Raw genomic sequence first — 117,380 nt, 5'->3', positions numbered from 1 at the left:
CACAAACACTGACTGGACATCGATGTGTGGTTAGTATTCGGGCCCACAAACTTTTCTCATTACAGCTGGTATTTCTGATTAACACGGGCTGCAGTGAAAGAGAATAATGTGGCTGAATAATAGGCAGGAAAATGAGGTACAGTGTCATTAAGAAACAGAAAAATGTAGTTTGAGCCAGTGTTTGGGTTTTCTGGCTGTAAAAGCATTTTATTGCGAGTTGCACAGGTGCATGGTAAATTCACAGAGGAACTTCTGTAAGGTTAATGCAGACTAGTTGAAGTAAATAAAAGAAATAAAACCAACAAAAAGGTGTTTTACAATAAATTTTAAACCTAAGTGTCATGATATAATTAAATTAACAAGAATCTAGAATTTTTATCACGTCCAAGATAAATTCATTTATTTCATTTGCAGAATCAAATCTTTCTGAGTCTTTAGATGATGATGTCCTCTAGTTATTGCTGGTATTTTATTTTATTTTTTAAAGAACTGAGCTCAATATTAAATATTTAAAACTGTAATAATTTTTACATTAAAAGTCAGTCACAATATATATTGTTGCTTGCTGCATCAAACCCACTGAGAATGAGACAATTGTTTCAATCAGTCCTCATCTTTTCTCTTTTGATTCACTGCCTCTTCTCCTGTCAACCTTTGTTTCAGGTTACTTAGCCTGGCATTTAAAATAAAAGGGCTATAAACTCCCAGATAAACACAGCAAGCATCTGAACTTAAGAGCATTTGGCAGCTATAGGGACACAAGTTTGTATTGATAGACACCGGAGATAAAAGTATAGCGAGAGTGTCACAAAACAAGTGACATGGCCGTGAGAAGAAGCGAGCTGCACACACAAAATGACAGTTAATAGTTAATGAGGAATTTAAGCTAACAATGATGTGTGTGGTCGGTGTGGTTATTGCTGTGAGTGAGTGTATGAGTGCAGTGTTGTATAAGAAAACAAACCAGAGAGCAGCAAAACTCCAAAAGGGTGTCTCAAGGATTAGAATCACCCACAACTGAAATCTAAGGGCTTTCATAGAACACCAGTACACTGGGTCCAGGGTTGCCAGTGCTGGTTGTGGGCAAATCACATCTCCTTTCCCAATACCTGCAGAAGAGAGCGGCCACACAGGTAGCTGGAAAGAAAGGTGAATGTACACTCACCTGACATTTTTTAGGTACGTCTGTCTAATCAGCCAATCACATAGCTGTAACTGGGTGCAACTGAGCAATTAGACAAGGTCAGGACGACCTGCTGAAGTTCAAAGTGAACATCAGAATCGGGAAGAAAAATGATTGACGTCTGAGTGTAACTCCAGGACTACAGAGAATGCCCCGAAAAAGAGACAATATCCAGTGGGCAGTAGATCTCTGAGTAAAAATGCCTTGATGATGTCAGAGAAGAGTGGCCAGACTGCTTTCAGTTGATAGGACACCAACAGAAAATCAAATAACCCCTTGTTATTTGATTTTCCTTAAGTCCACACTTCAGCCAGCTAAGAACAGGAAATTGAGGCAACTATTTGCTCAGTCTCACCAATATTGGACAACAGAAGTTTGGAAAAATTGCCTGGTCTGATGAGTCCTGATTTCTGCTGTGACATTCAGGTGGTACGGTAAGTATCTATGTAAGCCTTTGAAAGAAAGCATGGATCCATGCTGCCTTGTATCAGTGGTTCAGGCTGCTGCTGCTGGTGTAATGGTGCGGGGGATATTTTCTTGGTACACTTTTGGGCCCCTTAGTATCAACATGGCATCATTTAAACTCCACAGCCTGCCTGAGTATTGCTGCTGACCTTCCTGTCCATGCCTTAATGACCACAGTGTACCCATCTAAATGCAGAATGATGATTAGATATCACTCTGTATTGGATAATTAGTTATTATTAATCTCTGGCTCTCCTCCACAGTGTCTTTTCCTGTCTTCCTCCCTTCACTCCCAAACCGTGAGAGGGGGAAGACAGAACCAGGCTCAGGGAGGTGGCCTCTCCCTGAGCAACAAACAGCGTTGCTCATCACAAATCTGTAGCTCTGTTTCCTAAAATCTGAGCCCCCTGGGTGGGCTCCATGTGGATCACCAAAGTTTCTAATCTACCTTTTTCATTGTTGTAGTTTGATAATCAAGTTACCGTACAATATTTAATTAAATTTTGACAATTTTAAAGAGTAAAAAAACAAAGCCACAGGGTTTAAATTAGGCGTTAGTCTTCCTTTATTGAAGGGGTTTTGACCAGGAAATGTAAAAATTAATACTTGGAAATAAGATGTTCTAGTGGCTATCTGATGTCTTAAGCACCACAAAATACTTCACCTCATGATTAAAGGTTTGAGGAGTCTTAATTTTCAGACTTCAAATTGTGACTCAGTATTTTTACCTTAAAGAATAGCTGCCATAAAGAACCGTCACCAACTCTGCACTTCTACTCAGTGGCACGGAGCATCTCACCATCATCCCATTGTTGTGGTTTTATGGCTCACAAGCTCGCTGTTGTAGTTCATTCTCTCATCAGCCTCATTTCCAGCCTCAGCGGGCAGTGAAAAAACCCTGCTAAACCGACTGCTGTTTGGCATAAGGGCTGACAGCATACAATGTGCAGAGGTGTGAAATTGGACAGGGTTTAAACTTCTCTCTGGAACACTCGCTTTTCATCCATCACACAACCTCTTTTTGTGTGTACAACTGAGGGAAACCAAAAGGCTTCTAAGAGAGATGGTCTGAATGTGTGCACCGTAATCTCCACCCTTATGATTCATCACGAGATAACAAAGGCACACAAAAGACAAAGCCAAGGCGATGCCGAGTGATTTGCACCACCCCCGAGTGAGCAGGTGTAAATGTTTCTGCCTTGAATGTGACTACATGACACTTTGTATTTGAAAAGAGACCCTCTCTCTACTCTTCTACTCCAGGATTCATTTTTTAGATTCAGCCAACTGGACCTAGACAGCTGAGAGGAGAGGACCTGTATGAATATTAAAATAAGCGCTGTAATCACTCTCCATTTACTAGCCCACAAACATATGCCATGCTTTAAACTGTGCCTGAATAGCTGCATTAATCTTTCAGTATGCACTCATCTACTGTGAGTTCATCATCCAGGGACCCTCACTCCCTCCAAGGCCATTCATTTTTCATGGAGCCCCGACGGTGATGGAGCATGTCCACGAGTGCAACTGGGAAATTACCGTGAGAATCTTCAACACTTTGTGGTACGAACGCATATTAAAAGAAAATCACATGGACCTTAATCTAACTAAATGTTGCTTTCTGCTTTTTTATTTTTTGTTGTTGCCACTCATCTCTGTTTTATATCCCAAGCTGCATGGGAACTACTTGAGTTGAGGTGCAAAACATCACTGCCATTATCCATCCGTCTCTCCTTTTGAGGGTACTGGAGCCTATTCCAGGTGTCATAGGGCCAAAGGCGGGGTACACCGTGGACAGGTTACCAGTCTAACAAACAGAGACAGACAACCATTTGCACCTATGGGCAATTTAGATTAATCAATTGACCTATCCACACAAACTGCATGTGGTTGGACAGTGGGAGTGCTCAGAGGAAACCCACACAAACACAGGGAAAACATGCAAACTTCATACAGAAAGACCTCAGTCTAACGGTGGAATTGAACTATGCAGCAACAGTGCTAACCACTGTGCCACTGTGCTGCCACTACCATTAAACCCTGTATTTCCCTTGCACATCTCTGCTGCTTGTTCAAGACTCTTAAAGCCTGTAAGCAAGTTTCCAAACCATCGGGAACATCTGCTTTATTTATTAACCCTCTCAGGCTCAAATTAAACTTTTTGTTGCTAATGCACAACCAAGTCCTACAGTGATACTTCTGAGTAGAAAAAACTCATAAAATATGTATGTGGGGTAATCAGGTTGTTAGTTTTTAACTGTTGCAAATCGGCAACACCTGCTTCGAGAGGGTTAAATCCAGAAAGTTAATTTAATTTCAGAACAAAAGATTTATGGCTTTTCAGAAGCATTTCAAATCCTATATTTCTGATGAGGTGCTAACTCCCCAATAAATGGCTGATGAGCCTTTACAGTGTAAACACCCCAAAGCTTCAACGAGATTAATGATAAAAAAAAAAATATCGGGACATGGATATGAAACCCATTTGTTCTCATATTCATACCCAGCTCTTTTTGCTTTTATGCTTGTCAAACTTTAGTGAGTATTTCTTTTAAAAAAAAGAAAAGTATAATGTTGTCAGAACCCTCGAAAGAAAATGACTTATGACTTGTGAAAAATACATTTATTTAAAAAGGAAAATGTGAAAGATCAGCTCATATCAGCTCATCAGTAATGTGTGTGGATCTGTGATCAGTGCAAAAAAAATAAATAAAAAATCAAAGAATAAAGTAAACCAAACGACTTGGAATGAATGCAATGGAGACCGATTGCAAAGGTCCTCAGTTGAACAATTAACCCAGGTGACAAACATCACTCTAAATAAGCCACACCTCTAATCCAGGTAGCCGCCACAACCTGTGAGTGGATACAGAAGCCCCATCACATTGATGTTAAATGATGTTAACATGTTTTCCCTTCTTTCAAGAGGTTTCTGAGAACTTTGGAGATTATTAAAAGTCACATTAAGCAGTGACAGCTGTGCAGCTATAACACATGAATTTCTACTTAATATCTCAGATTACTCTGCTCTTATGATATGCAGAGACCAGTGCTTTCAATACAGCTGCTGTGGTTGCGTTTCAGAGAGGTGTGGGCTAAAGTGTCTGAAAATAACCAACTCTGTGGGGGACATCAGAAGAGAGAAGACTCACACCTCTAGCTCACCTCTACCCAAGGCTGTATAGGACTAAAATAGCAAGTATTCTGCACATGTAGAGCATCATTTAACCTTTAATAGGTTCTTCAAAGTGTTTCAGAGGAACGCACATGCAGCCAACTCTGCGATTAGCGAACACATGGGTCTCGGCCACCCACTTGTTGGCTCTAAGCACAGCAATTTCCTGTTGATGCTCTTATTGTTTCATAGGCTGTGTAATATGACAATGATTTACATTCATACTGGGCAATTCAGCATCTCTTGTACTGAAGTTTAATTCCAGTGTGCAAACCCTGTGGCTACGATAATGAACCCAAACAGATTAACTCTATTCAATTCAGAACAATTTAATTTTAAATACGCGATTTTAAATCATATGTCTCTCGAATGAGGTCAGCACTTTAAAACTAAGAGAAACCAAACAAGTCTCCAGTGAACATGGACTCAGAATTAAAACTGTCCTTTATTTGTGGAGTTTCTTTTTAGAGACTTCTAGCTTATGTTTTGCTTTTCCCAGCGGCCTCACTAGCTGCTTAGATTCACTTACAACTGGGGTGTCAAACATAAGGCCCGAGCAGGCTGAAATTACTCAAATCTGGCCTACTGGTCAGCTTTGTAAAGTCTAAAGGAGGACATACATTTCAGACATTTAAGTGCATTGTCATAGGTTTTATAGCTTTTTCTGTTAATAAAGACCTCCCCCATGGCCATTCATACTGTACCAAACTAATTAAGTAATTACTAATTAGTAAGTTATTGTAATTCCAGTGCTAAAACATTCATCTTTCCTATGAAATATGCCCTCCATACATTAAAAATAAAAAGACCAAAAATAAAAATAATAAAAATTAAATGTTGTCAAACAATAAAAACTTAACTTAAAGAAGAAAATGCACCCTGGAAACTAAACTGAATTAAAAACATATAGTCAAAGTGGAATAAAAGTAAAATCTAATTAGAAATTCCAAAACTACAACAACACTAATTTGTGGCAACCCATAGTTTTACAGACCTGCCAGATGTTGCCGATCCTGTCTATTGACAGAATCGATCACCTGGTTACTGTGTTGCTCTATGACGTGCTGAACCAGCAGCAGCTGACACCATCACAATCAACAAGACTCAACATGAGGAACTCTGGCTCTGTCCAGGCGGTGGGAGGGGCAGGCAGCACTGGATCTTCCAGTCTGCTTGAGGTATCATGAACAATGGCTCTCAACCCTTCGATGAATGTAGGCACTATAAACTAGAATACATGAACTCCACAGAAGCTCCTTTTACGCTTTTCCTTATCTTTTGTCATATACCTATATACGGCTAAAATGGTGGATGCTTGTGAAACATCACTGAAGATTCAAATAATGAGTTCAGCGTATGTAAAAGTAACCTTTGCACTCTAATTGCTCAGTTTCAGGCAGAATTTGCTACACTTGGCTCTGTATCATGTTCATGAGAAGAAATATAGTTAATATGGGGCATCACTTAAGGCCCAGGTTCAAGTCTGACCTGCTGCCCTTTGCTGTTCGTCTTCTCTGCTTTGACCTCCACTTCCCTGACTAATCTTCACTAATAAAGGCAAAAAATGTTTTTAAAAAAACATACCTAATATGGTTACTTCACTCAAAGCTCCAGCTGTGAGCACAGAAGCCCCACCCACCTGCAGTTCAAACCTTCTCTTTGCAAGAAGCAGCCAATCAGAAGAAAGCTGGCTAAAAAGAAGTAACAACAACTCCTCTAACAGAGGGGACAATGATGAGTTGGATGAAGGCCTTGAATTATATAAATAAAGATTATAAAAAAAATTGTGTCAATCATGGAATCATGCACAGCTACTCCAGTAGAATTCAGGTATAAACATGGCGCTGGAAAATATTAATAAAGGTTGCCTTTATAAATAATAAAACATTTCATTTCCCCTATGGGGCATCCTGTTGACGTTATTAGCATCTTTAATAAAGCAGTCTGCAACACTCTGATGGCACAGATGTAATCTGAGGCCTCGAATCCAGTTTGAGTAACTGATCCAGCATTTCAAAGGTTAATGAACACCAAAGGGCTGCACAGCAGCTCCTGCTTCTTAATATTTTTTTTAATCATACCAGCAATCATTTCATCGTTCCTCTCCCTGCCTTTGAGTTGAACAGCAGACATATGGTGATTACATTGCAAAATAATGTACCAGCCTGGCAATGATATTGTATCAAAGGCTGAGTGACTTTTAAAGCTGTGTTCACACCAATTTGAGAACAGTGCGAAAAAGTGAAGCCCTCTCATTCATTTGAATGACAACAGTCTAGCAACACAGGGAGGGTGTGAAGTTTATTGCCTGTTAAACCTCACAAATAGACAGCATAATGTTTACTGTGCATAAATTACCACTTTTCACACTACGAACTCAAACCCTCAAGCTGAGATACAAGGCTGCAGATTATCAGCGTTACGAAACAAAAGAAAAATGGGACTACGCTCATCATGAAATAAAACAGAAGCCCACTGTTTGCATGAGAAAGCAGTATTAGTGGCATACGGCATATTCTCACAATGCTTTAAAGTCTCAGTAGGTCGAGGTGTCCTCGTTGTAGAAGCGTCTCCTCACTTCTCCTTCACCCACACTTCTATATTTGGAGTTTGTGTCACAATGCCTGCAGTAATCTTCCAGTCAGGGAGTTGAGCTTATCTCGGTCGTGATTTCAATTAGAGGCTTTTTTTGTAAACTGTTTCTACAGTCATGTGAAAAAAATAAAAATATATTTGAACTAATAAACACCTGAATTTCTTTGAAACAGTAGTAGAAGGTGTCAAAAATCAACAAAATGTTAGTTTTTTTAGTCATAATGTAAAAGAGTTATTACATAGATAAGAGTGAACAAAAAAGCCTGACGTTTATCACAAATTCAAATGCAGAAAGTCTGAATCAAAGGTTCAAGAGTCTGCTAAACGTTTTTTATCAACAACCTCCAGAGAAAATGAGCTGTGGGTGTCTTCGTGGATAAATCATTCTACCAAGTGAGGTATATTTCAAATGATTGTCTAATAGCACGTAAACGGCAAGAAGAATCTACCAGAAGTGATGAGCAATCCTAAATGTCTTCATAGGTTGGGCAGGTATCTCAATCAGAAAGACTGTGCACAGATTTTATTGTCGTGGGAGGCGAGCCATTAAGAAGCCCATTATGAGAGCTGGACAAAACCTGAACTGGAAAAGTGTCAGTCTCTGACTGAACTACAAATTCTGCTTGAGCATAATGAGATTATATCTGTATCAAATTAAAGCTGAACCAGAAAGTGAACTTTCATCAGGATAATTATGATCCTAATTGCACTAAAAAAAATCCACAAAGAAATACACTCGGTAGTCACTTTTATGGTGAAAAACTTGCAAAGAAAACTTACAAAAATTGTATTACTTACGCCTTGCTAGGACCAGTCAGACTCCCTTCTACCTTTACTTTTCATGCCACAGATTTAAACAAAAAAAAACAGTTCAGTGGAATTTTGGTCCATCGCCACCAAAACCTGCAATCCATATTTAGAGGGCTAACTGTATCTGGCTGTTCTAGGCTGATATAAAACTTCAGCAGTGTGAAGATCATGTATTTGCCCCCAGAACCCACACACTGAAGCAGATATTGATTTCCAAAGTGTTTACTTAGCAGAGTTACACCTGCGACAGCTTGATTTAATGAAGAGTTAAACTGATTTTCAGCTGTAGATCTGTGATAAATGCACAGAGATGTTCTCCGAGCACAAATCCCATAAAGTCTCATGGTAACAAGTGTAGGTGTGGAGCTTTCTAGCAACTTTAGAAGCAAATGAAATCCTCACAGCATGCACAGACCTACAAATGAATGCAATTTCTGTTATTATAAAGAAGCTTAAAATCTTCATAGCATGTAGGTTTGCAGCATTTGACTGACCACACCCTCAGGAATGCCACTGATAGCTAATTTTCCTCCTTATTTAGTCACCAGGATGATTAGTGTTTATTAGTTTGCTGATTGGAATGAAGCGCACGCACCGGGGTCATGTTAATACATAAATTACATCTCAGGGTGAAGAGGGGGGGAACAAACAACCCTGCCAGCTGACTGGTATAGGAGACCTTTAATGCAGCTGCAGCTCTTCATTCAGATGCTGAGTGGAGCAGCGGACGGCTGGAGGAGGAGGGACGCTTTTCCAGGAAAACCAGACACAGCTCTATTCTAATCGCATTTTTGAAAAGCCCACTTTGATGCATAGTGAGGGAGTTTCCCTCTCTACCTGAGATATTTAGCTGGGGGAAAGCGCCGTCCTAGATGCAGACTGAGCGGATTGCGGCAATCAAAGCGTCCTGAATGATCGGAGCTCAGCAGCAGCAGCAGCAGCAGCAGCAACAGCATCACATTGTATGAAATGCGTCACCGCGATCCAGTTTTCCCATTTACACACATCGGCTCGCCACTCACGGACCGCTTCCCGCACTGACTGTTTTATCAGGTAAGACTCCAGCTTTTTTCCTCCTCCTGTTTAAATATAGCCTACCTGCCTGAGCTGATGCAGATTATTATACTCTGCGTAAAGATGACATTCTTATCTTAAAACGCTGCTGCGTGGAGCGCAGAAAAGGGCTTCTGTTGGGTCTAAATCTCGAAGGCCTACACATTACAATAGCTGATGTATTGTCCCGACTTCTGCTGTGTCTTACATTCAAAGCAACGTCCGAATTTAATTCATTCATTTATTTTCAACCTGACCTGGGCGTATTATCTGTTAGGAGTTGGCACATTTCATCTAACACTGGGATTCAGTGCCATCACAGTGCCATCACAGTGCCACTTGCCATCTTAATTGTCTCGGTTTGGTTTTGTTAATGTAGAATGGATCAGCTAATGGGGAAACTGGAGGGCGGGTTTCTAATGTTCTGCCTCCACTGGAGCTGATCAAGCGGGTCTCGTGTGTCTTCTTTTCGGTGCAGGTAACCACATGCGCGGGCCGGTGTCACCGCGCTGAGCCCGGAGAGCACGAAGGGTACAGGGGTCAGTGAGACTTGGAGTGGCCGGGATGACAGCAAGAACCGCCGAGGCCTCGGGGCTGTCGGTGCCGCTGCACCGCTGTCACGGGGGGTTCCAGGCCAGTAACGGCACCTGCGCGGAGCAGCTCAGCCTATTTCCGCCGTTCTCCTCCACCCTCGCGCTTCTCGTGCTGGTGGCCGTGCTCGTGGGGATCGTCCTCGTTTCCCTGGCAACCTTCCACTTCCACAAGAGGAAGCTTCGGAATAGGAAGATCCAACGCGCGCAGGAGGAGTACGAGCGCGACAGTCGCAACCCCGCGCGCGCCGGGGCGAGCGGGGAGCCCGTGAGGCCGTGCGTCATCGTCCGACCAGTGAGATGTGAGGAGAAGCTCTCGTGTCAGAGCGCGGAGAGCGCGGAGAGCGGGGACGTGGAGGCGGAGGACAAACAGGCGCTGCACGAGACAGTTTCTCTTGACTGTTAACTTAGTGCAACTTCAGGGAACGAGACTGTGGAATAAACAGGAAAAGCAATAAGGCACAAAGAACTCCCACACCCCTCTGCTGCTTGTAGATGAATTAGGAAAAAAATGCAGAATACTGAGCAGAATAGGCCTAGAGGTAACATTTCACGGACACACAGATTAGCTGTGATGCCACACTCCTCCCTAAAACACCACTATTTAGCCAACTCCTTTTGGGACTATGTAAAGTATTTGCCTGCTTTGACTTTTGGGCCTCCCTCTTTCCCCTTTCCCCCCCAGCCCTAAAATGTTGTTTAAACCTCAAATATGTTGAAACTTTAAATCCTCCCAGGGATGTGCACATCGTTGTGCTTAAATTATTGAGAGCTGGTGAGATAACACAGACCATAATGGCTCGCTGATCTTCCTTGGCATGTCCTCTGACACACTACCAGTATGTAGTTAGTCTATAATGGATGTTGTGGTGCTGTTAGGCAGTGCAAAGCTGCACATAGGCTATAGACAACGGCTTATTTGTTTGCTGTAGTATTTTTCCTTCAATCAAGTGACTTAGCATATTTGCATAAAGTACTGTCCTCCAATGTCTGATAGACATCTGTAGGTAGCTCTAGTTAGCCTGACAGGATGCAAAACCTTTTTGCTGTAGTTATGCACATAAGATTTTTTCTTTTTTCCTTTCAAGTGTCTTTAACGTAACTCTTTGGCGCTAATACAGTATTTTAATTTTTGAGTATTTATAATGTATTCTCTGAGATGTAATAAATTGAGAAATCTTCCAAGAGAGGCTTTCAGTTGAAGCCAGTCTTTTCTCTCTCTCTCTTTGTCTCTCCTGATCCTTAATATTGTATAATAGTGGGCCTACTAGAAATTCTGTGTCATTTATTATATGAATTCACTGTAAATGTATGCCATTATGAGAGCTGGAATGTTTGCAGTAACACCATCTTTCTGGAGTTCATTTAACCTGCCTTATCAAAGGAAAATGTGTAATATTCAAAGTTTCTAAATAAATACATGATATATATAAATACTTTATGTTAATCCCTTGAATGTGTCAGGACCACCTTTACTACTGAAGGAAATGTACAACTACACTGGAAACTGAATTGACAGGTACAATTTATCATCATGATTGCAGTACTGTATAGGTGACTGTCACGGCGGGGTGCGCCGGTGTGTTTTTTGAAACAGGACCCAAAAGCAGATGTGGACGAGGTGTTGCAGGTTTAAACAGAAAGTGATCCTTTATTTGGATGATTGCAGGGGTTAAACAAGGAACCCTAAGCAAACTAAAAACACACTAAGAAACAAATACTATGAAGGACAAGGACTATGACTATGACTATGACTATGGTGGGGATAACAGACAACCCGACAATGACATTCAGAAAACAGAGGACTTAAATAGGGGAAGTGGAGACACATGAGGAAACAGCTGACTAGGATAAACATAATGATGCACAGGGAAGAGTAAAACTAACCACATGAACACAGAACACAAGACCCTTTTCAAAATAAAACAGGAAACATGCAGACTTAGACACGACAACACAACTTAACAGGCCTAACACACATGACAGACTAGACAAGGAACCAAACATAACCACACAGACATGACGTATGAACCAGGGAGACTTAGTACAGGGGAGATGACATAACTAAGAAACAGGACTACACAGTAATCTAGAAATTAACTAGGTGAACTAAGCTAAGGCACAAATAAATACAAAAGATACATAAACTCAAACACTGGGTCGCTCGACCCAGGACCATGACAGGTGACATTATGAAAATGTTTACATTTACATTCTTACCATTGCCCAATCCTCTTGGAGTGAACAAATGACCTTCCCAAGGGTCTCTAAGAACCCATGAGCCGTGAACTACTGGTGCTGAAAGCTGTGTCTACTGAATACAAAATCACATTCACTGCATATAGGGCAATATCGTCCATACAGACCCTATCAGTCTTGCCCACAGACACACCATCCTTGAGCTCAACTTCTTTCTGCAAGCCCCATCACATCTTATTGGACATTGGTGGCCATGAGTCGGCATCAGACAGCACGTTGGCTGGGTACCAGGACACCATGTTCCTAATTGTCCCCAGCAAAAATGCTTGGGAATAAGAAGCAATCTTTGGCAAGATGCCCCCTCTGGAACATGCACTGACAGCCCGCCCATCTATCTTATCTCATTGGCATAAGTGCAACAAAATGAAGCCATTTATCCTCACAGGAAAATTGGAAAAAGTCAGTGAAAGATGACTGATGCATCCTACATTTAAACATATGTTTACTTCACAGCAATTTATAGATTTGAAACCAGAAGGTCAAACAAATTATTGACATTTAAAATAAATACGTAATAATTAGAAGGATACGGTGCATTAAATGTTGCAATTCTATGTAGCTAGATCTGGCCACAACCTGCAGCAATCATACTCATAATTACCTTGTGCAACTCTTGCCTCTGATAAATGTGGATCTAAATTTTATTTATTTGGACGTGCAGGCATCTCTTGCCAACAAGGCAGGATGAGGAAGTACACTGACTTGGTGTCAGTAGCAGTGAAAGAATGAATGTGAGTGGGCATGGGCGGATGGAGATCAATGATAACTAGATAGTTTAAATGATTGAAGGTCAGTGTCTCAGAAGAGGTGGAGGGAAGTGGAACACAGTAGCTGGGGAGGGAAGTGGGTTCACCAGCCAGGACTCTATTGTGCCCAATGACTACAAATTAGTGGAGGTCTGTGGCTAAGTCTTTTATGATGATTAGTCCCTAAGAAGGGGAAGTCTGTGGCTGTCAGTTGTGGGCAATTCGTGGTAGTGTGTGTGTTGCAGTTGGTGTAGATTACTTGTGGGGTGCTACTACAAAAAGAATAGGGTGACTAGGCTAAGTACCCAGGTGGAAAGAAGTAGCAAAGGGTGGATAAAGGTGATTGACTAATGGTAGGGAGTTCAGTATCTAAGAATGGATAGAAGGCTCTGGCTATGAATGGACAGAGAAATGGAAGGAGGTCAGCTGCTATAAAATGACGAAGTATGTAAATAAGATTGAACAGAAATGCATGGCTCAAACTGTATGAAGTACTGGAAGAGCTTATCAGCTAGACTTGGCTAGGGTTGTCAAAGTTCAGTGACTAGAAATGGTTGGAAGCTTTGAATCTTTTAAAAATCTGAGTCTAGGAACTGACAGTGGAATGGTAGCTGGGGATGGATGGAAATCAATGGCTAGGAATCATTTGAGTGTCTAGGAATGGACAAATGAATGGTGGGAAGCTAGTAACCATAAATGGATGGAGGTTACTAGATAGAAATGGACAGATACATGGAAAGATATCGGTTATAGTGAAAGAATAGTGAAAGTCCATGGATACAAGTTAATAGAAGTGTCTGGCTCAAAATGTACATGGTAATGGAAGAGCTCAACAGCTAGGTTTGGATAGAGCTGTCACAGTTCTGTGGCTAGAAATAGTTGGAAGTTAAGAATCTATTAAAAGTCAGAGTCTAGGAGTTGACACTGCAATGGTAGGATGGCAGTAGCTAGGAATGGATGGAAATCAGTGACTGAGAATCAGTTGAGTATCTAGTAATGGACAAAGGAATGGTGGGAGGTTAGTAGACAGGAATGGGTTGAAGTAACTGGATAGTAATGGACAGACAAATGGTGAGGGATCAGCAGCTAAGAATTGATGGAGGTCAGTGGCTAGGAATTTACAGAGGAGTGGAAGGGGACACTAGGTAAAGATGGAAAACGGTTGGTGGCTAGGATGGAAGTCAACACCGTACAAAAGGAAATGGAAAAAGGGCAGTAGCTGTGATTTAAGTAAAGTCATTGTCAGTGCCTCAGAGTCACTGAGGGTTGCCAGTCTGGAAAGATTTAAGGAATTATGAGGTCTGTTTCGAGGAATTATTTAATCAGTGAGTTGAAATGGATAGAGATCAGTTGACGAATGTAAGCTGAAAGTCAATAGCTTTGAAATGGAGGTTGGAAGCCAGTAGCCGGGAATGGATTGTGATCAGTAGTCAGTAATTGGGAATGGATGGCGATAAGAGGTCAATAATCAGTAATGAATTATGACAGCTATTATCTATTATCAGACATATAGCTGCATTAGAAAGGCAGAGACCGAGGGCAGACAGAGACTTTTGTGACATAAGTTCACTTTGGGAATAGCCTACTTATCGTGTATAACCTAATTTAAAATTAATGGGGCCAGTTTTCACGGTTTTGTTGTCTCAGGAGGCATGCTCATCACCGCTCCAAATAGACTCTGCAAGGTGCGCTGGTTGGCCAGTAAGTGGAAATAGGGGCTCTAGACATTGTTTAATGTCTCAATGATGGTGCCATTATGGTTGTGAGTACTGTGTATGTCACCTAAGGCAACATGCCTTCATATAGGTCTACACATCAAAGTAAAACTATCTATATTAGCTTGCACCACCTTCTCAAAGGAAATGACTGCATTTTTTTTTCTTTCTTTTTTGTCTTGTGGGATGATGTCCCAGCATAATTAGTAACTAAACATAATTTAAGGCTAAGCGGATAGAGAGCGACATCATCCAAATGATGATTTATAAATTCAATTCTCAGTTGTGAAGTAAATGAAGTGAAAATAATACAGTAAAACAGCTGCTAGTTTCACTTCTTTTAAAACATTAAAGTGACTCTACGTAGGTCAGCAAAAGGGGTGTGGCAGTTGGCATAATCGTTGCACAGAGTGTGCGCTTGTGGATGAGTGAACTTTGTGGTGTAGGATGTAGCACTTAATGGCATAACTCGAAGATGCATGGCGGGAGAGGGGAGAGAAAGAAAAAGAGCTCTATTCAGACGAGGGTGTGTGTGTGCAAGGATTTATGGTATAGAAAGATGCAGTCGCTGGTTTGGCTTGTTTCTCTGTTCCACACTGAGACATTGTTGCAAACTGTGTAGCTTGATGTTTGAAAAGAAAACCCAGAACATAAGGAATATTACCTCTGAATTGTCATGCGAAAAACAGAAATGTTTCTGCAGTGCAGGTGTAACATTACATCGAGACAGTGTGAAGATTTGGACCTTCTCCAAGCGGTGAAAGAACTCAGCTCAGGTTGTTCCTACAAGGCCTGGCAAGTAAACTACTGGGCGTGCCAATTAATGGGCTTCCGGTTGCACTCAATATAAAACCAACGCTTCTGCCAACCTGCCTGCTGTGGAGCATCGGACTTTAAAGGGCTACACATTAACAGAAGCAGCATGAGTGGGGGATTAAAAAAAAAATAAAAATTGAGTGATAAACACTTCACAGTCCACTGCGTCAGAGATTGGAAGATTTCTCAGTCTTTGATATGCAGCAGGAATTCACTGGAATTAAAACATTTCTCAAGGTGAAGGGATGAATTAGACGCGCGTCCGGTTACAGCTTTCTCATGCTGATAAGGCTTTGCCTGCGACTTTACAGCTCGCTCCGATTATTCCACTGAGCTGCATTAGCAGATTGGTTCTGGGCTCCATATCTCGGCTCAGAGTGATGACAAGTGTCAGTTCACTGTCAGGAAGAGAGGGAACCACTGCTCCCGTTCTCACCCCTGCTGTCAGGGTTTGAGGAGGATGATTTGTCACCACCAGTGTCTGTGTATATGCTTCATTACTGCGGGTTCAAGCTGTGACTGTGAGGGTACATTACCAAGAACTCAGGCAAGTACCTTCATGGCTCTGTGGGCAAGAAAGAAGGAATCGAAAATAAGATTTGTTCAAAGTGTGTATCATTTTTGATGTGCTGTACTGTTCTGCCCTCATTCTCCTGTAATTCATATAGGCCTCAGTTTAACTAGAACATTACTAACAGAGATGCAGTGGTCTCTAAGAAAATGGGTGTTTTAAATGGAAGCCTTAGAGTCATTGAAAGAGTGGAGTAGTCGCATGTATGTGTGTGAACTACAACACAGTGTTTTCTGATCTGATCATCAGTATGTAAGATGCTTGGTCCATAATTTGATCTAAACTATATAAACTACTGGCTACAATTGTAGCGACCAGATGATGACTCCAAATGTCTACATTGTCTCATGCAAATTATCTCTGCTGATCACAAAATGACAGGAACGCTCATGTGGTTATCAAAATATCATGCAGGGAAAAGGGCAAAAATAATCCTTATGGTCTGCATCTAGTTAAGTTCCTTAAGAGAGGTCTGTGATTTTTTTTAATGATTAAAATATATTTTTCGCTCAAGTAAATTATATCCATCTTATAAAAATAACTTCAAGTTAAAAATCACATTCGGTGGAAAACCAAAGCCTCTTTAGTGGGAATCGAAAAATTTTTGTATTTTTGAGAAAAACTCAACCAGTCCAGTTAGCTTCTATCAAAAGATTGTAGGGAAAAACAAATAAACAAACCCCAAAACAATGGCCTAAAAGAGACAAAAGTTCTGCAGAGCTGTGGGATTTGTTACTATGACTGATACAGGCAGTCACAAGATCTATAGTTAGTAAATAATTCAATAACAACATGTTATTGATCCATTGTGAGATTTTTTTTTGTTTCTCCTGATGTTGTGTATGGCTGTGTTCCTCTTACCTTCACCTAAATAAAACTCATGATGTGTATTGATTTACTGTGTGTTCACCCTGCTTGGGTATTACAGTGGGTGCATTTTACAGCCATCGAGGCCCCACAGGACACCAGAATGTGAGTATAGGCCCGAACAGCAAATATGTTTCTCGAATGTAAAACGGCTCCAGTTGATACCCTCCACTGAATTTTCTCGCGGTGGAGAGGGGCTTTAAGATGAGATTACTGATGGATGGGGCTGCTGCCTGTTCACACTTCTGGAGATTAATGGCTGCATGGCTTCATGTCCTGTATAGTAATCCATTTGTGGGACACTGCATCATTTTCTGACAGCTGAATTAGGGTTCTGTGTGATTGCTCACCTTAGTTTATAGCACAAAGGCTTGGAACATCATATCCTGTGAAAAGGACATTATGTAATGGATACACATTTCATTCTACACACGGTGAAGTGAATTGTCAGAGGTTCTCCATTTCACAGACGAAATTAAACTATCCTTAAAGAAAACACAGATTATCGCTCAAAGCAGGAGTCTTTGATGATTTTCATGACTGGACTACAACCAGCAGTGAACTGGTTCCAACGCTAACATTATGCTGAACATTTTGATGGTTTTCTTAAGTCAAAATGGATGTGCTGTTTTTTGTTTTGTTTTTTTAATTAGGGCATTAAATAATGTTAAAAATGTTCATTTATAAATATGTGCACTCTGTGCTGTCAGACACAAATACCTCTTCTCCACTGGCACACTGCACATCTGGATCTGGTTCTAGCTTCTGAGAATGAGCCTACAGCTACTTTTTTTTCTCCCAAATATAATTTGGCTCCTACAAAAGAGGCTTTGGTCTTCCCCTGAAAGAAAATCCCCAGGGCTGTGATTTATAACCTTAAGGGATTTTTTGTTGTTGTCATTGTTTTGTTTGTTTGGTTTTTATAAATGGATATCATTTACTTAAGCTTAAAAATATATTTTGTTCACCCCCCAAAAAATTCACAAATCTCTGTTGAGTCCCAAACTTAACTCTATGCAACCCAATCAAGCTTAAGTGCAAAGCTACTACCACAAAGGCCCATTTTGAGCCACAAAGACCCATTTTTTCCAGCTGTACAAGCAGCAGCAGGGAACTACACTACCTGACCAATAAATAAATAAATGAATAAATAAATTAATTATCTGGAACTCTATGTGTCCCAAAATGAGGTCAACTAACTGCCTCCTTCCCCCCCCCTTTCTCCTGGTCTGTCACTTTAACCCTCAACACACTTTCTTCACTACAAAATTCTTTAAAGATTTAAACGTTGTTTTTTTTTAAAGTAAGGTCTTATATTGCCATGAATACAAAAACAGCATACTGTCTTATTGAATCACACTGCTGTATTAATCCCCCAGCTACAAACAGTCCCCAACAAATGCACCATTTAGTCCTGCTGGAGTAATGTTTTCCAAAACTCCAGAGCGCAGCTGTTTTAGGAAAATTATTGAACCTAATAAGCCTGGAGTACAGACATAATGGGGAAATCTCAGTGCACCAAGAAAGAAACGAACATATTTTGATGCCAGAAGAAAATCAGAACATTACCATAATGCTGATTCTTTATCTCTACATTACATTACTCTGTGAAAGGGCTAAATTGTAGTGATAAGCCTCAAGATTTATTAGTATCCTGCTGTTTAGTTTTTGTTCTCAAAGTCTTTTTTTTTTTTTTTGTTTAAGCCTGAAAATCTGCTGCACACTACCTGCTCTGCACCAAACAGAAATGCAGCAAAAGAGCCCAACTTTGTGGAACAGCAAACCCAAAACAGAGCTAAAAGAGACGAGCTGGCCACAAAAGTGTGTCCAAAGTAATGACAGTGGGGGGTCCATAAGAGTAGGATGAGTTAACCATTTGCCAACAACCTCATCATATTAATGAAAAAAAGGCAATGAGATGTCAAAATTGCATTCTCAACATACTTTTATAAAAATTTTACAGGTTTAAGATTATTTCATAAGCCCATGACTTTCCAGTATACAATTGGTTTGTAGCTCAGCCAGTAATCAGGAGCTCCAAAAACATTACACCAACACCTCAAGCCTGAACTTTTGATCCAATGCATGATGGATCCATGCTTTCATGTTTTTCACACAAGTCCTTGCTGTTTCTTTTTAACATTTTACATACCTGAATAACAAAACTACATAACTGTTCTGAAGTGGAGGCCAAGTTGATTAACTTCCAGGAGGAAACATCACATTAATTTTTCTCATAACAGCAGTCATATACTGGGAAAAATATAGTCTTTCTTAATTCACTTCCCACACATTAAAAGCCTCGTAATTTGACATAGAAAGATGTGAGAACCAGAGAAAGACGAAAACAAAGCGTCTTCAAAGGAAATTACAAAAACGTTTCTGTGTCCATTTAAATAGGAGTCTCCACATTACATCTGCCCTCCTCCCTCTTTCTTCTGTTTGGGCTTCTTCTTCTTCTTGGCTGCTTTGCTCTCAGACTCCGTTTTACTCTTTTTGGCTGGGTTGGGCTGTGATGCTGTCGCGCCACCATTGGGTCGTTTCTGTTTATTTTTCTTGTCTTGCTTCTTTTTGCCTTGTCCTTTCTCCGTCCCTGGTTTATCTGTGGAGGCCGTGTTGCCTGCTGCCGGCTCCAAAACAGGCTTATTGCGCTTCTTACGTTTTTTGGTTTCTGGCAGAAAACCCTTCTTCTTTGCGGGGCCCGACTCTTGTTCTGTCTCCTTCTCAGGCTTCGTTTTTTCAGCTTTAGGTTTCCTGCAACACACACAAGGTCAACATGACAGATTTTATTTTTAAAAAACAACTGCTGTGGTCAAGAAATAATTTGTTTATGTAAATAAAGTGCTGTATGAATCTACGGTTAAATGTGACTCGTTGTTTAAACTGTCGTCAGCAGGACTAGAAAAGCACTACATAAACACACATTAAGTATGCTAATGAATTTATGGAGTGCAACATTCGGCATCTTTCTTTAAGACACCTTGAGGTGTGGGCTGGAGTACCCAGGGATCGAACCACTGATCCTCCGATTTGCAGTCAAACTGCTCTACCTCCTGAGCATCGTAATCAAGGGACCGAAAACTGAATCATCAATCAATTTGAAACTCTATTAAAACACAGATTAACTACCCCAAACCTAAAACTTCAGAACAGTTTGTCCTTTAAATGTCCTTTACTCAGTATGTGAGGATTATGGAACTGAGGCAGGAACTTCTAATGGACATGAACAAAATTCAGAACAATCTAATCCAAAGAACGAGAAGACACTTAACATTCGTCCTTGATAAAATGCTGCTACTACTAACACTTCAAAATCCTTCCTAGTTATGACTTCCCATTTATTTTTACATTTTATTCTAGCAGAAATTACAGCAAGTCATTTATACCTGCAGCACACAAAAGAAAGGCTCAACTTCTTTGTCCTAGATTGGATCTTTGGATATTAAATACCATCACAGGCTGGCTTTTTTACATCCAGAAAAACCCGAGGAGATATAGAACAGATGGAGGTTTATTTAATCAATACTGGATATTCCCTTTGAGCAAAAAGAAAAAAAAGAAAAAAAGTGGATACTTGGATCAAGGTGTAGAAAAGAATAGTGTCTTATCGCTCAGACAGGAAATAGTGTTTCTATTACTCAGTCAAAGGGTTTCATAATGGCAGAGAGAAATGCGTATGCTCATCATCTGAAAGTGGAAAAGTGATTTCTCTCTCCCCGTCTCTGTGTAAAAGTGTTTTGTTCTTTCCTTTTTTTTCCAATAATGCTGGTCATTCTCATTTTTTATGCTATCAAATAAAACATTTGTACCTTCAAATGCCTTTAAAGACATTTGAAAATAGAGCTTTAAATCACATCAAACGATACTGGGGTATATTAATAAATGAATATGAGTTTTTACTTTACCATCTTTTCCAATCTGGGCATTTGAACTGAATATCAATCTTATACAGACTCAGAAATTTAGATTGTGGATGGCTAGCAACATGATCCATTTATTTCAGTGTTATTTGCTGTGCTTACTATTCAGCAGCAGTGGCTGCTGGCTGATAGAAGGAGAGCTAACATAGCTTGGAGGAAGCATACCACACTGCCTTCCTTATCCTGCTGTCTTAAGTGTAAAGCGACTTGTTTCATGTCTGCTCCACTCCACACAATAAGGAAGAGAACTACTGCAACCATGATTAAGAGCAGAATGCAGGAGATACTCAGGAGTCAAGATACATTTGGTGAATAATAATGCATACATGCATGCATGCATTATTTTTACACTTTCATGCATTTATCTCCCAACAGAGATAGTAGGTGGGGGGGGTCACATCAGGAAGAGCATCTGGTGCAAATTCAGTGTCAAATCAAACATGCAGAGCTACCCGCTGTGACGACAGCCGCTTTGACTTTTGTTTTAAAGTCAGGAAAGCAACTGTTATTTGAGCCTTTATTTGATACCGGATCAGTACTCAGTCATCGGTAGATAAGCTGAGCTATCAATATGAGGATCCAAATTGAAAAAGTTGGATCCCCGAAACTTTAAAGTAATCAGCATATGAAAGGAAACGATGGTTTGCAGAAAGGTTTTGTGAGGTTACAGTCAGCTAGACCTTCAAACACCAAAATGTTATCAGTTCATCTTAAACAAGGGAAGATTTTTGCCATTTATCAACAAGACGACCCATAAATCAGAACTCCTATAATCAGTGCAGAAGCAAAATCATCGCAAGGATGTCCATCATTAAAAAAAAATCTCTGCCACTGAATGAATCTGTGCTGTTTAATACGTGTCAGTATTACAGGTTGAGAAAGTCTGCAAACATTAAAAAACTCCAGAAATACGACTTAGTGCACCGATCTTTCCCACTGAGTCCTTCTTGGGGGTTGGCAGCTATTAAGTAAAAGCCTGAGGATTACAATATGCACCCAAGCATGGTGTGATTTATACTTGTGAGCTCCTGGCACCCATGCGTAGCATTTAACAGAAGAAACGAGGATCGAGAACATACCCTTACATTGAGCTTCATTAATACGAGTTAAAATAAGCGACCCCTGGCACCAAACTGGTGTGTGTGGGCGAGGAAATCTGATTACTCACTTGCTGCACGGACACAAGGACTTTGCACAAACCTGATTTCTTCCTTTAATCTGATTTCTGCACAAGAATCACCTCTATAGCTCTTCATTTCAGAGATGCCGAAATAACTCACGTTACTCCAAAGTGTTTCATCACAGCCCAGTAGGTGTCTTCCAGCTTGCCGGTCTTCTTGAAAGCAATCACGCTGGTCAGGGACTGCAGGACCTGCTGGAGGGGCTCCAAATCCACAGACAGCTTCTACACATAGCATGCAACAGAGTCAGAAACTGGAAACACTTTACCTGCTTCTTCTCATCTCAACACTCCATGCAAACCTACCTGCTGGTGAACGTGCTTGACTATAAACTGGCAGAGCTCCAGAGTTTTCACCGCCTTCTCCTTCACCACCTTGCTCTCAGCATGACCAACTTGTCGAAGACTCTAGAAAGATGATGATAATGGGATTAGACTCATGTCCATGTTGGCCTTAACGCCTGATCCTGCTGTTTTCATTTGCTTCTGATTTGACAGCTTGGCCCATTATGTAACTACTGTTTATGGCCGCTGATTTAAACCTCTTGGTAGGTGAAGATGAACCTAATCAGTCAGCATTATCTTAACCATGTCTCCTGTGTTTATTTAAAACATGAGCTAATCACATATATACACTATACTCTGGGACCTTTTTCCTTTCAGATAATGATGAATGAAGGGGCTGCTCACAATCAGAGCGGTGTACCTGAGAGGACCATTTTATATTAGATCCACTCTCTTGGATCCAATAGTGGGAAAAAAAACCCCAGTCTGAAAGTGAGTATTTGGCTCACTTGCACATGGCTTCAGTATTTGAACTCCAGCCATGATTAATAGGAGTATCTACCATTATATAGGGCAGAAATAGAGGGGAAAACATAATAGCTCCACTTTAAGTTCTCTCTTTAGTTTCTCAACTCTAAACTGTCTTTTTATTCCATTTCTGCCACAACAAAACACAGTACAGACTATAGAAACCAACTGCATCTCAAACCTCCCCCCACCTCCCCCTTAGAGTACCAGATGAAGGATATAAACATAATCAGACGTCATCGAGTAATATATAAAAATAAGTGGTCATTTTGTTGCAAACCTCACGTACAATAACGACATTATGGTTGCGTGTTAATAATAGCCGCTGCAATACCTCCAACAAAGGATATAAATGGTAGGATATAATTTCCCAGCAGATCGTCTAATGGTGAATCTGATCTTTTCTAAATGAATATGACACATAACATCTCTAATGGCCAAATGTTAGAGACAAAGAGTCCTTTTCATCTAGAAAGAAAACAGAGAAGACATCACATTCATAACACGCTCACAGTAAGAGAGATATCTAATGGGATCTATGTAGCTTTGTACATAGCCAACATATGTAACAGTGCAGCTCTGGCCCATCTGCATTCGTCACACGTAGCATCCAGGTCTATCTGCATTTCTGATAACCTGACCAATAAAGACCATGTGCAACCTTAAACTCCATTACTGCGTGTCAAAGGCATGCTGAAGACGTATATATCCTCTTTATGACTTTTTTTTTTTTTTTTGCCAAATTGAATCTGGGATGTTTTCCCCAGTTTCCTATTTAATTTAAAGATACTACACTGGTGAGCTGTGCATTGAATAAACGATACATTCTGCTCAAGATTTTCTTTGAGTCCATCTGGCCTTTAAAAATCAGATCTATAACTGACATCTGAGGACATAAAGGGAATCAATCTGAATTAGATGAAACAACTCGAAAACATTTTGACCTGACTTCATCTGGACAGCTGCTTTCTGTGGCACTGAACACTTCTGCTACACTCAGTCTGGCTACATGTCACTGCCTATCCCTTCATACAGATGGAGGTGGAACTGGAAGGTGAGCGGGGACCTTCTCATGCTACCAGTTAGGGCTGGGCCATATTATAACATTTTAATACCGGTACAATGTTAGGCAACGATAAGAAAATGGAATATCGCGATAGAATGTGGGTAAAAGGCGAGTGCCAGTGCCTTCGTTTTCATACGCACACGGCCGAAAAAGCATGACGGCAACGGAGAATGAGAAGGGAGAAAGCGGATCATTGAGTGAAACTGATGAACCAGAATTAGTTTGTAAAAATGGTGCCACTTCAGTGATGTGAAATTGGAATTTGTCCGTCAGACACATTTTTTTGTAGAACATGCAAGGGGGCCGTCATTATTGCCGTATTTGTCGGACTAAGGCGCTCATAAATCTCGGAGTAATCTGGGTCCTAAACTCCCAAAGTCAAACGAACACTGCAGCATCACTGACAGTTAAAAAAAATTGTCTAAATTCTTTCATCTGTAATAAAACGATCAGCATTGCTGCTTTACCAGGTGTAACTATGAAGTTTAACATCCAGGCATCCATAAAAACAGAATTTATTACACTTAAAGGAGTTAGAAGCTAGCAGGAAGTTAGCTCGCTAATTTCGCTAGTTACCTAAGTATGATATAGCATGTTCTGACTGAGAGATTTCTGAAAAAATTCAAACGTACAGCTCTGCTATCACTTCCAACATAAATGAAGACAGGAAACTAAACAGCAGTGACGTTTGTAAGGTTAGTGAAGTTGGGCTAGCTGGTTTATAATGATGTGCTACGTGATCGCTAGCGACACAGCTATGTTAGCATAACATTAGCACAGTGAAGCTGGAGGATGAGCGCTAATATTTTTCCACTCGATGAAAGTTAACGTGAGAGTTTCCGGTGGTTAGGGACAAATGCAATCACATGTCAGGATGCTACAAACGGACCAAACTTCAGTTAGGAAAACAACTGAGATAATCCATCCACAATACGAGGTTAGTCATTAATATACTGCACCAACACAGGAATAGAGCAGCTGCGAGAGAATTCAGCATTAATGAATCAATGGTACAGAAGTGGAGGAAGCTCAGGTTTCGGCTTTCCCCATATTCCAAAAGTGCTTCGTCTCTTTGCTATTACTGCCGCCCGGCATAATTTGCAGACGATGTTGTTTGTAGCCGCTGCAATGCTTTCGACCAAAACAGGCGCAGCTTGATGATGACACCATCAACATGCTCTACCGCGGTAGAGCGGTATAGTCAAAATCTCTACCGTTGGCCAAATTTATATCGTTTCTACCGTATACCGTTTATACCGCCCACCCCTATTTAAAACACATTATAATGTAAATGTAAACAGCTAAAAGGACATTTTAATGTTTGCTCCAGTACTTTACTATCTATCAAAATAAAAGCCTCCAAGAACAGATTGCAGAGGTTTTTAATTTAATAGACACTTATATTTGAGTACAACTATATCATGTTCCATTACATATTACCATAAATGTTTAAACATTACTTATAAATATTAAAACAGAGGAACAGCTGAGTTGGATAAATGAAAGCCTACACCTGCATTTTTGAAATATTGTTATTATATGATAAATAATTCTTGATGGAAGAGAAAAGCTAGGATTTATGTGCAATTTCTTTGAAAACACTTTTTTTCACGACTAAGTTTCTAAAGTAGTACAGCTGGTCGTGTCGTTTGGTCTGGGAGGAAAAAGACAGGAGGTGGGGTTATTTGCAGAAGACCTGCAGAAGCATGCAATTAGGCATGTCTTCACCCTCCACTCTCTGGAGGACACACAGAGGACAGCGAGAAGAGCAGCGGCTCTAATCATCATTTATCACAGGACGATGCAATCTCATAAACCTTCTGGAATAATATAATAAAAATGCGAACAAGCCTGAAGCATGCTGGTGTATGAATGCCTCTACTTACAGTGAGGACATGATGTGCAGCTATGGTCTCATGCTGCTATACTCAAGGAAAAATGACTTTCAATCAGTTCCACAAGCAGAGGTTTACAGAATTTAAATGAGGGAAAAGGCCTGCCATCGGGTTCAGTGTCTTGCCTGGGGAGGCTTTGTCATGTGAGGGGCAGAAGATCAAATCGCTATCTGTGTGATTAGTGGATAACTCGCTCTACCACCTGAGCACTGGCTATAATGCAGAGGTGTGTTGACTCACCGCTGCCAGCTGACCTTTGACCTTCTCGCAGAGCTCGGTCCACTGAGGGCCGCTCAGCTGCTGCTGAACCTCCCTGCTTTGCATCGCCCGCAACACCAACACACACGCTTGACCCTGAACACACACACACACACACACACACACACACACACACACACACACACAAAATGAAGCAAGTAAGACAAAGAATTTAAAGTTAAATTGAGCACTTTAATCAAAAATTAGCATTTATGATTTTTTATAATGTGTCCATGGAATAAAAGGCAGCTCAGACACAATGCTAACAGAAAAATCTCACCTCATCTCATTTCGAGATAAGAATAAACATGCTGAAATGTTTTTTAGTTTATTTTAAATGTGTCAGACGCCACAGAAACACATTTCTGAGAAATGTATTATTCACAAGGCTGGTTATCTAGATCATACTCACAAACTCTTTCTTCGGGCAAAGTTACTTAAATTCCAGGATCTGGTTAATTACAATACATCCATAATTTTGTATAAAGCTTTTACTAAACTTTTACCGGCAAATTTACAAACTAGATTTGAAATTCGAAAAAAGGTTTATAATGTGAGAGGCTTTGGAGAATTCAAATTACCCAGAACTCGAACAACCCGTAAAGGCTTTTGTGTGTCTGTATGTGGTGTGAAAATCTGGAACAGTCTGAGTTTACAACTGAAACAATGCAAAAATATTCATAGATTTAAATTTCTCTACAAACAGTTGGTCTGGTCACAGTATACTCAATGATGGTTTTTAGTGTGCTCTATAATGTCTGTCCTCTTACCATTGCTGGTATGGATTCCAAAATAAAATAAAAAATAAAAAAGTGTGCGTATGTATGTACATATATGTACTTGTGTGTGTAGATATATATGTATGTATATGTATGTGTGTTTGTTACTTGTAGTTATTATTGCCTGTTACCTGTGGTAATGCAATTTATAATTTATATATTCTGTATTCAGTTATGAAGGCTCTAATTGTTGTTTGCGAGCTGCCGCTTAGATGCTTGTATGTGCCCGGGGCTGTTGATGGGTCTGTATGCAATGATGGGCGTAGCTGCGGGAAGTTTATTGTTTTTTTTGTTGATGAGTGAGTATAGGGGTGGGATTTAATAAGTTTTCTTCGTCCCACTCCTTTTTCAGGCAATTTTTGTTTTTTGTTTTGTGTATTTTATGTTCAATATAGGTATTTGTTGTGCCTGAAAATGAACAAATAAACGAATGAATGAAATGAAAACAGGAGTGGACAAAGGTGTGTAAATGGGAAAAATTGCCAGCAAATAACATTAAGTCTGAGGTTGTTGTTTTTTGGTTTGTTTGTTTTTTTAATCTCTTAGGATGCAGACAGTAAGTTGATGAACAAAAGCAGATTGCTGTTGTGTTTCTCTTTCGATTACTTTGTTATTGTTGTTCTAAAAAAAAATGTGTTAATGGAAAAAAAAAAACATTTTGACATGACAAATAAGTAAAATGCATAAATTTGGATGATGGCTCAGTTGCTTGAATTTTTTTCCTGTTGGAAAATGACTGCAAGTACTTTGCGGCAACCAACTGGTCATCAAAGGTCAAGCGTGCAACACCGTCAACTTCTGGGGGACAAATTTGGATTGCAGGGCGACTGCGCTGGTTGCTTGGTGGGAGATAATCTGTCTCCAAACAATTGCAGTCTGATGCAGACAGACTGGTGAAGTTTAACAAAATAACTTTCAATTCAGTTCAACTGTTTTTAAATAGTGCCAAATCAGATCAACAGTTGCCTCAAGGGGCTTTATATTGCAAGGTAGAGACCCTAAAATCATACTGAGAGACCCCCCTTGGAGCAACAACTTGTCGACAGTGGGAAGGAAAAAGTCCCTTTTAACAGGAAGAAACCTTCGTCAGAAGCGGGCTCAGGGACGGGCGGCCATCTACCGTGATCGGTTGGGGGTAAAAGACAGAACACGGGACAAAAAAACCAAAAAAACATGCAGCTAATTTCTCACATAACTGCTGGCGTCTCATATAAATGCAGACAGATTGACGGCAGCATGTTGGCAGTCTCCACTGATGAGTGCAACTTGTCTGTAGTGAGTCCGTTTGCAATAGGGGCCTGACTCAACTGGTTGCCAGCTGATTGTATTCTGGATATATTCCTATATAAAAGTAAGGTTACGCTTATGTCATTTTCTAGTTAAATCACTGTTTTACAGCTACGTTGTCACTATACTTCTCTTATCCTTAAAGGAAACTCTTTAAAGGATAACTCTGGTGATACTCTAGGAGCAAAACCAGCAATACATTTATTATAAAGCAAGTAAACCCTATATGGTATAGAGTCTGTCGGTGTATTAAAATGATTTGTGATGTCACATGCTTGTTAATGTGCATGGACATGCTGTCCTGCTGCTGTAAATACTTAGTAGAGCGATAAATGTAAATTAATGCTTGCCAAAAAAGTGCAGTTTGCTCCCAGCTGTTTCAGTCTTTATTTATTATAAATATTTGTGAGCTATTTTTTAGTTTTATATCTCATTAAAGGAGGAAAAGCAGGGAGCTACTAAAAACAGTTGACTTTATTGCTTTTATGGAATCTGTTGACAATATAATAAATACAGAATATCACCAGTGCTATGTTTTAATATTGAAACACCATATGGTACAATAAGTCAAGGATCCAAACTCATGAACAGGTCTACTTATTCAGAGTGACACACCAACCGAGGACTGGGCATCACAGCTTTATTTGAAACTTTACTCTAGCAGACAGCACCATATGAGCCATATGTGCTCTAATTGTTTAACTTGCTCATGTGGGAGTTTTCCCAAAGTGAAGATGATCTTAAGTTCTCAATCAGTTAGTAAATGATATCATCTTTCAGTTTTATTCCCATGGCATGATGGGAGAAGAGAACTCTTTCATGTTTGTCATTTAGGATTAGGCTGCTTAACTGTTCCTATAGTAAACAACAAAAACAAAAAACAAAACAAACAAAATTGGGGGGTTTAAAACTTTTTACCTGCTGATGTTCTCTGACTCCAGATGTGATGTTCTGCACTGCTGTGTCCAACAGTTTCACGCATAAAACCTGCAAATAACACACAGGTGTCAGTTACTGCTTCAGAGGCGAGCGGCTGCACTCGGACGGAGGTGTGCGTTTTTACTCACGGGGAATCTGACGAATAAGTCGATGAACATCTGAGCAGTGAGTGGGCTCTTCCTCCGGCTCATGAAGGAGCACAGAGCATCTCTGAAGATAGTGGAGACCCGATCCACGTCGACATTACCCATGAACTTCAGCTGCACACATCAAATAGCAAACAGCAGACATCGGGGTTCAGATGCTAATTTAAAGCAAAAAGAACAAGCCTAAATAATAAAATTAGTCATGGCTGGATTCCAGTTAGCCATTTGTGTTTTTACTGGGAAAGCATGCGATTATTCAAGTAGACGATCGCTGCTACTCTTGCTACTACAAACACTTTCTAGTACAGGGTTGGAGCTCCTTTTGCTTTGAGCACTGCTTTAATTCTTCATGGCGTAGATCAAACAAGGTGCTGGAAACATTACATTTTAGTCGTTTTGATATGAGAGCATCACACAGTTGCTCAATATTTGTCAGCCGAGTACAGTGAACTCACTGAGTTCAAGAAACAAGTTTTAAATTAATGCTGCATCAGAAATCCAGACTCATCAGACCAGGCAACTTTTTTCTAATCTTTGATTGCCTAATTTAGGTAAGGCAGTGCGAATATTAGCCTCAGTTAGCAGCTGAAGAGAGAAGCTCCTGGTGTGGTCTTCTGCTGCAGTATCAGAGATGCTCTTCTGCATATCTAGGTTGTAACGAGTGGTTATTTGAGTTACAGCTGCCTTACTATCAGCTTGAAGTACTCTGGCCATTTCCCCCTGATCTATTGACATAAATAAGGCAATCAATAAGATGGGTATGTGGGAAAATCCCAGCAGATCAGCAGTTTGTGGAATACTCATACCCACAATGATGCCACATTCAAAGTCACTTAAACTGCCTTTCTCCCCCCACTCTGATCCTAGCAGTTGTCCAGGTGCATCTAATGAAAAGCAGTCAACTGTTTCATGTAGCCACTTGCCGCCAGACACCTCTCTCCATGACAGGAATTTGTATGCAAGCAAGACTTAAAGACATGACAGCACGACTAACTGAAGCAGCTTTGCAGTACTTTGATCTTGATTATGAGCAGCTGTGCGTAGGCTGCCTACTTGAATATGAGTAACTACATTGTGCACAGGTCTGTGGAGGGAAATCTGCAAGAAAAGAAATCTGCCAGTGCTACCGCGGCTAACATTAGCCACACTCAGCAAAATAATATTTGTTTAATAAAAAATGTGATTAATGGCTTCAATTAAGACTATTTTCTGAGTGCTTTAGAAAAGGTGATTAGTTAGTAGTTAGTTAGTTAGTAGGTAATTAATTTCTTTTCTTAATTAGTTGCTAAGAACAACTATAATTTTCACTTTGGGTATAAATGTGAGGAAAAAGTTGTGAGGTGAAAAATGTGGTGTATAAAATGATGTCAGAAAAAAAAAAATCAAAACACAGAGAACAGAGAACAGAGGTGCCCCCCGAGTTCTGAGCGCTGAGGATGTTAGAATTAGGACCAGCAGTATTTCAGTGTACAGGCACAAACAAACAGAAACACACTTTCATTTGCATGTTTTAACAGATATTTGCACATCATTTAGATTGAAACTTGACTACTGTCGTGTCTGCTTGAATATTTGAAGAGAGAAGAGCCATTATTTAAAATAAAAGGCAAAAAAAAACCCAAACAGATTAACGGTAACACTATTTGTGGAAAAAGAACATCCACTCACTGGTGTGGAGGCGTGAAGAGACAGATATGTCAAAACTGGGACAAACAAATCCCAAACTGTCTGCTGGAACAGAAGCTTATTTAAGGAATCTTTGTCAATACACTTTTAATAACAAGTCTTATGAAAACATCTGACAGCAGCAGCATCACGCAACGCTGGCGACGTGCATGGAACATCTGGTGAATGCCCCCCACCACCACACCACCACCAATCAGCCTGTCATTAAACTGAGGATTCACAGGACTCATTTCATTATTAACAGATCATTTTCTTAATTAAAATCAATATAGACAAGTTGTTTGGATTTAACTTATTGTTATCAAGCAGTCACTGATTTCATGATGTCATCGCTACAGTTAGCACAGACAGCGCTGGCATTAATATTGGCTTTCTGTAGGGCTCATGTTCGTGCTTTTCTCCTGCTGGGTATTAGCTCTCTTGGGATAATTAAGGCTTGACTGCACAACCAAAACAGGAAGAAGAAAAGTGCTTTCGTCTTCTCTGTAGCTATCAGTAGATTCCCTAAGGTAGCTGAAATAATGGATGGTAGAATAAAAGCAGTAACTGTGGAAGTGGCAAGAGGAAAGAGTGCCCCACTGGCCGAGAAAGCAAGTAAAAAATGGAGAATCGAGGAAACTGAAAGTAACTCAAAACTGGACCACAGACGGGCAAACAAGTAGAAGAAGAAAACTTTCTACATTAATGCTAACTTTAGTACATCCTAAATAGTAATGGCTGGTATGGCTTATTTACAGTAAAATTAAAACTGAACTGGTAAAAACTGCCATGAAAATCACAGGAAACAAATGTTTCCAGACAACATAGGAACAAAAATTGTCATTCATCAGGCGCATAAAATGGTTAATGATCCCTCCTGTATCCTTTTTCACGGCACGAGCTATTACCCTCAGGGAAACAGTACAAAGCAAGCGGCTATAAAACAAACCGCTATAAGCTCTCTTTCCTCCCAGCATCTATTGCACTTTTAAATAGGACTTAGCCCAATTTAAAAGCTCTGGAGCCACATCATCGTGTAATCGAATGTTTGCTGGTGTCATATTATGGGATTTATTGTGGGAATGCTGCTATGTTTAGCACTGTTTGTCCAAAAAAAATTTTCCCACGTGGGAAAATAAAGTTTATTCTTATCTTCTTATCTTAAAAGTTGAGAAAAACAGAAAATACTAAGAAGTGAGTAAGGACAAAAGTTCGTTCAAGGACGAGAGAATAATCTGGTCAAAAGGGGGCCGAGTTATCCAGGACACTCCTCTAACCCAGTAAAGTCCAGAAACAGACCTGGAATCTGGTGCACAGCTGAGCACAACATGAGAGAAAACATAAGAACAGTACCTGCCTGTTGTGTAAATGTTTAATTACCATCTGTCTACTGACCAACTGTGTGACCTACAAGCAAAAAAAAAAAAAAAAGAAAAAAAAGAAAGCCTGTCCTGTCCTTTATGTGACTTGTTTTGGGTAAAACTGGAAGAAAAAACACAAAAAAACAAAACGTACACATTCTGATCTAGACAGGCAACCCCCTGCAAGCAGGTAAACATGATGGCTGAAATTAGTGTGTGTGTCTGTGTACTTGTGTGTGAACATACGTCGGCCTGCTCCTCTGTGGTCTCAGCAGGAGGGGCTCCTCGCAGCACTTTCACCACATACAGAGAAGCACTGCAGGGAGAAAACAACACACTTAAGGCAAAAATAACTCTTCTCACACATTTAGAAATACGGTAGTGTCACATCATCTTCTCTTCAGCTCCGTAAAAAAACATCACTGCTGTACCTGAAGTAGTAAAGGGAGACTGAGGAGTCAGACAGCTTCTGGGATTTGGTGACCAGCTTCTCCAGCAGGTCATGGAGCTCCCCCTGTCTGTCACCGGCAGTCCTGCAGTAAACCTTGGACCTGCACAGGTGGTTCCTATAAAAACAGAGACATCAAACACTCAGGAGGACCTCAGGGGAAGCTGTCATTACTCATCCATTCATCCACTTTCTTAACAGCTTATCTGACTTACAGTTGTGGTCAGAAGTTTACACGTACTCGTCATGGGCATGAACGTCATGGCAATTTTTTCCCCTTTGAACTGTTTTTATTTTTTATTCAGATGATTGTGCAGCCTACATCTTTAATGACTTCGAAAACAACAGGGAATTTGAATTTAATATGATTAATTTGGTCAAACTTATACATACACCCAGAAATATGTGGTTCAATGTCCCTTTGATGAGAGGTGCGCATCAACCAGATGCACCTTTGTCGGTTTCCTGGCTTTGTGGCCGAGTTGACAAAACCAGTGAAGGCTGTTCGAGAAACTTAATGTTAGCCTGCTTTATTTATTCCAAAACCAGTTTTAATGTGTTTTTGGGTGCACTGCCTTGTTGGAACACACAAATGTGTTCGAGTTTCAACCCAGCTGTTCATTTGAGGTGAAACTGAATTTTAAGGTACCGCTAGTCCTCCTTCATTACTCCACCATTCCAGTAACACTGGCAGCAAAACAGCCACAGAGCAGACCTACACCATGCTTGGTACAGTGGTAGATTTCTAAAGCCTCACCTTTACTCCTCCAAAGATATCTCTTGTCATTTTGGCCAAACAGCTCGATCTTTATCTCATCTGACCATAAAACATTTCCTGGGTCGTTCCTGAACATCCTAACCAATTTCCTCTCATCTGAGGATGATGCAGTTTGGATCTTCTTCCATACGTTGGGAAATTGGTGAAACATAAGAATAACTTGTACTTAATCTACAGTTTAAAAAAAGGCTCCAGAAGACCTACCCAACTTCTGTAAATCCACATATCTCCTTAGATCACTTTCCCATCTGAGTATTGGTCAATCCAATGAGTGCTGTAACTGCAGTTTTGCAGGAGGGCTCGAGCAGCCATGTCAGTTCAGAACAGGGTTCAAAGACAAACACACAGAGGGCTGAAACCCTGACTGACCTGAACTTAGTACTTAGATTCAAAGACATGAGCTTGGGCCATGTTAAAATCTATCACCTTGTCTTTTAGATACAAGCTGGGTACCTGAAACCTTCAACCTACTACTTAGCAGGGTAGGGTAAGAAGTGGATGTATGCACACCCTATTAATTCTGTGTGTGGTGGTGGGTTTGGAAGCCATCTGAAACCCCAGAGCAATAAAGTAAATTTTATTAATTTGAGAAAATCTGTTTTGTCTAATTCAGCAGATTAAATTGAAATTTACCCCACTGATGTTCATAAAGTCTGTTATTGTAAAATTGTTCCTCCAAACTGATTTGCTCTGCCCACGTCAGAGATCTAATACAGTTAGAGAAACTAAACGTTCAAAAGCAGCAATAGCCACTGTTGAAAGAACATAAGCCATTATCCTCTGAAATTCCTGCCATCTATGGATTTATAAATTGTCTCTCAGTTTCTCCAAATACACTCAAATCACCAGCTTTGAACTTGAAATTTTACAAATTGCAATAAATAAAATGAAGTAATACAAGCAAAAGTGTTTTGTAGTTGATCTCCAGTGGATAAAAACGCTGACGTGAACATTTCAAATTAAACATGAGACATAAATCGCAACACCAAAGATTTAAAATTAATTATGACACTAACAGTCAGCTCAGTCCACAGCTCACATGTGTTTACCTGAATATGTCTGCTGTCCGGCGCAGGAAGTCCTGCTCCTGCTGGTCACTGCCGGAGCTCATTCCTCGCTCGATAATGGCGAGCAGAGGCTCAACCAAGCCGAGGACGAGAGGGCTGCCAGCCTGCCGCGCCACAAACACTTCAATCAGGTCCAACACCTACAAGAGCAAAACAATGGGATGAGAAAGGTCTGTATTTTACTTCTCGCCGTCTCTCCTCTTAGTGTCATGCTGTGCTGGGTTAAAGATGTGTTTGACAGGACTGAGCTTAAGCTACCTTGATCTTAAACTCTCTGACCAGCGTCTTCTCCTTTTGTAGTTTTGTCTTCTCATCCTTCTTGGCCTGGAGCTTTTTCTTCTGCTCTGAGAACAGCGCTGACAGACTCTTATCCAGCTCCATCATGGCTTCATCATCCAGATCTTCATCACTGCTGGCATCCTCCACTGTGGCCTGAATATGAAGTACAACTGTGTTACTTTGACATTGAAGCACTGAATTATAGCTCTAGCCTGAGGTCTCTGAGGTGAAACATCTTCTGTTAGGCTCCACCTAAACTTAAATTATTCTAGCTGAGCTTCAAACACATGTAGTAAAATTAATAAATGGAACTGGGAGGGAGGTGGGTTGCAAAGAGGCTTGCAGTTATGCTGCAACTGAAGTCGGGCTAAAAGAGCTTAAACAGCAGACAAAATACAGAATACTTGCTCAGTTTTTATTGCATCTTTCTAAAAATTAGCTGTTAAACAAGTTACTGGTGACGTTCTGTTGCAATTTTATCTTCCTGCTTTAGGCTAAAGGATGACGATGGCATTACAAAATACAGCCCAAAATGTGGTGCTGAGGAATACAATCTCGTCATCCTAATCTCTAATGAAGAGAGAGGTGGACTAATGACAAGATGTATGATGAATATTAATTTGCAGGATTTTGCTTTTTTGTAGATTTCATGCTGGCACTGTGGACGATGCTGACTTAACGGCTGTGAAATTTTAATTTTGGTCACGTTTTCTATTTACGCACATAAAATTTGCTCCCAGGATGACAAAGATTAATGCACTTAATGACCACGGTGTCTTTACACAGAACACTTTGGTGAATCCTAATGAACACTGCTGCTGTGATGAGCCTCTGCTCGGCCTTAGTGGGCTCTTTGTATTAAAAGTTCATTTGAAATCGGAGCGGACAAGCTGAAAAGCCTGACCACCCACCAGAGCATTCTTCTGCTGGAGGACCTTCATGAGCTCCATGCGGAAGTTCTGGTCCACTGGTTCCTCGTCCATCTTCTCATCTTCCCCTTCCTCCTCCTCCATTGCTTCATCTTCAGAGTCGTCATCCTCGTCGTTGTCATCATCATCATCATCATCATCATCATCAGATTCATCAGATTTGTCATCCTGAAAAAAACAAAAAAAAAAACAACTGAATAACTAAAATAAACAACATTTTGTGTCTAAAAGAATAAACTGTAACCGTAAAGATAGAAACAATCGGCATGTGAAAGATAAATAATTTATGTTTGAGTAGAATTCAGTGCATAAGACAGAAAAAGGTTGATAACAGAAAATGCGTTTGACAACAACTGACCTCCATCTCCTCATCATCTTCCTCGTCATCCTCCTCGTTTGTTTTCTTCTTTTGTGTTGCGTTTGAGTCATCTTCGACAACCACAGCGGCGTCCTCTTCGTCATCCTTCTCTGGGTCTAAAACCTACACAAAATGTTGTTGTTACAAATAACACCGACTTTGTGCGGAAATCGCTGATGCATTCCTTTTTTGGCTGTTTGGCAAAATTAAGCAGGAAACTCATTATTTTAGGCAGATTTTACAAAAAAGAAAAAATTGCCGTGGCTAACCAACACATTACTCTTCACACAGGCTGTTTACCTGCAACCAAAGCCTCCACAGGTCAATAGCACAGGTGCAAAACAATCGTAAACAAAAAGCGTCCAATACCAGAAATCTGTTGTGTTTATAGATAAAGGCATAAAATAAATTTGCTCCATGGCTTTACTTCTTCAGGTCTGTGTAATCAAAGCCGAAAATAGATATCTGGCCTAAAATTAGAATAACATTGCTTATCTAGTTCTCTACGTAGCTATTACATAAATAAATAGCTACAGTTAAATAGCTGTTTGAAAATGGTTCCACAGAAAAGGCGTGAAAACACACTAACTTCATCGCAAACACATGTTTTGATTTGGGGGTTTTATGAGCAAACTAATAACAGTAGAAAGCTGCAATCTGGCAGTTTTCCTATTAAGATGTGTATCACCACCCTGGAAATTTTTTTTCAGGGGAATTGGAGATGGTCAGATTGGAAGCATTTGCTCAGTTAATGTGGAATGAACCAAAAGTGTCATCAGGAAACCCTGAAAAACGCAGAAACCCCACAGCACTCTTGGTGTATCTTTGTCACATGACAAAGAAGTGGTCATATTTAGGTCATGTGATGAAAGAAGAACAGAAAAAAAACTTAACTAATAAAAGGCTCTGGTTAAAGTTACATTACACTGATAACCTGACTTATGTTAATTTCACGAGTGTCTACAGGGAATCCCGATAATGACCCCGTATGTGTTACTTACGTCTAAGATGGCGGTGAGGGCGGCTGCAGTAACGTGGGGGCAGATGGAGGAGAAGACCGTCTTGCACACCTGTCTGATATGTCTGCTCTGCTGGGAGAGCAGCGACAACAAGATGTCCACCATCACTTCCACCCACTCGGGCTCCTGTTCTGTGGCTGCATTTCAAAACATCCAACACATTCATACACTTAAAAGCAGCACTCGCTTATTCATTCTCTGGCTTCCTAAGAGAAAGCACAATAAGCTAAGAACACAAAATTCTTTTAATTTTAATTGGAATAAGCCGATTATTAAGAAATTCTGCAGAAGGTGAACAAAATTATGCCGAATAATCTGCTTTTAGCTTCGCTTTTGGTCTCCACCAACTGCATGGACATTTCTACAGGGAGTATGAATTAATTTAGTTGATTAATTTGATCAAAAACGGGAGTAATTACTGATACTTAAATACGGAAGTTCAGTCTTACCTTAAAAAAAAGGTACAGCTTACAGACCGTCAAATATGACGCTAAAATATGTTTGGATTTCTAGGTTGTTCTGCTCACTTTCATTTTCTGTGAGGCATATTTCAAAAGTTTGGGCATAGCGAGGTTGTCTGTGTCCTGCTGCTTCGAGTGTAGGAAGCAGTGGGAAGGTAAGCACAGACATGAAAACAATGTTGACCTTCTCATAACTCCTGGCATTGCCAAAAATGCTCAAGCATTTCTTTATATATATGAAAAGAGATGTGCTTCGTGATGCTGCTGCTTTTTATCACAAGGCCTGACCTTCTTTTTTCTTTTTCTTTTTGGCCTTCTTCTCCTGAGCCTTTTCCATACAGCTCTGCAGGTCTTTCATGATGTCCAGCAGCTCCTCAGGGGCCTTTGGGAAGAAAAGTGTTACTACGCTGCTCTTATTCAGCTAATTTAGGTTTAATGTGTACAAATAACCAACTGTAAACAAGCTGATGGATGCTGTACCTTGAAGAGGTGCATGCCAACCAATAGGAAGAGCTGCTGGAACGCGCTGCTCTCTGCTGTTTGGCTTTTCTTTGCCTTCTTCTTCAGGTTTGCCACAGACTCCAGCATGCTGGAAGAAAACAAATCAAAAATGGCACAGGTGAATAAGCAAAACTCCTTTAAATGTAAAGATTACATCATATTCCAGCTTCCCTACCTGTCCCAGGCTTGTCTCTGCTCAGGGCTGAAGGGCTGGCTGCTCTGGACGTGTTTTGGCTGGTTAAGCAGGGCTTGCGCGTACTGAACCAGGTGGTAGATCCACATGGTGCCGTCAGCCGTCACACCCAGAACCCGCTTTTGGCTGACAGCTGCACCTTCGGTTGCGTCCTCAGTGAGCGGCATGTGGTGCATGGACAGGAGAAGTCTGGGTAGCGGAAAAACAGAAGACAGCTGAATGACAGCTCAATTTTTCTTGAAGAAAAAGATCAGAGAAATAAAGTACAGCCATCAGCGGGTGATATTTAAAAGCTGCAGAGAAAATGTCAATTCTCACCCGAAGGAAGAATTAACGAGCACGGCTCTGGTTTTATCGTCGATTGGGACAGAAAGCTTCGTCTTTGTCTCCGAGATGTCGGCCGAGGCCTTCTTGGCGCTGAAGAAAGCATGGAAAAAGACAAACCTGGGGAAAAAAAACAAAGAAACACTAGTGAATAACCTCCTCTTCATCAAACAAAGAACTTCACAGCGCTCAAACAAGTCTTACCTGGCCACATCCATGATGAGATCCTCTTGCTTCTTCACCTGGTGGTTGTCAATGATGGAGGCGAGCCGGGAAACAATCCACTTCCTCAGGCGGAATACAGATTCCTCCTTCCTGAGGAAAGATAATCAACAAGTTGCATTCATCCACTTTCCGTGCCTCTTTTGCCCTGTTCAGCACACATTCTCTGCACGATCTAGCAAAAACAACAGCAGATGCACTCACTGATCTTGTCCTCCCTTGCTGTCCTTCTTCTTGTGAGTACTGATGTCCAGCAGCTTGTCCAGCTGAGGCTGCAGGAATATGTCCTTAAGCCATTCCACATAGCCCTGCAGAGCTGCAGGCTGAAGGTGCTGCACCACCTTCCACACCGACGGCACCACGGGGTAGCCTCTGTTGGTGAGGGAGGAGAAACCCACCATCACTGCCAGCTGTTTGTCTGAGTCCCGACAGCCTTCCAAGAAGTCCGACACAAAGACGTCCATCTCAGGGGCCAGCTTGAAGCGGTCCGGTTTCTAAGAGTGAGAAAAGATGGAAGCGGACCTACATTAGCTTTAATATGTGTGAGCACGGCTTTAACATGGTGACTTGGCACTGATTCTGCAGGAAAGAAACCCTCATCAACAAGCTGGAAGTGATACAGTGCTTTACAAACCAGTGATATTGCTGCTTGATGTCAACTAAAGTAAAATGATCACATGACCTCTGTGTTTGGTGAAAGACTGTAGGTCATTTGCTGGGAAATTTTCACTTTATGAATTATAGGCATGGCACATTTTACTACACAAATTACTACAAGTACAGTAACACTAGGCTCATTTTAGCAGGTCTTGTAGCAGAAAGCATTGCAAGCAATCTCCTCTAGTGTGCAGATTTTATTAGCTCGTCCCATTAGATGACATTGAAGAGTGGAAGCTGTTCTTTATAGTCAAGTCTAGACGGTGGCACTGACCTGAGCAGACACTACGTGTTCCCCATAGTTCATCATCACCTCTCCAGACAAGACGTCCTTCAGCTGGGCTGTGGACAGCAGAGGGAGGGTGCTGCCCAGCAGACGGAAGCTCATGTAACTGGACACAGATGGGAAAGCAGCAGAAGGGCTGAGCACAATGACATAATAAACAGGACAAATCAAAGAAAAAAGAAGAGTAAATCCTGCAGAAACAGGTGTGCTCTCTCTCCACCTCTGTCAAGTGTTACTAAAGCAAAGCAGCAAAGTGAGCACTAAACACAGCGACAATATAGTGTCAGATTTGCTGTTGCAGATTAAATCCTACACCCTCCTGCTCCAAGTTTGACTTTAAAATCAACACAAACTGCTGAGTTATTAATTTTCATGCTAAATTCCTGACATGAAGATGTCTGCACTTACGTCTGATACAGGATAACGAAGTCAGTGGTATTAAAAAAGTGCTGTTTCATCTAGTGTAGCACTCAGTTGTCTACCACAGTTAGTTCACATCTGATAAAACCATTTCCAGTGAGCATAACAATATTTAATTACTTCATTTTAAAGGGCTAACTGTTCAACGGGCTGCAGGCTCCCTCTAAAGCTGACAGGACTCACTGAGTTGGCCCCGGCTGTTCCTTTAACATGCCATCGGTGATGGCTTTATTCCAGAAGAGCTCAAAGCTGTCTTCCTTCAGAGAGAGCTTCAGGAGGTCCAGGACCACTGCTGGGAGGATGCGCTCCTTCTTCACAGCGTGGGCTGCCGTCTTCAACACTTCTGTTATTCTGCCAGACATCAGATTAGACAGTTCAGTCAGAAGCTGCTGATTAGCAGACCCAGAAGGGGAAAGTGGTGCATAATTATAGGATGCACTTACAGTAGTGTAGCCAGCACAGAGCAGTGCAAGCTAAAATGAACATTCAGATCAGCAGCAGAAGATGTGCGTGTTTGTGAAAGCTTCTTACTTGGGTATGTTGTCAGCGTTGATGATGGTGGAGGAGCCCAGCAACTTCTTCAGTTTCTTGGGTTTGAGGGTTTGTGGGAAGCGCTGCAGAGCTACCAGCAGCAGCTGCAGCTGCTCCGGAGTCCTGAAAGCAGATTCCAGGTCAGTCTGCAGGGCTCCCATGAGGACCTCCTCAAACACCTCCTCAGGGACCTGATGGACAGGATGACATACACTAGAGTCAGAAAACCCCTGAAAATAGTTGAAAAACACTATTTTTGTATCAGTAACTAGGCTGCAGCTGTCACCTCAGCGAGGATGTCCATCATGGTCTTGGTGGGTAGGTCCTTCAGGTGTTGTTTGTGCTGACTGAGGCTCTGCAGGAGCTGCACACACCCCAACACCACCTGCGGCTCCTGCACAGAAACAAGACAGAGAGCTCAGAGACCACAACGTATTTGACAGAGCATCAGCTGTCCTGGATCTCCTCTGTCACCTGGATCTTAAATCTCTCGTGAAATTTACAACCGCACAAAGATCTGAAAGTGATGATGATGACACGATTGGTATCCCTTAAATATTTGCAGGCATCCTCAGTATATTGTCTCAGGCACATTCTCCTCTTTAATGCAGCAAAATTTTTTCCAAGTATGCTAAAAATGTGAGAAAACTTACCTTAGAGAGGCGGTTGGACTGATGAAGGGCAAGAACACCAAACACGTTTCCAAACATAGCATTTCTGGAAAATTTCTGAAAGACAAAAGATGAAACAAGTTCAAAGATTGCATTCATCGATTTTGGTGCTAAAAGAGACCAAACACCCAAAACTCACCTTTTTAGCTCCTTGCAAGTTGTGCTTTTCTTTGATTCTGTTGAGTATACTCTGCAGGGAGACATCTTCAAAGGCACTCAAAACCTAAAAATAAGGGAAACTTTACTGCTTAGCTCAGTTATTATAGAGCACTTTCCTAACACTAGCAGCAAAACAGCATTTGTACACACTTCAAAACCCACATTAGGACCAATATATTCAGTTCAATACTCATCTTAAAATAAGGCAAAACTAGCACTTTAAATTGCATGACGCTGTACAGAAGGTGATACACAAATAAAGGGAGACTGTCCATGCTAGACAGAAAGCAAAGGATGATTCATTCAGGAGGTATGTCCATGTTTGACAAGGGGGAAAAACAAATTCCAGTGTACGTAATGACACCCTGGAAACTTCTGGCTACCACCCTAATTTAAGATGAATATAAAGCGGGGCTTTACAGCTGACTGGTTAGCTTTTAACATGATCACATCTACTCCTTAGACTTTTGAATTTGCTCTTTAATGAAGAGTAACAGCAACACATCTTGACCACTTTATTAGGTATATGTGTACATGCTGATGTCATAACCTATTGCTATACAAAGCTTATAGTGACACTTTTGTACGTACAAAAATGTGCCAAAAAAAAGGTGTGTATAAGTCTTTTACACACAAATCATCGCTTCTCTCTCTTTGTCTCTATCTTCTTTGTCTTCTTCATCTGCTTCTGTGACTTCTGTGACATTTGCCTCTTTCTCCTCATCTTCATCTTTGACATCTAAAGGTCATCACGGCAGATCATCTGAACATCCCCCCAGCATCTTCCTCTGTCGTGCCAACGCTCTGCAATGTCTTCCTTATCTACACATCATCATAAACCTGCTCTCTGGTCTTCCTCTTTTCCTCCTGGCTGGCAGCTCCGTATTAAACATCTGTTATCCTTCCTCTCTACATCTCTAAACCAACCTCAGCGTCACCCCTCTAACTCTTTAACATCTTTGAGATCAAAGCAGCTAAAAGCATCTACTCCCAGAAGCTGGAAGAACGGCTCTCAGCCAACGACCCTGCGTCAGTGTGGAGGGGCCTGCAGGAAATCACCAGCTACAGACGCCCCCCACCCACTATTGAAGCAAACAAAGACCTGGCCAACGAGTTAAACACTTTCTATTGCAGGTTTGAGACGGACAGACTCCCACCCCCCACCCTCCCCTCCCCAGGGACATTGCTTCAGACATTGACCCCCAACACACCTTCCACCTCTCCCCCCTTCACCCTGCCCCTCCCCAATCCAGACTCAACGACCACCACCACCCTCCCCAATCCAGACTCAACGACCACCACCACCCTCTCCAATCCAGACTCAACGACCTCCACCACACCTTTCACCCCCCTTTCCTCCTCCAGGAAACTCAGAATACACACTCAGGATGTGAGCCGACTATTCCAGAAACAGAAGCCCAGGAAAGCCCCCGGACCAGACGGCGTCTCTCCCTCCTGCCTCAAAACCTGTGCTGAACAGCTGGCTCCCATCTTTACTCGCATCTTCAACAGATCCCTGGAGCTGTGTGAAGTTCCCTCCTGCTTCAAACGCTCCACCATCATCCCTGTTCCCAAGAAACCCACCATCACAGGACTGAATGACTACAGACCTGTCGCCTTGACGTCTGTGGTCATGAAATCCTTCGAACGACTGGTGTTAGCCCATCTGAAAGACATTACAGGCCACCAGCTGGACCCTCTGCAGTTTGCCTACCGGGCAAACAGGTCGGTGGATGATGCAGTGAACATGGGGCTGCATTACATCCTGCAACACCTTGACCGCCCGGGAACTTATGCCAGGGTCCTGTTTGTGGACTTTAGTTCGGCTTTTAACACCATTGTGCCTGAACTTCTTTCCTCCAAACTCTCCCAGCTCAGCGTGTCACCAGCTACCTGTCAGTGGATCACCAGCTTCCTGACAGACAGAAAGCAACAAGTGAGGCTGGGGGAGATCACCTCTGAAACCCGGTCCCTCAGTATTGGTGCCCCTCAAGGATGTGTCCTCTCACCACTACTGTTCTCCCTCTACACTAACGACTGCACCTCCAAGAACTCGGCTGTCAAACTCCTAAAGTTTGCAGATGACACCACTGTCATTGGCCTCATTCAAGATGGTGATGAGTCTGCATACCGGCAGGAAGTTGAGCGGCTGGTACTCTGGTGCAGTCAGCACAATCTGGAGCTGAACACTCTTAAGACTGTAGAGATGACAGTGGACTTCAGGAGACATCCCTCAACTCTGCTCCTCCTCACCATATCAGACAGCCCTGTGTCAACTGTGAAGACCTTCAAGTTCCTGGGTACAACCATCTCCCAGGACCTGAAGTGGGAGACCAACATCAACTCCATCCTCAAAAAGACCCAGCAGAGGATGTACTTCCTGAGACAACTGGGGAAGTACAGTCTTCCACAGGAGCTGCTGATCCAGTTCTACACTGCGGTCATTGAGTCTGTCCTGTGCTCCTCCATCACAGTCTGGTATGGAGCAGCCACTAAACAGGACAGGAGCAGACTGCAGCGGACTGTACGGGCAGCAGAAAGGATCATCGGCACCCCCCTGCCCTCCATCCAGGATCTGTACCTCTCAAGAACCAGGAAACGGGCAGGGAAAATCATCGCAGACCCCTCACACCCTGCACACAGACTTTTTGATCTGCTGCCCTCTGGCAGACGGTACAGAAGCCTGCAGACCAGGACCACCCGACACAGGAACAGTTTCTTTCCCCTCGCCATCTCCCTTCTTAACAGTTGACCTGTCACACTGCTCCCACTGCAGCTGCACCTTATGTACATTTTGTAGTATTCATTCCACCTCATTCATTTCTGTATTTTATGTATATAAGTTTAGATTCGTTATTTATAGTTGGTTTACACAGCTTTGTGTATGTATGTGTAATGTGTATATATAGACACTTGTGTGTGTGTGTGTGTGGGTGTGTGTGTGAGATTTACATTGCTGTGCTTGAGAGCCACCATCTACCGAAACCAAATTCCCTGTATGTGTCTGCACATATACTTGGCCAATAAACACGATTCTGATTCTGATTCTGATCTTTGGTTCTGCCACCTCCAACTCAGCTTCCTATTGTTTTGTCAGTCAAAGTCTCCAAACTATACATCATAGCAGGTCTCACAACCATCTCTTAGCACATAAAAGCCACATCCAGGAATTTTTATCACTTATGAAGATAAATAAAGAGGATTTTTGTTATTAAAAGTAGTGTTGAACTCCTGCACTGTGTTTATTACCCCCAACCCTGAAACAAAGAGATGTGGCTGAAGCTGTGGATGTGTGCGCAGAGGCAGGGCTGCAGACAAAGATAGATGGGGATAAACTCCACTCACCTGCCCCAGAGCGAGGCTGAACCCAGGTCTCGCAGTCTCCCGTGTGTGAGCCAGTCCATCCACCAGCCTTTTAAAGGTGTATTCCAACTCATCCTCCTGCAAAACATGAAGAAAGATGATTTAAAACTTTGAAACTACAGACACTTTAACACTGTGTGGAATCATATATATGCTGGAATATACTTATACAAGAAATACTACATACTAAACCTCAGACATTTTTATAAGTGCACTCTTTATGCTTCATCCTTGACCCTTGACAGTAAAATACTTTACTGTGCTTTACAGTATTTCTGCTTGCAGTACGGTAAGAAAAGGTTTACTATATTTTTAAGTAATTTTATTTAATGTTTTGATTCTTATACTGTATACAAGGTATTTTAACAAGTTTTGATAAAGTAGGTAGTTACGGTAATAGTGCCTTATGTTAATAATATAGGCCTGAAACTGTTATATGAGTATTTAAATTCTTGATACTTGAAATACTTCAGTGTGCCAATGACATCCTGTATGATATCCAGTCATATAATCAGTTACATATGAAAACATCTCCACCTCTCCATACGACACTATGTGTACAACTACTACTTCTAAAACTACTAGTGGAAAACTTCTGAGGAGTACATGTGCAGCGGGACCACGCTCCGTCTCTCAGTGACACCGATCGCAGTCTGCCTCACCTTGTTGTTGGTTTTTAGGTACTGTATCAGGTTTTCCACCGCCTTCAGTCGGACCTCTTGATCCGGTTTGGCCAGGTCCCAGAAGAAGTCGAGGAAGACCCGGTTCTGCTGCAGGTTACCGGCGGGCCGGAGCGGTTCCGCCGCCTTCACTGAGAGCTCCACCATCTCTACAGACATCTGTTCCAAATGCCACCACCACCTCAACTCATGCTGCTGCAGGGGGAACACGTGCCTCACTCACGGAAACTACATCCGGGTCAACTCACCAGCCATGTTTTTTTTTTTAAGAAGAAAAAACTTTATTGAGCGAGTCACAGAAGGGAATATATAATATAATATAATATAATATAATATAATATAATATAATATAATATAATATAATATAGTTAAAAGAGTTGTTAGAAAATGAGCATATATAGCCACATATTCAAATAATAATAAATAATAAAAATGTATCAATGCATTTATTTATTGAATTACATTTAATTAATATCATAAAACATGTTTTTGTTACCATGAGCCTTGTTTTAAGATTTATTTCATCCAAATGGTTAAAATAAATGGTGACTTTTTTCATTTGATTTTCCTTGATTTGTCCATCCATTACATTTTCACTAGAATTGGAACATTTTATTTTAATTTAACATTGCACTTTGTGTGCCTTTGTTTGAATATAAAAAATTCACTTTATATTTTCAATCTTTCATATTTATATTTTCAGTGTGAGTAACAAAACAATTTCCCTCTGGGATCAATAAAGTATTCTGAATCTGTTCTCCAACCTATAAATGACTTATAATTTTTTATATAAACTACTCAAGCCACGCATTACACTGGATCACCCCGTTTTTCTGATTAATATAACAGGCCCATGTCTTGGTCTGAAAGACTGGAAAATAACTGATTAATGTTGTTTAAGGGAATATTATTTATTTTTTTGGTGTTGTTTTACAAAATATTCATTCTGACAGTCTTAAAAAAATACCAAAAAGGGCACAGAGATTCAGAATGTCTTCTATTAAAGCTACAAAAATTAATCCAGACTGCACAATTGAATTAAGATACTTAAGGCCTTATTTTATACCCAAATCCTCATACACAAGCACACTGTAATCAAATATATGCCTTTATTCAAAACAAGTTACAAATTCTGCAAATCCTGAGGATTATTTTGATATGCTTTAACTTTCTGGGGATTATAGGACGCTCCAGACTTCCCCGCTACAACTCTGTTTGTGAGGATCAAATACACCTTCAGTGGGCTGCTAGGATGGACTGAGGAATAAGCTAGTTTTTCTTCCCCAGTTTCAGTGACTTTGAAGGTTATTTTTATCACTCTGACAGATCCGAAGAGGTGGTTTCACCTGTGTTTTCAAGATGCCGGACATCTTGCTCACACTTCTTTCAGTTAGTTGTACTTAAAAGGCACCTCACAATTTACGTTCTGCTCTGAAGTCAAATCCTCTTATGGTATTTGCACTGAATTGTACACCCATGTGAGAGTGCACAGGTGTCAACTGAGGCCTAATTTTTAACTCTCAATAGCAATGCCATTAGATAAAGCTTTAAGGATTTCAAAGAGGAGATTTCCAAAGATTTACTTTGGCTGTAATAAGCAGAAAAGGAATTTTACTGCAGCGCCACCCTCTGGGAAAATATTACACTTTTAACTTTTTTCACAGCAGAAATTTTGACCTACCACAGTAGGAAAAGCAAAGGTGGACATTAACATTAGTTTGTGTTCAAAGTTTCACAGTGAGTCAGCACAGACAACACCTGGACTTGGAAATGAAGCACCCAAACCGACAGTGGCCATTAGATGTTAAAGGGACTGTTAATCTGTTCCTTTTTCCACATAGTGACTCTGAAGAACTATGAGACCAATTTCACAAACTATGACAAATCAAACACAATCACAGCACATCACACTCAGAAGTCCAAATGTCTCAAATCAAACGAAGCACTTCCATAAAAAGATACCTTTTATTAAACTGCATGCAAATCTCATCTTCACAGTCCAGATCATTAAGAGGCAGAGGTGACTATGCAAACAAATGATTAGCAGAGTCTGACACTGTCACATTCAGAGTGTGATTTCCTGTTATTTCTGTTTAGTTGGAGGGGGCAGCGAGCACAGCGTCCAGGGCACTCTGAGCCTCTTTGATCTGCTGCTGCAGTCTCTGCTTCATGGCCTCGTTCTGAGCCTTCCTCAGCATGTCCTGCATGTCTTTGATGGCAGCCCGGTAGCCCGGAGCATTGTGAAACACTCGGATAGCCTTGTCGCCACTGCACACCAAGAAGCGTCCGTTAATGTCAAACCTAAGGTCCGTGATCTCCATGCTGTGGACGCCGTGCATCTCCTCCTCCAGCTTTCCGCTGGCAGCATCGTACATGGCCACGTTGCAGCCATCGCTGACGGCCACCACCCGGCCGTCTGGAGACAAGGCCACCCGGCTGCCTTCAGACGAGCTGCAGGGAACGGTTTTCAGGAGGTAGGGATCCTGCTGCTTTTTGTACTCCACGTCCGTGTTCCATAGCTTCCACGTGCCGTCTTTGGAGACGCTCACCATCCTGAAAAATGAAAAGAAAGTATTACTGCTTAACACAGCAGGCTTCTTTACTCTCACCTTAACGTTTATATGCCATTTTATGTTGTCTCAGCTTATAAACAACCATTTATTTTCCATCTCAAATATTGCAGCGTATTACCTGCGAGAGTCGTTGGAAAAGGCAAATGCGTGGACTCCAGCAGAGTGGCCCTTCAGGTCAAAGGCTCGCACCACCTCTCTGAAGTCTCCTCCTTTGCCGAAGCAAACCTCCCACACCTTCACATCAGGAGTGAAGCCGCAGGACGCGACAAACCTGAGCGAATAGATGAAGCAGGATCAGAGCTCCCAAAGAGTGACACGCAATTCAAACACTTATTTTTATTTTGATTTTTATTTTACTGAATGGAATTTAAAAGTAAAAACAATATGAAGAAATCATCTTACATGTGGGAAAATTACTTTTCAGACCTTTACTTTTCTCAACAACAGTTTAAAGCAGAAGAACCTACAGCTCTTACTGTAAAACATCGCTTATAGACACTTTTTCTGTTTTAATGTCATGAAACAGTAAAACAATAAACTTACAGAGTAGATGTATATCATTTCTAAGCTTTCAAGTGTAAGCTGTGCAGTAAATAAGGAGTGGGACTGACCTGCCACACGGGGAGATGGCAGCATAAGAATTGGTTATCTGGTTCGTGTTGATAGAGGCCAGCACCTCTCCTTTCAGGTCCCAGATGTTGATACAGGTGTCGGTGGAGGCACTCATGATAAACTTGCCTGTGGGTGAGAAACACAATATCAGCCCCATAAACTGGTGACAAATACTGAAAAATCAATAAATCAATAAATAAGGTTTTAACAGATATTCCCTTTTTTGACAGCTTTCTTCTCATGTGAAACTAGAGTCAACTTTTGTTGCTTGTTGGTGGGTCGATTTTTTTCTTAAAACAGTTAGGCTGTCAAGAGGCTGACTAACCCAAAGACTGGACAAATAATCAGAGAGATGGAGCAGATGAATAAAAGAAACATTGAAATGAATTTACTGATTGTTAAATACTAAACCACAAATGGTTTCACACACTTTCAAAAACCCAGCTGGTGATAAAAACAAACCCAGCTGTGTTAACTGCGTTACTAGCCGATACTATAAGTAAAAACTTTTAAGTTATTTCGGCATTCTGTACCTGTCTCTGCGATGCCAATGTTGAGGATGGTGGCCTTGTGCTTCTGTGGGAAGTCCTCGGGAGCAGCTTTGAAGCTCATGGAGCCGTCATCCTTCTTTGTCATTTTGAAGATTCGTATGCAGTCTCCGTTGGCCAACCAGGTGATAAACGCCCTGTAGAGAAAAGGAGAAAATCAGTGAAGATTTTCTGAAGATTACCTCACCATAACTCTGGTTGTGTATAATACTTTGAAAAGGTATTGGTCCACTTACTGATTACTTTTCTTCATATTTTACATGCTTACATGTTTCAGATCATCAAACAAGTTACTTCACAAGTCTTTTCTAAACCTCTTTGACCTGGTTTATGTTAAACTTACACTAGCTCTTGTGTACAATTCACTTTCCTTAGGAAAGAGAAGAAATGCTTTATGTCAGTAAGTGTAGTTAAAGACCTGGAGTCAGGGCTAAACCGGACCAGCGTAGCGTGATCCAGCTCCACATTGGCTCTCAGACACTTGTGCTCGCGGTCCAGGAAGTCCTTGGTGCTCCAGATCCGAACAGTGCGGTCGTCAGCACAGGACGCCAGGTACTTCCCGTTACTGCTAAAATCGAGGCACGTCACATTTCCACTGTGGCCCTAAAAGGCACATGGAAACAAATACACACATGCTGAAAAATGGCTATGGAGAGGGTGCAAGTGAAACCTTGTTAAATTATTTCAGAACAGCTCACTGAGCTGAGCGGCATCTAGACCAAAACAAAAGCAAGGCTTTTAACTCGCATAACCTACAGTGACTTAAAACAAACCAAACTCCGGTCTCTTATGAAAACTCTTCCTTGTCCTCTGAGGCTTTTACAATGTGTGTGTTTGATGATTGTTTCAGTTTACCTTCAGAGAGGCTGCCAGCAGCGGATGGCTGAAAGTGTGTTGTGTAGGTTTATCCTTGCGGCCACGCTGCTTCTCCTGCTTCTGCTTCTTGGATTGGGAACCCTTCACAGCACTGGCTTCAGCTGGAAGACACACAGGAAAAACATGACCATTGATGCCCACTAAGACTATTTTAAAAGGATATATACAAACTATTACTCAGATGGCTGTATATCAGGAGAATAAGCAGTTCTACTAATTGGAGCTTTGCTGCTTTGATCACTGGCTGCCTCAGTCTGCATGCCAAAGTATCCTTGGGGAAGATAGTGAACCCCAAGTTGCTCTCCAATGGGCTCATAGAGCATAAATATTAGGTAGTAAGTAGTTAGGCACAGGAAAAAAGTGCTTGTGTTAATAACTCTTGTAGTACAAAGCACTTACAAAACAGAACCAGTCCATTTATAATGCTATATGTTTAGCATTATATAGATAATAACATATCATATAGAATTTGTAATTTTGCACAATTTCTAACATAAATATAAACAAAATACACGTACTCATTTTGTTTTTTAGGTTTCCATTTTATTTCTTTACTTTTTATTATAAGTTTTTCTATTATCATTATTTAATTAAGTTGTGTGGTTTGTGTGGTTGGTCTTCTGTAATTTTACTAACAATATAAGTGTATCTAACTTTAATAAGCAGTCTAACAATAACAATGTACTCTTGTGAGCTGCTATGAATCCGTTATCTCTGGGGAAAAATCATTGATGGAAAGCTCTTGTTTATGGATCTTCTTCAACAAGCCTGCACATTAGCATGTATGTCAAAGCCCAGTCATAAGGAAAAGGCTAAGAACATAAAAAAAAGTTTTATTTCCACACATTTCATTTTAGAATAAACCATTGGTTATGCTATTTCTGAACATGATCTGGGTGTTATGAAGCATTAACAAACAGCTAAAAGATAATTGATGTGTAATTTTCCAATCCTTGGTATCATGACAACCCCCCCCCCCCCCCCCCCCCCCCAAAAAAAAACAAAAAACAAACAAACTCTGGAAATCAGGGAATTAGCTCTGGGAGGTTTTCTATTCACTGCATGCAATGTTAACAGAATGTGGAAAAACACTCTCAGCATGATTATTATAGTGAACTAAAATTAAATTAAAAGCCAAGAAAATTGTGGAAATAAGCTATACGATTGAAAACTAAGAAAATGAAAAAGTAACCAAAATAATTTTTTTTTAAAAACGAATTACTTAACTTCCTCCTTTAGTATAAAGACATACACATTAGGTTAACTGGTGACTCTTAATTGGCCATAGGTGTAAATGTGAGTATGGGCAGTTGTCGGTCTCTAAATTAACCCAGCAACAGAGTGGCAACCTGTCTGGGATAAGTGGAAGAAAATGGATGGATGTGATGGATAAAAATCTAAACTAAAACATCCAAAATAACTCAAACTATCCTCAAAAGAAAAACAAAATTCAAAATGAAACACAAACAAAACCTATTTAGACAACACAAAACTATAATAAGTTACTATTAAAGTGATTAACTCCAAGGTTATAAAAATTACGCCCAGGATTATTACTGTATTATTATTCAATTATAAATCCTATTACCTGGAGAAAAAATAATAGTCTAACTACGTCTTTATTAGTCCAAAATTTAATTTAATGTAAATTCTTCTTCAAACATAGTTAAACAGACTCAACATCAGATGAATGTGCTAACCTTCCTCTGTTTTATAACTTTTAAGTACTATCTTTATACAGTGAGCTATTCTACTTTACGCTGTAAAGCGCTTTGGGGTCCTTAGGGACTAAGTAAAGCGCTATACAAATACAAGCCATTTACCATTTACATGTACAGGAGTGTTGTCATTAACTAATGTTACGTGCTACAGATACCGATTTGAACCTTTGTCATCAATGAAGCGTTAAAAAAACAGGCAGTGACTCGACAGAAAGCAGTGCACCCATTGGTCTGTTAATGTGACAGTGACAGCCACTCAAAAGTTACCGTAGCTTGTACTTCTAGCTCTGAGTTCGTGTTAATATCGTTGGCACGGAGCTCTTTTGTTGAATGAATCGATTCCTGAGTAAGTGAGTGAGTGAATGAATGAATGAATGAATGAATGCAGTATGACTGACTTGCCGCCTTCTCCACAGTCTCCCCCTTCTCCAGCTAGCTAGAGTTACGTTAGCCTGAGTGGCTCTTACCGGCAAACTCCGCTGCCTGCTCCGTTTCCTCTCTTATTTCTTCTTTCCGTCTGCCCACCGCTAACGCAACCAGAATAACCAGTGCACCCAGTAACAAAGTTAACGCGGCCAGAGCAGCTATCTCCATGTTGACACCCTTCTGCCACGTATTTTGCAACGCTAACGTCTCCTAAACTAACCCCGCACGACTGGGGCACCGCGCATGCGTCCTAATAGCACGCTTCATCTAAGGCTGCGTTCAGTTTACGACTGCAAATAGTAAATACGAGAATCCCCCGTCCCCAAACATTTCCGTGAAACATATACAGTTTATTTTAAATGTATAAACATTCCGTTTCCATTCAGTTTGGCTTGCATGATTTTAACATGACGTTAAAAGACAACTTAATCTCTTAGATTATTCGTTTTCGTTTTTTTCTTAGTTTTAATGGCGTTACCTATCGTAACTGCCATAATTTTCACATTTCCTGTTCTGCGTGTAGTCATGAATGCAGCACAATCCGGGTATCAAATCGTCTCTAATGCCACCTAGCGGACTGGCGTGTGTGGAATGTTTGAAAACTTTTCAGGAAAAAGGTTGGAGCCATGCTTCCACGATGTTTACACCAAAATTTATATCCTACCATCTGAGTATTTCTGTAAAAATCAAGACTCACCAGACCAGGCAAATTTTTTTCCAGTTTTTTACTGTCCGTTTTCTGCGATCCCGCGTGAAGAGTATCCTCTGTGTCCTTTTCTGAGCTGACAGGAGTGGCACTGATTGTGGGGTGTCTGCTGCTTTAGCTCACCTACTTCAAGGTTTAACATGCTGTGCATTCAGAGATGCTCCTCTGCATTCCTGTGTTTGTAACAAGTAATTAAATGAGTTTTTGGATCAGTTCAAAGTTGTCAGGCATTTTCACCTTTCAAAGTTTCTTAAATTACCCATCCCCATGCTGAGTTGAACTTCATTTTGACCATGTCTACAAGCCTAAATAAATGTGATTTAGATATTTGCATCAAGTATACCTGAAATATTTAAAGTAAAAGCATGTATTCTTCAGGAAAGTAGCCATTTACTGTTCCGTGGCAAGTGGTAATACTTCCAAATATGCTTTAAAACGCAGTGTGATTATTTTCTGAGAAGAAAAAGAAGTTTGGACTTATATCTAGTCTAACGTTATATTGAATCTGATTTCAACTCCAGCTTTCTTGAAATTAAATCACTTAAATTTATTGGGACTAACTCGTAGACACAGTGCCCAGTAAAACACTACTTAGATCTCTCAGAGTATGTTGGATATCAATTCTTGACATTCTTGTTCTGTAAGCAGCATGTCATTAACAAAGCATTTTTCCAATGTGTTTCATGTTTTTGGCAGGGGAGAAACCCGAATTCAGAAGAGAAACCCACAGAAGCTTGGAGAAAAAAAAAATCCAGACTCCATAAAGAATCACTTTCCCTTCTTGCTCTGCTGTTCATCCACCATGTGTAGCAAACCCCTCTTTAAGGGGCTCTTCTGATTGGATGCCCCTCACAAAGAGAGGTGTTAAGGATTACTCCTCTCATAAACATCATACAACCAGAAGTAGTAGAAGAAGAAAAAAAAAAACTATCAGAAACTGTGCGTTTGGAGAAGTTTGATGCCTGACAGGGTTTACTTGTTCATAAAGTGAACAAATTACTCAAAACTCTGGCCAAGTTTAATACGAGGATCCACTATTGTAACAGTATATACATGACAGAAAATAAGAACAATCATAACAGGTCCTCTTTAACTTCCTGCAACATTACTAAGCAATACTTGTATATCCACTACAAAAACAGCATACTGCTAATACACAGTATGAAGTATAGCCTCCACATCTTGGGAAGAAAATTTGGCGATCTTTAAAGGTTTAATGTGGAACATCCACAACTCACATTTTTATTTATTCAAATTTGACCATCCAAATAAAAAAAATTTAAAAAAAAAAAGAAGAAAAAAGAAGAAACAAAGACAGACCCCCCCCCAAAAAAAAACAAACACAAAACCCAACTGGTAACGGCTCACTTTTCACAATAAGAGGTGATTATTACTGAGAACAGAGATCATTTGAATAAAACAGCTGACATCAACTGCTTTACTGTCCATGTTTGCTGCATGCTCAAAAACAAAAATAATAATAAAAACAAAAACGAAACAAAAAAAAAATCCCTGTATCGCTGTGAGAGATCCAATAGAACAGACTGTAATTTTAGTAAATCTGACATAAGGTAGCAGTGACATTTCTGAAGTGGGGATGTGTTGCTGTGCAGATATTTAAAAACTCACCATTTATCACAGTTACATGTGCATTAACAGCAGGTAGGCTGAAGGTAAAATGTAACTGATTCTAGCAGATTTGTTACGTTTCAGTGAATTAACAAGGATTCAGTGCCTGGGCGCAAAGAGAGGTAGTCTGGCACAACAAACACACACACAAGCACACTCTCATCTCAAGATTCTTTTCACAGGGAACAAGCTGAAGAGTTGGCTTTGGTTTGTCAGCGCTAGTCGAGTACTCATCCTACTCACATACTGACCTGCTAATTCAATCAGTTGGCAATCACTATCAAAAAAGGCCATCCACAGGAGGACTCTGGGAATGCTTGCAATGACAAAGAGTACGAAACAAGAACACAAGGGTCTGCACAAACTACGTTAAGACATTTACTAAGTCACCCTTTTAAGTGCAGAAACACATTATTCATTTACAGGGTCAGAGAGCCAATTAAAAAAATAATTTAAATGAAAACTTTACATTTACACTGCAGTGTTGTGTACCTTATCTGAATTGACTGTGCATTTCATCCCATTCAGACTCAGTCAGAGAATGTATTCAAATATCCAGGTAACATACAAACCAGCGAGCGTTTCACGTAAAAAAATAAATGTCTGAGCCGCAGCTCCACCTTTAGCTCGACTCAACTTTCTCCTTAAGACGAACCAATGGGAGTGTCCGTGTATGGTAAAAGGAAAAAGAACTTTGGATATGCTTATGTTCAGCATCTATCAAATAGTTTTTTCTCTTTCAAGTATAGTACATAATTGTGGTTTCTCTCTCCTTACTGCTGCATTCCCTCACTGGGTCATGGACTCAGTAGGCTAATGTGCTCTTTCTAACTCGTCTGCAAACTTCGGGCCAGCACAACCCACTGGAGGAGGAGACGGAGGAAGCAGAGGGCATGGTGGTAGCCTGATGGGGTGGGATGTTGGGCTTAGAACAGAGCAATGTTAGCCAGGTTAGCCATAGCAGCAACAGCTGGAGTCCTCCGAATGCGTTGTTGGAACGACGTGGCAGGCTACTTCTTCCTGTTGTGTTGTCGCCTCGCCTGCAGCCTCTGCCGTGCTCCGGATGTTTTCGATCCAGCTCCGATTGAGAAGGAAGGAGTTGCTGGAGATCCTAAACAAAATAAAAAAATATATGGATATGTAACAATTTCTGCTACAAAGTATCCAGTTCTTAACAGTGGCATCAAATTTTCAAACTTCAAAACTGCCTCTTAATTTCATCTAAATTAGGATCAATATCAGGTCTGACAAGGAATTCTTATAGTGAGGCAACATGCTTTTAAGTATTTGGCTCCAATAAAAATTCCCATAAGCTTGCCTCAAGCCCACCTTTAATAACAGAACCCATGTGTTTCCACTTCGGCCTCACAGCAGTAGATAAACAGGCTAAATCCCACTACATTGCAATGCATAATGCTACAGTGTAGCATCCTATTACCAACAGAAGAGGTATAGAGTAATTTAACAAATTTATCAATAAAACTTTGTGATGGTGCTGCACTCTCACTAAATAAAATCAGAAGACTAATTTGTTTAAATCACTGGGTTACAGCTCCTTGAGAGCAACCATCGTTTAAACATCTAGCCACACATCCCTACTAAAGCCCCAGCTGGGCATCACCTCTTAAAAAAAAAAAAAAAAAGAAAAGAAAAAGAAAATTGATGCCTCACCAAACTGAACAGCATTGAAGCCTTGGAGTGGAGTTCCAGGACTTCCAAAGGGAATTGGACCTCCAGCAGCACTCTGGCCAAAAGATGGTGTTGACGTTCCTGCAGGGAAAACAGCATGCAACTTCAAACACCCAACACCTAAAACTCTGATAGACCAACATAGTAACCTAACCACAGAAATCTTTCTGTCAGTGTGTGGCACAGTAGGAAACCAGCACTCACACTTAAGTGCAACCATACAGCGATGTAAACAAACAAAAATGCAGCCCACCCTCCCCACTACTGAGACCCGTTAATTCAACTACTGGTTATGTTTCACATACCAATCATTTCAATTAATTTACTATCATTTACTGGTAATCAAAACTAAAATTATTTTAAGATATTCGCAACAGACAAAATTAGTGTAGTGGTTAACATCTTTGCCTAACACGAGAAAGATCCCTGACTTGAGACCAGGAGGAGACACAAAAAGGTCACCCGGAGTAAAATCTGTGCCAAATCAAATGTCTGGTGTGATAAAAACCCTTTCAAGCAAGGGAACAGCCAAAAGAAATAGCTAGCCAACATTACATTCATTGCTTGAACCGCTCTACAGGTGGGCTTAAGACATAAACAAGCAAAACAACAACAGTCTTAATTCCTTACCAAAAGCTGGTTTGTCTGTAGCAGCAGCCCCAAAGTTGAAGCTTCCCATCTGTGGTGCAGGATTATTGGAAACTGGTGTTCCAAACTGAGGGCACGGCATTCCAGAGCCAAAGTTAAATCCACCGGATGCTGGCTGAGCTGGTCCAGAGGGAGCCGGCTGAGGAGCTGCACTGCCAAATCCGAAGGTGGGTGTGGAGGAGCTCTGAGCCTGGGTTGCTGCACCGAAACTTGGTGGAGCTGAGGGTGCGGCTGAGGGAGCGGCAGTGCCACCGAAAGCAAAACCAGCAGTGCTGGCTCCAAATGCTGGTTTAGCTGGGGTACCAAAAGTGGCTGCTGTGGTGGTAGGAGTTGCCCCAAAGTTGAAAGGAGCTGGGGCAGGGTTAGAAGCAGGTGTGGATGACGCTCCGCTGCCTCCAAAAGTGAATGGCTTTGGCGCTGCTGCTGTGGAGCCAAAGGTTGTCTGAGCTGCTGGGGCTTCAAAAGATGACTTTCCAAAGTTGCAGGTTGACTGTGTGGTAGCAGGAGCAGCAGTGGAAACTGTGTTGCCCATGGCAAAGCCTCCAAATGAAGCAGTGGTTGTGTTCTGATTGGGTGCTGTCTGGCCAAATGTAAATACTTTCTGGCTGGCAGCCTGAGCATCTGGCTGTGTGGCACCAAATGCAAAGGTACCCTGGCTGGAGGTTGTGGTTGAAGCAGTAGCAGGTCCTGGAGCTGGGGCCGTGGCTGCTGCTGTAGTAGTGGTAGCAGTTCCAAACTGAATTGTGCCGACAGCATTCTGAGCCTGATTCAAAGCTGAGTTGGTGGTACTTGTTGTAGATGTTGTGTTCCAGTTTCCAAATAGGGATTTCATAGCTGGCTGTGGAGCAGGCTGTGAAGTGGGAAGGGAGCCTGTGGATGTGCCAGCTGTGGTGGTTGAGCCAGAAAACAGAGATGGGCCAGCTGTGTTGCTGCTTGTTGATCCACCAAATACTGAGGCTGTACTGGTTGTGCTTGAAATTGTAGAGGCTGCCTTTGCACTTGCAAGGGATGGAGGCTGTCCAAAGCCAGTAGCCGCAGTGGCATCTCCAAAGATGGGTTTGAAATTCTGGACAGGTGGTTTGCTTTCTGAAGCTGATGTAGCTGAAGTGGTGGTGGCGGTTACAGCAAAGATGGGCTTAAAGCCTGAAGCCATTAGTGGGTTGGTGTTACTGACTGATGCAGAGCTGCTGGCTGGGGCTGCAGTAACAGCAGTTGAGTTAGATGTTGAGGAAGCAGAGGAGGCGCTGACCTGACTAGCCACCCCAAATAGGCTTGCCATAGGTGGGGTGCTGCTGGCAGCCTGGGAGACCTGACCCAGCAGGACCTGAGCAAAGGCGGAGGACTGCTGCACAGACGCAGAGGAGGACTGGGAGACTGCAGGGATTTGTGGGGAAGCCACTGTTGTTGATGCCTTTAGGATTGAAACACTGGGTTGTGCGGGTGTGGTTGATACAGACACTAAGGGCACATTGGGAGGAAAAAAACATGAGTGTACAGAACAAAGAAATTAAAGGTAGTCAAAATTAAATCAAGTGAAGAGCAGTTGTACCTGAACTTGCACTGGTAGCGGATGTGGGAGAAGGAGCACTAGCTTTCTTCAAAGCCTCCAGCAGTGGGTTGGGGGCTGCAGGCACTGTACCGGCACTGCTCACTGGATTGGGATCCAGGTTAATGACTGGGGTGGCAGAGCTAGATGTGGGCAAGGGAGCTGCCAGAAGGCTGCTCAAGGTTGTGGTGGAAGTTGTAGCAGTAGCAGTAGAGCCAGCAGAGGGGGCAGGCAGGGTGGAAGTGGTGGCTGAGGGGGAGACAGTCTTCTCAGGCTCTGGAGCTAAAAGAAAGAAGAGGGTCACAGACATGCTAGGGATTTTTCCTCCATTTTGGTTGAAACACATTTATGTAGATTGACTTCTTTCACAATGGCTCTATAGTAATATAGATATATTTTATGTACATTTTATACATATCTCCATGCGATTTTTCTATACACATTTCTGTACATTGTTACCTGTATATGCGGACTTCAGTTGCTTATGTATAAACGACCACTTTGTGTCTTTGTTTTATATTCCCCTTACTATAAGAGCTGTGTAACAACAAAATTTCTCATCCGTGGGATAATAAAGGTTTATTCTTTTCTATTCTATAAATATTTTTTCTGGTGTTTAAATCTTTACATGTGAATGAAGGGTTAACAGATTGAACTGAATGCAACTTACCAGGTGTCTCCAGGACCTTCTGTATCTTACTTATACCAGCCTTTTTCTCCTCATCTAGATCTTTAACAGTAACTGTATAACCCAGTTCAGGAGGTGGGGGCTGCAAGGAAGCACAAGGAGAGACTAAAAGCACTGTAATGGCTAAGCATGAGAACAGAGGTTTCTAATGAGACTGCAGTAATCCTTACCAGAGAAATGTGATCATCCCGGTTGCTGGACACCAGTTGAATCTTCCTTTTTCTTTTCCCACTACCACCAGAGTCTGACGAAGTATTGAGTTGGACCTTGGGCAATGGAGCCAGTTTGACTGGAACATCATCATACAAGGCACAATAAATAGAAAGCAATTTAATGTCTCTGAAGGTTTTTTTCTTTTAAGTCAACTGCATTCATGTTAAATTTTTGGGGCACACGGATTGAACACTGCACAAATCCCAACTTGTTGTTCGTTCATTCAGACCCACTGAATGAATGAACATTTGCCACAAGAAGAAAAAAAACCAAAAAAAAAAAAACCAAAAAAAAAAACCAACAGCCTTTCTTGGGATGTTTCTGGAAACCATTTTCTTAAACCGAGTAATGAGGGGTCAAACTGGCTAATCAATTTCTCTAAAAGTAAAGAAGCAATCTGAATTAAGCACAATTGCAATGATAATGTTCAAACGCATGAGTTTGAGTCCCATTTGAAAACTCTGATAATATTCTTCAACAGTCTTAAGAGTTAACTTAACAGTAGAGGGCCACTAAGATAAACCCCATGCTGGAAAATGGGTCTTTAGGGTACAAGTGAATGAATTTCTGGGATAAGGAATGACTTTGTGTAAATAAAGTCTAACTAGCATTACCTATGATCACTTCCCAGCAAATTAGCTCTATGGATTTTTAATTAGTAGTAGAACTTTTCAGTCAGTGTTGCATAAATCTAAATAATCTGCTGCACAGAGCTGCATTTCTAGGACAGATGAATCCCTACACAACACAGCTACTCAAGGTATGACACTCACAAGAGACAAGTGTGTTGTCCATAGACGTGTGATCTGACTTTGCAGAGGATGCTGAGCTGGGAGACTGCGTGTCGTCCTCTCTGGAAATGAAACTTAAGGTTACAATCCGCAATACTGGATTAAATGTCAACAACTGATCAGAAGCCTAACAGAGACACACCTGGGTCTTTTTGAGATGCCCTCTGGAGTCTGACAGCGAGATGATCCAGGGCTGGACAGAGGGGAGCTGGGTGCTGACGGCTTCTTCCACTGTGAAGGGAAAACAAGATTTAGAGTGTCATAGCTCCACTGTTTCCTCTAGAATCCTGTGCGTCCTTTAATGCAGCAGAGAAGAGTTACCTGGTTGAGACCCAATGAAGAGCTGTAGGAACTCTGGATGGCATTTCTCCTGGTGCCCGGGGTTCCTCTTGGAGCATGAGCTCCACTGCCAGAGCTGATTGAGGATGTCCGAGACCTCTTCATAATGGACTCCTCAGTCAGTGAGGTCATCCCTCTTTTCAGACTTCCTGGCCTGGGAAAAGGAAAGTATTTCTCTTAATGCACAGGTAGCACCACACTATACTTCACCCTGCACCACAGGCTTTCATAAGACATGATCTAACTGTATGAAAAGTTTAACTTACTTAGGAACCAGCTGTGACGGCGTGCCATTGGGCAAAAGGGGTTCAAAAGCAGAGTGTGCACTTCCACCGCTGTCATTACGTCTTAGGAAGTAAAAAATTAATTAAAAAATAAAATGGAAAAAACCAACAACCATTTATTATTTTGAAATATAACAATAGAGAAAACTAGAGCAGGGCGATATGACCAAAAATATTTATCACGATATACATTTGAAAATTTGCGATAACGATATAACTGATGATCTAATTGACACTAGACAAAATTCTTTACAATTCCACAACTTTATTAGTGCAAAAAACCCATCAATGTATTTTCACTTAAACAAGCAGCTGTTTTTTATGTGCATTAAAGTTATATAAAAATGTAACAGTGCAAATTCCTTGCTGACAGTTTAATCAAAAGGCATTTCCAGTGGAAACTGGCCGACATATCATCAGCATAACCATGTTTAATATCCACAAAACTTAAAAAGAGGTTATACACACACAATACGGTAATATTATGTTGAAGCACAGTACGTATCACTCCGCGAGGCGCCTGCCTAACATAGCCGTAATGCTCCGACAATCAATCAAGCGGTGCGGGTTCGTAGCTTAGTCGTACTAAAACATTTGACAGATTTTCGAGCGCCGTGTACGACATAAAATCGTTTCGAGGTCAGTAAACACAACCAGAATTCATACACAAGGCACACGGGATTATAGGCACACTGTCGATTTTCAGAAAAATCAAAGGATTGATTTTAAGTGTGCCGTATTTTCCAAACAACACGGTGATGACGACGGCCCGCTAACATGCTCTACCAAAAATAGTGCTTTGTTGTGTATCTGACGGACGAAAGCTAAACCAGTTCCACACCACTAAGGTTGCAGCATTTTTACAAACCAATTCTGGTTCATCCGTTTCATTCAACGATCCACTTTCGCTCTTCTCATTCTGCCTCGTCGCCATGTGCGTATGTAAACAAAGGCACTACGCACGCGTGTTTTACCCATATTCTATTGTGATATTTCATTTTCCTATCGTTGCCCAAAATTACACCGGTATTACCGTGAACGGTATGATATAGCCCAGCCCTAGAGAAAACCTATGTAAAATGTGCTGTGTTAAGTGTTAGTGATATTTCCAATTTTCTTGGCATCCAGTAACTCAAAACTGCATTTGAGCTTCGGTAATGTATTTATAGAAGACTTTAAGGCCACATTTGTACGTGTGATCTGTATCTATTCAAATTACTGGGGGAAAAAGGGAAGAAATGAATACAGCATTATAATGCAGATGTTATATACATTCATAAGAATGCAAGGCCCCATGTGGGAGTGTATATTTTGTTGGAACATTACATTAGAAGAGTGAGCTTTCCAAGTGCACCACAAATGGACTGGGAAATGGTGTTAATAGGAAAAAGCTATTCATCCATTCTGTTTGCAGCTGTCCGTAAAGCTAAGAGACCGAGACAACTAAAAGCATCAACAGGCTGTTTTTCTGTAGCCTTGCTAATAACCACACTATGCATTACCTACAGACCAAGAAGGTTTAAACAAAACACATGATACTTTTTATGTCTTAGGTTTGCCGTGCGAGTATAGGAAGTCCTTTTTTTTTCCAGTCTATTTTTTTAATTTATTTCAGTTGAAATGTTTTTATACCTACTTTTAGTTTACTATAATAACCTTACAGCTATCAGACAAAAAAAAAAAAAAAAAGTGTCACCAAGCTACATAAAAAGGCAAAAATATAAAGCTTGTCAGCATTCATGTGCTGCCTCGTACCTTCTTTTGCTTTTCTGCTCAGTTGTAAAGCTCCTGTCCTCGTCGTCCACTTCTCTCTTGCGGCTTTCCTTCAGCACCTTGAGGACACTCTCTCTGGAGCACGGATCGGCAGGCGCTCTGGGGAGAACGGCATAACTCAAATGGTCCATGCTGAAACAAAAGAAAGGTAAACAGCCATTACAAAAGTTTTATCAAAAGGGTTTTGACATTAATCTCTTAAAACAGGTTATGTTAGAGTTTAAAGAGATCTGACTCAAGCTGATGATCTAGACTGAAACACTGTAATGCATAGATCGCACAGAGACCTGGGGGAGCTGTGGTCAGGCCTGGCGATCTTCACTGTGACAGGGCTGAGGGCAGCCGGGGAATTGCGAGGGCTGAGGATGTTTTTCTTTCTGAAACCGTCCCATTTGACGGGAGGAAGGATTCCCACTGACGAGACACCCGGCTGCTGCAGGGGGTAGTGGCGCTGGGGTGTGATGGTGAACCTGCTCGCTGCTCCCGGTGTCTCCCTGCAGGACAGAACAATTAGAGGCCAAGGCAAAATGAAGGGTCTGAAAGTCTGCTTTTCGTAATCCCACAAATGGCCATAATAGATTTTTCTGGGAAAACCCAAACATATAATACTCACTAATATTACAGAAAACGTGAACTTTTGTTCCTGTCTCTGATATTTCATGTTAAATACCATTCGTCAGTCTCTATAATGGTTGGGGCGATAGCGGAAATAAATCCGATTGTCAGGTAAAAGTCTAATGCTTTCTAAATACATTACTACATTGCCAATACAGCAAACCTGCTAAATATGCTTTTCAGTACTAAAGTAATTTATATGGCCAACAATTCAAGTTTTCTGTCATAACTGTTCACAGATTGGAAATGCCGGTACTATATTAGTAGTAAATTACTGTAATGAGAAACTCTTGCACATGACATAACCTGTACAGATATATACGCATAGGGTTGCAGTAACGTGTAGCACATTTGGATAGCTGTGTGGAGCTACAGAGATCGCTCTGACGACTCGAAGGTTAGTCATTAAAAACCGCCAAGCTGCACCTTTAACCTTTTGAATTCCAACAACTTAACCGCCTCCATTCAAAAAGACCGGGCTGTATTACGCCGGTAAAACCGAGATGTGATTGATTTGATTTTAGCCTGAACATACCCAGCAAATGAAAGCCTTCTGTTTGGAGTATAGACGGCGTGGTTGGGTCTGGCCAGCTTTTCCCGGAGCTGCTCTCGGGGATTTCTCACAGCTCTCCGCCTCCCCGAGTCGGCGGTTGGGCTCTCCGGTTTCCCGATGTAACTCCCCATGAGAAAATCCCGGGGGCTAAAAAGAAAAGACTCGCTTGATAAGGATTCCTTTCGATAAACTCCGCTTTCAGCGAGTCTTTGACTTAAGTGTCCCTCTGATTCCCGGAGCTCGGCTCTGTTGTTGCCGCTGCTCTTCGCTCTCCCCCGTGCGGGTACCGAGACGCCGGTCGCCTCCCAGCCCCACAGCCAGCGCCGCAGTACGGCCGGAACGTTTAGCCCACCCCGAGGATTCGGGCCTAACCTGGCGGGAAGCGGTTCTCCGCTATGATAATAACAGACAATACAACAAACTGCAAGAATTAAGGTCACATAAAGAAAAGTGGGAATATAATAAAAAGCGAGAATAACTAGGCCTAGAGCAGAGAGAAGCAATAAATGTTTTTCTCTAGGAGACATGGCGGCAACGCGCCGCCGGAGGACTCTCATATCCCATCATGCTGTTCTTCCGACATTACTTCTTGGATTTATATTTGTATTCACGCGCATTAGCGCCATCTACCGAGGTGGGGCTGTAAAACGCCGCCAGTGTTACTGCTCATTAAATTAATCTTCCTTTTGCTGAACCTTGGACAAATGTAATGTAAACTCTTGTGTAAAATATATGTATGATTATTATTTTTATTTTTTGCATATTGGTCACACTTAAATGTTTCAGATCATCAATTCAATTTTAATATTAATTTAATTTATTTAGGACAGTGCATGTTAATGAACATAAATGTAAAAAAAATTACATGAATGTAAACATACCAGATTATAGCCAAGGGCTAATTTCCATCTGTTGTCCATAAAACATAAAGACAAAGTTAACTGGAGTAAACATAGCATGCAGTTTGTGAAGGGGATCCTGATAATAGTTTGGGAATGGTCAGAGAGGAGTCTTTCCAGGGTCTGACGTGGAAAGTCAGCGCCACAGGTCTGTAATCCCGGGGGCCGCTGTGACGTCTTCCACTCTGCGGGCTCAGATTCACCATGAACAGTTAATGAAAGACTCCTCAAAGCTGGGGGCACAGGCCTTGAGGACAAGGGGACTCACCCTGTCTGGTCGAGCAGACTTGCCTGAGTGGAGTCTTCTCTGTTCTCTTTGAACCTGGTCACGATCGAAAACGATAGGTGTGGGAGGGGTGTCAGGATTTTCTCAAGATTTTATGGTGCAATGTGTAGAGAGAAAGAGAGTGAGTGGCTTGGCAGTGGATTGCAGGCTAACTACAGGTAGGTCAGTGGGGGGGGGCATTTACTGCAGTGTCAAATCTGTTGAAAACAAATCCAACTCATGGGATCTGCCCTCACCGAGGTGCTGAGTCTGTAACTGGGCTATGACAGAGTGCTAATGTCAAATGCAGCAGTGGGGTTAGCAGAGGGAGGAACATAAACAGCCACCAAGATTACATGGGTAAAATCCCTGGGCAAATAATCCGGCCTGAGTCCAACAGCGCACAGTTCAAAAATCACCAAACAACGGTGGACCTTTAAATTTAGATTTGCCATGCTACTCTTCTATTCATCTAGACAAGACCACAGACAAGTGACAGTGAGAGCAGGACATATGAAGCAATGTTGGTGAATCATTAGTAAAGAGGAACTGAGGGCAGCTATGAATAGGATGAAAGTGGAAAGCCGGATGGTCCAGATGACAACCTGTAGAGGTATGGAGATGTCTAGTAGAGCGAGCAATGGACTTTTTGACCAGACTGTTTAACAGAGAATGCCTGGATGAGGTCAGGTACCCGGGGTCAGCCATCCAAACCAATGGAGAGGGGACAAGAAAGGTGAAAAAAAGAGTGCATGCAAGGTAGAATAGGTGGAGGCCGGTGTTAGGGGTGATTTGTGACAGAAGGATAGCAGCAGGAGTAAAGGGTAAGATTTACAAGATGGTAGTGAGACCTGCTATGATATATGGCTTGGAGCTGGTGTCACTGAGAAAAAGATAGGAGGCTGAACTGGAAGTGAGACAGCTGAAGATGTTAAACATTTTCATTGGGAGTGAGCAGAATGACAGGATTAGAAATGAGAATATCAGGGGGGCTGAGCAGTTTGGAGACAAAGTTAGAGGCAAGTCTGAGATGATTTGGACAAATGCAGAAGAAGGGATAGTAGATATATTGGACAAAGGATGCTGAAAATGAGGAAGCGCACAGAGAAAATGCATGCATAGGGATTGGTGTGACAGAAAAGGATGCTATGGATAGGGTGAGATGGAGGATCCACTATGGTGCCCCCTAAAAGGAACAACTAAAAGATGAAGAACAAAAAAAGAGGATAAATTTTATTTTACTTGATTTGAAATAAATCAGACACCATGTTATGTCAAAACATACAACAAGGAAAACAACAGAAATTATGGCCTCCCTGAGATTTATATTCATTAATATGATTGTCATTACTTCAGAGAATGTCACAGCTGGTGTACAAAAAGAGGTATGAAAGCCATGTTTGTCTTTAAAATTTAATAGATCATTGAAAATTACTCAGTTCACCTACTTACATAGCAAAATAATTAACTTTCCACATCAAGAAAGTAGATAAAATTACTACAACTGCAGATTCCTAGTTTCCACAAATAAGACCTGTTTTCAGTTTCTAAAATATAGATTCCTCATCCTTTGCATGGCTTCTGTTTCTTGCACTGAGTGGAGACATTTCGACTTCAAAGGTTTTGTCAAACGCACTGCAGTCCACAAGGAATGCTCCTTTTTCCAGGGAAATGCACGAAGCAAATCGGTGACCCCACAGAATCTCATCCTGTGTGTAGGATGTCCTTGCCTGGCATGTCATACCTGCAGAAAAGCATCAGCGGGTTAGGAACCGGTCACTTTATTGGAAAAAGATCCAACAGATTTTATCAGGACATAACTTTATTGTGTGCAAGTTTACATGAAAGCACATCTTTTTCTCTGCATTTATGCACTTTAGCCAGCACTGAGCCATAAGAATAAAGTTTTTTTTATAAACACAAATTTATTAATATTTTAGATGGTGAACAGTAACAGTAACCTTTTTCTTAGTTGGTTTCAGTTTGCCAACCACTCAAACAATGGCAAAAAAACTACCACAAAGCAGCTTTATGAAGATCTATGCTACTGTACGTGTTACTGTAACATCACAAAACAACCAGTAAACATCACAACAAGCAATAAAATCCCAGTTTAATAATAACACACATACTTAGCTCTTTTCAAAAATGACAAACAAGCAAAGTTGTAAACGTAGCTGTATCCATATTAAACAGCACAAGCACCACATTTCTACAAACCTGATGCCTCCACAATGCCTTCCAGGATAACGATAATCTCCAGTGTCTCCCTCTTCAAGCGCTTGGCCCCCACCTCCCAGAAGGGACTACTGTCATTGATGATATGGGCAATGGTTTGGGGCTCTACCAGGAGAAGCCTGTCTCCTCCAGTGTCATAGCCCAGATTGATCTCTGTCTGCTCCAGTGGGATGAACTCTCCCTCCTTGGTCTGCCTGGATTTGATCAGCTTGGCTCGGATCTTGGCGTCCACCATGTGGCTCTCTCGAAGGTCACCTATGCGGAAGAGCAAGCAAAGCTTCTCGTCACGCTCGCAGATGACGCAGTGTTTGCTGAAGATCAGTGTCTGGGCCCTCTGCTGTGGTCGGGAGATTTTAACGAACATACAGCCCACCATCACGGCATCGATAATGGAGCCGGTGATGGACTGGACCATCAGGAGCACCACACCCTCAGGACAATTAGCTGTTACCCTCCTGGTGCCGTACCCAATAGTCCTCTGGGTCTCCAGAGATAGCAGCAGGGCTGCGAGGTAGCTGTCCACATTTTCAAAGCATGCCTGCCACTGGGAGTCGTGGGCGTGTGCAATGTCGTCACGTAGCCAAGCATCTAAGAAGTAGATTGCACCAAAGGACATCCATGTGAGGATGTAACAGGCAGTGAAGACGAGAAGGAACCAGAGATATTTAAGATCTACTAATGTGGTGAAAATATCTGAAATGAAGCGACTCTTGTCTTTAATGTGTCCCAGATTAACCCTGCACTTGCCGTCCTTGGTGACGTAACGCTGGCGCTGATTGTTGGTAGTGACACATAGAGGCTGCTCGTCTCCCAGCAGCTTGCAGCGCCTCCTGAAGCTCTTTGCACTGTGCCGCTTCTCTGTTGGAGAGAGAGCAATGTTGCCCCTGAAGGTTGATTGCCATTGAGAGCTCAAACGTTTAAAGTGTTTGTTACGATGCATGTGCAGAGATTTCAAGGTGTCTTCTACTGATTCTAAAGGAGTTTCTTGGATGACGTCCTGTTGATGAACCTCATGCTCAGCTGGAGCGAACACCTGAGAGGAACTCTCAGGTGGACACTGAGGCCCCTCTTGGGATGGTGGGGGTGACGAGCAGTTAGTGATCATCATGGATCAAAGTGAATTTATCTGCAACCTGAAATTGCAGAAAATATTACATAATATTCACAATATTCCAAAAATATTGCAGAAAAATGTGGATATGGATGATGTGATGTGGCCAACAATGATTCAACATTGCACACAGTTCATGCTTTATTGTCGGGGAGAGTTAGTGTACACAGAACAGAGTGGCTGAGTAAACCAATGGCTCTAGTCGTGTAGACGTTCAGAAACCAAACCAAGCATCATAGTGAAAAAGAAAGGTAATATGTGTGACTTCAGACATGACATGGTTGTTGGCTGAAACCAAACTTCCATTCTAAAGTAATTTAAATTAATTTAAAACAACAATCAAAATAATAAATCTGGTTCTTGTCATCCTTTTACTGAATAGAGAGAACACGACTCAGTCAAACTATTTATAATTATTTTATTTAATCATCTTCCGGAAGAGAGAGACATGCACAGCCCAAAGCCATTTTGCAGATCTCTAGCGTTAGAAACCAAAAATGGTTTGTATTATTTTGGTCCTTTACACGTCACACATAGTTTCGATAAAAACAACTCCTTCTGTGTTACTTAGTTCCTACTTAGTTCTGTCTGGTTTCCTGTATATGCCTCTGCAGCTCTGCACTAAACTTCCTGTTTTTCAGTCTGGCTGAGCACTTGGTTTATGAGTCAAAGCTGGCCTTGCTTTACAGGCCTTTATTATTAAAATACATAAAACAATATAATCTAAAAAAAAGGACTAAGAACATATATTTATTCTTTAACTATGTATTTACTTATTCATGCTGCCAGGTCATCCTCTATTTATATTCAGGTGATTCACGAGGTTACCTCAGATTCAGATCAGCATAACAGCAGGTTTCATCTGTCTGAAGTGGGCTGATCAGTCACCGCTGCAACTTGTTGCAGATGCAGGGATTGTCCTAATCCTTAAAATTAATCTGAACTACACCAAAGAATACAAAGGATTTGAAAAGATTACCAACTGTATTTGCCTGAAGGCTTAAATCTAGAAAGTAGTGTCCAGATGTGGCCAAAATTCATCTTGACTACATGTGTGCCCATCTGTGTAATACATTTACAGCTATCAAGCAACATGAGTCAGGGAGACAGGATTTTACTACAAGGAAACATTCGAAAACAAATAACAACTTACAATCTTAAATCTTTCTAGCCCATTTATGCTTTAGAGTTGCTTAAGGATTTTGAGCAACTAGTAGCTGTTTGTAGATGAGGGTGTCGCATATCTCACGTGTTGTATTGATAATATAAAACACCTAGCAAGATTTTTGTTTTAAAAATAAGCATCAGCCATATGTGATAATTGTCAAATAAGATGTAGTCTATAAATAAAAAGTAAACTATTATAAAATATAGTAGTTTATATAGTTTAACAATGATAAAAAAAAATACTGTGTTACAATAGCCAGTTACAATCAATATAATTTAATATGAAGCTTAATTATGAACTCAGTCCAGACATTTTGTAAGGTGCAAGAGTATAAACAAATATGGTGGAAATACAGATTGATATTCAATTAGTATTATCTTCTACAACTTTGTAACTTTAGAGGTTTTATATAAACAATAGTCATTTCCATACATGTTGAACTGCTGTGGATGGGTTTTAGTCTTTTTTTTCTTCCTTTTTTGTTTCATTTTCAATGTAACCAGTCCTTGTGATGTTTTTTGTAACTATATTTACAATACGTTAATACTTAGTCAAAAAATATTTTGAGTAAAAAAAAATTACATTGCCAAATATTCCATGTTATGCTAAGCTGACCTGATTGGGGCACTCAGACTGACTGCTACTCCAGGCAACGAAACATACAAGTACAGTATGCATGTATTTTTAAATTTTTAATGAGTTATTTCCAGGATATTCATTGGAAAGTAGAATATGTAGCGCAGTTTAATCAATAAGGGTACTGGCAGAAAATAATTCACCCACATTAGACTGTTTTTTTGTTGTTGGTTTTGACAGGTAATCTTTGATGTTTCCCTCAATTTTCACTTTTTTTTTTTTTACATTTTCCATATCCAATCAATCAGTTAACCAAATTAATCCAAATGTATCATTATGAATAAAAATTAATTTAATTTAGATTCCTGTGAAAACAAGCATTACATAAATACCACACAACAGTGTATCTGTGTTTTCTATTGCTTAAAATACAGGACAAGTAACTGAGTAAGTTTAGATAAAGAAAGCAAAGACAGTATTAATGTCTTATAGATTGAGTTCACATGTTCAGATTTATTTACTGAAAACGTGAAAACCCCACATACCTCTGCAAAGCATGTCTTAAGATGAACGCTGCTGCTGGTATAATGTAACTTCCTTCAGCTCATCGGGGTAATCAAATGGAGGAGGAGAGAGTTTAGAGTGAAGAGCTGCTGCTGTGGAGCTATGCAGCTGTTTGTCTCCTCCCCCTCAATCGTTCAGAGCACAAACACTGACAATGTTTTTTCATTCTTACAGTCTGCTTTCACAAACCTAATATGATTCACGGTGCATTCAAAAGCCTGCAACAGTTTTTGGAACATTTCAGCCCAGATACTCTCACCCTAGTCAGATAATTTAATCAGCCCTGAACATAATAAAACCTGGGTGTATACAGTTTTCTTTAACTTTTGTAAAGCGATTTGTTGAAATGATGCTGGAAAAAGTTCCACAAAAGCATGGACACTTAAGGCTGTTTTATAGGTCATCTATCAGTGGTGGCAGCTGTAAATGAAACACAGACCCGACCGAATACAATACAGGGATCAAATTAACGAATGGAACTTACAAAAATAAGCTGCTACTATATTCTCTGCATACTGAGCATTATGAAGTTGTATGATGGCAAGACCCATCACCAAGAACACTCATCATTTCTATTCATCAAGAACAGCCTGGACAAGGTCTCGAAAAAATTGAGTGTTTCGGTTTATTTGGATAAGTTATATCAGAACACACAGACACACATGGAAAAATTCAGTTTCACTGCTCAAACAAGATAATTTGCAATACTAAGTGCAAGGTCCAGAGCAGGTCTTTCACAACATAATGGTCCTTTAGAGGCGCTTAGGTTCAAACAAATAAACTCCTGAAATCACATCAGTAAGTTTGATTAATGAAGTGCAGCAAAGTTACCCTGAATACAGCATCATGTGTCAATGGAGGGCAAGGTTCTGGTTACACCTCAGGGGGCTGGGGAGTAATAAATCCCCAGTGACAACACCTCAACCATTTATGTGATGAGCTGTTCAGCCTGTATACATGTAAATGTTTATATTTTATGCAAATAACAGAAAATAGAAATGAATAAAGGCAAAGAGTCCTTATTTCCACAGTGGAAAAGTGCTGTAGTATCTTGTTGGGATTTTTTCTCTTTCCAAGAATCTATTTGATTTTGGCCAAAGCTGCAGCTCTCCTCTCCGTATTCTGAAACAAAGCTCGGACCAGATTCTTCACCTCCGAACTCGAGAACTCCAAAGCCAGCGGACCTTTACTGTCAGCCCACCTATGGAGACGAATCAGAGACAAGTCAGACAGCCACACAAAAGAAAAGAGATATAGTAAGATACTTAGATCTTCCAGTCAAAGACTATTAATGGTCCCACAAAGTCATTTTAAGACCAGGGGGGATAAATCCTTTAGAACTGTGGCCCCCTCCAGCTTTAAGAAGCAGCTGAAGACTCATTTATTCAGACTGGTTTAACTAGTTTTAGGCAGTATGATGTTTTATGTATGCTGTTATACATATTATGGCTATGTTCACACTGCAGGCGAAAGCGCATCAAATCCGACTTTTTTGACCCTATGTGACCCATATCCGATCATGGTATGACAGTGTGAACAGCACAAATCCGATATTTTCAAATCCGATCTGGGTCACTTTCGTATGTGGTACTGAATCAGATACATATCCGATGTTTCAGAAAGCGACTGCTGTTTGAACGGTGAAGGCGCATTAAATCCGTCTTTTACGTCACTGACACAAGACAGACGCCAATTATCAGCGCCGGAGAAGCGCCCGATAAGACATCGCGAACGCTTCCTGGCTATCAGGTGAAACTGCTGGGAAGACAACGTTGGAGAAACGTGACCATTTTATTTGTACTGCATAATCTGCAGATTCTGACAAAAATCTGCAACTATCCTTTGAAGCACCGCTCCTCTAAAACAGCAATAACGATAATTATTAGGTTATCTACATTATTATGTAAATAACAAAATAGCTTAAAGCAAAAAATTGGGAAACATAAAGTCTTTATATTAAGGGCCATCAGTCAAACAATACTGTTTGCTCTGGTCTAAACAGAGCGCGTTGTGTGGGACATCTTCTTTTGCGCATGCGGGCCGCTTTGAGCGTTCACACTAGAGCGCGTTTGCTGTCGCATTTTATTTGTAGTGTGAACGAGCAGACAAAAAAATCGGATTTGATCAAAAAATCGGAATTGAGCATTAAGACCTGCAGTGTAAACGTAGCCTATGTTTTTATCTTCTGTGCTTTTTTTTTTTTTTTTAATGCCAGTTTTTAATGCAAAGCACTCTGTGGATTATTTTCCTCCCCCCATGACAGGTACTGGATAAATAAATACATAAATAAATAAATATGCATGCATGTAAAAGCAGACTTATAAAAATTTATCAATGGAGAAATATCACTGTAAATTCCTACATACTAACTTTTCTTTTATAGCTATAAAAATATAACACCGTCACACTTACAAACAAGCCATTAATTTAAAGGCTGAATGGATTAAAAGTAATGACAAGCCACTGTTACACCACACCTTTATGTTATTTTCTGTGTTGTGAAGTTTCTTTCTTACCTGTCAACAATCTCCTGCAGATTGGCCTGCAGCACGATGACGAGCTCCTTGAAGGTGCCCCACTTCTTCACATAGAGGGGCACTTCCTCCTGATATTTCTTATTCTTCTTTTCCTCAGCCAGAGGGATAAAGACCAGCGGGCCTTCATCAATTATAGTTTGGCACAAAGTCTGGAGATGGTTCCCATCCTCAGAGGAAATGTCCTATAGTGACAAATACAATCCTTATTAAAGATTAAATATGTCAACTCCGAGCATGTAACACAGCATCCTAGTATTAGAACCTGAATTTCATATTTCATCAACCAAAGACAACATCTTATTAGGGCTTTATTATGACAAATGTTTATTTGCTTGATTCGTCAACTTTAATTTCAGTAACGCAAACCTCTAGCATCATGACTTTGGCAGTAACTTCTGTGATGGCTGTGTTGAGGAGGTTGCCCATGGCTTTACAATAGATGCTGACCGGAAGGACATCCTGCCAGACTGTACCCAACTGCTTCAACTGATGAATAACCTGCAATCAAACAAAAAGATGAGTGGAGCATGAGTAAAAAGCACTGCACAGCCTAAAGGGTGAAAATGGACTAACATGTATGTAGTGCTTTCCTAGTCTTACTGACCACTCAAAGGACTTTGAATGGATATTTACATTATACTCATTAACTATTTAATAAGGATATCAATTAAGAAAGCATTTCAGCTGCCCCTCGTGTGGCTCTGATGGAATTGATCCCCCCATTTAGACACCCCCATTTACCACAGTCTTTGAAAAGCCTTATTGGAAGGTGTAACTTAACCTCATACGCCTCTTTTCCACTAGCACCTATCTGGCTCAACTCGACTCTTAGTGTTTTCTATCAGTTGGTACTACCTGGCACCAGGTACTTTTTAGTACCACTCGGCCAGGGTTCCAAGCACCCAAGAGTCGAGCCGAATGGCTCTCTTTTTCCTTAAGCCAAAGACCCAGCAGCAGACATTCCTCAGTGTCCTCCATTGTTGTGTTGCATTTGTGTCACATACAAATAATGTCACGGGCCTCCTTGCTCTAATGACCCCAGCTACACTGAGGTTATACTCAATTATAGTTCTTAAACTACAAAACCGAGTTTAGTCGAGTAAGAACAAGTGGAAAAGAGGCCTGATCATGATATACTTCTATTCAAACCTTCTTCTAACAACAGTGCTAACCACCACATCAGCTTGGTGCCCAAACTCTTTTTCTATAATGAGCATTTCTCCCCACTCACCTGCCGTACTGCTTTGCTAGCTGCAGTGTAGTTATCTTCATCATCCAGGTTGCAGAAATTGTGAGCAGTGGAAAGTCGCTCCAGCAGTTCAGCTCTCTGAACATTCAGCTGGGCTAAGAAGCATTGGGCACCTGCAAGAAAAAGAACAAAAAGGGATAAATGTTTTTGGAGAGATAAGTGTGCTCATATTTCAAAGCAAACTGTAGATTGAATGTTGGTCCTTGGTAGGAAACTTTTGCCCCGATTTTGCCATAAAGCCCCTTTCTCTCTTTGGTCCAGCGTGACAGAAACTTGAAATCAAATCTTGAGTATCTGAATCATTAATAATTTGCATCTGGCAACAACAGAGGGCAGTTCATAGTACGACAATTCATGACAGAATGCTTACCCAGTTTCCTGAATCCTGGCACCATGTCAACAAAAGTTGCGACGCCCTCGCTGAGAGGCTGCGGCAGGTGGTTTCTGAAATGGTGACCCAGGGTGAGTAGATGATGGGCCAGGTACATGCAGTTGTTGTGCTGGATGGCAGCTAGGTGAGGAAATTTGAGCAGGTTTTCCCTGAGTAACAGAGAAACAACAGTTACTCATTTACATTTTCGCAATACATGTACTGCTTTTGTCCGTCACATGTTATGTGATGGAAACAGCCTTACTTGTGGTACGTTGGCACAACATCGTAGAACAGCTGGAAAATGTTTCTCACAGTGAAGAAGAGCTGCAAAGCACTGCAAAGAAGAACAGAACAGTTTTCAAATTGAGTGCGTAAAGAATCAACCTTCCCCGTGCAGTGTAAAGTCTATATATAAATAAAAGGATATTTTGACCTATTTTGGACAGAGGTATTGAAATCACTTTGAAACTGCAACAGCTAAGGGACAGTATTAGATTTCTCATTTTAGAAAAGCACAGAAGGATTATTATCAGGACTCAAGCATACATCAACACAAAACACAGTGAGCTCTCTCAGAACTGTAACAGACCTTTGTGTTGAGCTCCCAACAGCTTCACACAGAGTGTCGAGTGCCAGCTCCATCAGCTGCTGCACTGACTCACTGATGCGACAGGCTGGCAGCCTCAGACTCCACGCAGACAGCTGCTTTGAGTTCTCCATTGTCACCTCCTCCTTTAAGCTCTCTGGCTTGACCTTGCTCTCTGAACTTGGAGCTGGCAGCTTGGGGAGGCGAAGTTTTGAGTCTGGTGTGATCTATTACATAAAGTTTGTAAGAAGGAAATAATTTGCAGCAGGGGTAATTACAAGCGTAATCACACATGCATGTAATTTTGTACAACTCCAGTGGAATAGTTATTTAAATACATCTTCACACAACAGTTTTTGTAGCATATTTAGGAGGTGGCCTGATGAAAACCATTTAATGATTTTTACACAAAGATCTTAAAAGGATAAGGAAAACTTCACAATATTAGCTAAAAATACAACATAATTCATTTTTTGACATTCTGTGGAATGTTTTTCACATTATGATAAGAGAACACTCAGACACTCAGCCTCACATACTTTGACTGTGTTATGCATCTTTGAGGTCATGAGTTTACGGGCTGCTACAATGACGTCCTTGCACTTCTTGCTGGCAAAATGACAGTTAACATCTCTGGCATATTTGAGCAGGTCTGTGGAATCACCCTGCAGATACTCCATCTCCTTTAGAGACTTCTCGAACTCCTCTGTTTCCTTTATCACCTTCAACACAAAAAGAGAACAAATACATAGTAAAAATGTAGTTGCGTGTATTATAATATTATTATACTAGACAAAGAGCTGTTAGGTCCATACAGTGTTGTATTTCTCCAGCTGGCTGCTGTTGGTGGGGATGGAGTGCACCAAGCACTCATGTATGATGGTGTGGGACATTTCCTCCCAAATCAGCTCCCCCAAGATAGCGGACAACTTTTTATCACCAATCGACACGTCTGGAAAATAATAAACAAGTGACTTGCCTCTTCAACAAGACTCAGATGCAATATTTCAGGTTAGCATGGATAATTTCTCCTCATATTCAGTCTGTCATTGCTTTCTATGTAATGACCCCAAAAGATGTAAAACCCAGTATGTATTTTACAACCAGTACGTGCAGCCATACTGTACCTAGGAGGTGTGAATGAAGCGTCTTGAGCACCAGCAGCAGCTTGTTGTAGACCTTTGAAGGTGCGCATCGCTCCTCGTCGCTCTCCTCCAAACACTGCAGGGCCAGCGTGGTTCCCTCACCCTGCTGCTCAGTCACTCTCACAGACAGAGACGCGTACATCACCAACGGCTTCAACATGTTCTTCAAAAGCACCTGACCTGAATATCAACAGAAAGCATAAGTGAGCGGGGTTCTGACCTCAGGTACATTGTGCTTCAGAGCTAAATAGATTAACCTGGCTGACTCACTTGAGAAACATCTTTAACAAAGAAAATTATGTTATAAAAATTGCAGCGCTGTACCACAAATATGGTATAGAACAGTCACACATTTATCATAAATATTTTAAATGAAATAAAGTACATACAAGGTATTATACACATTTTAAAAGAACACAAAAGTACTGCTGCTTTATGGCGGTGCTGCTTCTTCTTACTGAAGAGTTTGATCTTGTGCTGAAGGTCTCCCTGGATGGCCAGAGCTTGCAGGACAGAGCTCAGTAGTGTAGGTGGTTTCAGTTCGCCATCCTTACTGCAAGCACTGCTCAGTTTCAGCTCCACCTTCAAGAAAGACATCTCCCCTGCAGGCTCTGGGAACACACACCCAAAAGCTACAGCTCAAGTATACTTTAAGATTATCTTATAAAATCTAACTAATGTGTTCAAGCCTGTTGGGCACAATCGTGGATAACGTTCTCACCTGGAAAAAGGTGAGAGCTAGTTAGCAATAGAGCTTGGCTTGTTTATTTAGCACATGAAATGTGGAAAAGAGCTCACACAAAGAGTGGTACCCTGTTCTTTCAGGATGTCTTACCCTTTGTGGATGGTAACTTCCAGATGACGAGGCGCTTCCATTCATCTCCCAGGTGGTAAATGAGGTTCTCTCTCTGCACTGTCAACTCAGAGCTGAGAGCACTGAGGAGCGGCAGCTCAGAAGTCTTCCAGCGCTTCAGTGATCCCACACTTTTCCTTGCCTTCAATAAAAATATGACCCATGAAGTAGTCTGTTTATGTCCACTCAGCTACCGAGAGAAAGCATCTTACACAGGCAACAGGACAACAACTGTGGAACAGTAACCAGGTCACTTTAGGGAAACAGTTCCCCTCTTCTTCATTTAAAAGAGTCACATGTACGCAGGAGGCATTCCAGCCATCTTTTTCAGTCTATTTAACACAGTTGTCTGGGGTTCTCTTTTTGTATAACTGAACAGCATTGTTAGTGCAGCGTATCTGGTCACAGTAACTGACACACACACAGACCCCAAAGGAACTAAAAAAAATCTTTTAACAATGGCCCATTTTATCATGGTATTTGTGTGATTGTATTTGTTCTGCCTCATCTTTACTGACACAGTCATGCCTTTTGTTTTTCAGCTGTACTTCACTTAGCTTAAAGCCACTGTATAGGCTCACTGGGGTGAATTGCACATTGGATTAGATATGTCACAAAAATGCCATTGAGTGAAAAGGCCAAACATAGCTACCTCTGTTTGAATTAACTACAAACAGCATACAACACTGACTGGCAGTGCTTTGTTCTTTTTTGGAACAGCTTTTATTATAATCACATTTATTTCAGATATATTGTAAGTGAACTTTCTGAGGAAGCAGGCAAATATGATCAAGTCATTACACCAGTTTTCAGTCACCCTCTGCTTTTTTCACCTCCACATTTTGTATCACTAAATATTTTAACTTGTTTGTGAAACATTAAAACAAATTTCTGTTTATCAAAATGAAAGGAAATGAAAGAACTTGTTAAGTAAGGTAACACAGACTTATTACCTTAACAGTAAGTAGAATAAATTAAATAGTACTGGACTGATGGTTAATGATTGCCTTTCTAGTAAGTTGAGCACTCAAAAAGTCTCAGAAGCTCACATTTATCTATGCTTAAGCACTTTCTAACATTCACACGCACATTCAAACTCCAATGGATGTTATTCACAACTCAAGGTTTGGGATCTCGCTCAAGGACACTTTGGCATGCGAACCAGAGGAGTCCGCGACTGAACCTCTAACCTGCTTTACCACCTAACCTGGGGCTCATGTGTGCAGTCACCTTAAAAAGAAATTTCTGAGGCAGATAAATGCTGGTTTAGCGCTGAGTATTGTTTAAAGTAACCTAAGGCTGTGTGGACATGAATGAAGCAGCTCTTACTCTTTCCAGCCGGTTGGCAGCATCCACATACTTCTTCTCCAGTAAAGCCTTGTTGAATTCTTCCATTGCACTGTGAAACTGAGTCACACGGCAGATACATCAGTCACAGAAACATCTATACCGCCTTAAAAACAAACAAACAAACAAACAAACAAACAAACAAACAAAAACCACACACACGCACAAAAAAAACAGGATCTTTGCTAATAAAACACTTTGTCAAGTGACAGAGAAGCTGGCCAGTTCACCCTATTTTTCAGGATAATTTACAATCATAACTCATTGTTATTATTTTTATCATTATTGTTGTTGTTGTTGTTATATGAAAATACATTAAAAACAAAAACACTACATAGAAAAACAGAACACACAAATTCTCAAAAAATATAAACACAAAACATACAAGAGAATTAAAAACGAACATACATGCAATTAAAAACCGATAAGAGATGATTAAAGGATCACGAAAAGAACACAAACGAGAGAAGAAGAGACGCTATCACATCAAAGCAAATAATTAAAAATGTGTTTTCTGAAGTTTCATGAGGAAAAATTGATTTTGCAAGTCTCAGCTCGTCATGCAGGATTGTTCCATGCCAAGGGGTCCTATTACATTTAAGTGATGCTAAAACTAGTAAGAATATGAACTTCTGCATTTTGAAACAGTTGGTGTGCTTTTCCCTTTATATTTAAAAAAAACAAAAAAACAAAACAAAACAAGAACAGTAGTAAAGTATCCTAGAGCAATAGAGACCTTTATTATGGGAGCTGTTTGGAGAAAGGACTGGTTGGAAGCATCCATGCAATTATTTGACTTTAATATAAAAACTCAAGAATAGTGTACCTCTTTTAGGTGTCCAAGCATTGTTATGATGACGGTATTTTTCTCCAGCTGTTGCTTCAGCTTTGTATATTCAGCCACGGCTACATGGACGTTCTGCACCTACGTCCACATCAACAAATACTTTAAAAGCATGCTACTAAGTTATACCACAAGAAAAACCTACTTCATGAAACAGAATGAGACCTGGTTCAACTTTCACTTTAAACAATTTCATACATACTTCATTCTCAATGCAGTTTTTTAGAGTGTCCATTTCTTTGGAGACTGCATCAACCTGTAACATCAGCTCCTCTGATGACTGGAGACTGGGCAGGAAATCGTTGTATCGCTTATTTATCATGTCGCACACCTCTTCCTGGAGAAAAGACATAATTATTAATATGAAATAAAAGACTCGTTTGTCTTTATGAGACAACCATTTAACTTTTACTCATCTATAACCTGCTGAATAAGCTCAGATAGCACATTTTTGAAGTTTCTTAACGATTACAATTATTTGTGTGTTGTTGAAAATAAGCCTAAGGCTTAGTGTGTAGTGTAACTCCTATCAAAACACACAACAGTTGATATAAATACACTATGGTGGAAATCATGCAAAACCCAAATAAGAGCAGTTAAATTAATTTAATGCGGCAGACAAACGTGGAAGAAGGCTGTCAGAGCTGGCTAAAACTTTAACAGGTGTCCTGAAATCCTGTTAACTACAGCCTATTTATTACTATAAGTAAAGATATTAGACCTAAAAAAAAATAAAAAAAAAAGATCAGCTGGCGATAACTAGTCACCTGGTGTTTGTATCACCTACGATGCCCAGCCAGAAACATTAAGCCTGTTTAACCACGGCACGGCAACTCACATCATTCATTATAAGATCTGCATCAGACCAAAAGTCGTCTCTAAATCTAGAGAAAGCATAACTTATTTCTTAAGCTTACACACCTCCTCCCGTTGTACAGTAATATTTACAAGCCACGTAACCTAGGTGTCAGTACTGAGTCTGTACCACAGATAGCTTAGTCCAAATCTTGCTAAACAAACGAAGTTAACTCGCTTTGAGCTTTACTGACAGTCTGCATGTATTATCAGATTTTCTGGTTAATTTCTACATGCAGCTGAGTGTAACTTCAGGTAGTAAAGTTAAAGCAATGACGGGGACCTAACCGTAAACCCGCAAACAGCTAAGAGTTGGTTCAAACTTTGCGTAGCGCGACGTTAGCTGATGCTATGACGCTAGTCGGTGGTTACCTTTGTGTCCTCCACTTTTCGCGACATCTTGCTTATTTTGCCAGACAGATCCTCCTTCTCCAGTTTGCCAGAGCTGGCTAGAACTTCAGTCACAAACGACGCCATGCTTTTTAGTAACGTTATATTGTCCTAGCAAAACTGTGACAGGTCAGCACAACAGCAGCAGCTCAGGACCCGCCGACCGCTCTGATTGGTCCTCATTGTCGTCTTTGATTACGCCTGCAAACTGCTGCGAGATCAAACCACTACCGCCCCCAGGTGTTCCCGCAGGGTAGATGTAAATATTTTGGAAAAAAAAGAGAAGAAGCTGACGCAAAAAGACAGTCATAAAAAAATCTTGTTAGCCTTTCATAATTTTTAATTTTATTAAACTTTTTAAACGGTTTTAAACAATTTTAATTGTTTAAAATATATATAAAATACACACAAAAATACTGTCTGAAGCTCAAATTGTCTGGTTTATATGTGGAAATTTTGACTCGATTTTAACTTTATTTTATCCATGTCTTGTTTTCTTTTTCATTTACCTTTGGTCAATGAGCTGGTTTCAGTTTTTGTGCAAATGTACTGTTTATAAAGTTGGGGGATCCTGCAGTCAGGTGAGACTGAAAAAGTCACTTGGATGAGTGACGAAACGTTTCTCCTATTGTAAACGCTACGTCCAGATCAACAATTGTTTTGTTTCTTTAATTACCCTGCAAATTTTATTTGATTAACTTACTTATCTTAATGGTTAAATTTCATATACATAAATCCAAATTTTCTAACGCAAAACCATACTTTCAATGCTTTTTAAATAAAACCAAACTATATGTTAAAACTATACAACTTTCCCAAAATATAAAAGCTTTTAAAACCATAAACTAATGCTTCTTGTTAAATATTATGTGATTTTGTTTCTTGACTGCATCTATTTGTTTTTACACTAAACCCCCTGACATTATGTTTTGTTCATTTATATATTTACTTTGTGTTTTGTCAATAAAGTCTATTAAAAAACAAACAAACAAAAAAAAAAACCGTCCAGATGACCAGACTCAACGCTTTGGAGCTTTGGTCAATGGGTGGCGATAATGCTGCTGTAATCTGGTGTTCAAACCGCAAAAAACTAGAAGAAGAAGAACATCGTTTATCTCTATGGCAACGACAACTACCAATTTGCCTCGCTTTGTCCACAAGTGTTTCGATTTATATTTTTATACACATATATACATTTTTTTACTGCTTACATTTACACCTTTGACTAATGTCTTTCTTTACGAAATGAAAGTATCTGCACAAAGGCGTATGTGTGTGCTAACTGCAGCTAATAAAAAGTGCTACGTGAGGAGCTAACATCTCACCGCTAAATAGTCATGACAGATTGCTGGAACACAGACACCGGAGAAGCTGTCTATCGGTCCCGGGATGCTATCAAAAACTTGAAAATAAAGTAAGTAGCCTATGGTTGTATTAGATCGTATTTTATACGAGTATCGAAGGACAACTCATAAAGAAAATGAGTATTACTGAGACCGAGATGAGACATTTTTGAGCTGTTTTTTTCACCAAACTATTCCACTACTTTCACTGTTTTAAGGAAAGAATGTGAAGATTAGAAATCTACGTCTACAAACATATGTGTTAACGCCAAGACACATTGTTTCCACGCTTTATTTCCATTTGTTCACATCCTTTAGGGTGCGCATAGAGAGAGTGACCTCCACATCAGCTCTCACACAGCATCTCCAGCAGCAGTTTCTGTCCCGGCAAGACAGAGGAGCAATTGAACTGGAAACACTGTCATCACAAGGCCAGACAGGTAAAATTACATTGAGAAACTACTTATTTTTTGCTTGGTTAGTGTTGAGTCGACGTTTGATTTCCGGCTTTCCAGCTTGGTTTTAAAATTTATGTTCAAGCTGTGATAATTTGCAGGCCTTGAAGTTTACTGAGGATGTTGCATGAGTTATTATGGCTACATAGCTCAAACCTCTAGCCAGTTTAAAGCTGGTATAAAGGTGGACTTTGCATGAAATAAAAAAGAGTGCTACATTTAAATTGGCAGTTAGTCGCCCTGAGTAAACTTTAATACTACAGCCTTTTCTGCACCAGTCCAAGCTGTCCTACAATACTTCCAACTACCCCGTTAAGCCTTCAAGCTTAGCCCATAAATAACAACACAACATTATTATCATTCTTTCTGTGTTTCAATGTCACTTGCTGAACAGTCCTTGGTGTTGAAAATGATCAGTCATCTTTCCTCATTTTCTCTTTCCTGTCCTCTTGTTCTTAAATTCTGAGAACAAAGTTCTCTTATTTTTCCTCAGAAACTGGCTGTACCTGCAAAAAAGTATAACTGAATAGTATTCCAACCATAACTTAATTCACATTCTGCATGTATTATTAACATAAGTTGTCTGGAAGCAACCTCAGGCTGCAGCACCTGAAAAATTGACATAATTGATACAATTTCTTCATTAAAGCCTCTATTATAATTAATTATTTATTAATGGTGTTCTGAACTGGGGCGTGGCACTTGTATTTGCCCATATTAGGATGGCTCTTTCCTTTGAGGCTTATTTTAATATCTTGGCATTTATGCTACTCTGACATCAGGTGATAATGAAGAGGAGCTAGTGGTTGGCTGGCAGGAGAAATTCTTCAGTCAGGTAGAATTTTGAATATTTAACATCCTACTCTCACTGCAAATTATATTGAAAACAATTGAAATGTTTACTATTTAAAACTGGACACTGGACATTATTACTTTACATTTCTGTGACTGTCTGTAATTCCAGTATGAAATGGAGCTGTTCCAGAACGAAGCAGCATGTCAGACCCCTCTGGACCGTCAGTACCACACAGAAGTCAAAGCCCTCAACAGGGGCAAGGGTCGACGCAATCGCAGAATTTTCACATACACCGATCATGACCGCTACACCAGCTGCCTTCCAGTACATCAGCTGGTAGGTTGCACTGTATTCTCACTGTATTTGTCCAACACGACAAGCATATTTGCAGAGGTATTCCAAAAGTAATGTTTTTTTTTTATAAATATATTTAAATGGGACACACTAAAGGCTAGATTGGGACCAAAAACATGTTGTAGGTTTAGAAGCAGTTACAGTATTTATCACCTATGAGTGTATCCCTTTATCATGTGACCAAATGGACGTGTTTACTGTAAAGGCTTTTTGCAGTCCTCTGTGTGTTGTGCTTGGTATTTGTGGCATAGTGCAGTCTGGCTATCCTTAAAAACCTTACACAGATCTATCAAGTAAAGTTTTGTGGATTATCATGTCTCATAAGACATGCCTGCCAGCAAAGTTCAAAAGCAATCCTTTTAACCACTCATTTAGTGGCCGCATTAGGCCCTATCATGATTGTTGTTGAACTTTTTGTGCCCAATAATGGCCATAATTTCAAATTTGCAGGGAACATGCAACACATTAAATATAAAAATGTAGTGCAGTGTATCCAAAGTGCAGGTGTACCTATCTTTAAGGTGTATTTTTAGTACAAGGACGTATAGAGTACATCATGCAGTTCATAATGCAGTTCATAGTGCAAATGAATGATACTTCCATATAGTTTCAGTGCATAATGGTGCATAATTGCTCATACTTACTGAACAGGTGATGTTGAGGGTGGGAGAGGTTAGTGATGATGATGCTGGCAGCCTTCCTCATGATTCTGGTGGCATATTGTGATGATATGGAGGGCAAACTGCAACCAGTGTTCTTGAAGGCTCTCCATAATACTTTTCAAGCTGCTGTTTGTCCTGACTGTTTTACCGTACCTGTCAGGATGGAGAAAGTAAGCATGCTGTCTGTGATGGCTCTGCTCACAGTACTTTCCCTGACAGTTTTTTTTTTTTGATAACTCTGATAGTTTGACAACTTATTTGCTACACATGGTCTAGACTTTTCTCTCCAAAAGCAACCAGCTTTGCAGATTTCTAATTTTTATTTATTTGTGCAAAATAAATCTAAGACCCCAAACTGTGCAGTTCCAGCTTCTCTAACTGTGTTTGTGTGTTTCTTGTGACCTTGTGGCCCTCGCAGCAGCATGCTACTGACATATTTACCACCAAATCCAACCCAACCTTCCTGGCTGAGAGGATGGCCAGTGTGAGACACAGACGTCAAGAAAGACGCACCATGTGGGTGAAACTATGTTTTCAGATTGATTAAAAACCTACATTGTCTTTCCTCATTACATTCTGTGTATTATTTTCTATTCATCTTCCTGTCTAAATCCATTATAATCCACCTAATGATTCTTTTCCTAATGAAAGTCAAGACATAAAAATAGGATATAATCCTAACTCTAGGTATAAACATGTAAAAAGTAATGCTATATTATTGGCTGGCATGCTTTGCAGGGATTCCAGTGTCCCAAAGTCAAAAATCATCAACTGGGAGCCAACAGAGGAGTTTGTGAGGAACAGGCATGTGGTCAATAATGTCATGCAGACCATGCACATCATGGGGGACCTGGGCGCCAGTGGAAGGTAAGGGAGTCGGCTTTGTTCACACTTTTGATCTCTCATAAAAAATGCAGAAAAAGTTAGTCTTCATTTATTAGGCTTCACTTTCTTAGAACATGTAGTCTGTACTCTGTGTTGGTGACTTTGCTGTCTCTCAGATCAGAGAAATCCATTACCATTAGTATCCATTAGTATGCAGTGTAGGCCCTGCTTGTTTTAGCTTTTCGAGGGGCAGCTTGTCTTGCAGCACAAAGTGAAGGAGTTAGGAAAACTTTCAGTCTATCAGGCATTTTTCTTCTTGTTCTCCTATTACTAGGGTTGATTTATTCAGTGTTTCTTATGTGATTTTTCTGTTTGTGTTTTTTGTTTCCTCAGGCTGGGCCAGAAAGAAAATGAATGTTTGCTGGCAACTATAAAAACCGATGGCTGTGGAACAGTGATTGTAAAACCTGATTTTAACAAAGGCAAAGAGCCCTACAGGCAAGTCTTCAGCATCAGTGGAGATGCGTAGCTCAAGTTCTCACTGATAAATTATTATTATGTTTGATACTAACTGAAAAGACAGCAAAAGATCATGTCAGAAGGTGATGAATTAAATGCAAAGCTGGTGTGATGTTTGTATTGTTGTGCAGGATTGTAACAGAGGGGGAGAGGAGAGAAGTCTGGCGTCTCACTGTTGAGAATGTATCGGCATGTATGAAACCTGAGGACAAGGTCAGGGAGCAGAACATGTACAAAGATGTGAGTTCATCTTCATGCTTATTTTTTCAGGCTTCAGAAAAAGTATAGTCAAATAACAGGTCTAATCACACAAATACATCAACCTTTCTCTCTTTGTAGCTGTACATAAGGCACAAGGAGTACTTAAATAGCCTCGTGGGACAGGACTTTGAAATGGTAAGACACCTAAGGTCAAAGGATATAGTCACAAATTGTCTTTGTTCTTACAAGATTTTATTCCTGTAGCCTCCTCTAGGTATTCTGCGTTACATGACGAATGGAGAGATAGGTGAGTAGAAATACTGTGCCCATTTTTACAGATACTTTAGGAAACTAACAGACTTCATCATTCAAATGTCCTTTTTTTGTTCTTCTCTCTGCCCAGTCTCAGCTCAAGGCTTTGAATATGATAACTTGTACATCCACTTCTTTATGGAACTGCCCAACAGTGAGTCACATGTGATACTTCCAGTATGCAGATGCACTGTGCACTTTATAATGAATTCATTGCATTTAATTTGCCAATTCAGCCTATATTATTATTATTATTATTATTATTATTATTATTATTATTATTATTATTATTATTATTATTATTTAAGATTGGTCCAGCCGGCCATTCCAGTCTATGTCAGGGGTTACCCAGACCTGTCGGACTAAAACATTAGGGAAGGTGTGTATTGAAAAGAACTATTTGTTCAATATATTGACAGCATGGCTGTTTGATGAGATATGTTAAACTCTGTATGTTCTTTCGGCTAACAGGAAAACGTAGCTTTCTTTAGCTACCCCTTCCACTTCGAGGCTTTCTACATGACCGAAAAAGAGAGTGACCGTTAGTATCAGTAACAGATAATTGTCTTTAGGTGATTCACTGTTTTAAAAGGTTAAACTGACACAAGTTTCTTGTTTCTAATTTCAGACTCAGTCCCACAGTGGCCAGTGCTCTACTTCAAGGTTCTTTCACTGGACTCCTGGCAGCGTTATCGAACTGAAGGCTATGGCTATCTGCTGTTTCCTGCTATGCCTGGTATGCTATGTGTACTGGAAAACTGATGGATTGAAATTAGGGGAAAAAATATATATTGATAATTTCTCATATTCTAAGATTACACATTCAGAATAAACGGAAGTCCCAAACCCAGTTCAGTTAATTTACCCTATATTATAAATAAGCATGCCCTATGTATGTAGCATTTTTGCTTAGAAATGACTAAAATGAATAATCTTTGGTTAAGATGTCCTGTTCATCAAATTTAATCAGCCAAATGTTGGAGCTTAAGTTAACATTTAGAAAATATATTTTTCCAATTATTAAAATTTTGCATTTTAAAATTTTTATTTCAGATAAAAATGTTTTGATTAGTTATAAAAATCACAACTTTTTATTGTCCTGCATTACATGTTTTGTCTGCATTTATGTGTGTGCACGCCAGGTAAACACACGATGACATGTCACACATGGAGACCCCTTCAGATGGGGACGGTTTCTGCACTCAGGCGCTTCTTTATTGGAGGTTCTCCAGAGCTTGAGGACCACAGCTACGTCAGAATACCAGGGACATTCAAGGTGGGGTCAAAACTCTGCAGAGGCTATATGGATCTGACAAATGTTTACACATAATTTAAGTGTATGTTTTTTCTGTTTTGCTTAAAGAGGATTAGATTTAAAGATTTTTATTTTTTTTTATTTGTTTTTATGAATAAAAGATTGCAGAACTTAACAGCTGCTTAAAATGCCACACTGGATTATAAAGAAAATACTTAAACTTTAATTAGGATGTTTGCCTATTCAAATCATATTCTAATTCTTGATTTAATAATTAAATTATTTACATAATACAATTAATAAACCCAGTAGGCTTACTGCATTACTTAATTAAACAGGGAATGACTTATTTGTTAAACTACAATCTGTTAAACATTTAAATGTACCGTACAACAGCTTAACATAAGTTCTGGTTACAGCAATGTGTGCATACATGAGACCTTACAAATGCAGTGGATAAATTTAACTCCTGGTACAATTATGAAGGCATTCTTTAACCTTCTAGTTTTATATACATGTTTTATGTTATGTTAAATATGATCATTTTTGTTTTATTTTATTTTTTAATATGTCTGTATGTCTGTGTGTGGCTGCAGGGGGAGAGGCTCAGTCGCTTTGGCTTCTGCACTGAAACCACAGGAAGTGTCACTTTTAATCTCAACTGTATTCAGCAAGCCAGGTAAGTAAAGCCTGGCTTCAAAAAAGTAGCCATGCATAGAGTGCCTAAAAAATTTATTACACCACCACCCAATGTAAGGTTTATGCCACAGCTGCCCTAAATGAACAGTATTGGTAATTACCAAGATCTTTTCTAATGTTTTGTAATGGTTAACCACCAATTTACGTGAGCTATTTAATTGAAATTGAAAATAGTAAAGAACACTATTATTGTTGTTAGTATTATTTATTATTATTATTATTATTATTATTATTATTATTATTATTATTATTATTATTATTATTATTATTATTATTATTAATGAATGAAATGAAAACACGAATTCCAGTCTAATAAAAAGGAATTTGATTTTTAGTTTTAAACAAGTGTTTGACTGATTTCTAAAATATTTGTTTTCTTGTTTTTATGACAAGTAGTCTAATAAACTTGTTAAGTATTGTACCTAACATTTAATAGAAATACATGTACTACTTATATGGTTGGTATGCTCTACATTATCTGCATTGTTATAGATTATCACATTTCTTCAGTGGCTAGACTTTATTCGTTTCAACACAGCAGCAAATCTACAACTTCACAACTGTCTCCTATTTCACAGTCCCAAAATACACTGTAATTTTATTTTTATGTTAGTGCAGGTGTTGAAAATATAAACCTCTGTTTGTATGCATTCAGATGATCATCAGTGATAACATGAAATATTTTAATTTCATGTGCAGGGCCTTTGTTGATACCGCCATGTTGAAGAAGAGGAGACAGAGAGTTTTTGACCAGCTGGGAGGATTTAGTCAGCAAGGAGCTGTTTGCACCATCCTGGGTAAGAAGTCTGGATTTTCAGGACCCACTGAGCTTAGGCTATTAGTTTGAAAGCTAAACCCTGTGGGAGATCAACTCGCTGAGATACAAGTTTCTTTCAGCGCTTCAGCCTGACATATGTGAGATATGGATGGATTGGTTATAGCTTGGTTTGTTTTCTGAGCTACAAAATGTAGCGTATTATTTCAGACCAGTTATATGTAAAATCAAGAAAACAGTTAACCTTTTTTTTTCTTTGTTATTTCTGTTTGTATTCGTTATAAATTGCTATGTAAGCCTTCTCTGTATGTGTGTAGTATTCGACTGGTACTTTCTTCCTTTTGCAGAGGCCTTTCAGAGGGCCAGGAAAAAGATGCAAGAAGCCCGAAAAAGTCTTCCACAAGACCTGATCAGCAGCGCTTCCCAGCTACAAATCGAATCCTCTGCTTAAGTCTGAAAAATGGAGTAGGGCTGTTACTGTTATTTTTGGAAGTTTAGATTATAGATTATCACTGGCTGTGATATAAGTGCGTTTTTCTCACAAAGAGGAAAACCATGTCTGAATGTTTTAATCTTTGTATTTATGGCTAACATAGTGGATGGTGTACTAATAAAGTTACAATATGAGTGAAGCTGGTAGTTAATAGAGAGCAGAGCCATTATACCTGCTGTGTATGGTTGTACCTGGTAATGCATTTTTTTTTTTTTTTTTTTTAAAGTCACTGTTTATATTTGATTTCAATAAAGGGTCCGATTGTTGGCGTTAACTGAGGCTTTTAAAAACTTGTGAATATAAAGTAATGTTTTGAAAGTTTGGTTTTATATTTTCTGTCGGTTACTTCAAATCTCAATGTAGTTGCCATATTTGTTGTAATATAAACATTTTATATCAACTATTACAATTATCTTTAAATACTTAAAAAAAACATCTAAATCTTTTTTCTTCGTGCACTATATTTTATATTTGGTATATGATATTTAGGGGCATTCATACAGTAGTTTAAAGCTGTTCACACAGTCTAGATTGTTTGCTTCTTCCACTGAAGCACAGGTTTTGCTTAATGCAGTTCAGCATCTTAATAGATGACTTAAATTCAATAGGATTTCACGCTTCCATTACTCAACCTTAGTTATCTGTAAGCTTTAGATCAGGGGTTGGAAACAAGCAGGACAGCAGCCCTCGAGGCCTGGAGTTCGACACCTGCGCTTGAGATAGTGGAATTAGGGCTGCCACAAACGATTATTTTGATAGTCGACTAGTCACCGATTATTTTTGCGATTAGTCGACTAATCAAATCCATTGAAGTAAAACGTACAGCTTATTGCACCAGCAGCATCTGCTCTTATATAACTATCATTAGCTTACAGCTTTAAGTGTTTAAGGTCTGTGCTAACTAAAAATAAAGACAAAATGATAGTTTATTAAATTTTAATGAAATTTGCAGATTGTTTCGGTGAAGTTTAATAAACTCCCTTGCTATCTAAACTATAACAGGAAACCGGAGTAAATTCTGGAGCATCTCACACTTCTGATAATCAGCTGTCTGCTTGAGGTTTATTCAGCTGTGTAAAAACTATAACTTTAATCTCAGCCAAACCGATTCACTCAGGTACAAATAAAATACTAAAAAAAAAAGCCAAACAATAACATTTTTAAGTTATCTAAGTGACTTATATATGTTTAACCTGAGTAGCATATTTGCCGGGAGTCCGGTGTTCTCACGGCTCTAGTGAGCCTAGCCCCCAGCTAGCTATGAGCTAGTGGGTAACAAACGTCTCCGAAAACGTCGGAGCGCTTTTGAAAGTATGTGGGGTCTTAATAAACTGAGCAGATATTTGAGGTTTACACAGCTACATTCTCGCCTGAAAATATGTTAAACATTTATTTTGTGACCCAGAAAGAATAATAAGAGTAATATTAAAACTAACTAGCTGCCGCCATATCACAAAGTCTTAGAAAAAGTAAATATTTTAGATAATGTTGACAAATGTAAGACAATCCTAAATAAGTGGTTACAAAGAGACATCACAATTTTTGGAAGAATATTATTAACCAAAATGGATAGTTTATCTAGATTTATATATCCAGCTTACTCTCTATCAATATCGAATAAAGTTATTAAAACAATTAATAGCTTGAATTTTAATTTTATTTGGAGAAATAAGTGCCATTATATATCTAAAGATGATTTGGTTAAACCATACATTGAAGGCGGTGGAAACGCAATTGATTTTGACATAATGAATGGTGTTTTGAAACTTAAATGGTTAAAATCCTTCCTAAATAATCCACACTCCATTTGGTTTTTTATACCAAGTAAGGTCTTTAACACACTAGGGGGTATCGACTTTCTCCTAAAGTGTGACTTTGAAATTACTAAGCTACCTGCTAAACTCTCTGAATTCCATAAACAGGTCCTTCTTTATTGGAAAATGTTATTTAAACATAATTTCACTCCACATAATAGCCCAATTTGGAACAATAGATATATACTGATGAACAGAAAATCTATTTTTATTCAAGATTGGTTATCAAAAGGTGTTTGGGCAATTGCCCATTTTGTAGATGAGGAAGGACATGTTCTAGGACATCAAGATTTTTGCCAAAAGTTTAATATCCAATGTTCTAAAAGTAAATTTAATCGGGTTATAAAATCCATTCCATTGTCACTTAAAAACATAGTTGTAAATGATATAATATATTCTGACATCTCCCCCAAGTTAAGGCAATTATATATAGATGGTATTCGATTTTGTGATGTTAAATGCAACAATAAGTTTCTTAGATCTTCATTAAGGAGTCTTTATTCTCCAAATTTACTTAGACGTAATTACATATTAAAAGATTTCCAAAGGGAAGAAATTGAAAAAATAAGAACTGATTATATCACCTTCCCTATCCCTCCTAAAGGGAAAGAAGTCCAATTTAAAATCTTGAATAAAATTTACCCGACAAATAGACTCCTTAGTGATAGATTCAAAATAGAAACGGGTAATTGTGTATTTTGTGAAACAGAAGAGGAGGATTTGGACCATCTATTCTTTTTGTGCAATTTTATACAAATATTTTGGTTGGATTTTCATACCTGGCTTTATTCCAGTGGGATTCAAATTACCCCATTTACCTTAAATATGATAATGTTTGGAGTGTTTTTGAAAGAAAAGAAAGCTAATTATGGTGTTAATGTGTTATTAATCTTGTGTAAGTATTTTATACATAAATGTCGCTTTTTTAAGATTAAACCAACACTGGCTCACTGGAAAAACGACCTAAACCTGTTGGTTAAATCTTTGACTTTAGTTAAAAAGAAAAAGGCTGCTTTTTTTGTTTCCTTTGTAGAAGATTTTGATTTAGTGAGTTAATAATCTGTTAATTTATGTGACCCCATCTTTATATTTTATTTTCACTATATATGAAAGTTGCTAATATGTAAGAAATGTTTATTCTCTGAATCTGTAATATATGGTGCATTTTGTTTGTATGTTTATATTACTAATAAACAGAGGTGTGGACTCGAGTCACATGACTTGGACTCGAGTCAGACTCGAGTCATTAATTTTATGACTTTAGACTTGACTTGAAATAATGTTCTAAGACTTGTGACTTGACTTGGACTTTTACACCAATGACTTGGGACTTGAATTGGACTTGAACCGGTTTACTTGAAAAGACTTGATATTTTACCCCAAATATAAAATTTAACATGCATATTATATAGAGATTGAAAATGTGACGTCATTCACGGGTAGAACCGCAAAGGATTCTGGGAACTCGTGGCAAGCGGTACTAGCGCACGCAGGCTTTCAATTGAAACCAGTCACACAGCGATAAAAAGAAACACAAAAATGTCAAGAAGCTGTTGTGTTATTAACTGCAATAGCTGGTCGCATGACAGCCACGGGAAGCCGACGGGTAAAGAGATCGGTTGTTATCGGATTACGTCGTTGAAGAGAAATTGTTCAGCCATGTTTCCGAAGTAACAAAGATGCGACTGGATTGCAGCCATTCAAAGACCAATTATAACGTCCCAGAACCCTCCAGCTCACAGGTTAGTCTGCTCCAAGCATTTCCACAAAGGTCAGTCTGCTGTTGTAGTTAATGCGTCATTTTTCTTAACATAATTGGTGATATAGGTTACAAGCAAGTCTGGCGCTGAACAGAAATTGTCGCGCTATGCTCCTTTGTTTATTGTGCATAAATAGTGAATTGTCCTGACAGAATATTGTGTTTCGCTTCTGTTATTATGGTACATTGACAAAAACATATACTTTTATTCACAGGGTAAAACAGTTGTTTTGTATCACTAATTGTCCAGTACGATTACAGCATACAATATTATTGTCACTGCTACATTTCTGTGATGCTACCAGAAATTATTTCCACTGCTAATTAATTACCGTTGAGCTCAAAGGTCCTATTAATAAACGGTTAACGACTGGTAAACTTATGATACGTATGATGGTCTTTACTTTCTACACGGTGCATTTCAAGGTCCTGCACCCATCCGTCGGTAAACTGTACCTGGGCTTGTTGCAGTGACCGGAAGTTACTAAACTTCATGAGTGTATGCACTCACACCAAGAACCGTATAATTATAAATATGCATATAAATATGCTACGATGAGATAGCTGACTTCATCTAACTAGCAAATGTTTTCCAGGCTACGTTGGTGATGCAGGTTTTTTTAAAATTATATATTTTTTAAAATATCATTTATTTATGTATGATATTTTTGTCATGCGATTTTAAAGCCGGTCCTACAAGCGCATCCAAGAATGACATGCAGCTTATCTCAGAACTGTCGGTGAAAATTATTCTTGGAGCTAGGTTTAATTGAGCTGCATTTTAAAGAGGTGCAATTTCACAATTTGTGTATATTTTCTAAGTTCACTATTTTGTCATGTGTTGAGAAAAACACAGATTTAAAAATTACATGGTCTAATATTTACATTTAGCATATAACTGCAACATGCTTTTTTTCGTTTTTTTTTTAAAGACTCGAAAGGACTTGAAATTCAAAATTTCAGACTTGTGACTTTACTTGGACTTTTACACCAGTGACTTGAGACTCGACTCTGACTTGCCTGACATTACTTGAGACTTGACTTGAGACTTGAGGATAAAGACTTGAGACTTACTTGAGACTTGCAAAACAATGACTTGGTCCCACCTCTGCTAATAAAAGAAAAAAAAAAAAAAAAAAAAAACGGCAACTGGCATCCTTGTACATGTAGTGCTGCCATCTTCTGTTTCAGTCCGTTATTACACTCTTAAATCCTACTACTTATTCCTGCGTCTTTTGGGATCATACAAAGCTTCAAACGACGTGTCGACTATTAAATTAGTCGTCTACGATTTTAATAGTCGACATAATCGTGGCAGCCCTAAGTGGAATTGTAAAATCTCCTTCGAGCCGGAGTTGAACCAGCGACCTAAGGATTCCTATTCCCATACACCTACAGTCCTCCGCTCTACCAACTGAGCTATCGAAGGGATCACATGTACAGTGTCTGGTTTGTTGGACCATCGGATACATGGGACCTGACAGAGTCTGTGTTGCAAGAATTCCATGTTTCAAGGACTTGAACATAACAAAACTGTATCTGTCTGATTCTACATGTTCCTTCATGCCTGAGGCACTGAACAGATTTCACATCAACATGAGTATCCTTCCTTTTTCCAACTCTTGGGCTGCGTTCAGACCCAGGGGAGTACTTTGCAGCTCCTGATTTGAAACTGCTTTGAAAAAGCCAGGACTGTACAGTGAAGGTGAAACGCTGATGTTATGGAATTCTTTTCCTGGCTGTGAGGACACGGCGAAATCCCTACCAAGAGTTCCCTCCAGTGTTGCATTCATGATCATAGGAAACCGTGCCGTCATATAGAGTCATTTATTATGTAATGTAAATTTCCCCTTTAAATACTAAAGTTTACACTGATTTATATTTGCCTGTGAATCCAATTACAAAAAAATATATAAACCCTACCGACCGATTTGTACACATGACCTCGAAACCGTGTGGTGTCATTGCCGTTTGTGGTTTCCTGGATTTGCATATACATTTTATATAATACATCATTTATATTCGCAGATCTTAACTATACAAACATCTACTAACAGCCGTTATAAAATCAACCAAATGTGTTCGCTGCAACAACGCATCCTGGTATTCTTTACCTCAGGAGGGAAGTTGTCCAGTTTCCGATGAGTGTGAACGCACCATCGTTATCCTGGTTCTCCATCTTCCTCCAAACAGACGAAGGAGCACCCTGCGTCTGACACCCAGTGGAATATTTTTCTCTTCTCACGTATACTCAGCAAGGTATGGGCGATATTATACAATACAGGACCTTCTTTTAACCTTGCTGTCATTGTGGTGTGATTTTGTATCGACTGTATTTTTGCAGGGCTGCTCATCGTTTAGCTACCGTAAAGGCAGCTCCTGGAAACTGGGCCGCTGCTCACGTTTCTATTTTGACTCCAGATTTAACATAACGAAATCTTGTCATATCGGACTGTAAACCCAGGTTGATGTTAGAAGTTGTCTGTGTTTGGAGTTTGTTGTTAATATTTGTGGTATCGCAGGAGGGAGCGGATGTATTTAGCATTTAGCTAACGCTAGCTAAGTGGAAGTGCTGTGCCTCCCGGTTAATTAAAGCTAACCTGATGTTTGTTGAGAGGTCAAACGTCGTCACACCCAGAAACACAGAGCAGTTAATGTCACCGTTAGATTAGAGTAGGTTCTTCTTCACCATACAGATGAAGAAAATGGCTAATGCCGGCTAAAGTAAAGGTTTAATTGTTTAAGATGTAACGCTAAGTACGTTTTCTTCAATGTAATAGCATGTTTTAGCTAGGGCTGTACAGATACATAAATGTGTGGTCATAGGTTTACATACAGTCATTATGGACATCGATATCATATGTTTGTGCTTTTAATGATTGCTCCGAACTTCGAATTCTTTTCCAGGTTTGCATGATTGTAGAGCTTACATCATTAATAACTCTGCAAAAGTTTGAAATTATGTTGGATTTTCTCTCATCCATACAGATTCAAATATATACATAAACCCCCATTAATATTTGGTTAAGTGTCCCTTAGTAAGTTGTATCTTCCCCAGATGCTTTTGCTAGCGATCAACAGCCATAATTCTTGACCACTCTTCTCGTCAGAATTGGTAAATAAATCTACCACCGCCGTGCTTTACAGCTGCCACTCTGTTCTTAGATTTGATAGCCCTGCCATTATTCCTCCAAACATATCTCTTGTCACTGTGGTCAAATAGCTCAATCGTTGTCTCATCTGACCATAAAACCTTTCTACAGAAGGCATTTTGCTTGACTATGTTTCAAATTGCAGTTGAGCTTGAAGCAAGGGAGCAGGTGAAAGAGAGCCTGGAGAGGCAGAGATATGCTCTAGTGGCACTGACAAAAAAGATGGAAGGCCGAGCTGGAGCTGTCAAAGCACAATATGCTCAGACCACACTGGACAGGATTAGAAATGAGTACAGAGGGACAGCACAGGTTGAGTAGTTTGGAGACAAAGTTACAGAGGCAAGGCTGAGATGGTTTGGACATGTGCAGAGGAGGGATAGTGGAAATACCAGACAAACAATGTTGAATAGGAAACTGCCAGACAGGAGGAAAAGAGGAAGACTGCAAAGAAAATAAAAATAATAAAATTCATGCATTTAACGAAGGAGGGCATGCAGAGGGTTGGTGTGACAGAGGAGGATGCAAGGGATAGGATGGCAGATGATCCTTTGTGGTGACCCCTAAAGGAATCATCTGAAAGAAGAAGAAAGGGGAATGAATAATAACAAAAACAAATTAAACATAATAAAATTGCATTCTGTACTTCCCTAGTGTGGTGCATTATGATAAAATTAAGTTGCCTATTTCAGAGTTTACTAGAACTTCATATATTCTGTAAAACAGTTGGGAGTGTATAATTCAGACATAAATGGTTCTCCTAACCTGTGCCAAACCCAGGATCCTCCATTACAATTCCTGAAAATAAAGCCATATTAATGAATCCAGACTATGCGATTACAGTGCTCTGTAGTCCACTGGTTGTGTTTAACACCACTCCAGCTAATATTTGGTATTTTGCTTGGGGCTCATAAGCTTTCATTTCCACAACGGATTTTGCTCAGTTATTTATTGAAAGGGGTGTTCTCCATACTTGTAGTGTAACCTTGTATATTTGTAAGGCAGTTATTCATACATTCATTTAGAAACTAAACACATCAGGTTGGTCTGTCATAGAAGAAACCTGTAACATTTTTAGATTGGTTACTGGCTGTTGCAGTGTACTATGTTGGAGGCAAACCTGATGACTGAATTTCATTGAACTACTTTGTGGCTTGTCACCACGCCACTTAGTCATATGGCAGCCTCACTGAATGATTATGTAATATTTTTTTAAATGTATATATCTATTTATTTTTTTACAGAACTAAGGACCACAATCATGACGGACTCCAAATATTTCACAACAAACAAAAAAGGTGAGTATGATAGAGAAATTGTTTTTGTTCATGTAGGCATGTTAGAGATTGGAAATCTATGGCAGTGTATATATAAACAGTACTGCCGTCAACTCTTCATCTGATTCATCTTTCAGGGGAGATCTTTGAACTGAAGGCAGAGCTGAACAATGAGAAGAAGGAGAAGAGGAAAGAGGCAGTGAAGAAGGTCATTGCTGCCATGACTGTTGGCAAAGATGTCAGGTACACTGCATTTATGACATGCGCCACACAGGTCTATAATTATAACAGTGTGATAAGATAAGCAAATCAAAGTGACGTGGCGTCTGTGATTTCTCAGTTGCATTATGTGTTGGCACCGAATATCTTAAACAAGAAGAAAATTGTGTTGTGCTTACTGACCAACAGACAATTGGATTAAAGTCCTTCACTCTCCTAAGTAATTCAGCTGCTGATATTTAACTCTGAGTTTTGCTTTTGGAAAGCTGATTAGTCTCATCCTCAGTAGACTGATGTGTGGTCATTGTTTCCGGCTCTGCTTTTGTTTCCGCTGCTCTCTGCCAACTCCCAGGATATGTTCCTGGAACTGTCAGTGCTGCTAAGAGAGTAATAGTAAATAAAAGTCTCAGTATTGTTCAGGGGGCTCACTGCTTTGCTATTGATTGCCATCGGTCAAGGAAATCAGTCATTGCAAATTAAGAGAACACAGTAGCAGAGATTAAAAAATAGGAGAGAGCAGTTGCTAAGGTACTTGGAGCTCTGGCCATTTTCACTCTTTTTATATATCTGACTAGTAGCCTCAGAAATCAGGAGGTAAAAGTGTGAATGAAAGGATGTTTTTATTACTTTCAGGCTATTCAGACATCGTTATTGATGATCACTTTGCACACAGTGTTTTTTCACAGTGTGCTAAAGCTTTACAGACATTAATTAGTCATACTACAGTTGTATGATATGTCCGTTAAGCCGATTTGTACTGATGTGAGTTCAGGACAGTTACTCATGCAGTAAATTCACAGCTAGTGTGAGAGAACATGACAGTGTCGCAACATTGTCTAGTACTCCTTTTTGAAGTCAATTTGCTTTGCTCTCAGTTCTTTGTTCCCAGATGTAGTCAACTGCATGCAGACTGACAACCTGGAGCTGAAGAAGTTGGTGTACCTCTACTTGATGAACTACGCCAAGAGCCAGCCTGATATGGCTATAATGGCCGTTAACAGCTTCGTCAAGGCAAGACAGAGAATGAACTGTTGATTAACGGCATCCTACACTAATCTGCACTAAGGCAGTTAAATCTAAAAATACTTTTTATTGTTTTCCTGCTACCATAGTTTGTCCATGCTGTTGCACAGGATCGATCAATGGGTTTCCTACATGCCAATAGGGATTAAGATTTTTGTACAGTTTTCAGATGTGTCTTGCACACAAGCTCATGATTTGCTCCAAATTACAAAGTGAGTTAGTTTTTTAACTTTGACGCCCATTGTACCTATGTAAAATCTTTCTTCGCCTATTCCTTAGGACTGTGAGGACCCCAATCCTCTGATCAGGGCTCTTGCCGTCCGCACCATGGGTTGCATTCGGGTGGACAAGATCACAGAGTACTTGTGTGAGCCACTGAGAAAGTGCTTGAAGGATGAGGACCCATATGTGAGGAAGACTGCAGCTGTTTGTGTAGCTAAACTTCATGACATCAATGCCCAGATGGTGGAGGACCAGGGCTTCCTGGACTCCCTGAGAGATCTTATTGCTGACTCCAATCCCATGGTAGGTCTCAGTACTTTACACCTCTATCTGTATCTTTCCCAAAGTTGTGTTAGTGCTTTAAAAATGCTGTTAGTTTCCTTTGGATTACTATTAAAGAATAATTAAGTTAATATAGAGTTAATTATTGTTGAAATCATTATTGTTTCATATCTTGCATTTTAGGTTGTGGCCAATGCAGTTGCTGCGTTATCAGAGATCAGTGAGTCTCACCCCAACAGCAACCTGCTGGACCTCAATCCACAGAATATCAACAAGCTGCTGACGGCCCTCAACGAGTGCACAGAGTGGGGACAGACCTTCATCCTGGACTGCCTGTCCAACTACAACCCCAAGGATGAGCGTGAGGCTCAAAGGTAGCAGTCCTGTCAACTTTTACTTAAAACTACACCATTTGTGATATTAATCAGAGTTAGAAAAATCCTTTTAAGACCAGAGATAAGCCCAGCATTATCACTACATGACACCACTGAAAATGATGGGATTTCTGCTTCTTCTCCTCAAAGCATCTGTGAGCGTGTCACCCCCCGGCTGTCTCATGCCAACTCAGCGGTGGTGCTGTCAGCTGTGAAGGTACTGATGAAGTTCTTGGAGCTGCTGCCCAAGGATTCTGACTACTACAACACATTGCTGAAGAAGTTATCTCCCCCACTGGTCACCTTGCTCTCCGGGGAGCCAGAGGTCCAGTATGTGGCTCTGAGGAACATCAACCTCATCGTCCAGAAGAGGTATATTGTCAGAAAGGACAGAGAAAGGTTTCAAGTTGAACTGCTGGGTTTAATATTAACTCTAAAAATATTTTTAATATATAGATTTTGAAATTTGGTTATTTCCTTATTGTAATTTCTTCATATTTTACTGTGTTTGTTTGTTTATACACTCTTATGACAAGCAATTGGAAGCTGGGAAAGACAGATTTCTATTTTTGTTCTCACCACCTTTTAATGTATATTTTTTGTGTGTACACACTGAACTGAACCTTAGCACACACACAGGATAAACCTTCTTGTCTAGCAGCTTAAGGGCTATAGCAGGCAATATTACTCTATGACTGACACTTACATGCTTAGTTGCCTGCTACTTGAAAAGCATTAAATCCCTTCTTGGGATTTTTCTTTTGGACTAGGTGCCACACTATAATGTGTCATGTATTGATTTTGTGCAGGCCTGAGATCCTGAAGCAGGAGATCAAGGTGTTCTTTGTCAAATACAATGACCCCATCTATGTGAAACTGGAGAAACTGGACATCATGATCCGTTTGGCTTCTCAGGCTAACATTGCCCAGGTACTTCACAGAAAACAAGACTAAAAGTATATTGTAGCAATTAATTGTTCGAAAATCTTTAACATTATTTATAGAAAGTAGTTTTAAAATGATTCACTTCTGTTCTGTGATTTGCAGGTTTTGGCTGAATTGAAGGAGTATGCCACAGAGGTAGATGTGGACTTTGTGCGTAAAGCTGTACGAGCCATCGGACGCTGTGCCATCAAAGTTGAGGTGAGAATTATGGGCCCAGTGAGCTAAAATAATGATGTGTCATTAGTAATTTAAAACTCTTTTCTGGTAGTAAAGGTGACAGATGTTTCTGTCCTGTTTCCCTTCAGCAATCGGCAGAGCGCTGTGTCAGCACTCTGCTGGACCTGATCCAGACTAAGGTCAACTATGTGGTTCAGGAGGCTATTGTGGTCATCAGGGACATCTTCCGCAAGTACCCCAACAAGTAGGTTTCTCATTGAATGCGTGAAAAGTGTTTATCGAGTAACTATTCAGTGCTCTATATAAACCTTTTTAAAAAATTGATGGACTGTGTAGCTCACATGTGTACATGTCATTTCATGTGATGTGTAGTGTGTAGTCCGATTCTTACTTTAGAGATATGGTGTTCTTTAGGTATGAAAGCATCATTGCCACACTCTGTGAGAACCTGGATTCCTTGGATGAGCCTGACGCTCGAGCTGCCATGATCTGGATTGTTGGCGAGTATGCTGAGCGGATTGACAACGCTGATGAGTTGCTGGAGAGCTTCCTTGAGGGCTTCCATGATGAGAGCACTCAGGTAAGTTTATTTTAAAAAAAAATACTCATGTAAAATAAAATACACAGATTACGATACAATATACGAGAGCAGCATTACATATTTCAGAAAGGCTAGTCTTGCTTACAAAAAAACATTGAGTTGAATTTTAACAGTTTATCTAGAATAATAAAATGTTTTCATGTATTTTATCATTTTGACTTTTTTAACAATGTCAACAATGTTCCTATGATTTGTAATTATATTGTGTATTGTTATGAATTAAATAAGAAAGGTTTCAATAATCTTATAAGATAAGATAAGATAACCTTTATTAGTCCCACACGTGGGAAATTTGTTTTGTCACAGCAGGAGTGGACAGTGCAAAAGTTATGACGCAAAAATTAGAATACAATAAGAATAAATACAGTACACAGCTGTACAGAATAGAATAAAATAATATACTATATACAGTAGAATAAAATAGAATAAAAATATACAATAAGATAAAAATAGAATACGAATGCTATATACAACTGAGTAAAAATACAACGATGCCAGAAAAGATTATTGCACTTAGTCTTATTGCACATGTGTGGATGTGTGTGTTTGTTCAGTTAAAGTCTTTGTTGTGGAGTCTGACAGCAGTGGGGAGGAAAGACCTGCGAAATCTCTCCGTCCCACACCGTGGGTGCCGCAGTCTCCCACTGAAGGAGCTGCTCAGTGCTGTCACAGTCTGCTGCATGGGGTGGGAGACGTTGTCCAACAGGGATGACAGCTTAGCCGCCATTCTCCTGTCACTCACCACCTCCACTGGGTCCAGAGGGCATCCCAGAACAGAGCTGGCCTTTCTGATTTATGTTTCTGTAAATATCATTAAGTGTTGTAGTCGGGGATCGACTGTTTCAAATATTTTTTGACCTACCACAGCTATGATGAGGGGTTAGACTTTCAAAGGCATTGCATGTAAAACAGCCATATTCCAATGGTGTGTGTGTGCTCGGACTTGCAGGTCCAGCTTACTCTGTTGACCGCCATTGTCAAGCTGTTCCTTAAGAAGCCATCAGAGACTCAGGAGCTGGTGCAGCAAGTCCTCAGCTTGGCCACTCAAGTGAGTCGTATATTTTATTCTGAAGAGGCTTTGCATGATTTTGATGACTTGTTCGGTTTCCCTCTCTCTGAGAAGTGTTTCTTTCTCTAACATATATGAAAGTATTATTCTCAGATATGTAGCTTTCTTAGCTGCCACTTTTGTAACGACTTGTGAAACTGTGGTCCTCACAATCTTCTGGTATGTGATTTCTGCCTATGTTGAGTATAACTTGCACAACGTGTTGACCTCCTATGCAGGACTCTGACAATCCTGACCTGCGTGACAGAGGCTACATTTATTGGCGCCTGTTGTCCACTGACCCCGTAACCGCTAAAGAGGTGGTGTTGTCAGAGAAACCCCTAATCTCAGAGGAGACCGACCTAATAGAGCCCACCCTACTGGATGAGCTTATATGCCACATTGGTTCTCTGGCCTCTGTGTATCACAAGCCCCCCAGCGCCTTTGTGGAGGGAAGCCATGGAATCCACCGGAAGCACCTTCCTGTTCAGCACAGCAGGTCAGACACTGTTTTCAGTGCCATACCAGTTCTACACAATGTCATGTCAGCTGCTTTTACCAGCTGTTGTTCTGGGTGCCGGACGCTGTCATGCAAAACTTTTATTGCTTTCACTACTAGTCCATTGTACTAATACATAGAGCTCATACTTTAATATATGGCTTTTTGGACATGATGGCCTGAAAGATCAGTGTAATAAAACGGTTGAATTTTTGAAATTCTTGAAAGGAGCTTAACTTTAATAATCACACTGGCGTAAACTGATTATATTCAGATATTTCATATTGGTCGCACTTTGCTTTGCTTCCATTTTCCATATATAAGAGGAAGTATTTATCCCTTCAGCAGTTCAGTTCTGTTGCATGGAAAATTTGCAAATTGGCCAGGAAGGTCAGTTCATGAAAATGTGTCATATGTCGAAATTGTGAGATAAAATTACACAACCTGTAATTGTTGAGGAGTAGATTTTGCTTGATCCCTGGTGTTTATAAGCAGAAACACTATAGTGGCTATCGTTGTACTTGTACCACTTCATAATTTCCAGGAATGTGCCCGTATTGATCTGTTTGACAACAAGCAGCTGAGTCTAAAGTCTAAACTGTTAAAATTAGTGCTACTTAAAAAAAAAAAAAAGTAATTGGTGTGAGTGGTTTGATGTTTTTAAGATAAAGACAGAGTTTCTTATTCATCCAGCAGTTTAAAATGCAGTCTTCTGGTTTCAAAGCATTTGGTTTGGTTTCAAGAAAATGTTGGATAATACTTATTAATGTGATATTGTATGTTGTATATGTGAGCTGAGAACTGTTCAATTTGTTAATCATAGCTCAGTTTATGCTTTAAACTAGTTTCGAAAACAGGACATTGCCCAACTCTTAAGATATTGCCTCATGCCCCACTGATGTTGAAGAGTCAGGCAAAATCTTGTGTGAAAGAAGAATCTACAACAGGAAGCTGTGGACTTGAGGACTTTTAGATGAATTTCCGTTGAAGTGGATGTACTGTATTTGTCCCAGTTTAATAAGGAAATGTATTTACATAATGGAAACAAGTTTTATGATATAAAAAATTTGACATTTCTGTTCCAACACAGTGCTGTAGCACAAGGCCCTCTTTAGCAGTGTGCTTGTTTGCTGCTAGTTTAGCTCACAAGGTGAGATGGAAATCTCATGCAGCAGCCTGGACCCAATGGCCCTTTACTGCTCATCTTTGCCCACCTGCCTTCTTGTCTACTCTCCAGTAAATCTACTAAATGCAATAAAAACCTCCCCCAAATATAATGTTTAACTTCCTAGGATCTGGCGTCCACATATGTGGACATCACATTTTGGGTTATTTCGACCAAAATACTTAATTTTGCTCTACAAGGGACTGACATCCACCTACAAGGACAATATACTGCCACTGTTCTATCAAAATTTTAAACAAATATCCTCATATGTGGCTCTCATTTTTCTAAAAAACAAAAATCAGGTAAAAAACAAAACAAGAACTGGTAATTCTTTTGTTTTTACATTCATTGGGTCCCAATATGCCCAAATATCAAAGTTAAATTAAAAATGCATGCCTTAGGAGGTTAAAGAAAGTTGTTGCTGTGCTTCATAACTAAAGATTCTACTATTTTGCATTCTTTCATAATTTTCCAGTGATCTGTGATACTTTTGGAGCTCTTAGGATTTGAGTTTCCAAGTACATTTCATTTACCAGTCTACTGTTTTGCCTTACGACAGCATCGACACAGGTGAGAGCCCAGTGAGCGGTGGGCCAGCAGCAGCCATGGACCAGCCACATGTCATTCCCAGTCAGGGTGACCTGTTGGGTGATCTGCTGAACCTGGACCTGGGTCCTCCAGTCAATGTGCCCCAGGTCTCCTCCATGCAGATGGGTGCGGTGGACCTTCTGGGAGGAGGCCTTGACAGTTTGGTGAGCATGAGCATATTTATGCACACTTACTTTACTAAATTTAGGTAAAGATCCACTGAGCGATTGCACTTAATTGTCATTGCAGCAATGGGTCTTACGTGTTTGGCACATTGTATGGAATAATAATAGACATTTATACTGTATTCAAGCTTTGACTCCCATTAGATCCTTCTATAGTTTACCAGTGCTGGTTACGTGATGCTACCTAGTGGTTATCACCATTCATTTTAATGACTCTTTCATCACATTAAGGAGGAAAGAGGCTGTGCAGGCAGTTGTAAAACATCTGGAAAGCTGAAATTTTCCCAAAAGAAATGGGTATATGATGAAAAGTTAGTTTTTCTTTGTTCCTCCTTAGGATTGTTATAGTTGAAGAAGACCTGTTCAGATCTTGTACCTGCTGACACCATTTTCTTTTCTACTGGGTTTTATGTGTTCATGCAAGTGCGCTTGTGATAAAAAGTAACTGTTATGCTCATATGCTGTATCTTGCTGTAACACAAATTTAAAATGTTTTAATACCGTAACATTGGCTCATAAACATGTTACTAGGTATTTGTCTTCTATTACCACTTCTCCGAGCTGCCGGAATATCTGGATTTCTTCATAATCTCCTTGCAGAGTGATTTTTTTTTTTTAATGTCTAACCTACAATCCAGAGATTAATATTTCCCAGAAAGTGAGGGCTCCTCTTGATGGGTTATGGTTGCTAAGAAAGTCTCTGTCTCTGTCTCTGTCTTTGTGTCTTTGGTCTGTCGATAATGTTTGGATGCTGTCTTTGGTGGCCTCTCCTCTCTCCTGTAGCTGGGGGGAGACCTGGGCGGAGGTGTTGGGGGAAGTCCAGCAGTAAGTCAAGCCCTTCTGTTTGGCCGTCTGCATGCTGCATGCTTCCTGAATTTAACCCACCACACTCGTCTTACTCACGCATTTTTCAACAAGATGACCACACGGATGTTTTGAATGTTTTAGCCCATTTAAGTCTTTGATGGGACACACAAAGGCATACAGGGGCAAACTGAAAGCCTTCTCCTTCTGTCAGACATCAGGATGAATACATCACTTAGTTCTCTTTCTCACTTCCTGTTAAGGCCTTCCTTAAATATTCATAGTGTGGGAATGCAGTAGACATTATATTTATGGTCATTTTTGGGGGTGGGGGGGTGGTGGTGACATGGCCACTGACACCATTTATAGGCTTTAAAGAAAGGAAGAGGTCATTGTGTAGTAATGAGGACGCAACAGATTTTACTGTGTTGTAGAGCCATTCATAGACTAGAAACCTCTTTTCTAAATCCTTTGTAATTTTTTGGGCAACCAATAATTACAACCACCTTATGAAAATAGTAGATTTTCATATTTTCCATCAATATCACTTTCAATATATCAATATATCATAATTTTTTCCATCAATTTGAACATATAAAAATATACACAGAACTGATATATTTGTTTATGCCCTCTTTTCCATACTCTTGTATGATTTTATACATTGTAAGAGGCTTAGTTAATATGATGTTAATTTGGACTTCTAATGTATTTTTTCAAATAATATTTTTTATAACAAATGGGCTCAAACAGGCAAAACAAAATTTTTACTCTTTTAAATTAATCTCACATTTGATTTTTTTGATTTGGCTAATCGTGATTTTGATGTGATTGAAATCTTGTTTTTGTTTTTTTTCTTCATAATCACAAAGACCAAATCAGTTGCTTCTTCCGTTGTTCTGGTCTAAGATTTTATTTTCTGTGTGACCCGTTTAGTAGATTTTAGTAAATTTCTCAAGTCTTCTGCGATACTTCATAAAATTATACTTTATTAGATTGTGTTTTGTGTGTGTTTTTGTTGTGATTTTTGTTGCAGGTGGGACAAAATTTTATCCCGTCATCAGTCCCCAACACTTTTGCTCCTTCACCTACACCTGCACCTCCTGCCACCAGCAGTGGCCTCAACGACTTATTTGAGCTTTCCACAGGCATGGCCATCACCACAGGAGGCTATGCAGTCCCCAAAGCAGTGAGTTCACGCAACTTTTTCTTGGAAGGTGTAACGTAAGTAAAACACTGTCTGTGTTATTGACTGCAGTTGTACTTTTTACCAGGTATGGCTTCCTGCAGTGAAAGCTAAAGGGCTCGAGATCTCTGGAACATTCTCTCGCCGTCAGGGTCACATGTACATGGACATGACTTTCACCAACAAAGCCCTACAACACATGACCGACTTTGCTATCCAGTTTAACAAGAACAGGTCAGTGATCTGACTCAACAGGAATGTCATGTCATTACTTATTGCACTCTTTCAGAAACGTTTTAAAACTAACTTTAATATTAATATATGTTTCTGCAGTTTTGGGGTGATCCCCACCAGTCCTCTGCCCGTTCATACTCCACTGATGCCCAATCAGAGTATTGAGATCTCTTTGCCTCTTAACACCATTGGGCCAGTTATGAAGATGGACCCTCTCAATAATCTTCAGGTACAGCAGCACACAGTGGCCACACATTTTATCAGCAGTGGAACACATTTAAAGACCTGGCCAGGGACAGGTGTCTTGCTCTTTCTGTCTCTCTGAAATGTGTGTTTTGTTTTGTTTGGTTTTTTTTTATTATTATTTAGTGTGACATGGCCATTAGTTCAGAAATAATTTCTCAGCGTCTTGCAAAAAATGAAAATTCCAGGGTGTTTGCACTCAGTACAAGAATTGGAAACTGAGAAAAACAGCTAGCCCTCATAAAATATATTTTAGAAACTGATGTTTAGTTTACAGTTTTAACCTGATTGAATGCAAATGTTGGTATATTGGTTGTTATACTCAAGATGTCAAACTTACCATGTTCTCTTGTCTTTCCTATAGGTGGCTGTAAAGAACAGCATTGATGTGTTCTACTTCAGCGTACTCATCCCTCTCAATGTATTCTTTGTTGAGGATGGAAAAATGGGTAAAATTCTTAAAACCTTTTAAAACAGCAACAACAGTGTGGTACTATTCCTTAAATGGCTAATTATATTCCTCACAGCTATTGAAGCTTGACAAACATTGCTGTTACTTGGGAAATGTATATTCAGTCTGCTTTTGGGCTGTAAAAGTATGTTATAGGCAACTGAAACCTACCTTATTGTGAAGTGTAATTTCTATGGAATGAAAAGAATTCCTTCATCCCTAATAATAGATCTGAATAGAATCAAACAAAACAGTAAATCATTTAAAGGGCTTTGAATTATCAATGTCAGTGGTTTGAAACATCCAACACTTTCTACATCACTGCTGTCGGATATTTTGTTTTTTCTTCTTCAGAGCGACAGGTGTTCCTGGCTACTTGGAAAGACATCCCAAATGAGAATGAGCTACAGTATCAGATAAAGGACTGCCACCTTAATGCAGGTAGACAAATTTGTCAAAAATCTCATGAGCATGTTAAATTATTTTTACCTGCTTGTTTATTGTTTTCTTTCTCGTCCTCATAACTTGGCTCTATACTTCTTTATTTGGTAGTTTCTCTAACATATCAAAATATTAGACAATGCTTTTACTCGTGCAAAATATGGCAAATGGCACAATGATGCATTTTTGAAGTAGTTTTTCTTTGTTTCAATGATTGAATACAATTTAAGCTAACCATATCATCAGCGTGGTTGCATTAAATATATAGATGACTGATTAACACATTCTCAGCTCAGTGTTTAAAAACCTCTGTTATTTTTAAGACATCAAAAATACTCCAACTTATCCAAAAAGCCTTATTTCTCTCTGTTTTCTTTCTCCACCCGCATGCTTATCTTTGGATACTCTTTCTTTTTAACCAATGCTGAACATCTCCTTTCCTTTAAAAAAGTTCACAATATTTTTGCCACTATAATCCTAGCATTCTGATAGCTAAAAGTTGACCAAAGCAGTACTACTTTCAGAATATCTGTCCAGCTTTACTGACATCTAAAGGTTGAAGTTGATTAAAATCCTCACAAACCTAGTTTACCCTTTGCCAGTAGTGGACTTTGTATTAGCCCATGCATACATTAGTGTGAGTTCCTTAAAGTGATTATGGTTCCAGTAGTGATAGCACCCTCTTGTGTGTGTGTTTTTATGTGGCTTCTGAAATGTGAGTGAGGTGTAATCATAATCTGAGAAACCTTCCGGTCTTGCAGACACAGTTTCAGGGAAGCTGCAGAATAACAATATCTACACCATTGCCAAGAGAAATGTAGAAGGCCAAGACATGCTCTACCAGTCCCTGAAGCTAACCAATGGCATCTGGATCCTGGCTGAGCTCCGCATTCAACCTGGCAACCCCAACTACACGGTATAGCATCACAAGATTTACATTTTGACGCGCTGTTCTGGGTTTTAAAAAGTAATGAGGAAAGTTTCACCTTCGCTTACAAAGATTTTCTTGTTTTAGCTGACCACCAGTTCAAAGTTCAAAGTAACTATAAATACAGTGAAAATCAGTAAGTCATGGTATAGAATATAGTGAATCCAGAAAATAACCAGTATTTATTTATTTATTTTAACTTATACTACTCGAAAAGCAGCTAATGATTTTCAAATAATTACCGGTTATTTGTGTTAATGAGCTGATCATTTCAGTTGTGGACAAAAAGTGAGAATGCTGTAATAAAATGGTAAGGGAATACAATTACACAGCACTACCCTTCAGTAGGGGAAGCACGCTACAATATTCGTACAAGATCCTGACCCACATCCTGACCTTCCTTGTACACAGCACAAATCCTCAAAGTAAAATGGGAAAAGCACTGTCAATAACATCCCTCGTTCCAGTTTTACTCCTTTATTCCTCAGTTGGTCAGTATAAGCAGTGTAAACAGAGCTGTGATTGAGCATCTTTATAAATGTGTGAGTGAGTGCGTCTCCCTTTATAACTCTGCTCTCCTTTTGTCCACAGCTCTCTCTGAAGTGTCGGGCTCCAGAAGTGTCTCAGTACGTCTACCAGATGTACGATTCTGTGCTGAAGAATTGACGCACTTCACCACTTGCCGACTCTGCTTCATCCTGACAACAAACCGCAGTGTTTTTTTTGTTTTGTTTTGTTTTTTTTATTTTATTTTTTTGTATGTGCAGCTGACTGCCAAAACAAGAGAATCCAAACAGTAAAAGATGGATACTAAGCAATTTTGGAGATTGTGTTTTTCCTCAAAGTGATCAACAGGGTAAATGTGAGATGAGACAAAGGGTATTGGGAGTGATTATCAAGCGTACTGTTGACATTTCCTTTATTTTGGCAGTTGAAAGCATCATTAAAATCCTCTTAATTCTACCCCCTATTTTTACATCTCAGTGAAAACCATTCCATCCTTAACATTACGTCTTATTGTTGTGAAGATGTGATTAATGATGAAATTGTCCTGAGTGGGGACTTGCTTTGTTCAGCTCGCACTTCTTTTAATTTAGATCCACTTTTGACGCTTTCTTTGCTTCAGTTGTACCTCCAGAGTCACAGCAGTATTCTGTTGTTTTGAGACCAGAAACGTCTGTCTGACTGCTTCTGCCACATCTGGTGGGATCACTTACAATTTGTGCAATTTGTTTAGAAACAAATGTCAACTTTTCTCCCCTTACTGTGAAGCATTGTACACTAATTGAGAAACTTAGCGATAAGTTAGCAACCCTGTAATTGCAAAATCTAGGCATTTCATTGTTTCCTTATGCCATTTATGGTCTTTCTGGCAGAGGCGTTTACAACCATCCGGTCTTCACAAAGCTCTAAATCCTTTTAATGACACTCCACCTTATCCTTTTCTTGTTAAAGCGTTCGTAAGCAGTTCGCTGTGCTGGTTCTGATATTAAACAACTTCAGTATAACATTTTATGAAGTGCTCTTCAAAAATTAAATAAATCCATAAGCAAAGGAAAAGTTACACTGTTTAGTTTTCTGATGAGCAGGTGGCATAAAGGACATTGATGGGTTTAAATTCTTAAAGTTTTACAACCACTACAAAAGCAAGAGCAGCCAATTTTGTGTTCACACTCCAGTGCCACTCTGTTTCCGGTTATTTGCTTGACACGATTTTTTTTTTTTCTTCTCCTCCTCTTTTCTGAAACGGTCCCATTTACTGCAGCCACACTTTTCACAACTATATTTTCATTCCTATTTATTGTGCATCTACCTCTGTGTGTTTTCTTTTCACAGGTGTTATTGTTGCATTAGTTTCATTTCCTTGATGTGCTTTACATGTCATTTGAATGCCAGTGTTTTTATTTTTTATTTTCTTGGGGGGATTTTCATGTAATGCTAAACTGTGGGAAATCCGCCAAGTCAGATTCACAGGACCACACATTTACAAAAATGAATTGCCAAGTTTATTTTTATTACTCTCAAAAGAATCCTTATAAAGTTGGCATAGTGTGAGCTATATGAACATTAGAGTACATATACCCAAACCCCCAGAGTTGTACTGTAGGCCAGTAATGGTGTAGTAAGAAAATGTTTAGTAACTATGTATAAAAATGAAGCAAAAATGCTTTCTCCCTATCCCAGTGTGTCAGTTGTGTTGGTGACGTACATGAGATGAGAACATTAATGTGCCTGCATGAGCTCGCTGTCATTTTACCCTTTCTTAATTTCAGCTGTGGATTTCCTCAAGTCTGAAATTCTGCTCCTAACCTACGTTTCATTGTAGATCCCATTAGTTTTTTATTTGTTTGTTTTTTTTCTAAACACAGCATCGTCTTAAACACACTCCTGCAAATAGAAATGTTTCCAGCAGCACAGAATGTGGGCCGAGGTCGGTCACGGCATCTTATGAAATGGAAAAGTTTGTGTCATTGCTGTAAGCTTGTTGTAAATGATTTGTTACTGTCACAGTACCACATCTTGTGTCAATAAATCGTCAAATCCTTGGTGGTGGTGCATGGTTGTTGTTTTTTTATTTTTATTTGTGTGTTTTGTAAGTCATGTGCAGCACAGCAGACCTGAAAAAGGGGGTGAGTGGTACAGAGGACTGCAGGTGGAAGATAAAGGGTATCCTTTCGTTACCTTTCATCTCCATGTTGAGATAGTTGCTTTGGCTTTCTGTTTATCAGAAACATGAGAGCAAAGAGGGCTGCAGCTCTACCGTGCTGTGGATTCTTGCTAAGAGACTTAATCACACTCAAAAGTCTCCCAGAATTAAATAGTTGCCCCAAAGTACACTATTATTAACCTTTACCTACATGACCGGTTGCAGCAGATAGCCCCCCTCCCTCAGCCTTCCTGTTAAAAGGATGTTTTTCCTTCCCACTGTTGCCAAACTGCTTTCTCATGTGGGGTCATATGATTGTTAGATTCTCTACCTATTGTATGATCTGCTGTACAATATAAAACGCCTTCACGCGACTGTTGTTGTGATTTGGGGCTATTTGAATAAAGTTGAATTAAATTCACCTTGGAAATATCAAAACAGCTTCCTAACAAAACTTAATTGCAATGGCGTGTAATACCATTTCATAGTATAGCTGTACTCCTTTGAGTGATCAGTTGGAAAAGCAAAGACTTCTCTGTGTGTTGGAAGAAGACATGTTTCCTCCCACTTTACTCTAGTTTTCAGTCAGAAAGTAGGGCCAAGTCCTTAGGTCAAAAAAGACTGATCTACATTAAAGGTCGCTGACATTAAACTCCCACCGTCCTACAATCAAGTATACATTTGAGGGACACTGTAGGTGTATGGGAAATATCAAAACAGCTTCCTGTACTCCCTTTGACTTGATAAGGTGAAGGGTTCTAAGTCAGTAGCTATAGGTGCCCATGCAGTGTAACACACAGCGAACATAAGACATGTTCCAGACAGGTTAGGACAATTTTCAGAGAAAAAGTTGGGTGCAATCCCATGGTCCAACAGCGTTGGATCTACCAACAGTAAGGTAAGTGACATTCAAAAAAACACAGTCCTATGCTCTAGTATCAATTTCTCAAAATTGCTCCCTGTACTCCCCTGCGTCTGAACGCAGCCCAAGAGTTGGAAAAAGGAAGGATACTCATGTTGATGTGAAATCTGTTCAGTGCCTCAGGCATGAAGGAACATGTAGAGTCAGACAGATACAGTTTTGTTATGTTCAAGTCCTTGCAACATGGAATTCTTGCAAAACACAGACTCTGTTAGGTCCCATGTATCCGATGGTCCAACAAACCAGACACTGCACATGTGATCCCTTCGATAGCTCAGTTGGTAGAGCGGAGGACTGTAGGTGTATGGGAACAGGAATCCTTAGGTCGCTGGTTCAACTCCGGCTCGGAGGAGATTTTACAATACCTTCTGTCTGTTCTGATTGAACGCAGCTAAAAATGAAAAAATTGATTGCAATGGCGTGTAATACCATTTCATAGTATAGCTGTACTCCTTTGAGTGATCAGTTGGAAAAGCAAAGACTTCTCTGTGTGTTGGAAGAAGACATGTTTCCTCCCACTTTACTCTAGTTTTCAGTCAGAAAGTAGGGCCAAGTCCTTAGGTCAAAAAAGACTGATCTACATTAAAGGTCACTGACATTAAACTCCCACCGTCCTACAATCAAGTATACATTTGAGGGACACTGTAGGTGTATGGGAAATATCAAAACAGCTTCCTGTACTCCCTTTGACTTGATAAGGTGAAGGGTTCTAAGTCAGTAGCTATAGGTGCCCATGCAGTGTAACACACAGCGAACATAAGACATGTTCCAGACAGGTTAGGACAATTTTCAGAGAAAAAGTTGGGTGCAATCCCATGGTCCAACAGCGTTGGATCTACCAACAGTAAGGTAAGTGACATTCAAAAAAAACCCAGTCCTATGCTCTAGTATCAATTTCTCAAAATTGCTCCCTGTACTCCCCTGCGTCTGAACGCAGCCCAAGAGTTGGAAAAAGGAAGGATACTCATGTTGATGTGAAATCTGTTCAGTGCCTCAGGCATGAAGGAACATGTAGAGTCAGACAGATACAGTTTTGTTATGTTCAAGTCCTTGCAACATGGAATTCTTGCAAAACACAGACTCTGTTAGGTCCCATGTATCCGATGGCCCAACAAACCAGACACTGCACATGTGAGCCCTTCGATAGCTCAGTTGGTAGAGCGGAGGACTGTAGGTGTATGGGAACAGGAATCCTTAGGTCGCTGGTTCAACTCCGGCTCGGAGGAGATTTTACAATACCTTCTGTCTGTTCTGATTGAACGCAGCTAAAAACGAAAAAATTGATTGCAATGGCGTGTAATACCATTTCATAGTATAGCTGTACTCCTTTGAGTGATCAGTTGGAAAAGCAAAGACTTCTCTGTGTGTTGGAAGAAGACATGTTTCCTCCCACTTTACTCTAGTTTTCAGTCAGAAAGTAGGGCCAAGTCCTTAGGTCAAAAAAGACTGATCTACATTAAAGGTCGCTGACATTAAACTCCCACCGTCCTACAATCAAGTATACATTTGAGGGACACTGTAGGTGTATGGGAAATATCAAAACAGCTTCCTGTACTCCCTTTGACTTGATAAGGTGAAGGGTAAGTTGGAAGAAGACATGTTTCCTCCCACTTTACTCTAGTTTTCAGTCAGAAAGTAGGGCCAAGTCCTTAGGTCAAAAAAGACTGATCTACATTAAAGGTCGCTGACATTAAACTCCCACCGTCCTACAATCAAGTATACATTTGAGGGACACTGTAGGTGTATGGGAAATATCAAAACAGCTTCCTGTACTCCCTTTGACTTGATAGGGTGAAGGGTTCTAAGTCAGTGCCCATGCAGTGTAACACACAGCGAACATAAGACATGTTCCAGACAGGTTAGGACAATTTTCAGAGAAAAAGTTGGGTGCAATCCCATGGTCCAACAGCGTTGGATCTACCAACAGTAAGGTAAGTGACATTCAAAAAAACACAGTCCTATGCTCTAGTATCAATTTCTCAAAATTGCTCCCTGTACTCCCCTGCGTCTGAACGCAGCCCAAGAGTTGGAAAAAGGAAGGATACTCATGTTGATGTGAAATCTGTTCAGTGCCTCAGGCATGAAGGAACATGTAGAGTCAGACAGATACAGTTTTGTTATGTTCAAGTCCTTGCAACATGGAATTCTTGCAAAACACAGACTCTGTTAGGTCCCATGTATCCGATGGCCCAACAAACCAGACACTGCACATGTGAGCCCTTCGATAGCTCAGTTGGTAGAGCGGAGGACTGTAGGTGTATGGGAACAGGAATCCCTAGGTCGCTGGTTCAACTCCCGCTCGGAGGAGATTTTACAATACCTTCTGTCTGTTCTGATTGAACGCAGCTAAAAACGAAAAAATTGATTGCAATGTCGTGTAATACCATTTCATAGTATAGCTGTACTCCTTTGAGTGATCAGTTGGAAAAGCAAAGACTTCTCTGTGTGTTGGAAGAAGACATGTTTCCTCCCACTTTACTCTAGTTTTCAGTCAGAAAGTAGGGCCAAGTCCTTAGGTCAAAAAAGACTGATCTACATTAAAGGTCGCTGACATTAAACTCCCACCGTCCTACAATCAAGTATACATTTGAGGGACACTGTAGGTGTATGGGAAATATCAAAACATCTTCCTGTACTCCCTTTGACTTGATAAGGTGAAGGGTTCTAAGTCAGTAGCTATAGGTGCCCATGCAGTGTAACACACAGCGAACATAAGACATGTTCCAGACAGGTTAGGACAATTTTCAGAGAAAAAGTTGGGTGCAATCCCATGGTCCAACAGCGTTGGATCTACCAACAGTAAGGTAAGTGACATTCAAAAAAACACAGTCCTATGCTCTAATATCAATTTCTCAAAATTGCTCCCTGTACTCCCCTGCGTCTGAACGCAGCCCAAGAGTTGGAAAAAGGAAGGATACTCATGTTGATGTGAAATATGTTCAGTGCCTCAGGCATGAAGGAACATGTAGAGTCAGACAGATACAGTTTTGTTATGTTCAAGTCCTTGCAACATGGAATTCTTGCAAAACACAGACTCTGTTAGGTCCCATGTATCCGATGGTCCAACAAACCAGACACTGCACATGTGAGCCCTTCGATAGCTCAGTTGGTAGAGCGGAGGACTGTAGGTGTATGGGAACAGGAATCCTTAGGTCGCTGGTTCAACTCCGGCTCGGAGGAGATTTTACAATACCTTCTGTCTGTTCTGATTGAACGCAGCTAAAAACGAAAAAATTGATTGCAATGGCGTGTAATACCATTTCATAGTATAGCTGTACTCCTTTGAGTGATCAGTTGGAAAAGCAAAGACTTCTCTGTGTGTTGGAAGAAGACATGTTTCCTCCCATTTTACTCTAGTTTTCAGTCAGAAAGTAGGGCCAAGTCCTTAGGTCAAAAAAGACTGATCTACATTAAAGGTCGCTGACATTAAACTCCCACCGTCCTACAATCAAGTATACATTTGAGGGACACTGTAGGTGTATGGGAAATATCAAAACAGCTTCCTGTACTCCCTTTGACTTGATAAGGTGAAGGGTTCTAAGTCAGTAGCTATAGGTGCCCATGCAGTGTAACACACAGCGAACATAAGACATGTTCCAGACAGGTTAGGACAATTTTCAGAGAAAAAGTTGGGTGCAATCCCATGGTCCAACAGCGTTGGATCTACCAACAGTAAGGTAAGTGACATTCAAAAAAACACAGTCCTATGCTCTAGTATCAATTTCTCAAAATTGCTCCCTGTACTCCCCTGCGTCTGAACGCAGCCCAAGAGTTGGAAAAAGGAAGGATACTCATGTTGATGTGAAATATGTTCAGTGCCTCAGGCATGAAGGAACATGTAGAGTCAGACAGATACAGTTTTGTTATGTTCAAGTCCTTGCAACATGGAATTCTTGCAAAACACAGACTCTGTTAGGTCCCATGTATCCGATGGTCCAACAAACCAGACACTGTACATGGAATCCCTTCGATAGCTCAGTTGGTAGAGCGGAGGACTGTAGGTGTATGGGAACAGGAATCCTTAGGTCGCTGGTTCAACTCCGGCTCGGAGGAGATTTTACAATACCTTCTGTCTGTTCTGATTAAACGAAGCTAAAAACGAAAAAATTGATTGCAATGGCGTGTAATACCATTTCATAGTATAGCTGTACTCCTTTGAGTGATCAGTTGGAAAAGCAAAGACTTCTCTGTGTGTTGGAAGAAGACATGTTTCCTCCCACTTTACTCTAGTTTTCAGTCAGAAAGTAGGGCCAAGTCCTTAGGTCAAAAAAGACTGATCTACATTAAAGGTCGCTGACATTAAACTCCCACCGTCCTATAATCAAGTATACATTTGAGGGACACTGTAGGTGTATGGGAAATATCAAAACAGCTTCCTGTACTCCCTTTGACTTGATAAGGTGAAGGGTTCTAAGTCAGTAGCTATAGGTGCCCATGCAGTGTAACACACAGCGAACATAAGACATGTTCCAGACAGGTTAGGACAATTTTCAGAGAAAAAGTTGGGTGCAATCCCATGGTCCAACAGCGTTGGATCTACCAACAGTAAGGTAAGTGACATTCAAAAAAACACAGTCCTATGCTCTAGTATCAATTTCTCAAAATTGCTCCCTGTACTCCCCTGCGTCTGAACGCAGCCCAAGAGTTGGAAAAAGGAAGGATACTCATGTTGATGTGAAATCTGTTCAGTGCCTCAGGCATGAAGGAACATGTAGAGTCAGACAGATACAGTTTTGTTATGTTCAAGTCCTTGCAACATGGAATTCTTGCAAAAC

At 40.2% G+C, this 117,380-nt stretch overlaps 8 protein-coding genes across 11 annotated transcripts; 3 read left to right on the top strand and 5 right to left on the bottom strand.

Moving 5' to 3' along the window:
• The first annotated feature begins 8,908 nt into the window (after window positions 1–8,908).
• Window positions 8,909–11,289, top strand: LOC309716210 (uncharacterized protein C11orf87 homolog). Its single transcript, XM_082549886.1, has 2 exons — window positions 8,909–9,281; window positions 9,760–11,289. The coding sequence occupies exon 2, from the start codon at window positions 9,846–9,848 to the stop codon at window positions 10,275–10,277; it is 432 nt and encodes a 143-aa protein (XP_082406012.1). The 5' UTR covers window positions 8,909–9,281; window positions 9,760–9,845; the 3' UTR covers window positions 10,278–11,289.
• Window positions 11,290–18,772: 7,483 nt separating this feature from the next.
• On the bottom strand, window positions 18,773–45,743 carry mybbp1a (MYB binding protein (P160) 1a). 2 transcript variants are annotated; one of them, XM_082548871.1, is made up of 27 exons: window positions 45,483–45,743; window positions 44,803–44,898; window positions 41,438–41,521; window positions 41,281–41,355; window positions 40,914–41,021; window positions 40,628–40,818; window positions 40,280–40,447; window positions 39,665–39,782; window positions 38,938–39,227; window positions 38,716–38,826; window positions 38,506–38,631; window positions 38,170–38,376; window positions 37,974–38,082; window positions 37,782–37,875; window positions 37,015–37,169; window positions 36,014–36,136; window positions 35,638–35,823; window positions 34,706–34,879; window positions 34,430–34,587; window positions 32,586–32,720; window positions 32,401–32,470; window positions 29,111–29,242; window positions 28,962–29,030; window positions 25,960–26,073; window positions 22,252–22,353; window positions 22,046–22,170; window positions 18,773–19,599 (listed from the first exon to the last, which is right to left on the bottom strand). In XM_082548871.1, exons 1-27 carry the CDS (start codon window positions 45,657–45,659, stop codon window positions 19,257–19,259), a joined length of 3,840 nt encoding a protein of 1,279 aa, XP_082404997.1. In that variant the 5' UTR covers window positions 45,660–45,743; the 3' UTR covers window positions 18,773–19,256. The 2 variants fall into 2 exon arrangements, with proteins under 2 accessions (XP_082404997.1, XP_082404998.1); XM_082548872.1 differs by having other exon boundaries at window positions 37,015–37,163.
• An 852-nt stretch (window positions 45,744–46,595) lies between these two features.
• On the bottom strand, window positions 46,596–52,510 carry tbl2 (transducin beta like 2). Its single transcript, XM_082549543.1, has 7 exons — window positions 52,298–52,510; window positions 50,089–50,210; window positions 49,652–49,836; window positions 49,219–49,370; window positions 48,685–48,811; window positions 48,192–48,344; window positions 46,596–48,053 (listed from the first exon to the last, which is right to left on the bottom strand). Exons 1-7 carry the CDS (start codon window positions 52,422–52,424, stop codon window positions 47,594–47,596), a joined length of 1,326 nt encoding a protein of 441 aa, XP_082405669.1. The 5' UTR covers window positions 52,425–52,510; the 3' UTR covers window positions 46,596–47,593.
• Window positions 52,511–53,958: 1,448 nt separating this feature from the next.
• Window positions 53,959–64,326, bottom strand: pom121 (POM121 transmembrane nucleoporin). The gene is made up of 13 exons (XM_082549080.1): window positions 63,713–64,326; window positions 62,850–63,056; window positions 62,545–62,694; window positions 60,772–60,852; window positions 60,488–60,659; window positions 60,309–60,397; window positions 60,149–60,228; window positions 59,333–59,451; window positions 59,145–59,244; window positions 58,478–58,756; window positions 56,911–58,386; window positions 56,263–56,361; window positions 53,959–55,702 (listed from the first exon to the last, which is right to left on the bottom strand). The coding sequence occupies exons 1-13, from the start codon at window positions 64,285–64,287 to the stop codon at window positions 55,602–55,604; spliced, it is 3,528 nt and encodes a 1,175-aa protein (XP_082405206.1). The 5' UTR covers window positions 64,288–64,326; the 3' UTR covers window positions 53,959–55,601.
• A 1,786-nt stretch (window positions 64,327–66,112) lies between these two features.
• On the bottom strand, window positions 66,113–71,517 carry LOC309715471 (G protein-activated inward rectifier potassium channel 3-like). Of its 2 annotated transcripts, XM_082548625.1 has the most exons (4): window positions 70,533–71,517; window positions 67,880–68,265; window positions 67,115–67,720; window positions 66,113–66,638 (listed from the first exon to the last, which is right to left on the bottom strand). In XM_082548625.1, the coding sequence occupies exons 2-4, from the start codon at window positions 68,238–68,240 to the stop codon at window positions 66,442–66,444; spliced, it is 1,164 nt and encodes a 387-aa protein (XP_082404751.1). In that variant the 5' UTR covers window positions 68,241–68,265; window positions 70,533–71,517; the 3' UTR covers window positions 66,113–66,441. The 2 variants fall into 2 exon arrangements, with proteins under 2 accessions (XP_082404751.1, XP_082404750.1); XM_082548624.1 differs by having other exon boundaries at window positions 67,115–68,265.
• Window positions 71,518–71,523: 6 nt separating this feature from the next.
• zw10 (zw10 kinetochore protein) lies at window positions 71,524–80,948 on the bottom strand. The gene is made up of 16 exons (XM_082548623.1): window positions 80,713–80,948; window positions 79,688–79,822; window positions 79,468–79,566; window positions 78,624–78,701; window positions 77,277–77,436; window positions 76,900–77,052; window positions 76,424–76,621; window positions 76,112–76,248; window positions 75,836–76,018; window positions 75,300–75,523; window positions 74,973–75,044; window positions 74,708–74,877; window positions 74,320–74,450; window positions 73,455–73,586; window positions 73,068–73,270; window positions 71,524–71,752 (listed from the first exon to the last, which is right to left on the bottom strand). The coding sequence occupies exons 1-16, from the start codon at window positions 80,815–80,817 to the stop codon at window positions 71,632–71,634; spliced, it is 2,301 nt and encodes a 766-aa protein (XP_082404749.1). The 5' UTR covers window positions 80,818–80,948; the 3' UTR covers window positions 71,524–71,631.
• An 887-nt stretch (window positions 80,949–81,835) lies between these two features.
• Window positions 81,836–89,693, top strand: mks1 (MKS transition zone complex subunit 1). 2 transcript variants are annotated; one of them, XM_082548460.1, is made up of 18 exons: window positions 81,836–82,144; window positions 82,392–82,513; window positions 83,311–83,363; window positions 83,493–83,660; window positions 84,762–84,856; window positions 85,079–85,207; window positions 85,559–85,663; window positions 85,816–85,924; window positions 86,024–86,080; window positions 86,150–86,192; window positions 86,289–86,351; window positions 86,506–86,576; window positions 86,669–86,738; window positions 86,826–86,933; window positions 87,340–87,473; window positions 88,049–88,131; window positions 88,851–88,948; window positions 89,274–89,693. In XM_082548460.1, exons 1-18 carry the CDS (start codon window positions 82,068–82,070, stop codon window positions 89,375–89,377), a joined length of 1,689 nt encoding a protein of 562 aa, XP_082404586.1. In that variant the 5' UTR covers window positions 81,836–82,067; the 3' UTR covers window positions 89,378–89,693. The 2 variants fall into 2 exon arrangements, with proteins under 2 accessions (XP_082404586.1, XP_082404585.1); XM_082548459.1 differs by having other exon boundaries at window positions 84,759–84,856.
• Window positions 89,694–95,117: 5,424 nt separating this feature from the next.
• On the top strand, window positions 95,118–111,582 carry ap2b1 (adaptor related protein complex 2 subunit beta 1). Its single transcript, XM_082548455.1, has 22 exons — window positions 95,118–95,251; window positions 97,386–97,439; window positions 97,556–97,661; window positions 98,513–98,648; window positions 98,940–99,185; window positions 99,348–99,538; window positions 99,689–99,910; window positions 100,348–100,468; window positions 100,586–100,681; window positions 100,789–100,904; window positions 101,075–101,240; window positions 102,211–102,309; window positions 102,549–102,808; window positions 104,536–104,728; window positions 105,533–105,574; window positions 106,590–106,742; window positions 106,828–106,973; window positions 107,073–107,202; window positions 107,581–107,665; window positions 108,022–108,108; window positions 108,870–109,024; window positions 109,628–111,582. Exons 2-22 carry the CDS (start codon window positions 97,403–97,405, stop codon window positions 109,700–109,702), a joined length of 2,862 nt encoding a protein of 953 aa, XP_082404581.1. The 5' UTR covers window positions 95,118–95,251; window positions 97,386–97,402; the 3' UTR covers window positions 109,703–111,582.
• The last annotated feature ends 5,798 nt before the right edge of the window (window positions 111,583–117,380 follow it).

This window comes from Aulonocara stuartgranti (genome assembly GCF_965226115.1).
Source record: "Aulonocara stuartgranti genome assembly, chromosome: 10".
In the NCBI taxonomy this organism is placed as follows: Eukaryota; Metazoa; Chordata; class Actinopteri; order Cichliformes; family Cichlidae; genus Aulonocara; species Aulonocara stuartgranti.
Note: the sequence above shows the minus strand (reverse complement) of the source record. Positions and strands in the feature narration are given on the sequence as shown.

What these genes read in the sequence shown, in the direction of transcription:
- LOC309716210 (XM_082549886.1), top strand. Translation starts at nt 9,846, where the DNA reads ATGACAGCAAGAACCGCCGAGGCCTCGGGGCTGTCGGTGCCGCTGCAC.
- mybbp1a (XM_082548871.1), bottom strand. Translation starts at nt 45,659, where the DNA reads ATGTCTGTAGAGATGGTGGAGCTCTCAGTGAAGGCGGCGGAACCGCTC. An exon ending in GAACAGCCGGGGCCAACTCA is followed by an intron (nt 39,783 to 40,279) that starts GTGAGTCCTGTC and finishes ATCTGTGTCCAG; the next exon opens with TTACATGAGCTTCCGTCTGC. An exon ending in CTCATCATGGATGTGGCCAG is followed by an intron (nt 38,632 to 38,715) that starts GTAAGACTTGTT and finishes TTTTTTCCCCAG; the next exon opens with GTTTGTCTTTTTCCATGCTT.
- tbl2 (XM_082549543.1), bottom strand. Translation starts at nt 52,424, where the DNA reads ATGGAGATAGCTGCTCTGGCCGCGTTAACTTTGTTACTGGGTGCACTG. An exon ending in GCAGGCAGCGGAGTTTGCCG is followed by an intron (nt 50,211 to 52,297) that starts GTAAGAGCCACT and finishes TGTGTCTTCCAG; the next exon opens with CTGAAGCCAGTGCTGTGAAG. An exon ending in TTTTCCAACGACTCTCGCAG is followed by an intron (nt 48,054 to 48,191) that starts GTAATACGCTGC and finishes TTCATTTTTCAG; the next exon opens with GATGGTGAGCGTCTCCAAAG.
- pom121 (XM_082549080.1), bottom strand. Translation starts at nt 64,287, where the DNA reads ATGAGAGTCCTCCGGCGGCGCGTTGCCGCCATGTCTCCTAGAGAAAAA. An exon ending in GGGATGATCACATTTCTCTG is followed by an intron (nt 59,245 to 59,332) that starts GTAAGGATTACT and finishes GCTTCCTTGCAG; the next exon opens with CCCCCACCTCCTGAACTGGG. An exon ending in TACAGACAAACCAGCTTTTG is followed by an intron (nt 56,362 to 56,910) that starts GTAAGGAATTAA and finishes TTTTCCCTGCAG; the next exon opens with GAACGTCAACACCATCTTTT.
- LOC309715471 (XM_082548624.1), bottom strand. Translation starts at nt 68,240, where the DNA reads ATGATGATCACTAACTGCTCGTCACCCCCACCATCCCAAGAGGGGCCT. An exon ending in AGGCATTGTGGAGGCATCAG is followed by an intron (nt 66,639 to 67,114) that starts GTTTGTAGAAAT and finishes GCTTTTCTGCAG; the next exon opens with GTATGACATGCCAGGCAAGG.
- zw10 (XM_082548623.1), bottom strand. Translation starts at nt 80,817, where the DNA reads ATGGCGTCGTTTGTGACTGAAGTTCTAGCCAGCTCTGGCAAACTGGAG. An exon ending in AGCTGGAGAAATACAACACT is followed by an intron (nt 76,019 to 76,111) that starts GTATGGACCTAA and finishes TTTGTGTTGAAG; the next exon opens with GTGATAAAGGAAACAGAGGA. An exon ending in CTAGCAAAGCAGTACGGCAG is followed by an intron (nt 73,587 to 74,319) that starts GTGAGTGGGGAG and finishes GTTTGATTGCAG; the next exon opens with GTTATTCATCAGTTGAAGCA.
- mks1 (XM_082548459.1), top strand. Translation starts at nt 82,068, where the DNA reads ATGACAGATTGCTGGAACACAGACACCGGAGAAGCTGTCTATCGGTCC. An exon ending in GCCTTCCAGTACATCAGCTG is followed by an intron (nt 83,661 to 84,758) that starts GTAGGTTGCACT and finishes TGGCCCTCGCAG; the next exon opens with CAGCATGCTACTGACATATT. An exon ending in AGCTGTTTGCACCATCCTGG is followed by an intron (nt 88,949 to 89,273) that starts GTAAGAAGTCTG and finishes TTCCTTTTGCAG; the next exon opens with AGGCCTTTCAGAGGGCCAGG.
- ap2b1 (XM_082548455.1), top strand. Translation starts at nt 97,403, where the DNA reads ATGACGGACTCCAAATATTTCACAACAAACAAAAAAG. An exon ending in GCTATGCAGTCCCCAAAGCA is followed by an intron (nt 106,743 to 106,827) that starts GTGAGTTCACGC and finishes ACTTTTTACCAG; the next exon opens with GTATGGCTTCCTGCAGTGAA. An exon ending in ACCCTCTCAATAATCTTCAG is followed by an intron (nt 107,203 to 107,580) that starts GTACAGCAGCAC and finishes TCTTTCCTATAG; the next exon opens with GTGGCTGTAAAGAACAGCAT.